This window comes from Coptis chinensis, chromosome 8, assembly GCF_015680905.1.
Source record: "Coptis chinensis isolate HL-2020 chromosome 8, ASM1568090v1, whole genome shotgun sequence".
Taxonomy (NCBI): Eukaryota; Viridiplantae; Streptophyta; class Magnoliopsida; order Ranunculales; family Ranunculaceae; genus Coptis; species Coptis chinensis.
The window spans coordinates 85,732,966-85,845,869 of record NC_141463.1 but is presented as its reverse complement, the minus strand read 5'-3'; the positions used below and the strand labels follow the sequence as shown (position 1 = coordinate 85,845,869).

Genomic DNA, 112,904 nt, shown 5'->3' with positions numbered 1-112,904 from the left:
TTTCCAAAAAATAATTGGATCGGAATTGGATGTATTTTCAAAATCCAATCCATCCGATTTAAGATTATTTTCTGAATTTTTAACATATAACAGTCTATTTAATATAATTACTAAATTAAAACTGCAGTTAGTTTACAAACCAAACAAAAACCCTAGAGAAATAGAACATTGTTTCTCTCACAATTTCAAATAATCAATATTGTCATTCTAGTACATATTTCAATTTCTCTTAGTTTTCTATTTACTGGATTAATGCATTAACATGAAGGAAAAACTTGTTGAATGAACGTGTTAAAAGATCTAATTTGTTTACTGAATTAATACATTTCAAAATGATTGCTAAATGAATGTATTAACTGGATAAAAAATAGTTATCCTAAAAGTGAATCCAATTATATAATTCAAATTTTCAATTTATTTCCGTATTTTACGGATTTTGAAATTTCCGAAATTTTTTTGATTTTCCGAATTCGGAAAAAAAATTGATGTCCCAAAAATAATTGGATCGGATTTGAAAGATATTGTCATCCGAAAGCGCTTTATCGGATCCGATCCGATCCGAAGTCACCCCTAATATAGAGAGAGCTGCTGATTGAATCGCTTACAGAAAATTGGTAGTCCGCAACTCTTTATTACATACTATGTCCGAGAGCAGCAGCAGAAGAAGAAGAATTGTGAAGCTGTTGTGTCCGTCTGTGTCGAAACAGTGTACAAGAAGTAGTGGTGTCAGAAGATGAGAAGGTGGACATGGGTTCATCTCTCGTTTCTTCGGCCTGGACCCTGCTCTACTGTCAAGCTCAACAGACACTTAATCGACAGTGTGTCGTCCTCTTCTTCTTCCCTCACTTAGAAATCCCTACTCTAGCTCCTTCGCCGCCCTCCCCAGTTTCCCCCCAGTTTCCGGAACCAAGAGTAATTACTACTTGTTAATTTGCTTCTTTTGTTCCTCCATCCTTATTGTTTACAAACATATATTTCAGCGAACGAATAGCCTGGATTTCATGCCTAGTTGCTTAATGATTTTGTATTGATAAAACTACGCCTTGAATACAAGTTTTAGTATGACCAAACAAACTTATTCCTCATTTGGGTTAACGAAGACTGAGTTTGTTCAGCCTCAAGATACATTAGCATCACTATAGTTTAGGTGAATAACGGTATGGCCTCGAGGCCATAGCATTGACACCGTTATGTCTGTATGTTATTGGGAGGTCTACTAAGGATTTGGCGAACGCTTTATTGGTTAGGCGAGTTATGGTTGTGTTCTGAGCGTAAAGAAAGGGAGTATATATATATATATATATATATATGTCTTCTTTTAAGTGTTTGGTGATTTTTGTCTGATAAATTGCTCAAGCACAATATCTTGATCACTGTCTTCCATAGAGTCGGCAGACTTGCCAAACCATGTATACCATTTTCTTTGCGGATTCTTATTTTTTGCTTTTGGTATTTTTATTTCTTTCTTATTTGCTTGCTGGTGGAATAATAGAATCAAAAAGGAAGTGAAGCGAAAACAGTTTCGCGGATCATATCATGTGCGATTTTAAGTGCGATTCACTTATCCTCGTATCATCAAGGGTGTAAACAAACTACTTTTCCTACCAAAAATAGATAAATCTTATCCATTAAAACAGAATTCTCATAGGAAACAAGACAGGAAACTTCCCCTTATTTGGTTGGGGGGGTTTGATCGAAGTTCTACGGTTTGCACAGAAATCCTTCAAGAATGGATCTTTCTGAGTTTGAGAAATCACTTGCGAGCACAGTGGTCACAGCAAGCACTGCTGCTCAACCTGCCGTTGTAAATGAGAACAAAAGGGTTGTTTCCTATGCAGAGGCGGCAAAACAAAGCGCACCTCCTCAATTTGAGTTTCAAAACCTTCCCCAACCTGAGAAGATGAGGGAGTATCCAGCATCACAATTCCTGAAGCAGCGGTTGAGCGTGGCTTAAGGTACTGCAAGTTCTGTCTGATTGGCAGGATAGATTTGGTTAAAGTACCTATTGCTAAGGTTAGGCAACTAGCCATTGAGAAATGGTCACTCACTGGAGCTGTACTTATTACACCAATAGGTAAAGGATACTTATTTATAAGATTTGATAATGTTGAAAATCTTAACAGGGTTTGGGCTATAAAGGCTCATGGGTTTTTGATGGTTGTCCTTTTAAGGCTAAACACTTGGAATCCTAATTTTAACCCAGATGCTCAAAGACAATCACACGCATTAGTATGGGTAAAATTTTCCTGGTTTGACTTTGAGCCATGAATACTGGGATCCTGAGGCACTCATGTCAATTGCTAGAGGTGTGGGTAACCCCATGCAAATTGATGAGAAGACTCTGAATAGGGAATATGGATACTTTGCAAATATGATGATCGATGTGGATCTTTCTGAGGCTATACCTAATCAAATTTATGTCAGGACCAAAACTTTCGAGTTTTGGCAAACAGTGGAGGTGAGTAAGCCACCTAAACTCTGCAATCACTGCAAGTGTGTTGGTCACCTAGTAACATAATGCAAACGTCTGAAGGGAGTGATGCAACAACATGACAAAACAAGGAGGTGGTTGTAGATACAACACCAGTCAAAAGTCCTTCTAATGGGAGACAGGAAGGAAACCTGGGTCCAGAAGACAAACCCTGCGAATCCTCCCATCTCCAATGCAAACCAGTTTAGTGCACTGGCGAAATTAAATGATGCAGAAGATGGGAACAACGAAGAGGAACAAAATGCAGTGATTGCGGCTGTAGAAGTGTAGGTTAACACAACACAAGAGGCTCAGCCAGGTCTCGAGGTGAACGGGGAAAGAAATATTGAAGCAGCTATAATTGTTGACTCTGATGATCATAGCAATAAGGACAACTCTGAAGGGCAGCAATCTGGTTCAACAGACACTGAAGAGGATTACTCTGGAAATGAACACGATAACTCTGATGCTCTTAACGTTCAGCCAAATTTGCAGATTGCAGAAAATGTGGAGATACAAGACACTAGTGATTCCCCTAGGCACAATCAGGGTACTCCACAAACACCAGCTTATTGTGCAAGTTCAGCATTAGTAGTTAGGGTTTCACCTAGTGGCCCTCAATAGTTGATTAATGAGGCAACTGAAGTCATTCAGGCTATTCACTCCTTGGATTATCATGGGTGACTTCAATGCCTATTTAAGCCCAACTGAGAAGAAAGGAGGCCTGCAAGCCACCTCTGCATCTATGGGGGACTTCAGAGAGACTGTAAATGTAAACTACCTTATAGAAACTCCTAATTCTGGCTACTTGCTCACTTGGACCAACAAGCAGAAGGGTCACATAAGAATCAGAGGCAAGATTGATAGCGTGTTTTTCAATTCTCACTGGTGCGAGAAGTACACTGGTTGGAACTACAAAGTACTCAGCAAGTTTTGCTCGGATCACTCCCCTTTGGTGGGGTGGTATGATATGATCCCAAAACCTTCAAATGCACCATTCAGATTCTTTAAAATGTGGACCTCTCATCCCACATTTTTAGAAGTGGTTAAAGATAATTGGAAGGTACCTATTGAGGGGCACTCTATCTTCATATTATCACAGAAGCTTAAAAGACTCAAACAAAAACTGAAGCACTGGAACAAATATGTCTTTGGTCATGTGGGTACAAAGATCACTGAGGCAACTCATCTGCTTGAGGAGCTTCAGCACAAGTTTGAGCAAGATGACAATGAGATGTTGGCATTGGAAATTGTTGAACAAGAACTGCAAGTTGAATCTATTCTTCAACAAGAAGCTGATTATTAGAAGCAGAGATCAAAACTCGATGGGATAAAGAGATGGACAGAAGTACCAAGTATCTTCACAGTCTGACAAACATGAGAAAATCAAAAGCACTGATAAGAGAGATACAAGATGCAGATGGAGTTACATTGAAAGAACAGGAAGATATCAACAATTTTATAGTAAGCCACTATATAGCAAAGTTTAAAGAAGATGAGCTGGCACCAGATGAGAGCTTACTGAATTTGATTCCATAGTCAATCACAGAAGAAGAGAACAAGGAGCTTTCCAATCTACCTACCTTCAGTGAGATCAAAAGAGCAGTTTTTGGTCTATGCCCAGATAGTGCACCAGGACCAGACGGGTTCAATGGCCATTTCTATCAAGTCTACTGGACCATTGTTGGTGGCGATGTGTATAGAGCAGTGAGATATTTCTTTCTTAAAAGCAGGATACCAAAGAGCTACAATGCAAACTTCATAGTGCTTATACCAAAAGAGAGAAATGTGAATCAGCTTAGTTGGTTCAGGCCTATATGTCTTTCGAATTTCACCTTAGCCACAAGACTAGCTCTAGTTGCAGCAAGAATCATTTCCAAGGCTCAGTTTGGCTTCATATCCAATCGAAACTCTCATCATGCTATTGGGCTTGCATCAGAAATGATCAACAAGCTTAAAGAGAAAAGACATGGCGGCAATGCTGCAATTAAACTTGACATTTCTCAAGTATTTGATACACTTGATTGGAGATGAGAACCCAAAATATGAGATCCTTTCTAGAAAATGTTTTGGAAAAAGTTGAAGAAGATGTCATGTTCTGCTTCTTTCCGATTAACACACCCAAAACAAAAAGGTCAAGGGACAACTACCATTGGACACTTCTGAGATTGGACTATGACACTTGGGAGTGGATTTATTTCAATGCGTTGCTGCCAGAAAAGACCTCAAAAGACAAATACAAAAAAGACGTTAAACTAATGGTTAGTGACCTTATTAAATGCACCTCTACTTGCTTCTTCTTGCTTGGTTTAACATCGTAACTAAATACATTATTATGTTTCATTGTGTTAACCTTAAAGCATTGCATTCAAAACTTATCTTCACAAAGTCCAAATAGTTTGCTTTTGGCCTCTTCTTGTGAATCATGTGACCAAGTCCTTCCCAGTAGATAGAGATTCACTTATTTGTTTCTTGTATTATTTCATCTTCTAACTAAATAATTGAATTTACAAAGAGATAAAGTGACTCAGTTGGTGAACAAACGATGCTATAGAGAAGGCAAAAAATTGGTGCCAACAGATTCCCCAATTCAAGTTATGGATTGTCCACAACAATGTTCACCGTAAGGGGATAAACTTAACAACTTTATTATTAAAATATATTTATTCTAAACTGGACTTAATATCAATTTCTTCACAGGGAAGACAGTGCAGTTTATGTATGCAATGGTCATACAAGGAAAAAAACAATTTCTTGTTCCAAGAAGGCAACTTTGAAGAAAAAATCCAAAAGACTCGTGCAAAATTTGCCTATAAGATCTTGTTTGACAAGTACAGAAGTTGGTCTTCAAAGTCAAATAAAAGCAATGAGATTTGAAAAGAAGGATGTAGCTGAATTTTTTTCTTACTATTATTTGTGTCTGGAGGAATAGGGGATTGGACAGATATATGCACCTGGAAGTTAAGTCTTAAGTTCAATATTTGCACTTGGCAGATTGATTCAAGTTCCAATGTTTTGTTGGAAATGGAGTAGTTGGTATTCTTATGATAATTGGTGTTATCCTTAATCTAGTGTTTTTTCTAGTTAATCTATAAAACAATGAAGGATAATAGACATCTAGGAAATGACTACTTTTTCTACAAACGCCGATGCTTTTTCTGAAACTCTGAACACAATGTCTTTCCTGCAACATCCTGCAGTAAACAATAACCCTGAACAATTATCCTACACCCTAAGCATTAACCCCTAAACCCTTAGAAACTCAACCCTAACCCCTAAGCCCCTAAATCAATTAGGCAATGAGAGTGTGAATAAGGGATCATGGAATAATTCTACAAAGATGTTTGGTCCAACATGCCATAGCACATCTCAAAGATTAACGATTATTTTAAATTTCAAGATAGATTGAGACTCTGTAGAATTATTAATAGAAAACTGTGTGAAATTATTTCACATTTTGTGTTCCGTTGCTTTTGTTGTTATCATGCATGACCCCATGGTAGTAGTCTCATCAAGTGCTAGCAGCGATCTTTCATGGAGTTTGTTTTCTTCTATTCATTTTCTTCCCATCTTTGAAACATGCTTAATGAAAATTCTAGCAGCATGCACAATCATGCCTCAGTACATGATGCTTTGGAGTTTGGACAAATTGGAATGAGACAAATCTTTACAAACAAGTGGTGACAAGTTTTGCTTTATTCAGCTAGTAGAACACACTTTCATGACACAGGCCCATCAAAAACATAACAAACAATGTCAAAACTGAAAGTCTAAAATATGAAAAGGAAATGGAATTTATAAATAAATAAGAATCACCGGTTCAACAACACGAATCCATACTAAAAAGAAATAGAAAAAAGAAAAAGAAAAAAACAGTAAAAGAAATGAAAAAATCAACAAACTATGGTTGTCCCGCAGTGCAAGTTGCACGATTATGGTACCCATACAAATTGCACCTACTACACTTATGCAATTTTCTCTCTCTCGCACCCATACTCTCTTTCCTTTTATTCCTCCTGCGTCGTTTAGTATCAGGTGGTAGTATAAATGACCCTTCAGGTTTCCCTTTTGGTTTCTCAATATCAAGAACATGATTAATCGACTGTGAGTAAGAATCACGAAAAGCACAAATAGCAAGATACGGGTCACAGAACTTGTGCACGTCTTCGCCAATACTGAGTATACATTGTAAAGCATGCTCACAAGGAAAAGATTCAATGGTCCACATGTTGCAACTGCAGAAGAAACGCTTTAAATCAACGCAATGGATATTGTCAGAGTCAACCTCGAACACATCATCAGCTGACTTTGTCACTTTCCAAGTCCGACCAAGTTAAATTCTCTCGATCAGCCTTTTCTCCATTTTCGGACACATCATTGATTTCCATTTGTTACATTTTTCCCAGCACCTCGTCATCATGCCCATTATCTTAACACGGATCGTATCCAACATTGATGTAATCGGCATGTATCGTTCTTTGCCTATCCAATAATTAAAGCTCTCGGCAATATTAGAACACATCTCCCCAAACCTAAGTCAAAAGAAAAGCGAAACAACTCAGTTGCTGACAAAAACAAATGAAAAAGGTCATATGTACAACTAACAAGTTTTCTCAGTAAGGATACTATGTCTAACACCATGTCTGACTTATATGTGAATAAGAACTAGTACATTACAAGCCTACACCAACGAACATTATACCACCAAATCTATATACATCTATATATATATAAAAAAAAAACATTTAGACAGGATAGAGAGTACCTATTCCCCTGAAAATATACATTTGCCCAATGCTTATAAGGCACTCTCTCCAAAAATTTATTGACTTCATCTCCACTAACAAGTCTCAGCTCACCCATAGCTTTGTCAAATTCAATGTTAGTTGCAGTGTAAGCACAATCAGAGAGCAACTTCTGAACATAAGAACGTTTGGAACTTTTACTGGACACAGCCGTCTTTATATTATTCTTTAAATGCCAAAGACAAAAGCTATGGTAGGAATCTAGAAACAAGATTGGGATATAGGTCACCAGCCTATGATGCCTATCAGTAATAAATGTAAGCCTTCTATCGGCGAAACAACTTTCTTCAAATTTTTCAGGAACCAAGCCCAATTGTCATCATCCTCAGACACAACTACAACAAAGGCCACAGGAAATAAACCTACAAATACAACAAAAGTGTCTATGAAGAATAACATTTTCATTGAAAAAAAAACATTATACTAAAGATACATCAAAATCTCTGAATACAGAATAAAATACAAATGTTATACTAAAGAATAACATTATTTGATATATCATTTTCTCTAAAAACATGAAACTTAGGTAATCGCACAAATGTACAAAAAACATACTTTGATTGGCATTTTTCGGTTGTTACAGATAACAAACACCTTTTGTATTTTGCTTTCAAAAAAGTACCATCCAAGCAAAGCATGGGTCGGCAATAATTAAACCCATCATAGCACGCCTCAAATGAAATAAAAAGCCTCTCAAACTTACGAGTCACCTTGTTCACCTCCAAGTCTGTATAAGTACCCGGATTTGTTCTCCTCAAGTTATCCTCATACCAGTTCAAAAGTGCATAAGACAAAGCACCATCACCATATATCTCCTTCATAGCAAGTTCTTTTCCGGTGTAAGCATAATAGTAACCCAAATTCAACTTATAATCATGTTTGAATTCTTTTACAATATCTATAGGTTTCAACAAAGGGTTATCCCTCACTTGGTCAATAATAACACTCTTCACAAGTTGACTTGTCATCTTGGGATTCATTGCATCCTTAAACCTAGCACCACAAGTATGGTTAGGAACCATTTTTGTAATTTCAAAAAACTGAAGCATTTTGAACCTTGCATATGATGCACTTTCCAAGGACATCCCATCTCCTTCTTCATGGTACACACAGTAGTAACTCTCATAGAATCATTCCTCTCCAGAAAATAAGAACCCTCACTTGGTCAATAATAACACTCTTCACAAGCTGACTTGTCATCTTGGGATTCATTGCATCCTTAAACCCAGCACCACAAGTATGGTTAGGAACCATTTCTGTAATTTCAAAAAACTGAAGCATTTTGAACCTCGCATATGCATGCACTTTCCGAGGACATCTCATCTCCTTCTTCATGGTACACACAACAGTAACTCTCATAGAATCATTCCTCGATCTCCAGAAAATAAGAATACCCATTTTCAAGACAGTATTTTAGTAACATAGTCTTGAATTTAACAGAACCACCACGAAACCTCTGACCAACTCCAGTTATCAATGTTGCCCATACAGAAGACTTCGAAGGATGCTGAATTGCAATAGACACATCACACATCTGTGTAACACTACTACTACCACTACCTCTAAGTGGTTGTTCAACCATGCCAACATACATCTCCACATAACCATATCCTTTAGCATAAACAAAACATGCTAGAGATTGCAGATCAGAATCAGTGTCAATTAACGTTTTTTTTTGTTCACGAAACACATATAAGTTAGATGTTGTTGGAGTAAAATCAAGCCATCTCGTACATATAATGCTTTTAACTTCACTAATCCTAGAATCTAGCCCAATTCGAACATAAAATATTTCATTCTTATACAATGTCACCGCAACCACCGCAAAATCCATTAACAAAACAACAAGAAAAAGTCTGAGGAAAAAAAGAAATTGTAAATACGAATATGGATGAAGACATATACATAAGCAAAAGTAATTGAAAATGTTAAAATCAAACAATAGTAGATTGAGTTATAACAATTTACCTCCTTTTTTACTGCAATTAGATCATATACAATATCTCAAGAAGAATTCATGTATTAGTTGAAATAAAAAAGAAACATGAAATTCTGTGAAACTCCAGTAGTATAATGGGAAAATAAACTGCCAAATTTGAAATTTTGGTTTGAATTTATTTTGGGAGGGATTAAAGAGCATTGTGGTTACAGTTAAGATTTTTTTTTTTTTTTGTTGTGCGAAAGAAATTAGCAGTTACAAGGACAAGGTAAAAAAGAGAAATAAGATTTCGTTAATATACTAAAATCTGACGTGTCACAAAAAAATGGAGCAATATCAAAAGAAAATTTTGGCATTTCTCCAAAAAAAAAAAAAAAAAGATCTGAATTTGTAACAATGTTTAAATTAGTTGGAAGATCATATATACAAAAATTAGCCAAATATAAAACTTAGAAATGTCGTAACTATCATGAGTTTGTTTACGTGTTTTTGTAATATATATCCCTAGAACCCCTCCGATAAGTTAATTATATTGTTTTTAAAATGTTAATCGAGTTAAAATGTATTTTAGTAATTCTTTAAATAAATGATTACTTTCAAACTCAGTTTAAAATACTTTAAAATTTAAGAGATTAGGAGAGAAGAAGTTGTAAATAATTAAAATAAGATATTTTTGTATTTTGTTTCCAAGAAAGAGTTAACATGTATCAAATTCTAGTTTTAGTCAAACTTGGTGTTAAAACTAAAAATATTATGCCTCGTATTTGGAGGCCAAACAATTCTTAACTGACTCTTAAACTAATTTTAGGAATCCTTAGATATATATTATAACTATACCCTATTGGCTCTATTTTTCAAGGCTTTACAGAGTCTCCAACTTTTTCTAAACTCTAATACTAATTATGGGAAAAAAAAATCCAAATCTTTAGATATATACTAGCCATTTGGCCCGGCCTATGGCCGGACTTGCTACATAGATAGCTAATGACTCAAAAACCTAAAGTCCACTTGAATAAATAATATATGTATATTGATAGCTAATGATTAATTACTTATAATATATATATATATATATTTTGTTTGATGGGTTTATGTGTGTTTTTTTTTTTTAAGTATTATTGTCCTAAAAAACAAAGTAAATCTAAAATAAAGCAATAGATAAGAAGACATATAACAGAAAGTCGAAGCTTAAAGTATATAAGTGCTAAAACGTTATAAGTTAAGTATCCATGATAACAATCTCCTGAAAAATTGTTCCAAATTTGGGTGTAATGTTACCGACGCTCTTCAGTAGGCCAATAACGTCTACAATTGTTTTCACATAAATGTCAGGAGAAACCTAATCAACAAATAGCCGAGTTAACAAAGGAAAGTGGTTATTGAAATAAAATATTACCTATGAGGTGAGTTTTGTTTTCAACTTGGCTTGAAATTTGCAATGTCAATACCTTCTCCATTCATTGGCGTGACTAATGTGCCAGTTTTGAAAAAGATCTTGTGATCATTCTCAATTAGCCTATAACTTTTCGCAAACCACACGTCGAATTTCTCTAATGTGTAGATATTGCCTTCCTTTAACACATTTCCTTAAAGTATATCTCCAAAATCCTTAAAGTTCAATAATCACGTCAAATTTCTCTAATGTGTAGATATTGCCTTCCTTTAACACATTTCCTTAAAGTATATCTCCAAAATCCTTAAAGTTCAATAATAGATGAGCATTTGTTAACCATTAATTCAATTGTTTACCATTAATTTATATAAAATGGGTATTGACCATTGATATAATTTTTTTAATTCTTGGTAATATTTGATAATAAAAGTTTATGAATTAGTATGTATCAAAAATCTTACTTCTAAAATATATTGAAACTCAGTAGCAACGCCAATAATTGATGAGGCTAAAAGGCTCTATTTTTGTATTAATGGGTATTAGAGTGTATTATTATTAAGATGTCCAATTTTTATGGGTTTCATGATAAAAGTTAAGCAATTTTTAAACACATTAGTATACTTAACACGTGGTGTCACATTCACCATTTGTATCTCTAATTTCCACACGTGTATTAAGACTCGATTTTTTTTTTAAAAGCAAATGGTTAACCTCTTTAGTCTCTTGGGTATCTATTTTCAGTTTACTTTAGCAAAAAGTAAATTCAGGCGGCTCTCAAAGGTACTTTTTCTTTTTTAAGCAAAATCTCTTGAACTTCGCTATCGTTATTTATAGTTTTGTAATTTGCTATATTCATTCTTATTGGAATTGAGTCGAGTGCTTTTGGTTCCTTCTCTTAAACGTTTAATTATCAGATTTGTTGAATTGCAACACTTTAAGAAACAATTAAAATATTTTTATAGAACCTACATTTAAATCATATCATATTATTAGTGTTTTTGATATATTGATTGTTTTTAGGTATTAGATATATCTTTACATTTGAAGAATGGTTTGTTTGATGGTCTTGCTGTCAAATTTCAATAAAAAAAATTTCGTGACTTATGAGATACATTGCCCTTAATCCATTATAAAGACCTACAAAGAAACACGATAAAACCTCACTGAAGTTGCCAAAATACACAATAGAAAGATTTAGATAAGCTGCATTATGTATCTGGCTAGAGTTTGTTAACCATGATTTGATCTTTTGTCCAAATCCTCATCAAGTCCGTGTACAAATTAAATATTAAGTTCCCCATATCCTTTGTAAGACCATTGTTGCATGTGTGATATGCCTTAGATACTTCTAACAGAAAATTTTGCTTAATATTAGTTTAAGCAAATATTAGTTTCGGGGCATATATATTTGCTTTCAAATAAGAAACACCATTGATTGAACCATTGTGTTTACCTTTCCCATTGTCCCCAATCAACACCAACCCCAAATTACAAGTTACCAAGAGTGGGTTCTTTCTTTTTATTGTAAGTGAGATTTTCACATTGCAAGAAATTTGGATGAGTGGTCAATATAATATTCATATCTCATAGTTATGCATAGCTGCTAATACTTTTATAACAAAGACCCATTAGGTATGACCAGATTCGAAGCTAGTAATGATTCAAAAGACGAACTCTTTTCGAATCATTAGTGACATGCAAAACTACAATTCTAATTCATGGACTAAATGTTTGTTTTTGCCTTCGATTGACCCGACATTAATAGGTGTTTTGGTTTAGGGGATTAAAACCCCCCCTCTTCATCACTGGTTGGACTTATTAGGCATACATGAATCAAAAGAAAGAGGTAGATATGTCCCTATGTGATAGCTTTAACACACCCTCCCATCCCTTCTTGACCAGTTTGTTTCAACACACCCTCCCATCCCTTCTTGACCCGGTTTAGGGGTTTGCGGTGGTGAAGGGACCCTTAAATACATTATTCATGGCAAAGAGGTCTTTCAGGAGGGGAAAAAAAAGAGGTATTTCATGGAAATGTCCTTTCTTTGAAACATACAGAAGAATCATTGTTGAGATTAGGGAGTCTAAAAAACATGAGTGGCAACGAAGGATAGACAAAAGAGAAAAATGAAGATAAATTTGATTATCCATAATATCCAAAAATCAATTAAGAAACCCAGTAAGTGAGAGAGTCTAACTCAACCACCTCCCCAACCCTAAGCACTTTACTCCATCCCATGTTAAAATTCCAACAGAAATTCCTTATAACGCAAGTTTCATTGGAGTCGGTTAACTTTACCCCACTACATCTCCTGCTAGTACCGAATTAGTTCCTCAATATTCTTTTCTTCAGAATTATCCAAAGTAAAGAATAAGAATAAGAAAACCTTTTCTCGATAACTAATGCAAGTAATCAACAAATGAAAACCTGGAGAACTAAAGTTTATTTTCCTAATTTACAGATAACTCCTAAGCAGTTTAGAGAACAGGGAATAAAAGCACCAACAACACACATAGTCACACACAAAATATTATCGAAAACACACACACACACACACACACAAATATTATTTAATAATATCATGTCATTTGGGGCGAAACCAAAAGGAATAAAATAAAGAAATAAGACTCAGCAGTTCACAATGGAAGTAATACCAGCCATGACATGGCCGCTTCAAAGGACCTATGGATAATTGCAATCAAACCCTGAAGTACAACCGGTAATAGATTTGGAGTTTTGAGGTATTGAAACACATGGCTGAAGGCACTTCTAGAAGCAGTCAATTCCATATCACCATTAAGGATGCCACAATTGCTGCTAAAACAAATTATCTCCAAAAGCTATCGCGAAAGAAGATAGGTTGCCTTAAACCGCAGAGACCGAACCACGGGAAGGACAGCAAACAAAATAAATATCATGTCTTTTATCTAACCAATCAAAAGTTGTTCTTGAGTTACTCCCCTAATTCATGGCAAAGAAACATGGACTTTCCCAAACTGACGATTAAAGCCTCCTATTTATTTTCTTCAACTCAATTAATTCATTTAAACACTTTAAACATCATATTTTTGGAGAAAAAAAACGTAAGGTTGACCTAATCTTTAGTCCAACAGTTAGAACCTTCACTCGTGATTTTCCATAATTTTTTGAAACGAAGTCACCAGTGAGTCTCTATATATCAGAAGTAAAGAGAAAGACATTCATTCAATTACTAACCTCGCAATTAGCTCATTGCACCCACTTCAACTTAACCTCCTAAAGTCACGCACAAAGAGCACTTCTTTGCACTAAAGCATCTTTCTCATTACCACTACCTCGATGACTGCCGTGGTTGTGAAGAGCATTGAGCTTCGACTCATCTTCAAGCCACTTCCACGAAACTAACAACCCGCGGGGACATTTCAAATTACAAACTCAGATCTGGAACCAATCGAACATGACAAACTGCAAGATCATATAAAGTGGAGGGGGAAAGGGCTAGATTCTAGAGCTAAATGATCATATAAGAAGATAAAATCTAAATTAGTTTAAGTAAAACCATAGGTTGTTTCAAGACCAACCCAAAGGTTAGTTTGATTATAAGGGAGTTTGATCACCTAAGTTTCTTTTATTAGTTTTTCTACTTCTTTGGCATGTCGTCATTCTTGGATTGTGTTACATATTTAGTTGTATGATGCATCCCCACCCTTGGTCATGAGTATGCAGACTCCAACGTGAAGCATGCAATCGTTAAATCAGCATCTTGTTCGGCAACAGCAGCGACTTCCATCAATGTCATTGCAGAATTGTATTGGACTTCATAACTACCTTTCTCGAGAAGAACAGCAAAACACAAAAGCGCCCTCGACTCCGTAATGCTTTTGCAAATTGTCGAATTCCCTTTAGCTAAATGCCATAAGGCTCTTGCTGCCATCGCCTTCATCATAGTTTTAGTTGCAGGGTCTTCGGATTCCCTCCCTTTAATACTATTCCCATACATAGAAGACATGCTTGACTGATGATTCTGGGTATGCTGGTTATTCTGCTTCACACTCCCACCATTGCTCTTCGCATTGTTCACATTATTCTGCTGCTGCTGTTGTTGTTGTTGTTGTTGTGGTGGTGGTGGCCTCGAATTGGTCTTGGGCATGTTGGTTGCCATGGTAGTGCCAAATACTCAGCTTCACAGCGGTGGAGGAATAGCATTCTGGTGTCGTTGTCGCCGTGTTACATAGTTATCTTCAGTCATTGAATTGAGTTTTATACACAGTATTTTGAATGTCTCCGGTCGCTCTTCTAAAAATCAAAAGAGCAATGTTTCCTAACCCAAGTGTTTCATCAATAACATGTAACATCAAAGAAATTCTTGGAAACTACACAAATGCTTCCTAGCTAGACTTACATGAGATGTGAAGGCCATGAAACTCTTGGATGCACCTCTTTCCATGAGGTTGAGCACCTTCAATGCTATAATAAGAACACCTTTATATACGGATCCAAAATTTCCCATACCAATCAAGTTTTGTGGAGAAAAACCATTTCCGTTAGAGACTACTTTTCCAAAAGAGTTTTAAAGAAAGATTTGCTCGACGCTTTTGCTTCAAGCAAAATGCAAGAAACAGGAATGATATACTTAACAGAGGGAGAAGAACACCAAGTATCACCTTTAAAGCAAGAGACATTTCCTTTTTCTTTGACATTTGGATAGGGCATTTCGGCAAATGAAGTTCGGTAACACCCCCGCATAAGTTACTGTTTCCACCAATTGAATATGCACTCACATTTTCAAAGATCCCTCTTATTGATGCGTCACCCTCAAAGTTATTGAATGATAGATTTAAACTTTCCAGAGCACCAATATCGATATTAAAGATGAAGAGGAGGCTAGGCGACCAAGCTCGAATTGAGAATCTCGAGGTCAACGAGGAAGCAAGTAATAACAGGGGAAGGCGGACATAGACTCTGTGCACCAACTACAATGCTAAGCACTCTTGATAATGTTAGTGTCAACATTCACACCTGATCTTAGGACAATAGGCTGCTAAAACACCAAATGTAAAAGGAATTATGTATCCTAAGATACCTATTGCTATGGCTCTCCTTCCAGATTGCAAAATAATGTTATGATCCATTTATACTCCAATAAGAAATTGGAAAATTGTGAAGCCAAACAATCCAAAAGTTTCAAGTACAACTTTTCCTGTCGTGCAGGGAATACTATTCTTGTGAACTCCTTACTCGACCGAGGAATGAAGGACCGAGCATCGGACCACCCCCGAAAACATCGGCCGAAATAATAATGTCAAGAGCTTACGCATCGTAGACTTAAGTATACTTTTCCTTTTGTTTTCATAGTGACGCAAGAGTATGTGCCCGTGTTTTACTATTTGGCCTCTATATGCCTTTTGACTCGATTGGATTTGTTTATCGTGCAAATTTTAAGCTCCTTCGGCTCCATGAGGCCTGCCAGAGATATTCGAAAGCTTGTATACAGACTCTGCAGAGATATGGGAGTGAAGGTTATTGATCTCTACACAGACCATCCGTAAAAAGATAGTTGGAAAACTTCATGTTTTATAGATGGTGTCCATTTATCTTCCGGGGTAGCAAGATAGTAGTGGATGAGATCTTGAAGGTCTTAAAGGAAGCGGAATGGGAGCCGAGCCTATATTGGAAGTCCTTGCCGCCTGAATTTCTTTGAGAATCCTCTTTACGCTCACAAAAGAGGGTGCCATAAACGTATGAATGGACCTTATACAGGGAAAACCGGCATTAAATTTATTATTCTCTTTGCTCATAATGTTCGATGAAAAAGTCTACTATGTTTGTATTGCATAATGCTTGACATCTAAAGAAATTCAAAATACGTTTAAGTTGCCAATGAAAGAATATATCACAATAAGAGGCTTCAACTATTAAATGTAATTTCGATCAAATTCCAAATGGTGCGGTTCCTTGGCTTTTGTCTCACGATCATACATGACGACCGCAAAAGACCAGCGTTCTCTACAAATTAACCAGCTACCAAGATAGAATATCGAAAAAGACGGTTGAAGGCCAAGTGCCCAACACTACCTTACATAAACATCCATTTGAGATTGTTAAAGATCTCTACCAATTTGGCTAACATTGATATTTACTATCATCCATGTTTTAGTTTCCCAAAATGATCATATATATTCTCTCCTTTTTGTAATTCAAAACTATCCTTTTAACTATTTTATCGGACCGAGGATAGAACTGCAATACTCAAATATGTTAATCAAGTCATTTTAAGGGCCTCCACATCGTATGCCTAGATTACTCTCAATTATAATATTAGCGGCTTTGATGAACCTAAGGTTAAGGTATCAAAAGAATGTGTTCCTTATCTTGCAAAACAATATGAGTCGAGCCTTCTCTATTTATAATTAACTTAAACCAACGATATACAAATAGGAATTTTGGGACACCAAGACATTCTAATTAGATTTCAACACCGTTACCTAATCAAATTTGGAAACCAATTTATCACCTTCAATCTATTTCTATTTCTATTTATTTTCTATGGACTAAATTAGAAACCACCTAAAACCTATGAGAGAGTTCTTCCCACGTGGATCTCTATTTTGTACAGAGTTCTCTCACACGTAAATCTCTATTTTGAATAGGAATTTCCCCGCCATAATTCCACAAGACACTTCAAAGAAATTTCCAAATTAAATTTCAAGATTCAAATCAAATCGTACAGATTGTATAATACACTTGTTGTCCAAACAAATCTAATCCAAGTTATGTATGCTTCCAAACAAACAAATCTAACAATACCTACATTTTCCCAGGCGTGCATGCATTCTAAAGAGATTTCTTCTACATTAATCATTACCATGTGTGGTTGCTCCCCATTTGTGGAGTCATTGAGACTTACCTTCAAAAGTGATTTCCCAACCTGGTTGTAAACTTGTAATGCAGCTCTATCCTTGCAGCTAAATCAGTGAGAAGTTAGCTTCTACATGAGTTTTCAATGGGTAATAAAACTCTTTCAGCCGGCATTCTCTTCCAACAGGGCTGAAGATCCAAAGGAATCGGACATTCCCTAAAGCAAAAGGCTGATATAGTCTGCTAGAGATCTGTAGTCTTCAAGCCAAAGATTATACCAGCCTTTCCTTATAGTACAACCCGGCCGTGCACACCTGCTCTTTGAGCTAGTGCATAGAATATACCCCCGATGAATAAGCAAAAGAACATACCCTTCTATCGTTCAACGAAGAAATGTCATATAGCGGAGGCCAATCCTCCTTCTCAACCAACAAATGAGCGAAGATCTTTAAAATGTTTCAAAGGCGTGACTCTCATCAAACATCCATGGGAATATCATCTGTAGTAGTAAACCAAGATGTCAATAAGATGAATCCAGTAAATACAGTAAACACCTAATAGTATGTCTTTGAGGCGCAGAAATTATACAAAAAGAAAATAAAAAGAGAACGGGATGCCTTTGGGTAAAACGAAAAACTACTTTTTATGTGAAGGTTATGATTTCTACCTAATAGTATGTCTAGCTGCTTCTATTAGCTCCCATGTAAAATGCATATAATAGTTTTATTAATGGAGATAATCTAATGTGACAGAGGCTCTTAAAAGTATCACCAAATGACCACATGCTTCTATTCTAAGGGAATACTCATGAGACACAGTCACCCTGGAATACTCATTATTTTCAGAGAGACAAATACTAATACGTTACACAAAAAGAATGCAAATATTAAAATTTGGAATATAATCCAATATAGCTTAGCTTGCTCTATTTGGATATACCGATATACTAAAAATCATCGTGAGGAGAAACCCGTGAGAATTCAACATGGGGAAAATGCAACTAACCAACCAAATATCTAATGCAAAACTTCAAAATTCGAAAAACAACAAAGAAACCTAAAGAAGAACTCTAGGCTCAACTACCTTGGCTACAATATTAAAGATCTCAATTCCGGGCAAGAACATACGCCGGGATGATAAGCCCAGGCTGCAATGACCTAAATCGAAGTTATTTATGCTCAATGCTATATTAATTTCAATATGCTAGCCTAGAACGGAAACAATAGGCCATATAATCTCGACAAAGCATACATTTAATAGGTTTTGTAGAATATAGAATAGGTGCCTTAAGCAAGTATTCATCGTTCTTTGCTCCACATCGCGTCTGCAGACTATGAATGTTCTTAAAGATCATAACTTAAACAGTTTAATGTGTACATAGTAATTAAAGTCAGACTCTCGTTTGAAGTTTACAAAGTCTAATGCAAATCAGCAAAGGTTTTGGGAAACAACTTGTATAGTGCAAGATAACTAACAAAGTTTAGAATTAGTGTGCTTTCACCTTCTTTTACCCTTACGTCAGCTTCCTTACGGCAAGCATCATACTTATGCACCATGTCTTGAATCCCCGCAAAGACCACACTACCAACTCTAATGTCGCCTTGTACGTGTTACAATGTTTTTGTGTTTAAGCTTTCTTCACAACATACATGAGCTAAAAATGAGAATAACCACCTAGCTAATTTAAAACGTTGTAGATGTTCAAGAATTGCAAAGATGAAAACATACCTAAGTTAGTGAGTTTCTTGGCCTGAGTTATGACTTTGTAAATCTTCGTGAACTCCGCATGAATCTGTTTTTTTACCACGGTGATGTTACCATTTTTTGTCGGTGAGAATGGAAGTTAGAGTCACCCTCCTCAATCTTCGTCTAACGAATCAACTGTATTAAAACTCGGTAAATCATATTTGTCCACCTTTAAACACCCTGATAAAGATAGAGAGAGCAAATACAACAAGATATGAGCATCGCAGAAGGTCTCCGGTTCTAAACCATGACAATGTTGCCAATTCTAAAAGGAGTCTATGCTTTGGCATGAGAATTTGGGATACATGAACTACCATAATTCACAGGTGCAAGGGCAAACTAATAGGTTTACTTCAAACTCCAGGATCAAATGAACTTCATAAAATCAAGATACAACAGGACTTGGGACAAACACTTTGTTCACCAAAAGGATTTCCTCTAGTCCATTTTCTATGATACATTATACTCATGTGCCAAATTTTCAATATTTGGATAAGTACAACATTGATCATCGTGGTTGGCAACTTGGCATTCTACATTTTAGTATCTTTGTTTACAGAAATTCATTCTTACGCACTTGATCGATTAAAAACAGCATCAAATGAAAGTAAGCTTACTTGATATCAAGGCCTTGGGTCGGGTCTTGAACAATATCCGATGACGTATAATTCCAATTACTTCCAATTCTACCCTTGATGAGGTAGGTTCATCAAGCTTGCTTGGGTCCCCATCTCTTTTTTTCTTCAATACCAACAATGGTTTTTCAAGGACATTCTTGATCCGGGCGGTTCATGGTACCCAACAAAGAAAGTATAATTCCCCGAAAAGAAAAAAATTGAATCGAGTTAATTCGACGAATCAATTTGGATCCCCATTTTCAATCAAACACCTTTACCATACCCAACCCCAATTCGGGATGGACCAGATGTTGTTAATTAATATATTGTAAAGAGATGTTTTCAAGAAAAATGAAAAATTAAGACTTTACACGAAACGAAGAGCGCGAGGCCCAATTTCGAGGTTTTGAAGACGATCTTGAAAAGAAGGTTGAACTTCAACTACGCCTTGCATTTCTACGATTGCCCATTCTGCACACAACTTCTGTAAATAAAATTTTGAAAATGAAACACAAACGCTTGGAGTTGGAGGCATTGGACTCGGAAAGGAGATCGAATACTCTATTCGTTCTCAAGGATCTGAGAATAACAATAATATTTGTAAATAAATCTTTGAAAATCAGACACACATGTTTTTGCTCTCAAGGAAAAAAATCCTATAACTAATCAATTCCAAATGCAAGATATATGCAGAATAACAAGAACTAAAAGACTTGATGCAAACAACATATAAACAAAAATAACAATACATGCAACTTTAAGTCAAGGGGAAGTGAAAGTATATTACCGCCTTCTTTCCTTGTCTGCGGGGACTTCAGCCTCAAATCGACCAATACTCTTACTTTCCAAATCCCAAATCTTAATCCCATCTTCCGTCCCAAGCACATAGCCAATACCTATTAGGACTAAAACAAAGCGCATAAATAATCCCACCAGCATTAAGCAAATACAATCTCTTCCCTTCACCAAAATCCCAAAGCAAAGTCACCCCATCCTTCCCACCGCTTGCACAAAGCGACCCATCAGTGAAACGACCACGTGATTCAAATAGCCAAGATGACCACCCAAAGTAGATTTCAACTTACAATTTGATAAATTCCAAACCTTCATCATCTGTCCCCCACGGCGCAAAAAAATCGTGGGATTCTCCACAAAAGGAGAAAACTTTACACTCATCGACCCAATTACTATGCCCATCGACTTCTTGAATTATGTACTTCCATTCACCCAACATTCCAAAGCTTAATAGTCTTTTGGAAGATTTTAGGAAGATTTAATTGAACTTTCGCCAAGAGTAGTAGAAGGAAGCTTCTTCAAAAGTGCTTCCATTTGTTGGACTTGCGGTTCCTAAAAAGCATGCTTCAAAGTCATTAAGAACACTTCGTAGGAGGATATTCTCGAGAAAAAAGGTCATCTTGAGAGAGTTTGAATTAATGATGAAGGTGGTGGAGATATCTGTTGTGTGGTTATCTTCAAATGCACTTCTTCTTCATCACTTGATCTCAGATTTGTGGTAGATTCTCGAAAGAAATTATTGTCCTGCGTTCTTGAGAGTTCAATTATTTTGGAAGAAGAATGAGAGAGAGAGAGTTTGAAAGAATAGAGATAGGTTTTTAACTATTTTGGGCTCACTGTACGAACAATTGAAATAGTCGCGTAGAATTCATTTTTTTAGATAAAATCTGATGTGTCAATATGAGAGAAAAAAAAGGGGCTGACGTGGGTCACTGGGAGCATTCTCCACTACTGAGTATTAATGGTCTTTGATTATAGTTATACCCTCACCAATCTATTTTTTGGAGCACTCTAGAGACTCCAATTTTTTCTAAACTCTATTACTAATTATAAAAAAGTATGATATAAATAAATAAACAATCTCATCTAGAGTTTCACAGAATGTCCAACTTTTTCTAAAACATATAGCTAATTACGAAAAACTAAATTGCAAAAAATAATATTTTCAACCAAAAACGATTTTCCTAAAATCCTTACACCACAAAGAATAGTTTCCACACTAATCTCAGACGAAGTTTAACATAACAAAGTTTCTTTCTAGAAAATGATAATGAAACAATGAAAGAACAAAGGAAAAAATGAATTGAGTTGCTTGAACATTTACTTTATGCATTTATTAACCACACATATAACTGAAAAAAAGGGAAAAAAAATAAACTAATCATAAAATAAGTAATAGTGTACACCAAAAACAAATAAAATTGTATTGTATGCAATATATATATGAGCATAATAAATAAAGTTGAATCAATTTGAGGTGTAAAATTTAGTCATAGTTAAGGATTTCAAAAACCACATGCCACAATAATTACGATATATTCTAATTAAATTTATGAATTTTATAATTTCCAATTTTAGCGAAATAACGAGATTCAGTTAAAACGGACGTTGGTTTAAATAAATTATATAACTATTGATTTAGTTAAAATAGACGTTGGGCTTAAATAAATTATATACCAAACCAAACCAAACCAAATTACATGTGGAAAATTAAATTATATAAAAAATAACATCACAAAATATATAATAGCAATTGAAAAAAAAAACCCAATAATAACAAATATTTTCAAATATATATAATACTGCATGAAACTAACGTCAAAGAACAATTACCGAGAAACATAAAACTATATGCAAATGCATTGAACTAACTTCAAATAATATTTAACGGGAAATCGAAAATTGGATGCACATGCAAACATTAAAATAATAAACTAATCTTAAAAATTAATTAATGGACAATCAGAATATTGATACAACTGCATTAAACTAACCTCAAAAAATAATTAACGGAAAATCAAAACTTGGATGCAAATACATCAAACTAACACCAACAAATAATTGTCGGAAAATCGGAAACTGGATGCAAATGCATTGAACTAACCCTCAAAGATTAAATTACCGGGAAATCGGAAATTGGATGCAACTATATTGAACTAACCTTAAAAAAATAACTAAATTACAAAAAGCAATATTTTCAACCAAAAACGATTTTCCTAAAACCCTTACGCCACAAAGAATAGTTTCCACACTAATCTCAGGTGAAGTTTAACATAACAAAGTTTCTTTCTAGAAAATGATAATAAAACTACGAAAGAACAAATGAAAAAAATGAATTGAGTTGCTTGAACATTTACTTTATGCATTTGTTAACCACACATGTGACTGGGAAAAAAGGAAAAAAAAAAAAGTAAACTAATCATAAAATAAGTAATAGTGTACACCAAAAACAAATAAAATTGTATTGTATGCACTATATATATGGGTCTAACAAATAAAGTTGAATCAATTTGAGGTGTAAAATTTAGTCATAGTTAAGGATTTCAAAAACCACAGGCCATAATAATTACGACATATTCTAATTAAATTTATGAATTTTATAATTTCCAATTTTAGCGGAATAACGAGATTCAGTTAAAACGGACGTTGGCTTAAATAAATTATATAACTATTGATTTAGTTAAAAGTATACGTTAGGCTTAAATAAATTATATACCAAACTAAACCAAAACAAATTACATATGGAAAATTAAATTATACAAAAAGAACATCACAAAAATATAATAATAGCAACTTGGAAAAAAAAAAAAAACCCCAATAATAACAAATATTTTCAAATATATATAATACTGCATGAAACTAACGTCAAAGAACAATTAATGAGAAACATAAAACTAGATGCAAATACATCGAACTAACCTCAAATAATATTTAACGGGAAATCGGAATTTGAATGCACATGCAAGCATTAAACTAATCTTAAAAATTAATTAATGGACAATTAGAATATTGATACAACTGCATTAAACTAACCTCAAAGAATAAATAACGGAAAATCAAAACTTGAATGCACATACATCAAACTAACACCAACAAATAATTATCGGGGAATTGGAAACTGGATGCAAATGCATTGAACTAACCCTCAAAGATTAAATTACCGGAAAATCGGAAATTGGATGCAACTGTATTGAACTAACCTAAAAAAATAACTATAAATTGGAAACAGAATGCAAATGCGTGAAACTAATATTTACAAATAATTAACGGGAAATCGGAAACTGGATGCAACTACACTAAACTAATTTTAAAAAATAAATTTGATGCAAATGCATTGAACTAACCTCAAGAAATAATTAACGAAAAATCAGGAATTGGATGCAAATTCATTGAAATAACCTCAAACAATAATTAACGGGAAATCAGAAACTAAATGCAAATACAACCTCATCGAATAATAAACGAGAAATCGGAAACTGGCCGAATGCAAATGTATTAAACTAATCTAAAAAAATGATTAACGGAAAATCAGAAACTAGATGCAAATGCATTTAACTGAGCTCGAAGAATAATTAGCAGTAAATTAGAAATTGGATGCAAATACATTAAACTACAGCAAAGAATAATTAACAATAAATCGGAAACTAGATGCAACTACATTGAATTAATCTCAAAAAATAAATAACAAAAAATCAGAAATTGGATGCAAATGCATTGAACTAACCTCAAAATATAGTTGTGTTATATGTTGTGGGAATGTCTCGATAAGTATAGTTTTGCATTTAAAACGGTGTTTATATAATCTTTTTTTGTATAATTGGGAACACCTTGCTATTCAAGTAGCTTCAATATGAACTTTATCTTATTAGACAATTTCATAAAATTTCAATCAAACTTCTATTATTAAACAACAAATGAAGTTGAAGGGTTTTATCAATGGCGAATTATTTTTTTTAATAGAGAGTGCATGGAGGTTTTTCATGTTATAAGAAATTTGGATGAGTGAGCAATATAATATCTGTATATAATAGTTATGCATATACAAATTGAATATATTTTTCAGAATAATTAATATGACAGACCCGTTAAGTAGATAATCTTTGAAGATCCCACATAGTGAGTCGTATATAATTTAAAGAATAATTAATGGAAAATCGGAAACTGGATAATGTTTGATGATCCAATATAGTAAATCAAGCATAATTTATTTTTATGTCATGTTTGCAAGGACATTACATATGGATAAGTAGAAAGTTTGTATTACACACCACATTGGATAATTAAAAGGAAATCGAAAACTGGATTCAAATACATTGAACTGAGCTCAAAGAGTAATTAACGGAAAATTAAAAACTTTATACAAATGCAATAAACTAAACTCCAAAAGTAATTAATTAGAAATCGGAAACTAGATGGAACTGTATTAAACTAACGTCAGAGAATAACTAATGGGAAATTAGAAATTGGATGCAAATACTTGAAAAATATTTAACAGTAAATCAGAAACGGTATGCAAAAATGCATCAAACAAACCTCAAATAATAATTAATGATGAATTAGAAACTAGATGCAAATGCATTGAACTAACCTCAAAATATAATTAATAGGAAATCAAAAACCAAATGCAACTGCATTGAACTAACCTCATAGAATAATTGACGGGAAATCAGAAACTACATGCAAATACATTAAAATAACCTCAAAGAATAGTTAACGGGAAATCAGAAATCGGATGAAATTGCATCGAACTAATTAAAATATCAAAGCATAAATAATCATAAATCATAAACTAGATGCAGATGTATTGAACTAACCTTAAAGAGTTATTAATGACAAATCAAAAATTGTATGCAAATATAATGAACTAATCTAAAGACTAATTAACGAATATAGAAACATAAAAAAAATTGATGCAAATGCACTGAACTAACCTCAATGAATAATTAACGGGAAATCATAAATTTGATGTAACTGCATTGAACAAACCTCAAAAAATAATTAACGGGAAATCGAAAACTTGCTGCAAATGCATTAAATTAACCTCGGAAAATAATTAATGGAAAATCAGAAATTGGATGCAACTGCATTGAACTAACCTCAAAGAATAATTAACGGAAAATAAAAAACTGGATATAACTGCATTAAACTAAAATCATATATTAACTAACAGGCCAAGAAATAATAAATTGGATGCAATATCCTTGATGAATATTTAACGGAAAATCAGAAACTAGATGCAAATGCATTAAAATAACCTTAAAGAATAGTTAACTAGAAATCGAAAACCGGATGTAACTACATCGAACTACCCTCAAAGCATAAATAACCGGAAATTGATTGGAAACTAGATGTGAACTAACTTCGAAAAGTAATTAACGGGAAATCGTAAACTGGATGCAGATGTATTAAACTAACCTCTTTTTTTTTTCGATGTAAATATTAAACTAACCTCAAAGAGTAATTAACGGAAAATTGGAACCTTAATGCAAATGCAATTAACTAATCTCAAAGAGTCATTAACGAAACATTGAAAACTAGATGGAACTGCACTGAACTAATTTTAATGAATAACTAACGGAAAATCGTAAACTTGGTGCAACTGCACTAAACTAACCTCAAATAATAATTAACGCGAAATCAAGAACTTGATACAACTACATTGAATTAACCTCAAAGAATAATTAATGGAAAATCGGAAACTAGATCCAACTACATACATTGAACTAGCCTCAAAGAATAATTAACGTAAAATTAGAAACTTGATGCAAATGCATTGAAATAACCTCGAAATATAGTTGTATTATATATAGGGAGAATATAATATCTCGACAAGTATAGTTTTGCATTTTAAATAGTGCTTATTATAATTATTTTATTATGATTGAGAATGTCTTGCTATTTAAGTAGCTTCAATATCATCTTCGCCACATTGAGCATTCTCACAAAATTTTAATCAAACTTATATTATTAAACATAACAACCAAAATAAATCGACGGGTTTTACTAAGATTTGGTGCTTTCGTTTGATAGAGAGTGGTGCAAAAAATTTAAACGAGTGATTAATATAATTTTCATATTTCATAACTATGAATAGTTGCTAATATTTTTTAGAATAATTTAATATAATGACACCCGTTTGTAGGACGGGTTCGAAAGCTAGTAATGAACTTGTACATCAACTATTCACTAACATGCACACGTGCAAAGCACGTGCATATGCATATTTGCTAGCTAGTATTAATGGCGTTGGATTGTCCGACGGTGCGTGAAGAAGCATTTCAGATCTAAGCATCTCACTTTCCCAACATCGAAATTCCGTGAAAAATGGCGCCAACCGGAATTATAACCGGAATATTGTTTCTAGCCTTGGCATTGTACTGTGGGCTGGACCCATTCCGACACAGTGCAATGTCAGACTTTCCAAATTTCGAAAGCGTATTTATAGACTTACCAGCATACTCAGAACTACCAGTGGAAAAAGACACTGAGAATTTGTTACAGAAATCTGAGATAAAGTTCTTGAATCAGATACAGGGTCCTGAAAGTTTGGTTTTTGATCCACTTGGAAAGGGTCCTTATACTGGTGTAGCTGATGGGAGGGTTTTGTTTTGGAATGGCAAGGATTGGACTGATTTTGCTGTTACTTCTTCCAATCGGTTAGTTTTTTCTTCTACTTTAATTATGGCTGTGTTTTGTTTCCGGTATTTTTAGTGTGTAAATATATCAACTTTATGATTGTTTGTTTTAAGATTGATTTATTTTATTTTTTCTATTTGTTGTTGTTGTTGTTGTTCCTGGTTTGTTGTAATGGCTTGATTTTGTATCTGTTAGCATTCTGTTTGTCTTTCTTCTAGTTATACCATATACTTGTTTATACATTCTTAGCTCTGCTACACTAGTATGGTGTTATTGGTTTAGCTTTGAATTACATTTTAAATGATCGGAACGGGGGCGCCGTGGGGATTGGGGGGCACAAGTAGTCACCTATACGGCTATACTGTACCTTAATTTATGTCAAGTAGTCATGATATGGGAAATGATCACGTCTAAGTATTCATTTTCTTTTCTTTTTATCATTTGTGCACATATTTTTGTTTAATCTACTGAAGTTGCACATCTGTGCTCCGTCTTACTCTAGTAGGTCATCTGAGTTCTTGTTTTGCGTTTTGATTCCTTCTATGACTGGATCAGTTAGAAAATATAACAAACACAAAAAAAAATGAAGAAAAGGCATATTATTGTGTCTTGTGATTGGCATTAGACATAATTTGATTTGGCACACCAAGTGACACGGAAATCAGTTCACAATCCCACATGGTACGGAGATGGCAGCTTGATGTAGGTCCAAGGACCAAGGGTTTGGCATCTACTCATACCCATGAAGGCTGTCAAACTCAGCAAAAAATATATGATGCGGTCCAGATGGACTACCTCGCCATGTGAGCATTTTGGCTTGCATTGTTGATCAGAAGTCCAAAGAGAGGCTTAGCCGCTTAGGTCACTTAGGTACATACTGCTCCTGAAGCTGAGATTTTCTTTTCTTCTTTGTCGGTTCTAACTAGTGTGTATCTTCCTGAAGCACTGTGTATTCTTTAAATGGTTGTGGTGTTGTCTCACTCACTGGCACCTTCGTGCCTAGGACATAGAATAGTCATATGCTTCGTTTTAGGACCAGTTTAACTGTAGGTAACGTGGACATTCCCGACTTTCAAAAATCTGTCGGATATGGATAGATATCTGTCTGGGATACAACACGGCCATATTGAAGGTTATATTTGTATTTCACCGTGTTGGGGAAAAAGATACATAGCCATAGCCGTCTCGATGTTACTTACGTCCAATTAGAAAAACATTGGTAAAGGATGTTATTCTCTTTATTCATAATTTTTTTTATTTATATTTATATGTATTCTTTTGTATTTTATTTATTTATTTTTTGTGTTTAAGACGACTTTAAGTCAATATAACCTAGGTTACATTGACACGGGTAGGTGTGTCTGTATCGGACACAGATACGAATTGTCGGACAAAGCAAAATATCAAAATTCGAGGTAAATTACACACAATATGTGTCCGATATGTGCCCGACACGATTTTTTTCAAAATATGGCGTGTCCATGTAACCTAGAATATAACCCAATAATTTGTTGCCATAGAATATGCTTTTGTATTTATGAGTGTAATCTTCCCAGCTCTGGTAGTTAAATCGGAACATCCTCTGAATTTTGTTTTGTTTCTTGTGTCATCATAGGTCAGAGCTATGCAGTCCGAAACCATCTCCTCTAAGTTACATGAAAAATGAGCACGTATGTGGCCGGCCATTGGGCCTCCGGTTTAACAAGAAAACTGGGGACTTATATATTGCTGATGCTTATTTTGGGTTGATGGTGGTGGGACCTGAAGGCGGACTAGCTACTCTGCTTGTGAACGAGGCTGAAGCAGTACCATTGAGGTTCACAAACGATTTAGACATCGATGAGGAAGGGAATATTTATTTCACAGATAGCAGCACTAATTATCAAAGAAGGTATTGTTTGCACTTTATCTCTTTTACCCTGTGTTGTACTTCGTGCGCTGTTTTAAATTCAGGTTTTCTCATGCAATCTCAATTGCTTGCAGTTGCATTGTGTGAACTTTTGTCATTTTATTTTATTATACTCCTTATGTTTTTATTCAATTACTTCTTACATCTGTAACTTTTCACTCTCCCTCTTGCTTTTGCTTTAGGAACTTCATGCAGCTTGTTTTCTCAGGAGACGATTCAGGGAGAGTATTGAAATACAATCCAACTACTAAAGAAACTACTGTCCTTGTCCGGAATCTTCAATTTCCTAATGGAGTGTCACTGAGCAAGGATAAATCTTTCTTTGTTTTCTGTGAAGGGTCAATTGGCAGGTTACTCATTTTCTCTTTGTTCTAAATACAATTTAGAAGTTTGATAGATCATATGCTTATATGAGTTGCGGCCTTTTTGAAGTATTTTTGAGGTTTCATAGACAGCTGATTTCACACCACCCTCATGCATAGCTGCTTATAAGCTGTAAAATTTAGTTTAGCATCCATTCTACTTATTGGTGTATTGATACAGGTTGAGGAGATATTGGTTGAAAGGTGAGAAGGCAGGTAGCTCAGAGGTATTTGCAATCTTACCTGGATTTCCAGACAATGTGAGAACCAATGAAAATGGTGAATTCTGGGTTGCGCTACACTGTCGTCGCTCTGTTGTTAGCTACATATACAGCCATTATCCTAAACTTAGGAAGTTTGTGCTCAAGCTCCCAATCAAGGCCAAGTATCAATACCTTATGCAAATTGGAGGATGGCTCCATGCAGCTGCTCTTAAGTACAGCCCGGAGGGAAAACTCATTCAGGTACTGGAGGACAGTCAAGGCAAAGTGGTAAAGGCAATCAGTGAAGTAGAAGAAAAAGATGGAAAGCTGTGGATGGGAAGTGTTTTAATGCCATTTGTTGCAGTTTATCACGTGGTCTAAGGTAGCTAGTTTTATACATATGCAGCAATAGTTGGTGAAGTGGGTTTGTACCCTACCTAGTTGGCTAGTTCTGAACTCTGTCATCACGAGCAGACACCTACCTGGTTGATGTGATTCGCAGGTCAGATGGTAAGTTTGCTGTTCTATTCCTTTTCTCTTTCAGATTAGGTTGCTTGCCAAAAATGGTGTGTTCCATATTGAAACTGATCTGGAGTGACTTGAACGAGACATGTACCAAGTTTTTATGATAATTGCAACTTCTAAGAGCGAGCAACAAATCTTTTTCGCATCAGGTAGAGTTGCTGTGTACTTGGACATCTTTCCACCTTCCTCCTTTCCTTGTACATTTAGACAGGACTTGGTTAAGTGTCTTTCCATGGGTAGAGTTGCTGTGTCTACATTCCAATTTCTCGAACATATGGATCTGTATCAAAAATACTATCTTCGGGTTCAAAACTTCTTTTGCAGGTTCATTTCACTGGAGTTCATTTTCGACTGAAACAATTTGAGAATATGCTTTTGTCAATTTAAGTTGCCCTTTGACGATTATGTATGAACTGAAGTTTAAAACAAGAATGTTTATAATGTCGAATACTCCATACCCTGAGCACGTTTTTCCACAGAAACAAAGTTTGAAGTTTGAACATCAATTCATTTGGAAGGGAAAACCAACTACAAGGCGTAAATCTGGAAGACTCTGTGTAAATAACACCCAAGTGCAACATTTTTCTGTCCCATGCATAATCCAAGTCCTGTTGACTTCTAAAACCAATTATCCTAAAGAAAAAGCCATCCTCATTTAAAGTTTGACAGTGGCCCGAAATTGTTGAAGAACTAATCTGAAAGTTCCTAGAAATTTAGTATCCTATAGCATACAAGTTCATATTTGAAGAAGATGCATCTTATTCTTGTTACCGTTACCTATTCCTTTTGACAGGCAAATAATTAGTTGAATGTGTTCACATTTTCAAGTGAAACACCCCTTAAAGAACCGTCAGAACTTTGCTAAAAAATGTTAAGATGTGAACGGCGCCGCTCCCATCAAATCCACACTGTTAATTGTCCATTAAGACGCACACACACACACGTATTTATCTCAAGGAAGCCGTATTAAAAATGTTACCCGTTTTAAAGCACAATCACCAATCTGCATTATGCATTCAGCATTCCCTCTAGGAGAAGGTAGCTGTCACCTCAATATTTTTCCTCCATGCTAGAGAAGTCTTTGTCGACCAGATCACACAATGCAAAATTGCGAATGGGCTGGGACCGTTTGTATCGGACTATCGTTAAGACGTTAACAACTTACAACTGCATTCATAAATCCATGTTGGATTTGGCACAAATAAATCGTTATTGGAGTAGCTCCAGCCTCCAGCTACCCGAATAAATGGCTCCAGCCACCCGAATAAATGATGACTATTATTGATATTATCAATACTAGTACGGGGCACGTTGGGATTACACACCCAATTGTTTGTGGGTCCTTTGAGTTAAGAAGGTCAAAAAAAAAATATATATATGTTGAGTTTGCTAATTTTTCTGGACTAGCGAAAAACAGGTAATAGGTCCATAAGGGACAAAAAAATTCAAATAAAAATATGGAGAGAAATACTCATGTAACTTATGGGAGAAGTTGCAAGTTCAAATTCCACCAAATATTAGTTGGGATTTCTTTATTATGTAATTATGTGATGGGCCTTTGGGCCAGGTGAGTTTCGGGCTAGAGACAAAGTGTTGCTACGATAGATGGACCAAAGAGCGAAAGCAAGTCTTCAAAGAAAAAGTGAAAACGGTTGGGTCTACTAAAAAATAGATCGAGAGCTTTCGGGCTAGGTTCCCTTGATGAGCCTTCGGGCAATATAAGTCTTCAGGCTAGGGTCCTTCAATGTGTTATCTTCGGGTTTTTCGGGGTTGATGAGCCTTCGGATAATGTAAGCCTTTGAACTAGAGTCTTTCAATGTAACTGGTGTAGGTCTGTCTTAACCCTCTAACTTCTTTAAAAAAAAAATGTAACTCCATAATTTAACAATTTTTACACTTACTTCAATGGTTTTTTAGAAATCTCTACACTATATGATAACTGGGTTTTGAGGAACCCCTCTCCAATATTGAGTAGGCTAATTTAGATATCCTTATTTACTTAATTTAAAAACACTTCCCTCATTAAATTTATCCTTCACTAAATTTAGAATAAGCCCCACTTTTATTAATATAATTTAAACAAAGTCCTTTTTGTATTAATAATTTAGAAATACAAACACCTATCTAATGTCACTTAAATTAAATAATTACTCTCATTTTCCACATTCAAATTAAAACAAGCCTTATTTTATTATTGATAATTTAAAAGAACTTTTTTAATATTACTTAAATAACATAATTATCTTTTATTTTGTTTTAAAAAAATAAATAGACGATATAATTACAATTATGATTTACAATTAGAATCCAAAAAAAAAAACCATGCTAATTATCGATCTAGAGTGGTAGGTGAGACTTAAGAAAACCTATGCATACTTGGTCAATATATAAATATATAATTTAGAGACAATGCTGTCACGAAAAAAGAAAACCTATGCATACTTGGTCAATATATAAATATAGAATTTAAAGACAATGCTGTCACGAAAAAAGTGACAAAAAAATTACACTTTTTTAAGTTTTTTAATATTACTAGCCATGTAGCCCGACCTGGGCCTATTATTCTTAAACCCATCATGTCTGGGCCTATATTTAAGGGAAGCACTTGGAAGTTTAAGTAATCCATATCCAATAAGTAATCCATATCCATATCTATTAACTAATACATATCCATATCTATTAACTAATACATATCAATTAACTAATCCAGAATTTGTTTTTTTTTTATCCCATGCGTACATTTGAAATAATGAAATAATCGTGAAACTTTGTTTTGTTTTAAAGATAACACATGAAAGGACAATTTTAATTTATATTAAATTAGAGAGCGGCCAAATTCGGGGTTAGTTTGGTAAGAAAAAATGAAATAATTATTTTTCAAATATGGACTATTTTAAAACTAATGCGTAGAACTTTGTTTTTGTTTTAAGATAACACATGAAAGGACAATTTTAATTTATATTAAATTAGAGGAAGAGCCAAATTCGGGGTTAGTTTGGGTAAAAAGAAATAATTATTTTTCAAATATGGACTATTTTAAAAACTTTGCTGATGTGGCTCACTATGAGCATCTTGGGAGAAACGGATATTAATATAGGTAGGATTTTACTGTTGCAGTAGCTCTGGAGGTGGGAGCAGGATTTTTAAGATAGTAAAGATACACGATAAAGTGCCACGTCTACTCTCCTTGTGGTACTTGAACAGTTGTTCGTTATCAACTGGGGTCCCCGTGCGACACTTTCGATCATCTACATAGTTCTACACTTGTATTCCTTTCCTTTGTAGTTTTCTCTAGAAAGACTTGCATAAAGCTTCATTAGATTTTCTCTAGAATTCTATCGAAACTCATCAGTCTCTGGTTTCTATCATTTACAGGTACACACATAGTTTCTCTTCCATCTTTAATTTACTTGTAAATAACTTTGCCAAATAACAGACTACAATAGCAGAGAGAACTTATCTGTAATGTGCAAAAGTATCAAGACTATTTTTAATTAAGATGTTTTGACAAATGGTAATCTCCATGTTAAGTTGTTATTGTTATATTGCTGGATATGATTTTTTTTTTCTAGCACAGGTACAATTTGATTATATACACAGTACAAGTACTTTGTTATTTACTCTGCCTCATTTAACAATTAAATGAGATACTTATGTTTTATGATTGTGATCATTTTTTTTTTTAACTACTGAAGCAACCAAATCAGTGAACATTGCCACCTGTGTTCATATTGTTCAAGCAAACGATGAGTCTGTTTTTGTGAATATTGAACCTATTAATCTGAAGATGGAAAGGAAACAAAAGATCATGGAATATCGGGGGATATTCGATAAAACTTTGGCATCTGATAATCTTGCAAATGAGGATTTTATTAGAAGGCTTGTCCAGAATCAATTGCAATCATCACCTTCTGAAGCTCAAGGTTGTTTACTCCTTAAATAATGTTTCTATTTACTTTTGTTCAATGACTTATCGATTGTTGATCAACTTGTTTTCTTGGTCTACCATAGAATATGAACTTGTAGTTAAAAGTTTATACTTGTAAACATGCATGAATACCGGTTGTCTTGTAGAAAAACGAATCAAGGAAGTGACACATCTTCTAGACTTAATGAGGAGTGCTTCTGGAAATGATTTTAAGCGATCGAAATCTTATGGAACGCAACAAGCTGCTTGGAAGGTATGTTATCAAGTCAAATGTTCTAACATATTGCTTCATATGATCAGATATACTATCTTTATCCAGTTGACAGAGATCCTTCAAAGAAGTTCCTTCAATATGCATTATCTTCGTGGTGAGACTAAATTGTCTGCTAAACAAATTTTTATTTATTTTTCTTATTCCCAGTTAAAAGAGGATAATGACGAATACCGCGTTATGTATCGTGAAGGACCACAGGGCTCCCCCTTTCACACATTACTAGCCGAAGGCTATGTCAATGCACCATTAGATTTTTGTGAGTCGAAAACACTACGAATATCTTTTGTGCTTATATACTATGTTAACTATTGAGTGCCTAATCATACAAATTCCTCAACATGATATATGTGTTGCAGGTCTATGCGCCGGATGGGAAGTAGGTCTGTACAAGAATTGGTGAGGATTGTTACTGAGATTCTCCTATATACTCTTGTCATGCCATAAGATTACCTTCAGTTCGAAGATAATAATGAGAAATAAGAAGAAATAAAGAAAAGACAAAACAAAACAAAACAAATGCATAAATGATGAGTTTATGTAATATATGAGTAAACTTCGCGACTTGGATTACAGTTCTCTTTGTTTGAGTGTGAGAGATTCAAATTCTCATCATAATATATACCAATCATTTTTAACAGGTGGCCACAAATAAAAGTTCCCCCATTCAAAGTTTTGACAGCATGTTGTTTGGAAAAAGTCAGAATTGATGAACAGTTATCTTTGCTTAGGTTTGTTGCGCAAGATGCTTTGATATGTCACTTTGTTGATTCTGTCATTATGTTCACCTTTTTATGGTATTAATTGTTTTGCTAACTATATGGAAGAAAGGATGAAGGTTCCATGGCCACTGTCAAATAGAGAGCTTGTTCTTAACTATTTTGAATTGGAATGTTTGGAAGATGGGCTAGTCATTGTGCTTCTAAACACGGTAAGCACTGGTTTCTTGTACTTAAATCGATATGATACTGAAACATTCATTTACACAACTCTTTGTCTCCACTTTCCAGATATCTGACCCAGAGAATGTTGATAAACGTTTGCTTGGATTTACCAATGATGAATTGTCCGAAGCCAAGGATAGTGTAAGCATGGATATGACAGGAGGCTTTGTTCTGAAAAGAATCACCTCAAAAGTAAGCTACTATAGGTGAGTTCTACTCTAAAAAAAATTGATTTACAGTCTCGATGGCCCCATTAGTATGGGAAGCCGGTTCAGTTTTTGCACCTTAATTACACCAAGAAATGTAATTCCGAAGTGAGTAAGTTCTGATTGTTGATTTGATATGATAAGTTTATTGTATCATTTATCTGAATATCTTAATAAAAAAATATTTTTAAGTGTGCGATCCTCCTTGTATTGGCAGCTCTGGTCATGTACTGGTATCAGTGTGTAGTTGTTGTATTTGCATCATGTTGCATAACTGGCCAATATCCAGTGTCCCAAATGGTTGATAGCTTGGGTGAATAAAACGGCTTATCGACTAGAGTTCATCAAGACACTAATTTAGGGGAGGGATCGTCATTGAGCAATCTTTGTAATTGATGTAATTATGTACCCTGCATCCTAATCTGTTTATAATTTGATATGAAATTGAAAATTGGCTTGAGTAGTGTTATATAGACAATATGTGTAGACAAGGGGACTTCATAGTATGTATGGGGTTTTACACATCCCAACTTTTCATACCATGTTAATAGCAGAAATGCATGTTCTAGAACCAATCTAATTCATCAGCTTTCTAGCAACCATATAAGGGCAGTAGAGTATTGATGTTCAGTAGCTTTGACATACGACTCGATGATTAGTTGGTACTTGGTAGAACTTTGTTGAGGCAGACTTTTATTTATGGATCCAAGATCAATTGATAAATTTATAATGTCAGAGCATTCAGCTCTCTATATGTTAGAGCATTGAGCGTGGATGTGGAGCTACCTTAATGGCATTAAGTATTTCTCACAAAGGAGCAAAATTGCTTAATTTGCGTGTTTTGTTGCTCTATGGTATATGTTTCCTTGCAGATTGTGCTCATTCTAGATATGCCATTCTGCAGGACTATGGGAATTCTTGATCTGAAACTGGAATTTGTTCCTCCATCACTTATTAATTTCATGTCAAGGCAACTATTAGGCAGCGCTTGCAAGCTTTTTCAAAAGGTTTGTGTTGGCTTCGTCGTTCTTATAGTTTTGAATATGTTTCATACATAATACATAAATTGTTCTCTTACATATATCACTCCCTTGGTATTTCAGACAGTTACCTCTATGGCCAGAGATGATGGGGACTTTGGCAAGGCATTGGAGGATCCGTTATATGTTAGGATACGTGAACATTTACATCTCAGCCATAGCCCCGAGCACATTCCAGGATAAAAAGTCCCACGGAATGAATAAGTGGAGTAATCTCTCCTAGAATTCGTAGAAGAAAAATTGGTTCTAGAGAATAAGAAAATTTTGAAAGTGTATATCTAGTCGTATGTTGGAGAAAACATCACAACATAGATCCTTGACACGGGCCATCTACAATGTGGTATAATAGTATATATATATGCGGCAACACCAATGCTTTTTAGCTATATAAAATATCAACTAAGTGAATATAGATTTGGAATTATACCGGGACCTCATGGTTTCAATTTTGCACAATCATCCATATTCCATATATTTTTTGGCAAGCCTGTGATCGGTAACTCATTGCTGATGGGCGGGGTTAATCCCCATATACCTAGTGTCATCACCCAAAGATTTTATGCAATTTGCTAGTTGGCACCTACGTGTTGCGTCTATCTAATTATTGAATTTAATACAAGTTGATTCTCATCTTTAGAGTATCTCCAATGGGGGGTGTAAACTGAATAGAGTAGAAAGTTTACATTCCAAATGTTAAAAAACTCTATTCAATGGAGGTGTTAAACTGTATGTACTAGACTATTAGTTGATAGAGAGGGTGGAAAATTCTCCATCTTGCTATCAGTTGATAAATAGCCCGGGCACACTTGAACACATGAACAAAAGAAATGTTCAGACGTCATTTGGAGTGTCGTCTCTATCTATTTCGAAATTCATAATTTGAAAATTTTAAACTCGGACAACACTTAAAGTGACGTCAAACTCGGACGTTACTTCAAGTGTCATCCAAGTTTAAAATTGAATTTTTTTACACTTTTCCATTGGGAACATTAGAGAGTGGATATTTATGGACTATCCAATAATTTGCAATTGGCGTTATAAAATCTTAATAGCACCTAGGTGGAGCCTATATAGAGGTGTAATTTTACACTCCCTATTGGATCCCTATTGGAGATGCCCTTACACAACTATCTGCGGTGAGGCTGCATCCTAGGTATTATTCCCGCAAATGTCACAATTTTTGGATCCAAGCAGACCACTCTTAAATTGTTAGGAAAAAACCATGGTTTTACAACCGGCCGATTGGAGCTCTCTGGGTCGAGTTTCTCAATACATAACCCCTTTATATAACCTACTAGAAATTAACTCGTGGCTATGCCACTCGAGTCATAACGTTATTCATTTTTTATTAATTAAATTAAAAAGCTGTAAAAGAAACACAAAAATCTAATAACTATTATTTACAAAATTAATATTGAGTGCTTATGGAGAGTGTATGCTACTTAGATTGTTTTGGATTATGATGACTTTTGTTATATAAACATATGCATCAAATTCATTCATTTATCAGAAAATTTAAGAAGTCATTATCCTATCAAATATTGTATTTTTTTTATCTAAAAATATTGTTGTCTAGAAACCAAAAAACAAATTCCTCTATCTAGCAAAATGTATGACATAACAACCAGTTAGCTGATCTAGATTCAAATCTTCACATACAATGAAGGGTTCCTTATTTCCTAACTATATGTATAAAAAGAAATTGAGAAATAAACATCAAAGCTCAAAAGTTATGAAATACAACTTCTCTCAAACTAAAGCAGGACTTCAGGATACACGATATTAGTTGTGTGGTTTGAAGAATCAGGAAGGAGGATGACACTGATTCGTTTTGAAGAAGTGCATCTTGATAACACCACATATAATTGACCATGGCTAAACACCTGGTTTCGCAAATCAATACCAACATACTTAACAGACTGGCCTTGTGATTTGTTTATCGTCATTGCAAATGACAATCGAATCGGAAACTGTCGTCTGGTCATTTGAAATGGTATTTCATTGGTCGAAGGCGTTAATGATATTCTCGATAAAGCGTGCATTCCCTGCTTTTTCTCCGGTTAAGATTAGAACTTGCACCACGCGTGGCTTTGTGCACACAATCATCGGTAGCGTCGCGGTTACAAAGTCCATCCATCTTGGTAGCTATATTTCTCAACATTCATTATCGGGCATCCCTTCTTGAGGCCAGTAAGCTTGAATGGAGGCAACTCAAAAGGATCGAGTGAGTTCAAGTACCCTGTCGGATAGCTATTTGCGTTACCACTATCAACAATAACATTGGCAGCGCCTAACTTGTCAGCACCTAAGCAAACAATTTCTTCCCCAGGAAACATATCTAGTGCCGTAGCATTTATAGTGCTAACGTCATCGTTGCGTGCTGAAAGGATTGTCCGCTCGGTCAAATAATTTGAGTCAGCTTCATACTGCTTACTTAGATCGGGATATACATTATTTAGCAAGTCATGAAGATTGCTACAATTTTGAATCTCTGGCGGCAATTGAACACTTTCTTCTGGTTTCATTCCAGCCTGAAAATTCCAAATGAGAGCATATGAGATGAGTGATTGTGTATAATTTAAAATGGTCAGCAAAAAGCATTATTTTTTTCAAGAAATTAAGTAATACCTCCATCAAGAAATTGGAGAATAACACGTTCTCTGGCAAGTCACTGTCTAATCTCATATTTTGCACCAAAGATAAAACATTAACGTGTTTCCAGAGCAAAGACCTTCTTAGTGATGCACCTACAATATCCTCACGTTCACCTTGTGGTACAACTGGCAAAATTTGTCGGAAGTCACCGCCTAGAACAACAGTGATTCCACAAAATGGTCTTTCATTGTTACAAACATCTCGGAGTGAACGGTCGACTGCTTCAATACAAAACTTATACTGTATCGAGACTTCATCCCAAATTATCAGTTTTGTTTCTTTAAATGGACACGCTTGAGCCGAATCCTTTTGAAGCCGCACATAGAGTTCTCCAACACATCAAAAGGAATAGAAAAAGTTGAAAGAGTTGTTCTACCACCATCTAATAAAAGTGACGCAATACCAGATGAGGCAACTGCAATCACAATATGTCCTAGATGACGACATTGAGCTGCAATCGTATTATATACAAATGTCTTTTCTGTACCTGCAGCTCCATTTAAGAAGAAAATTCCCCCTGCATTTTGCATGACTGAACCAACCACGGTATCAAATGCATGACGTTGCTCATTGTTAAGACAATCAATGTTACGGTTGATTTGTCCATCTTGTAAATCAAACTGGAGTTGGTGTTGCTCCCAAATTAGTCTATTTCCAATCCTTTTGTTCCATTTTTTGAGTGGTCGGGGCATCGGGGGAAAGTCTTCTAGAGTTTTGTTTTTAGATTCCATGAGGAACTGCTCTAATAGATGCAACTCGTAATCTGTCACCTTCAGGAAAATTGTGTATTAATAATATAATATAGGCTACATGAAGGAGGCATTAATACAATATCTGACACCTGCTCTTTTGATGGATTAGGAATGTTGAAGATAGTTCGTAATTTGTGCGCCAGGTCGTCGCATATACTTGTTGAGAATCTATCCCACAACAGATATGGTTGCATTGGATTGCATTCCAACAGAATAATGCCAAACAATCTCCTTAGCTGATATCCAGTATTCATTATTGCCGCTTCTTCTAAACAATGTATCCACTCTCCATCATCTTCAAGAAGTCCACGTGCAACACACGCAGCCTTTGAATGTTGGATGAGGAATACCTTCAAATTTGCGTAGATCCTCAAATGATGTTGGGCCCTTTACGATGGTCAATAGTAGACGTAAGTAAAACCTCTCTCCCTCGTTGGGCTTGGCAAAATACATCATGCCAATAGCATAACCACTACTTCTTTTAGTCCATACCTTTTCTGTTTTGTGCCAAACAAAGTGCTCAGGGAATTCTTGGTAAGTATAGGCCCGAGCATCTGGATTTGAAGCACAATGGTCAAAGAATGAAGTGAGACTCGACTTTTGTCGTTTCGCCCTCTCAAGAATATTCTCTATCGGTTCTTTAGAGTTGAACACAACATGATGCATACCTGGCAACAAATCATAACTTAACAGTATGGCATTCCAGTATAACTTAATAGTATATTGATGAATTTGTTTAATCAAGTGTTAAATACCTGGCAAGTGAAAAGATAACCTTACAACAGTTGGAAACTCTTCATGTAAGGAAAACCCAAATAGCCGCCAAGCTGCTTCTAGTGGTCCAATATATCTGGCATTAATGTACTGTTTAATCTCATTTCCGCCGTCCAACACCATTGTTGTTTAGTCATTGCCCTTGTAGATGTACTTAACACATTGCAATCCTGCACACACTTCGACATTAATGTGACAATTAAACATCCTCACCAACTGTGGATTATATGGGACAACGTTCCTATTGTCAACCTCTTTGTCTTTCACCATATAGACACGTCCCGTGTTGCGGCGCATATAAAGTGGATAACCGTCTTTTTGTATGGTTGTCACGTCTGTAAACTCACGTGGAAAATACTTTGTGCACTTGCCATTTTCCATACACGGTGAGTTCATATTTTTAACACCACACGGTCCATGGATCATACAACTCTTTATTGTATCAAAGAGCAAGGGATCCTTATCTGGGTCGGGAAATTCTGCAGATATAATTCGATCAATTTGGACTGCGGTACGAATTTTATCTTCATGTGATAAGAGCCCAAAACTGTAGTTTTAACCCTATAACAGTCATACTTTTAGACCAATTATGTGAGTAATAATTAAGAGTTAATACTTATTACGTGTTTTTTACATTTTCGGGCTTCAAAGTCAATTATAATGCGAAAATATGTCACTTTGATGAGATAAAGGAGCAATGGTTGGTTGCTAAGGAGTTCTGTGATTAAAAGCCAAGATTCAAGAAGACAAAGCCTTTCTAAAGCCCGATCAAAGCTGAAAAGTCAAAGTCAACGCGGGCAGAAACATCACTCAAAGTCAGCAGAACTTCCGAAGGCCGTATCTTTGGACTCAGACCTTGGACTTGGGCCTACCTTATGTCAAAACGACCGGCTCGGAAAGAGCTTTCCAATGGTCTAAGCCTTGACCCAATCAGAGGAGCAAAAGTGGACGAAAAGTCTATTGAAGCCAACTGCAGCTGAAGAGGCCTTTTTGGGCTGAAAGAATTGGGTTTTGGGCCTGATTCTCTGGCCCAAAACATGGCTCCAAGCCCATGCACGATTTTTGGATCTGAAAACATATAAAAACAAAAGCTTAGCTCTTTGTTAATGGTAGCTAGTTAGATCTAAAATAATAGATAATTCTAGATCTAGTTTTCATTAATTAAATTAAGTTTAGTTTAAATTCAATTCTTGTTTTAGATTAAACTCTTAAAATCATTGTTCTTAATTAGTTTGATTAATAAAATAGCTATTTGTCAATTTCGATTTTTGTCATTTCAAATTATAGATCTAGTTTTAATTCTTGTTGATTATCATTTCTGAGTTGTTAAATTAGATTGAAGTATTGTTAGTTAAATTAGTCAAGCTAGAATTTTGATAGGATGTTTAGTTATAATAATATGGGAAATGATGGTTTGATGAATCAAGGCTAAACCTCCATTAGAGGGGTTGATGAAGCCTTGATGAAAGCTTAGTTGTATAAGTGTAGAATCGTTGTAGAGTCTATTCCAATCTAGAAGGTCGTGTTTCGCCATGAGAATGGGTAAACGACCTCACATGCTAGTTATAATTGGTAGAAATGTCATGTTAATTAGGGATTAGAACGAGCAATCATTACAGTAAGAACGTAAGGATTGGATTACAACAGTCTATGCTAGGTGATTAAGTTGGATTCGAGGTGGAATCAATTCCCTCTAATTCTTTATCTAGATTCACATTCAGTATTCAGTATCATTTTGTTATTCGTAACTTGTTAATTTCATTCACCTCGTAGTATAGAATTCCCCTCGTAAAACTCTCATTAGACTTAAGACCGATTAGTTAACTATGAAATCATTCCATGCTAGAGAACTAGGAGTGGAACGAATTTGTTACTCCACTCTATTTCGATAGAATTGAGAGTAGAAAACTTGATAAATATAGACAAAAATAAGTTTTAGTTTACTTACGTTTTGAGTTTCATCGTTCATTTCGTAGGTAAACTATCATTTATCATCATGCTTGAGGAAAAAGGGTGCATGCATGTGCGGGAGGCCACGCTTCTGAAATTTAATGGTATACACATGAGCTACTTCACGGCCAAACACATTTTTCTTCTTGATAAATTTCAATAAAGCTCTTCTCTTCAGTTCGAAAACATGAGCAAGAACATCAGGTCGATCAAACGCATTTTGGTTCTCCAAAAGGGCTTCTTGCACTTCTGGCTAGTGAGGATTAAAATCAGCTGTCATCATAAGGAATATATCTGGATGCTTATTGTAACGTGTTATAGCCATCGAGTCTTGAAAGATCTCATACATGTACCTTGGACTTCCAATGAACGATGATGGCAAAATAAACCGTTGACCAACCTGATCAGGATCCGTACCCTCAGCTAAATCTGTCAAACTCATGTACACTGCAGCACGAAGATCCTTTTGGTGGGTATAATGATAGTATAGCCGATTTTGCTCAGTAGAAGCCCAAGCATCACACAAAAACTCCTGAAATAATTTTCCACCACGGAGAACACCATCTGAGTCAATCGCCTCGAATCGTCGTCATTGACATCATAAAGTTTCATTTCGGTTGACCACCCAAGCTCACCCCGAGGGAAAAACAAAGGATAATGTAGGGGTAGATAAGCGGGATTACATTCATCAATATGCTTCAGTGCATTGCCTGATATATAATGAATAATGATATCTCTTGTGCTTCTAATTTAAGTTCCATCCCCAGGTATAACAACTGCAATTTCATTTGCTGAAGGAAGATTGTATCCCCAGGTATTATAATGGAGATAAGCTGGCACGTCATTTTCCTCAGCTGTGCGAGCACTCAATATATCATATGCTTGACGAAATTTTTCAGCAAATCTATTACAATTGACGATTGTACTCAAATGACATCTAAAACATCACGCGTCTCAATTCTGGATTTGGCGATGGCGGGCAAAGGGGCCGGGGTCATAAACATAAAGCTGAGCATAAGTCGGATCTTTCTCAGGTTCTGGTAGTAACGATCCAATTTGACGGCGTAATTCACCATGAACGGTGAATGGAATAGGACCGCTACCGTTGAATATTTGGTCATCCGGTTGACAACCGAGACTGGTAAATGCATTAGCCAAGTTATACTGACGAAGATGTTGTCTAAATGACCTGGCTTTGGCGTCACTACCATCATATAGATCTTGAATCGCAGGAGGCAATGGACTAAGTAGAGGAAGACTGACTTTTCCTTGTTTGCAACACATCCCGAAAAAGGGTATTTTGACTGATGTATTTGCTAGCATTTCATCTTTCCAGTGCAGAGCTTTACAAAAAGAGCATTCCACATCCATCTTTCCCAGATAATGGCGGACATTGTTGTGCATATTAACAGGTTCTGCCATATTGACACCAGTTGTAAGAGGCTGAAAATAATCATCCACATTCATTTCGCTTTGGGTATCACTAACATGTAGGAAAAAAAATCCTAATGAGTTAGGAATGGATTTTTTTTTTACTGAAAACAATGTTATAGAAAACACAATAAAATTCAACTTACATATATGAAGACATTGATACTGGAATATTATGAAGGTCTGCTTCTAAGTTCCTTCTAGTTCGCTTGTTCATTCTACCACTTATGCGCTCTTTTTCTCTTCTATTGCATTGGGCCAACTTGCGTCGAGAAGTATGAGAAAGTGTATAAGCATTGGTCGGACTAACACTAAGATCATCCACTTCTACTATTTCGTTTTGGGTGTCACTAACATATAGAAAAAAAAATCATAATGGGCTAGGAATGGAAATATTTTTGACTGAAAACAATGCTATAGAAAACATACAAAGAAATGAAACTTACATATAGGAAGACATTGACACAGGTATATTTTGAAGGCCTACTTCTAAGTTCCTTCTTGTTCGCTTGCTGCTTCTACCACTTATGAGCTCTCTTTCTCTTCTATTGCGTTGGGCCAACTTGCGCCGAGAAGGCTGAGAGGGTGTAAAAGCATTGACCAGACTAACATTAAGAGTGGATTGTGGAGGAGTAACTACAACCTCATTTTGCACAGGAGGTGATTGAACTTGATGGCCTTTATTTCCTTGTTTTTCCAAAACCTGCATTTTATATTTGATAAAACATAACCATCAGAAGGCAGTAAACAACCACCACATATAATGAACGTATATATGTTACATACCTTAGCAAGGGTAGCAAGCACGTGGTCAATAATCCGTTGTTTATGCTCACGTACTTGATTTATATAATCCAATTCTCTTTGCTACATGATGCAAGGTACATAAAAAGCGGCTTAAAAAATTAAATGAGAGCGTTGTCAAATTTACAAAAGAGTTTTCTTTGTTACAAAATTTAAAAGTTTGAAATCATGTAAGAATCAAACATAACCAAACTATGAAAAAGGAACTTCAAATACCTTAACAGATGCAGTAAGTTCATTGGTAGATTTAGGTGGTGCGTCGACAACAGAAACATCAAATGCACTTGCAGGTGGTGCCTTATCCATGGCTGATAATCAAACATTGATAAGAAAATTGCAGCAAATAAATGAAAGTGGTATACAACTATGATCAGGAACAACTATTAAGGGAGATTCGGAGTCGTGCAAAATGCAACCATGTCACAAGTACCTCCAATTAGAGTTATCGACTTTTGTATAATTAAAATATAAATAGTTCCGATCCACTGGAACTTCTACCAAAGCTACATGCATGTACTATACTTTAGTGTGCATAGCAAAAGGATCTAAAAGCATAAAAGAGGCATAGAAAGAATGTGTAAGAATTAAATAATGACAATGTTTGTCTCGCAAAAGAAACAAAAACAACATATATAGTCTAAAAAGATTGCTTCCCTTTTGCCCAACAGCATAGTCTAAAAAGATTGCTTCTTTTCTTCGTGGGAAATCGAGTTTTCTAGCATTAGATCGGTACAATTATCTCCAACATTGGCTTTCTAATCGTGGGTCATAACTTTTTGGTTCATGCAGTTATTATTATCTTTGCCTAGTATTTGCTTTCGAATCCTAATATCCATCGATAGTGTTCCCCGGTAAGGCTAGGCGGCCTATACAAATTTATGGGGAACATAGTTGAGAATGCTGATGGCAATTCCCATCTCTTGAAATTCAACTAAGTATTATTAGTAATTAAAAAAAAATAGTTCTTTGCTACTCAAACTTCGTTCTAATATGAAACTTAAAGAGAAAAAGAAGTTACAAGAAATTCAACTGTGCTTTCTTTATTGTTAGGCTGAGATTTATAATTTTCTTTTTCTCGGATCAAGTACAACATCATGAAACTATAATTTTTGGCGGTTAGGATTCCCATCTTGTCAAGGAGCTCTAGATTCTTGAATCAAACTATGAGAAGACACTAAAGCTAACTTTAAATAATAGTGATTTAACATTTAAGTAACCGATTAATTAGGGGAATTGTTTCATTTATTCGACATCTAATTGGTAGATTAATGTTAACAATATTCTATACACTTTAGTTCTTGGGTGAAACTGATAGCGCCGTTCTATACTTACTTGAATTAATAAATCATAAAATTCAAAGATTATATATGTAACTTAAAATGATCTTCTGACAATCAATCTTCAAGACGCATCTAAATTTACACTAGATTTTTGGACCCGTTCAACGAACGGGGACCATTTTTATATGATTTTTTTTCCATTTTATTATTATGTATAAAAAATATTACTTTAAAACTATATTAAAATGTGGGTTGTATACAAATGTGTACTTAAGTCATAAGCCCATTTGGTAATCTGTAATACGAACTAAATTGATGCATACAATCCAATTTTATCGCTTAGGCCCATAGTGCACTTCTTAGGGCTATATTGCATTTTAGACATAGCCTATAATAAAGTTTGTTAACTCATTTAATTGTGGTTGAGTTTAATTTTTTTTTTTAAATGTGTCCTTGGTCTGAGTATTATTTATTAAGAACTTTTTATTGATATATAAACTTGCACTTATTGAATCGTTAAGTTGTGATGGAAGAAGAATCAAAGAATTGGAACGATAAAACTTGTATTAACCGAACTATTATTTATCTGCTACTATTTATCAACGTTTGTGGAATTTATAGTTAAAATATTACAAACATGTATGCAACTTTGCATAATGTTGTTTGAATATGCTGTAACATTGTTTGAACAAAGCGTTAGAGTGTATTTTGTATGTATGAATAGTGTATTAAGCCCAAAAAATATACGAATAACGTCAAAAGCCCAAAGTCTTCTAAATATGTATGTACTTTACGAAAGCCCAAACTTTGGCCCATGGTCCATTAATTGGTTGGAGTTTTGTGATGGTGTAGTCGTCTAAACATCGAGTTGTCCATAAAATCGTTTTGGCCTCATTGTTTATTTAAAAAAAAACCCAATGCATTTATATAAAGTTTCCGATTTTTCGTTAATTATTTTTTGAGTTAAGTTAAGTATAGTTGCATCCATTTTAATTAAGTTTTTAGGTTAGTTCAATGCATTTGATCCAGTTTCCAATTTTTTGTTACATGATATTTTTTTGGAATTTTTTTTCAACTGTTCTTTTAATGGAGTAGTGTTACACAGACTTTCCTTTTAGACATACTATTGCGACTGATTATTTGGATAATGTTGGTTTGCATTGCAATACACACGGACATGTATATCTATGTAAATCAATGATTAGGACTTTTGACACATCAATAGATTTAAATAGTAGGTCAAAATGTTAAATTAGTGGGTGGGTGTAACTTTACTGGTTTGAAAATAAGACATATTGTAAACACTTGTCTATGAGCTTTGAAATGGGCAATGTAATTTTGGTTTGGTCTCTTTATTTTCAACATTAAAGGTCCTGCTTTAGATGGTAGGCAAAATTCATTTTCACCGTATTCCATCTAACCGGATAAAAGAATGATTATCTTTGAAAGCAATGGGTGGGTATACCGCCTTTTGAGATTTGTTTCATGGAACTGCCGAGGCAATTGTCTCTTACTCTGTTTTTCCCCACGATGCCACTCTGGTATTCCATCTAACCGGATAAAGTTAGTGAATATAACTTTGGTGTTCCCCCTCTCCAGATGGTCAGTATTTATTACATGAGAAGAAAAATAAAGATTATGCTGAGCCATGGGTGGGGTATTTATTACATTAGAAGAAAAAGAAAAATTATGCTCTGAGCCATGGGTGGGTATACCATCTTTTGGGATTTGACTCTTCGTTTTTACCCCCTGGTATGCTTTGAATTTGTCTTGTTTTGTATTGTACATCTATAAAATCACCACCAAATTTAAATGAAAAGGATTTCATTATTCGTAGTTTAGTGTCCTGACAGCCTCATAATACAATTATAATATATATGTGTGCATATTAAAATTGCTATATGGCATAACATCAATTAATTAGTGGTGTGAGAGACTGAAAAGTAGCTTTCAATATATTACCAAAGTGTATTCCCTATTACCTAGCTTGACAATGTGTTAAAGAACAACTTACATGAATAGGAAGGTGGCTGATAATTTGTTTTTCTGAATGCTGATAGCTTTCAAAATCTAACTCGGCTGCTAGGTTTGAGAGTTTTAAGAAAGTTTGTTTGCTAAGTTTTGAGAAGAGTGAGTTTGATATAAGAAGTCGAGTTTTTGGTTTAGTAGGTTTTAAAAATTTTTATTTTATTAGGATTAAGTATGAATGGGTGTTTTTTTAGGAGTCTATGAGAAAGCCCGATTAAGTTAATTGGGGATATCCATGAAATTCAGTTATACAGGTGTGAGGCATTTGCAGTATACACTCAATAGAATTGTCGGGCAAAGTCTGCAAGGAGAAAATGAGAAGTTTCAAACTTACACATTGAGAGTTTAGAGTCATATAGGATTTTAGTTTGCACATTCATTGTTGCAGAAATTTAATAAATTGTTAAAGTTAAAGAAGTGTTTCAAAGGAAGTTAGAACACATGAAAAATATATGTAAAAGAATAAAAATTATTGGTTAGTCATTCATCCCTACCAAGTGCACTTGCAAACAAATGTAGTAATTTTCCACGTGGAACACTCACGGAAATAATTTTGTCGCGAGTTCTCGGTATGTTTACGACCCATGGATCCAATTCTCACCACTTCAAGGTTTAGTCAAAGTAGCTACCAAAAGTCATTGAAGATCATTGGCTTGCATTGACAAATTTTATCTATGACTTCTTACGCCTCTCATTGTCCTCAAATGTATCGCCGATTGATTATCAAGAACTACTCACAAAAATGAGGCGAATTGTTACATCAAATTAGATAGTACATACATGTAATCATACCGCTTGATTTGAGCCAAGTATTCTGGTGAATGTTTCTCTCGCTCAATCCTCGTAGCTTCGATCAAATTCTTTGTTTTAAACTCGATTAATCAAACACACACTTACTCTAATCCTAATCAAACACACACTTACACTTCTCAGTTAAGCCACAACTCTATGAAAGTGCAAGGATATTTAGGCAGAGATTTTCTAAGTCAAATCTAATATACATCAAAAAACAAAAGCATAGTTTCATGGAAAAGCTCAGCTCAAGATTTAATTTACTGCAATAACCTTAGCAGAATTGGCTCCCTAGCCTCAAAGTGAGACTTAAATTTCCTGATCTCACCGGAGTCTAGTTGAGAGTTGATACAATTAAGAAGTCAATGTCGGCATATGCTTTGAGATTTTAGGTACGATCTCGGTCGGCAAACACATAAATCAAAACAAAAGGTTATAGTTGATAATGAAGTAAGAATATTTATGTCCTGCATAGAATATTTATGTCTTCACGAATCCTCTTTAGCTGCTCCCGCCTTATATCTCTTAACTTCACATTAAGTTCATGTAGCACTGGTGGAGATTCTCCCAGAGTATTGTCACCCTAATCAATCAATGGACATTTATTGACGATTACCATCTCACCATCACTATTCATCACCACCAAATCAGAATGCATCGGCCTTATCATGATATGCAGTGTTCTTCTTGTGGTGTCTGAAAAAGGCCAAGAACACATGCTTAGATGCCAAAGGAGAATGCAACTAACCACCAGTTCTTGATGATGAAAGAAGCAACTCATTAACATGAAGTTTTAGTTTGTGCCTTGAAACTCCTAAAAAGATTCTCACTACATAGTCTACCATCATTTACATTGTAACAATGATTTTCTTATTTCAAGTATCAATTATATGGATTGCAGATATATACACAATTATTCAAAGTACCTTCAATACCACCTAAGTTGCATAACTAATGCTTGTAGTTTGTTCCAAAGCATTACCACCAATCAAAGCAAATAACCAATCACAACCTTCATGTTTGAACCACCTAAAATAGTTCAATTTCAATGTATTAGTGAGATAGACTCATATTCTACATGGCTCAATGATTGCACAAACTTTTTATACTTTCATCCATTCACTTGTCTCTTAATTAGTAAGGTAAATGTTCAATATGGAGAGCCAAAACATCATATAACCCATCAGTTAGTGCTGTAATTTCATGTACGAGTCACGGGGTACCTAGAATGTAAAATGATTTTTCCTTTCATAATTGTTCATGTACCCCGACAAACCAATTCTTTTAATTAAGTCATTGTTTTTCATAACTATGGTAGGTTAAGTACTTGTTAACCCCAAACCTAAACGAATTGAGGTTTGGTTCAGCCAGTCTATATTATTATAAGTTGCACAATAGAAATGATCGGGTTGATTTATTAGAGTGATTTATCCCTTAAGAGGCCGCGTTACCCTATCATATTACTGCCTCTATTAATGGAGTATGATCTTATATTCAAGTGATAGTTGAGTTTATTCAGATTCTATTGTTATTGTTAATATTTTTGCATTGAAGCTTGTTTGTCATATCGATCGGATGTTTAATGCCTTTGAAAGATTGTTACCCAATAGGATTAAGAAATTTTGCTAAGCAAGCGGTAAGGTTCATTTTTGCAGAGGAAGGTCAATGTAATTCTAGTGTTGGTTAATATTTTTACTTGATGTATTATTTATAAGTTTTATCAATCAAATTGATTATGTGTCTAATGTTGATCGTCGGAGGTAAACGGACAGTGGGCGAAACATGTCCTCCATATCGAGATCTATAAGGTGAATACATACTAAAGAATCAAGGTGAAACTTCAAGAAACAAAGAAACATCTTGAAAACGTGAGCGGAGGGTTAAAATAACGTTAATACCCGGTTACAAGTAGTGGCTTATTAATTCATTTATTTCTATGTAAATTATTGTAGCTTATATTGCATGACTAAAATGTATATATGATGTCATGGAGGGTTGTGCAAATGTGAAATAATCGATCTAGGATAAGGGTTCGGTTAATAGGCGCATAAAGATGTTATGGCTATTAGGTTATTTTGATTTTTAGGTTATGATAGGTTTTAGGTATATGAAATGTTGATTATACAAAGGAAATCTGCCCGGATTTTTGTAGAAAAAAAATATATGATGGTTTAATTATTGATTTTAAATTATTAATATTATATGTCAGCCTTATTAACCTGCGTAATCTTTATTTGATTTTGGGGAGTTACAATTGGGGTATGACAAAAATTTATGATAGTTATGGGGTACAAGGAGTGTTTTGTTGGGTGTCCAAGATCACCCATTTATTACTCTTCAATTTAGTTATTCATATACCTTGGTGTGCTTTTTTCTTCTTCTCTTTCTCCCTCCCTCGCTTTAGGGCGTGCGTAGGATCATCCAGATTGTCTTATTTATTTATTTTGTAAAAAGTGCAAAGGTATTCAAACTAAACCTTAATTTTAACATTTCAAATATGTTAAGATTCATATGTTTATTTGTTTTAGATCTAATTTTCGGTTTTGCGGTTGGGTTTAAAAATGGGGAATTAAATTTTGATGAGTTACGCTATCGGTGTTACTTGAACAAACGTTAAAAATACATACCACCTATTATCTAATTCCATTGTCAACAAGGTTCTAGGACATGCCTAAAAAGGTGTGGAAGTTATGCACAAGTGTGAGGATATGGTAAATAAACTTGAGTTGTTTTATGCTAATGAGACTAAAAGAAGATGTTGCTACCACTAATCTCAAGTGTATCCCGTAATCATTTATTTATTTATTTTACTTTAGTTTTGCAAGTGTGTGGTTGTTTGTTATTTTCATTTATCACGAAGAGTTAAATGAAATATTTATGCTCAAATTGTTTTTTAGGAATTATAGAGAAAATTCTAATAGTTTTTTCACCTAGCGACCGAATTAGAAAAATAATGAAGCTAAATGCTCTGCTTGGTTTATTTGGACCTGAATGCAATTTGCAAAAAAAAATGCAAATACATCTTATTGCAATGTACTTCATTTACATTTAATTTGCTTGGTTCACCCTTTGCAAATGGATGCAAAATAAGCATTTTGTGATTGGTTCACTACAATGCATATAAATCAAAGCAAAATACATATTATTAAGGATTCTATTTTTATCACTCATTCAAATTTTGTGATTGAATTGGTTCACATTTTGAGTAAACAAAATAATTCTATGCACATGAACATTGGATCACTAATTACTTAAAAAAAAAAAAATGAAATAACAACAATTTTATAACTTAATAAACAAATATTTGAAGAATGTAATTCAAAGAATCTAAGCATTGAAGGACACATTTGTTTAAAATCCTAGCTTAAGCACACAAAAAAAGGAAAAAACTACTAAACCTATCTATTTACATATCCAACAAATTTATTTCTAAACTCCCAACTAAAAATAAAAACAGGGAAATCAAATATCTCCAATTAGATCACGAAGTTCCTCTACCATTTCTGTTTGAGCTCCAAATCTCCGCCTAAGAAGATTTCTTTCTCAATGGGGTTCCTCATTAGGATTGTGTAAGCCTTCCTTAAGTATCGTTTAGTAAAACCTTCAATCTTCATAACTTGCTCACAAACATACTCCGCACGAGCTGCAGGATCAACAACTTTTTTAAGATCACCTATTGCACCTGTCATATCTTGAACAATCTCTTTCACTTCATCAACCACTCTCACTTTCTTACCATGTGGCCTTTTCTCCTCTGACGTGTTCTCTGACATGGCCGAGGCCTTTCGTTTTTCAGTACCATTTTTTGTTTCACCTTCTCCTAAACCAGCGGGATCATTTTCTTCATTTACAACATTCAAGTCAGGCACACTATCCATATGGGTTAGATCAACAGAGTCTCTGCCTCCAATTGAGTAGGATCCCGATGTGTATGTGTTACCAAAGATGATAGCCAAGTGATCAAGAGGCCACTTTGGCCCCCTATCGCAAAATCCCTTATACTTTTCAATTGATTTCTACAAAAAAAAAAAAAGACTAATAAATAAATAAATAAAATGATAAACTTACGCGTTATAGTAAAAATGTCAAGTAACTGCGAGAAGACATCATACCATTTGGACTCATTAGACTAATACTAAGGAGTTCATGCTGACCATTATAAACAGCCTAGGTGAATCTCACATGCAAAAACAGCAGGAACACAAAACTGTAGCACTCCAGATAGAAAATATATTTCTTATAACCAATTATCTCCCAAAACGTGAAAAGCTATTTAACAAGTGAATAAAACTACTGAACACAACCTCCCAAACAGATAGAATACAGTGCTCATTTTCCCATAATAAATTTCCAATAGTGCCTCCTAATTATACATATATGATAAAAAAATCCACTGAAATCCTAAAGATAAATATGCAACTTTGAAAAAAAAAAAAAATCATACAAATCCACTACACCAAAACCACATCCTATGAGCTGAAAAGACATCTTCCCCTACTCAACTTTTAACCAAAGTAAAAGCTTCGATAACTCGAGCATCTCCAAATCTGCTCTCGGTCAATATCCACTACTATGGCGCTTCAAAAGTGTTACGTTTTAAATATCATGTTCCCTTTAAGTGGGGATGCATCCGCCTACACTACATATGAAAATATGACTAAACCATCTTCATCACCTTTCATTTAATTATTAACCTTGTTTTCTTATTTTTATAGATAAAATTCACTTTACTGTTTCTTTTAGGCTATGAACCCAACTCATGGACTTCCCACGGTTGGAGACAGTCCACTACTCCACTTGCTATTAACTTGTTAAGCCAATGTCTTTCTACTTTCATCCTTTCAATCCACCAATCCATCCAACTCAACATTCTTATGTCCAGGTTCTTCACTACACTAAGTTTAACATAACATGTTTCCCAATCACCTAACATACTGCTCAACAGAGCATAAATTGCATGAATCCTATGTTACGCAACTTAATACATACATTAGTCACCTAAAAAAGTGCAAATCGCTCATAGTACAAGAAAACCATCTACGTGATAACGTAAAAGTACATAGGAGCATTAGATGCGGATGTTGTAACATTGAACTTCCATTTCTAATAAGCTTACTCGTTGGATAGCATTAGTTATCCCACATGACGATAAAACAAATAAGGTCATATTGTAATGGATATTGTGTATTAGGACCCGAGTCGAGAACAATTAATATATGAATCTGCTTTCAAATCGAGAATTTATCTGTTTTTGAAATTGCACTCTCACCCATTTCGTTGCAATATGTGAACTCCCTAATTATATCTAAAGCAAATTTTAGATAGATAAATTTCAAGAAAGCTATTATTAAAAGTTTCATATTGAGTTGAAATCTTGAACCCTCCCCCCAAGTACTAGTCGTTAACAATGATGCTAACATGAAGCACATTTCTTGAGGTCCTCAAAGCACTCCTTTACTTTGATACTTAGATAGCCTATTTTGTAAATACATGTACATGCATCAAGGATTCAGGGCTCGGGGGACTTTTAGGTGTTGCTACGCTACACATAGCCACCAAATTCAAGTGTATTCCCTCGCTTGCAATTTCCACGCTCAATATTGTATTAATCGCAGTAAGAAAATAATGTCAGTAGTTTCTACTACGCGCTTTTTGGCTATCGTGATGCAATTGAAGACCAATATAACAAATGCAACTTACCGGATCAGCTAGGAGCTCAATCCAAGTTGAAGGAGGAGCTGGATTGTTTGCTTAATTGGGTCCCAAATTAATCCACTTCTTGATGCCAAATCAAGAAAAGAGTTGTACTTTTTCCTCATTGCACACATTTTGCTTCGTGATATGAGCCTTTTCAACTTGCTCCCGAAGTTTTGACCAATCGCCAATTGATCCGATGTATACATCGCTTCATCCCAAACCCTACCATGTTTCTTGTTTTGCCCATATGCATCAAGGAAAGTTTACGTTAGTAGTGCAAAGATCCATGGAAAAAGTCCAACTTATTTGCTTATTCTCCTTTTCGAGACTTTACTTGGTACTTTGTCGGCCATATCTATAATATAAATTAAGCAACAAATTCACAACAATTGTACACACCGAGCGAGAGAGGGCAAGTGCACTTAAAGAAAATATCAATTAAAATCACACATTTAATAAAGTGAAATTACAAACAAAATAATAAGTATACATAGAAGTGTGCTACCAATCTCTTATAAAGACAAAAAAAAAACAATAAAAACTATATATACTTATGCATTTCTTCCCTCGTGATTTTTTCCGTTGTTTGTAGTTTTGATAGTCAATATACATTTTGTTAGCAGTGTTGTCCCTAAATTGTAGCCATCGAGCTTGCTCAACCCTAAATGTAGGTCGTTGGCTATTACTACTTGATGTGATCAACTTGCTCTTGGCTATTACAACTTGATGAAGAACCAACTTGTTGTCGAGATGCTAGGATTTCGTTGTCTGTTTCCTCAATAATCGGATCCTTTGGGTCAACACCCATTATGTGATTGTGGAGTATGAAGCACGCCATAGCTATCTTAAATTGTGACTTGTATGAATAATGGGAACGAGCTAATAACATGGGCCACCGCTTCTTCAATACTCCAAAAGCCCTCTCAATTGTGTTTCTAAGTTGCGAATGCCGTTTATTGTACAACTCTTTAAAGTTTCGAGGCTCACGATTAGTAATGTATTCACTGATGTGGTATCTTGTATTCCGATACGGAGTTAAGACCCCATGCTCATTACCATATCCTGCATCACCTAAGTAGACCTATAAAATAAAAAATCAAAGTTATTACATAGTTATTACATGTACTATAGGTAGTAACAATCAACCAAAAATATAATGTTATAGATATCTACCTGAAGGAATAACAAATGGATTAGGTCTAGTAATGGCTGGCGTTATCCAAAACTCTTTGGTCATGTGTTGTCCCTTCCCATCCAACTAGTACATGTGTGAACTTCAAGTCGAATGTGCAAGCTTAATGCATTTTGAGAAGAAAAGTCCTTCCTACCACTCCTAAATCTTTCTACATCCTCTTACGGAATAGTAGCTCTAATATGAGTACCATCTAGTGCTCCCAAACAATCCTTTGAAATATTGTGCATATCTAACCTCACTTACGATTACAAATGGGGTTCCTCCACCATGTATGGCTTCTCCATGGTTACCTACCAAGCATGGGTACAATTTCAAAACAGCAAACAAGTACTTCATTAAATTGTCGACAAATAGTCTCTTGTGATCGGAAAATCGACTCAACATCACACTATGCCTCACATCGCGTGCCCAAGATGCATTACAATGTTGAACTGATACATGCACACAAACAATTTGTATGGAAGCAATAACCAAGTGTATACTATCGGTCTGGGCTTGCCAATAAAAAAAAAATGTATACTATGTCCCAGAGTGACCAAATTATTTCATCACTGCTTTGTTTTAAATGTGGCTTTTGATTTTGAGCTCTCTTAGCAAGAAAATTTTGTTTGTCGTGTACTTTGTATGAAAACATACTCAAAAGCTGGTAATTTAATTGAACCATTGTTGTTTGTGTGTACATAATGATTATTCCATCTTGGCGTCATTGGTTTTGACGGTTTGAGTACCTCGTTAGCTTATCCGATTTGGTGTTAAACAACTAGATTCAACGTTTGTTCATCTGAAACTGCTTAATAAATACATGCTCAAAGCCTTAAACCTTTTAACCTCCAATTGACTCGGGCTGGCTTTGATAATGGGTAATCTTGCTTTGCTTAGGCCCTTTCAATGAGGAAAGCAGACTTGTCAGGCCCGAGTTTTTGTTGGTAGGGCTTTGTTGGAGGGGACCGTGCATTTTGCTTTGGGTTGAGAATATTAGAAACAACTGCCTGAAGGAATAACAAATGGATTAGGTCTAGTACGAGCGTTATCCAAAACTCTTTGGTCATGTGCTACCCCTTCCCATCCAACTAGTACATATGTGAACTTCAAGTTGAATGAGCAAGCTGCTAATGCATTTTGAGAAGTAAAGTCCTTCCTACCACTCCTAAATCTTTCTACATCCTCTTCTGAAATAGTAGCTCTAATATGAGTACCATTTAGTGCTCCCAAACAATCCTTGAAATATTGTGCATATCTAACATCACTTACGATTACAGATGGGGTTCCTCCACCATGTATGGCTTCTCCATGGTTAGCTACCAAGCATGGGTACAATTTCAAAACAGCAATAAGTACTTCATTAAATTGTCGACAAATAGTCTTTTGTGATCGAAAAAATCGATCGGACATCACACTATGCCTCACATCATGCCCAAGTAAATGTAGGAATCTCATTAGTATTTCCTCAAAACCTGACAATTTCGTGTGTCTTCCAAAAGACCTTTTTCCCTAACCAACAAACATAGTTGATGGAATGACTCCATTCCCATTCATAAATTTTTACGACACTTTTCATCTTATATATGATCGAGTCGATATATGTATTTCGTTCGGCAACATGACGAACATAAGGTTCTCTTGGTAAGTTAAAAGAAAAGTATGCAGTAAATATTGTTGCTACATGTGCAACGCTTGCACAAGTGACAGCAACAACCTCTCTAATTCGCTCCTCATCTTCATAATTATCCATAACTTCTATACTATTGTCTGCCATTACAAAAAATTGGTCAAGGAGCTAGCTTAAAATTCACAAACTATATCATTTGAGTTAATACTCGCAACATTTAAACACTGTAACAATGATTATAATATCAACAGTATAGTATAAGCTAGAAAAAAACAATCGAGCAACTAATCCTTTCTTATTGTATTAAATGCATTAAAATAATACATGGCTTAGACATTCAGAAATTACATACTAACAACAATGGCACTTTATGTACATTGATTGCCTACTAGCCTTGCTTTCGGAAGACATTCAAAGCAAATGACATTAAGAAGTAAAGAATGTTGACTAGTCGTGAAACTTCGACCCTCAAGAAATGGCATAAATAAAGAAATATGTACTATTTACTATACTTACATTGAAACCATCGGCAAATTACAGTAAGAAATAAAGAATACTTACTAATCTTATCCCAAGACCTTCAGTTTCTAACTAATAATATATAATCAACCCCATTTCCAAAAAGTTTTCATTAATTATAACTAGTTAAGATTATGTGATTTTCATTTTATGAGAGTAAAACAAAACCCATAGAGATCAAAGAAATTGGGGAAACAACACGCACATAAAAGCTTAGCTATTAAAACAAGTTGTTCAATCGGAGAAAAATATAGAAAGAAGAAGAAGAAGAAGAAGAAGGTGAAGGGAAAGGACTTACCTTTTCAAAGACGAAACAACAACACTAATGGAACCAAAACAATAGCTAAGAGAGAAGAAATTAATAAACTAGGAGATGGAGGTGTTTCTACGTTTTAGATAGAGTTGCCAATTAGAGAAACAGTTTTATGAGTTGGGAGAGACTGAGAGATTGTGCAAATGGATCACGATGGTTTTGGGTTGCAAATGAGTGTTGTGGGAGCTATTTATACGCGGGAAGTGGAGGAACCAATTTGTTGCAACGGGCTATATGCAATAGTGGGCCAAACACTTGGAAATTGGTAGTTACTGGGAGATGGGTGTAAATGCATCCCATTATGTTGAACCAAACAGAGCATAGAGGCTTGAATTATAGATTTATAGAACAGTTTTAACGTTACTCCAGTTTTCTATTTTGCCATTTACCGTTAGCTCACATGAAGTAATACCTAGGATTTCGGATTATTGATTTGGAGGAAGTTCAAGGACTGTGATGGTACCTGTTTCATGAAGTTTCTACTAAAAGTTGGATTTTTGGTGAGTTGAAAGAAATTTTATGTATGAGCTTTGGTGGAGCCACTTCCTATATGGAGTTGGTTCGTATTGTGTTCGCATCCACAACGTATGAAATATGGTTGGATGAGTTTAGTTTTGTAGAGTCTTCTTTAGTAGCGAAACTTCATGATTACATTGGTTCCAAATAGTTATATTCAATTATATAGCAGGTGGAATGGCTACTACAATGCCCCCCAATTTGGATTCAACTCAAACTATTGAAACTACATGTGGGTATGTCTGGGTAGAATGAAATAATAAGAACAAGAAAGTGGATGGGCAACCTTCAAAAAAGTAATTGCAAAGAGAAGGCAAAGAAAACAGTTGAATGAGTATTGTTTGTATACTGAACAATGAGAACTCTACTTTGCATAAACCAAATAATCAATTTGTTTGAAATTTCCATTAAAAATGTAGTTTGCTCTACTTAATGAGAACTCTACTTAATATATGAAAAGTGGTCTCCTCATTTTTACTTGTACTAACATCTCGATCTATTTGCTCTTTTTGGTTTTATACTAGGAAAAATAATATGATTTTGCTCTTCTTAGTTTATATAAGATAACCCCATCTTCATATTACATACTCAGAATTCAACCAGTTCCATTCCAGATATGGTTTTTCAACGAAAAGAGCATTAACATCCATAATCTCACTGATCCTGTCTGGTCGCTGGTGTAATTGATCACAAAGACTGAGAATTTTTTCCGGAACAATTGTTTGCAATTGGTAAAACATAACTAACATTTTTAGTGGTTGTATGAAGTGAATATAAACTAAAAATTAGAACATACTACATTCTGACAAAACACCGTAAAGTGAAATTACACCGCACAGTCTGCAAAATTATATTGTTGAACACTTGAATCTTGCTGACTTATTACCAACTGACAATACTCTTAGTATAAAATACATGTTCACGGCGCAGCCGTTCGCTCTTGGATAGGGATGCAATCTCGTTCAGTTCCTGTTTCTTGACGTCATATAAGTAAACCTCAGAAACACAGGTGTATTAGTTACCGCTAGTATATGGTCCATATATTGGTAAACTTGTCATCTAAAACAAATGTGTCAATACGGAAAGGATACACATTTGTCAGACACAATGAACCATTGCACTCTGACAACTGGAAGGGCAATATTCAGAGTATTTTCTAATGTACCATTGTTCGATGACATAGACCTTGTATTTTCTAATGGACACGTCGTAAACCAAAGCATATTCAGAGTATCTAGAAAACCAATATTTTCCTTTCAAATGAGGTAGAGTTTTGAACTGTCGTGTTGCAGGATTATATACTGAGAGAATTACATTGTCGCGTTTAATGTTCTTAAATAACAGTAAACCATTGCAAGAGGATTTTAAGGTTACCTCTTGAAGTTGATCTTCTAGTAAAGGCAATTGCAAAATCTCTGCTTTCTTGTTTTGCTCTTGTGTACTGATGGACAAAAAGTTTTTTGACATATTCGCGCTGTTGAAATAGGGGACGATAATCCGTGATGGAGAACAACCAAGATGCGCTTTTTAGCTTTTATGAACTTGGTACTAGATATCAAATAATTCCAAAACTTGCATACAACCTTCAATCTGATGAGATTCTTCTCTAGAACTCGTAGGAGAATACCTGAGATTATTTCTTCTGGGAAGTATACATGATACATATTGTTTTTGTAGAACAGCAGGCACACTGAATTGCGCAAACTCTAAAAGGCCAAAGTAGCTATTTGGAAAAGACAGGTCTCGTATATATAGGGATCAAGACTAATGGACCTCTCTCACCAACTAGACCATCTCACCAGGAGAACCAGTCCAATATAATGTACAGGCGATTCCTTTGATATGCTAACCTTGAATCGACAAACAGGGGAAAACTAACTAAGCAAACCACAAATTAAACAAGGATAATCATATCCTATGGTCTAGTCTTCCGGTTATTTGCCTACTATATGCAAGAAATTGACATATTATATTCTAAATGCTTCTTTTTGAGTCATAATCTCAAATTTCAGATCTCAGAAGAAACATGACATACTTTACTACTGATTTGCACAAAACTAGATGCTAATGTTTCGTATATGGGATGCAGAAATGGAAATACATATAACTTCATTGCAAAACTTCAGTAGAAGAAAAAGAATTGGTTGAATCGTGTACATTGAAGTAAAGAAAACTGACACTTGGTCAGTTTTTTCTAAAACCATTTTATCTATTTAACCTCTGACTTGCCAATGAAACTACCTCAGCGGAGGGGAGTGGAAAGTGGACTTGGCATCGGAGAAGTACGACAGACTGGGCAAGTAGGATGCTTCCTCAGCCATGGATCAACACACTTGAGATGGAAGAGGTGTCCACAATCAGGTAGCAGCCGAAGCATGTCGTTTCCTTTGTAATCAGCCAAGCAGATGGAACAACAAGATGCAGATGTATCCTTATTGCGGTGTTTAACTTGCGAGTAAAGGAGTTTGGGATAGCTTAATAAGGTGGCCTCATCAAGACCTTCCTCAATCACAATGGCATGATGACTAGGAACTTCATTGGCTATTTGTTGAGGCACGGGAGGCGACGGTTGAGTGCGTGTGCAGAAGTAGGATGCAAGGGTAATGGTTGTGATAAGGAGGAGGACGCCGATGGAGACACCGATGCCATATCCAAAACCACCAATTTTATTAGAAAGTAGTCCCTGATCTGAGGCAAAAGTGCCATTCATTTCCTTGGTGAAAGAAGGGAGACAGATAAGTTGTGACTGGCCAAAATTACCCAATACATGATTATTGTAGAGGTTGGTCAACCATGAATGAAGTGAAGATGCATTGTGGCTATTTAGGAATTCAAAAGTCCGGAATGTCAACGGTAACGTGATGGAAGAGTTGGATGATTGGTGAAGTATTAATGAAAAAGCAAGACATACATCTTGGAGTTCAATGGTATTATCTTATCCAAGGACCAGGGTTTTCAAGTCTGGTCCTTATTCAGAAACATAGCTGCCCACTGAATCCGACAACTACTGAATTGTCGCGAAAATAATCAGTAACTAATAAATAATGAGTCCGGATTCAGAGAGGGTACCCGCACAAAGGAAACTTGTGTGGACGCACCCAATCTCGTTAGATTTCATTGGGATTGTGATGTGTTAACGTGAGGATTAACACCGTCATATTTCAGTGTTACCCGAACCAGTCTGTCACTCTCTTTTATTTTGGTAACTAAATCTCAGCCATCTCCTTCCTTAACAAAGATAAAAAATAAATAGGAATAAATATAAGAAACAATGTCTTCCCCCACTTCTTTCTCCTTTACTGCTACTACCATTTCTAATGAACAATCTAATCATACATATCTCGTCTTCTTCTTCTATCACTTATCGTCTTCCGTTCGGTGATGCCGAGCAATCATTTTCTTCTATGACTTATTGTGTTAAACTGTACACATGGTTGTACTTTTTATTTACTGAAATTTTACAGTCATGAAGATATGTAATGATAAGATTGAATCCTTTACTCATTAGAACTAGGACAACTACTATCAGGTGACGATAGTTCTGTCAAAAAAAATTTGACTACAAAAATAAAAGACTTCCTAAGCATGGGTTTATGACCGGTGGACATCAATTGTACTTAGCTTGATAACATAGCAATGGAATATTAAGTGCCAGACATTAGTTGTACGTACTAGGAAGGCCTTGTGTAATACTAAGAAGATGAGGTAGTGCTACTTGTAGCTTACTAACCCGAACACGTATTCACTTAAATTATGATTTGCTATGTTGTCAAGCTTATTAGAAGATTATGAGGTACTTGTACTTGTAGATTTTCCACTCCACTTGCAGTTATAATTATTAGGGGCAGAATTATGTCTCGTTTTTATTTTTTTGTTAAGGAAGAAGATGAATAGTTCCATGTAGAATTCTATCTTTGAGATTTAGTTACCAAAATAAAAAAGGGAGACAGACTGTTTCGGTAACACTGAAATATGACGGTGTTAATCCTCACGTTAACATATCACAATCCTAATGAAATCTAACGGGATTGGGTGTGCCCACACAAGTTTCCTTGTGCGGGTACCCTCTCTGAATCCGGACTCATAAATAATTGTGATCCTTCAATCCTTTGACAAATTGGTGTAGCTACTAAAGTCTAAAACATACATGTAGGTTTTTAACACCTTTTCTTTTGAGGGCATTGAACGCAAGCCTAAGCTGCGTATGCAATGGGCCTATTACGAGTGTATATTATTGGAAGAACCAAATGAAAACAAAACTCCTTGTGTTTTATCATGACGGAGCAGAGTGAGAAATTCTGCTGGTGGCCTGGTGCCCATGTCAACTGATCTATATGTTTTCTGTTGATTCAAGGATGAAAATGATTGGATTGGCACCTAGTGGCTAGTGGTACTAGTATATATATAGGAAGGTTTCATGATGAAATATTGTATTTGTTTGTTATTTAAGTTGGTCAACAGATTTTTTTTAAGATCTATTTCATTTTGATAACGTATAGGATAACCATGCTGGCATTTTTCAAATTTCATTTTCTATAAAAACATGAGTGCACGTTCCAGCACGTATGAAATGTGGCCAGGGGCGACTCAAGGCAATCGGGGGCTAAGCAAATTTTGAATAGAGAGCTTTTTAGTATTAATATATACCAATAAAATTGTTATATTTTATGGATTTGTTATTTCATATGAATGTAAACCTCAATTTATTTAACAAAGAATTTAGGGTTAACGACATTTTCCCATATTGGGGGTAGATCCTAATTGGCTCATCTAGTGTGGAGGGGGGAGCTAACCCAAAAATTTAAAATATAACAATTATTGTAAAAATTGATCACAACTTTTTTTTTTCTTTCTTAAATAGTCATCTCATAAACTTAGAATTTCAATAGATTTATTTAACAAGTAAATGCATAAGAGAGAAGAATTCTACACCAAATAAAACAATATATATACTAGCTTTCGATCCCGACCTGCGAACGGGTGCCAATATATTAAATTATTCTGATAAATATTAACAACTATGCTATGTTGAGCTATGAGATATGAATATTATATTGATCACCTATCCAAATTTTTTACAACGTGAAAATTCCACACTCCATAAAAAGAACAACAAACCCACTTCAACTTCTTTTTGTGAATTAATGTAGAAGTTTGATAAAACTTTTGTGAGAATGCTCGATGAGGTGAGGATTATATTGAAACTACTTGAATAGCAAGGCATTGCCGATCATATGATAAACACCATTTTAACTGCAAAACAGTACTTGTCGAGACATTCCCACTCTTATAATATATAACTATGTTTTGAGGTTAGTTCAATGCATTTCCATCCACTTTCCAATTTCTTATTAATTATTATTTGAGGTTAATTCAATGCAGTTTCATTCAATTTTCGATTTCCCGTTAAATATTCTTTGAGGTTATGTCATTGCATTTGCAACCAGTTCCCTATTTTTGGTTAATTTTTCTTTGATGTTAATTCCACGCAATTGCACCCAGTTTTCGACTTCCCGTTAATTATTCTTTGAGGTTAGTTCTCGATACACTTGCATATAATTTTCGATTTTCCGTTATTTATTATTTGAGGTTAGTTCAATGCATTTGCATTCAGTTTCCGATTTCTCGTTGATTATTCTTTGAGGTTAAATCTATGCAGTTGCATCCAATTTTTAATTTCACGTTAATTATTATTTTAAGTTATTTCGATGCATTTGCATCTATTTCCAATTTTCCGTTAATTACTTTTTTAGGTTAGTTACATCCAGTTTCGGGTTTCATGTTAATTATTATTTGGGGTTAGTTCCTTGCAGTTGCATCTAATTTCTAATTTTCCGTTAATAATTCTTTGATGTTAGTTCAATGTTGTTGTATCCAGTTTCTGATTTCTCGTTAATTATATTATGATGTTAGTTCGATATGATGCAGTTGCATCCAATTATTAATTTCGCGTTAATTATTCTTTTAGGCTAGTTCCATGTATTTACATATAGTTTCTGATTTCACGTTATTTATTCTTTGAGGTACAGTAAGTTCAATAGTTTCTGAGTTATTGTTTATTCTATGAGGTAAGCTCAACACAGTTGCATCCAATTGTTTATTTTTCGTTAAATATTCTATGAGTTTAGTTCCATACATTTGCATTATGTTTTCTGATTTTCCGTTAATTATTTTTTGATGTTAGTTCGATCAATGCATTTGCGTTCAGTTTATTATTTTACTTTAATTATTCTTTGAGGCTAATTCAATGTATTTGCATCATGTTTCCGATTTCATATTAATTATTCTCTGAGGTTATTTCAATGCGATTGCATCTAATTTATGATTTTCCGTTAATTATTTTTTGAAGTTAGTTACATGTAGTTGCATCCAGTTTCCGAGTTATTTTTTTATTTTATTTTATTTTTTTAAAGTTAGTTCAATGCATTTGTATCCAATTGCCTATTTCGCGTTAATTATTCTTTAAGGCTAGTTTGTTTCGATGTATTTGCATCTAGTTTTCGATTTCTTGTTAATTATTCGTTGATGTTAGTTCAATGCACTTGCATCCAGTTTCCGATTTCTCGTTAATTATTCTTTGTGGTTTGGTAAATGCATTTGTATCCAGGCCAGTTTCTGATTGTGCGTTAATAATTGTTTGAGGTTAGTTCAACATTCGTATCAAATTTCCGATTTCCCCTTAATTATGTAAGGTTGTGTGTAATACTAACTTATATTGATTCTTATGTAGTGTCCTTGCAAACATGATATTAAAATAAAATAAAAAATAAATTAAACATGATTCGCTATATGGTATATATCATGCATCAAAGAGACAAAATTATCTATGTTACGATAAAAACATAAATCCAAATTAGAAGGTTTTCCGTTAAGTTTTTTTGTGATTTTCAATATTTAATCACATTGAAAATGGAAACATATTAGTCTTTAGGCTTTTAGAGCTATCTCAAATGCTATTTAGGCTTAGGCTTTTAGAGAGATGAGAGATCTAAAGTGCTACACCGTGGGATTTGAAAAAATATTGTGTTTCCATTAACGTGCCTTGACCATACCATGGTAGCAACATTGAACAGTTGATAAGAATTACATCTCGTGAACAGTTGGAGAATCAAGTTGTTGAGCAAATATATTTTATAGAATATGCAAGTATAATTTTATTTTCTTAATTACATTTGAGTGTTTAGAATGGAGGAAAAGAAAAAACGTGAGAAAAGGCATGTGATAGCGTTTTTCCAATATTTGTTTTGTTTTTTTTTTTTTTTTTCCGGTAATAATGTTTGGTCTTTTTTAGAACATACGTAAACTTCCAATTTTCTCACATATTTTCCCATAATTAGGCAAAGTGTCTTACAAAAAAGTTGGATCGAGTCTCTATAAAGGCTCCAAAAAAATAGAGCCAAGAGGGTATACTATAATTTTCTCCTATATATATATATATATATATATATATATATATATATATATATATATATATATATATATATATATATATCTTCTATCTAATAAAACACAATGGTGTGTGGGGCCCATGAAATTTCCATCCAGATGGTTACCATTGTCTTTTTCTAAGTTGTGACATGGCAAAAATAAGCCAATCCCAAAGAGTATGCTCCCTTATGCCCTAACACTGGGATCTATTGGATCTTATTCTTCAAACAAACTATGTATGCCCTATCCTTCCTTCCTGCCACCGTCACTCTAGAGAAAGAAATTCTGGGCAATTGCCTTGTTTCATTTCCACAACCAACACAGGTAAATGACGAAGCTTGAAGCACAGGTAAATGAGGTCTGACTTCAGTTTTCATTCTTTTAATTTATTAATCAATCTTTTGTTATTTATGTACAATGCTTTTGTTCATTCATTCTGACTTCAGTTTTCATTTGATTCATTCTTTATGTACAATGCTTTTGTTCATCTCTGGAATGATTGAAGGAGCGGTTAACAAAAGATTGATTGCCTGTATTATGACGAAGCTGAAGCACAAGTAAATGAGGTCTGACTTCAGTTTTCATTCTTTTAATTTATTAATCAATCTTTTGTTATTTATGTACAATGCTTTTGTTCATTCATTCTGACTTCAGTTTTCATTCATTTTGACTTCAGTTTTCATTTGATTCATTCTTTATGTACAATGCTTTATGTACACTAATAAAGCAAATATTATATGTACGCCTCTTTATGTACACTAATAAAATGAGGTCTGGCTATTGTTTGTTCTTTGAAGGAGCGGTTCACTTCATGTGTTCGGGCGCCTCTTGCGTAAGACCGAATGTATAATTGTTCCTCTATTATTCAAAGAAATATTATAAATGTAGATGACCGGAGCTTTGTGAACTCTACAAAGCTACCTCTCAATGGCTAAAGCAAAGAATACCTTCCAAACTTTATCAAAGTCAATGTCTACCAAATGTTTTTGGATACATCTGCTCTTATTTTGCTATTCAGGGCTAAAGCAAATGTTTTTTTTTTTTTCTTTTTTATTCTTTTATATACATGTGTCATGATCAAGAACATACCCAACAAATTCAATGTATGAGTTTACTCAATTTGTCCTGCTTTTTCTTGTTTAATCTGGGAGAGATTGGTTAGTGTTTTATGGTTAGTGTTGATGTGTTTATATACACTTTTACTTTTATATACACTTTTATATACATGGGACATGGGAGAGATTGTCGTAGGGTTTTATGGTTAGTGTTGATGTGGTTAAAAAGGGCTACTGACTTTTTCCTTCAAATGGATCGGATGGGTCTCTTTCTGTTTTTTTTTTTTTTTTTTCAATCTCCCTTTTGAAAAGGTTTCGCTAGCTTTCAATCTGAGATCTCTTGGTTCCATTTTCCCTTGATGGTTAATATTTTTTGGTGTCATTTTTCTTTTGCTCAAATTCAAAACACTTGTGTTTTTTCATTTTTTGTTTTGGTGTAAAGTTGGGGTTGGGGCGGGGAATGGGGAAGATGACCTCCACTACCCCACTATTTTTATATATGTGGCATGGACCAAAATATCACTGATATATATCGGTATTTTGGTACACCGATATCAATATTTCCAATATATATCTACCAAATATAGAACTTTTTTTTCGATATATATCGGAATTTCCGATATAAAACTTTATATCGCCGAGATAATTGATATATCCGATATTTATGATATATATCGTTTGACTTTTTGACCATTTTTTAATATAAATCCGATATTTCCAATATATTTCTGATATTTCCGATATATCCGATATTTTAAATAGTTTTGGACCAAGGACCAAAATATCGCCGATATATATCGGTGTTTTGGTACACCGATATTGATATTTCCGACATATATCCACTGAATATAGAACCCTTTTTTTCCCGATATATATCGGAATTTCCGATATAAAACTTTATATCGCCGATATAATCGATATATCCGATATTTATGATATATATCTGTTGACTTTTTGACCAATTTTTAATATAAATCCGATATTTCCAATATATTTTCGATATATTTCTGATATTTTCGATATTATATTTCTGATATTTTAAATAGTTTGGACTGGTCACCAAAAAAATGGATATATCCGATATATATTGGATTTTGGGTACACCGATATATTTATCGATATCGATATTTTGGGCCTTGGTTTGGACTGGTCACAAAAAAAATAGATATATCTGATATATCCGATATATATCGGTTTTTGGGTACACCGATATATTAACCGATATCGATATTTTGGTCCTTGATATGTGGTCCTTTTGGCTTTTAGGCTCTTCCCACTTACAATGTTGACTTGTACAAGATTCAAAAATCACCAAGATTTTTAGAGAAACTTCTGTCCTTAAAAAATGCATGAGGATATTGGATTGTCTTCCACATGCTCTTCTTTGGGGTCCACCTTCTTTTAAACTCGAACAAATGGCAGTGATTTTTTGTCTAGCTTGAAGATTGGATTGACTTTTGAGTATAGTAATCAAAGTTCTACTATGTGTATGCTGAAATGTTAAAGGCAATGTTAAATATGTATGTATCCCTTATAGAGTGGACTTCCAACTAATAATTATTCAGAAAATATTCTTTAACGTAATGTGTGATTATTTTGTTTTCCTAATTTATTTTGTTTTATCAAACCTGTTCAACCCTTTGTAGTTTGGGACTTCAGCTCATTATACTCACCGGTTCTCCAAAAAGTCTCATGGGCGCATAGGAGCTAGAGTTGGAAGGTAAGCAAGGAAACCTTTTAGAACCTTTAAACGGTCAACATTTATGTTAGTTCTCCTAAAGTTTGAAATGTATTTTTTTTGTCTTTGGTTAAAAAAAATGAAACTTTGAGTTGGAGAAAAGCAAAATAAGAGCGAGATGACACCCTCAATAGTGTCTCTCGTGTGTAGTTATATGTTTTAGTACTCAATTTAGTCGTATTTTAAATGTGTTAATTCTATTGTTTTAAAATATAGGGGTTAGATGTCACTCAATTAATCTAAGTAAAACTCTTTCTTTCTTATGGAGGGAAAATTTTCCACCGTAGTTTATGTGACATTGAAATTTAAAAGCAGGAGAGAAACAAGATAATTCTGATGGGTCGTTATGATGAAGCAAGTAACTTACATGGGATGTTGATGGACTTTTTCCTGAAAAATTTGCCTAGGCTTAAGCCCAAGTGCCAACTAGCCTACATTAATTGAGCTTACAACCGGTGGAGTCCAGGTGCGCCTGTTCTATATAAGTTAAGAAGCTTACCCTGTGGAGGAATGTGACCGTGGGTTTGGATAGGGGCCACAGTAATTCCACTCTACTCCTTGGGGGGTGTCTCATGGTGGAGACATAGGTGTTAACACTATTCGATTACAATATAAGAGATGATGGTTATGAACAAGAAAATTCTTTTCTTTTATCTATGATTGTTCCGGATAGAACATGTACTAATCAATTTACTGATTTAGTGTGTTTTTAAGTTGCCTTTAGGTTTTGATTAAGCTGATCAAGTACATAATCACTGCTGCTTTGTCTTTTTTTTAGGCACCATTTTTTGTTGCAGATTTTCCTCTCAATGGTATGTTATCCCTACCCATCCTTTTTATGTTTGTTTCTACAGATTTTATTGAGTATCTAGCTATTTCTATTTGTTTCTACAGGATCCCATAGATAAGGGTAAACGTCCAATGGACCCTTATAAGGACCCTTTTGCAAGAAAAACAATAATTATGTTCCAGTTCAAGATGGACTCTACCTTGACCACCTACTCCTCAACGACCTTTCGCCCCCCTGTATTACAATCAACAATATAATGTTATTGATAACTTCTATTAACATACTTTGAGTTACCCAAATTATATTAACACTCTTATTGGTTTCACATCATGTTTTTGAACTCTCTTTCAAATATTTATAGCTTCCTACGCAACCAATTCTTGACAAAGGAAAACACCCTATGGACTCCTTTAAGGAACCTTCAAACCAAAACAAACATGTCTTTGTTGCCCCCCAAGATAGGCTCAATCTTCAACCGCCTCTTGGCTTCCAGGTATTTCTTGCTTGCATTGTCTTATGCTAAGTTGCATTGCCTTATTTATTTTTCTACACTGTTGCTTATGTATATTGCATTGTCTTATTTCTTCTTTTGCTTTATAAATGTGCAGCGCCTATCAGATAGTGTTTCTCTATCTCATCTCCTGCCATCCGGTTCTCATGTAAGATGAGCTTTAATTAAAATGTAATGCTATAATTGCTCATGCATTGTCCAAAAGGTGTTTTTGTACACTATAATTGTAGTAAATTCACTGCAATTTAATGCCTGCTTATATGTATACTATTTACCCACTAACTGTGTTGCATGTGGTTATCCATCTATTCATTTATAATTTGCTTTTGTTTTTGGGTTTTCGATCACTTATTATCCTTGACTACTTTATTCATATATTTACATTCCACTAATACTAACTACCATATTTGCTATTCGGTTGATTATACTTATAATTAGGTGCAGATAACAAATAGAATGCTAGGACAACATGCTCGAAGGGAAAGAGAAAGGAGCACTAAACTAATTGGCAACTCAAACTTCACCATCCAAGGTGCACAAGTAGTCACACGTCATGTCATTGACCACCAACTAATGGGTTCAACATTGAATGGCTCTCCTTCACTTCCACAGACTCCACTTCAAACACTTCTCCCGCCATCCGGTTCTCATGTAAGATGAGCTTTAATTAAAATAATACTATGATTGCTCATGCATTGTCCAAAAGGTGTTTTTGTACACTATAATTGTAGTAAATTCACTACTATTTAATAACTTCCATTTAATGCCTGCTTATATGTATAATATTTACCCACCAATTGTGTTGCATGTGGTCATCCATCTATTCATTTATAATTTGCCTTTGAGTCTTCGATCACTTATTACCTTTCACTACTTTCTTCGTATCTTTACATTTCGTGTTTTCTAATTTTAATACTAATTGCCATCTTTGCTATTATCCAAGCATTCCTCTTTCTCCCAATCTATTCGGTTGATTATACTTATAATTAGGTGCAGATAACAAATAAAATACTAGGACAACGTGCTCGAAGGGAAAGAGAAAGGAGCACTAAACTAATTGGCAGCACAAACTTCACCATCCAAGGTGCACAAGGTTCAACATTGAATGGTTCTCATTCACTTCCACAAACTCCACTTCAAAGTGACAAGCATCAAACACATAATAGTCCGCTTACACCTCATGCAACACCATACCGACGCGTCTTTCTTCTTGAGAGTCTCTTCGAAATCTTTATCATTCCTTAATCCCGTAAAAGGCTATTTTTTTCCCCAAGAACGTGTCACATCAAGTACCCATCTGCTGATTCATCGGATCAAAACAACACGTGAGTACTTCACTTAGTAGTTTTCCTTAATCAAAATCTATATATAACTCACCTTGCAAGTTTCATTGTAGTACATGTATCTCTTTCTCGCTTCCTCATCCTTACCTCATGCAATTCCACATTCAACCAATGAGAACTTTGTACCAACACCGCCTCACCAAAATGCAAGGTTAGTAATGTGGTTTATTACATCTTTCTCTTGGTTCTTTGTGGTTTGGTTACCATAAGATCCTACCTAACATCACAAGTTTCTTCGCAGTACGCGTAACTGCAGGTCTTCTACCTCATCTTTTGTCCATCCAATATCACATTCGACAAATGCAGCTTCTGCATCATCATCAACTAACCGAAATTCGCGGTATACTTCTTCACACTTATTGAAATTGGAATACCAAAAAAATGGCACCTTTGTCTAAATATATACAATTATTTCTCTTGTAGACAACAACCATTTGGGGATCCTGCACAATATTGTGAGGAGGTTCACAATAATGGTTTTGACCGTCCAATTTCTGCTAATAATGCTGACATAAGTGATGATGAAGACGAAGTTGACAATATTGTTTCTAACCATCTCATTGAACAAGGAAGACACTCCTTGGGAGAATGGATGTTCAGTGTCCATTTTGTAGTGCACTCCATTGGATGGATGAACGACTAAAAGATTCATCATTATCACGCCCTCGATTAGGGACTTGTTGTTTGCAAAGGGAAAGTCAAATTGCCTCCACTACGCCATTACCTCTAGCCCTTAAAGCTTTATATGATGGAAATGATCGCAACTCAAAGTCATTTCGGAAGTACATGAGACAATACAACCAAGCTTTCGCATTTACAAGCCTTGGAGGAAATGAGCGTGTCTTTACTGGACGAGGTCCAAGGCCTTTTACTATACATGGTCAGTTGCGTCATAGAACTGGATCTCTAATTCCTGACACTGGGCGGCAGCCAACTTACTCTCAACTTTACATATATGATCCCAGTCTTTGCATTGATATACCCAACTTCGTAATCCCCATTTGAACACAGATGTTCTGAAGATAATTCATGCAACTATGCTCCAGTATAATTGTTTCTCTGCTACTTTTCGCCATGCATACGATGTTCTTAGATCTGCCTCTCTTCAACATGGTGAGAACTTCAATGTACCTGCTTATTTGCATTACAGTGCTACTAGAGACAGACGTCGTTACAACTTGCCAACCGCAGATGAGATTGCTGTCATTTTACCTGGGGATGGCAGCTAGCGTAATAATATGAGGGATATTGTGATATATCTTAAAGGAGGGCAAGAATTCATGCAGATAAGTGAATGTCATCCAGCTTACTTGCCTTTGCATTATGTGCTAATGTTTCCTTACGGAGAGCTTGGGTGGTCACTGATATGAGGCGCTCAAATACTAATGACCGATTGACACGGATGGATTTCTACTCTTATTAGATATTTGAACGCATCGGAGAATATTCTGCAATCTTACGCGGGCACAAACCGTTTCAAGAGTTTTGGTGGATGGATGGGCGGATCGAACGTAACAAAATGAGATATTATAGGTTACTGACAAAGACAAGCTTCGGCTGAACTTTATCAAGGTATCATCGATGTTGCGGTGAAGCTTTCGACCCAAAACCAAATTGGAAGACGAGTGGTCTTACCAAAGATCTTGTGTCGGCAGCCTAGGCACATGTTCGAAATTTTTCGATTCAATGGCCATCACACGCTTACAATAAGCATCCCGATATATTTCTCACAATGACTGCAAATCCGACCGGGACGGTTGTTGAGGCATTGTTCCGAGCACCAAATCGCAACTCATCGACCAGAGGTCGTGGCCCGCGGTCTTTGAACTAAAGCGAAGGGGCCTTGATGAAGGAAATTAAAAAGAAAGGTGTGCTTGGTAATCGCCGTTGCACATGTCTACACCATTGAGTTCCGTAAACGCTGGTTGCCCCATATGCATGCACTTATATATCTTCGACATTCGACAAGATCCGTGATACCGCTCAAGTTGATCGCGATTGTATGTGCGAGTTTCCTGATCCAGAAACCGAACCTGAGTTATTTCAGACCGTCCTCACATGTATGGTTCATGGTCCATGTGGACTAAATAATCCTAACTCTCCGTGCATGGTAAATGGTAGATGCAAGCATCACTATCCCCGGACTTTTGCAGATGCTACCACCATGGATAAAGATGGATATCCTATCTACCGTCGTCGTGACAACGGTAGATCATATATTGTGAGGGGGCATACAGTTGATAACAGGGATGTTGTTCCTTATAATCCTTATCTTTCTAAGATGTTCAACTGCCATATTAATGTCGGTTTGTCTTTGGGATCCGTTGTGTTAAATACATTCACAAGTATATATTTAAAGGGCATGACATGACAACAATAGTGTTGAATGAGTTGGATGAGATCCAACAATACTTGGATGCGAGATACATTGGCCCACCGGAAGCAGTTTGGAGATTATTAAGTTTCCATCTACATGAGGAGATTCCCACAGTTATTAAACTTGGCGCCATCTCCACTGGAATGCACCAATGTAGTTTATAAAGTCGATGAACTAATACATGATATACTATCAAGGCGCATGAGCACCAAAAGTCAACTTTGACTGCCTTCTTTGATTGTTGTGCATCGATTTAAGAGCAAGAAGCCTCACTTATCAAGAGTTCCCGAATACTATGTCTGGAACAAACAATCTCAGACTTGGACAAGAAGGATACGAGAGGGAAAATTTGCTATTGGTAGAATGTATTTCGCCAGTCCTAATTCGGTGAAGTGATTTTACCTATGCTTACTTCTAACCGTTGTAAAAGGACCTCAATCATTTGATGATCTGAAAAGGATTGGTAATGGTCCTCCCCTTCCAACTTTTAAAGATGCATGTGTTGCACGTGGACTTCTGGAAGATGATAGCGAATGGGTGCAATGTCTACAGGAAGCTTCACTCATGCAAACGAGATATCATTTTCGCCGACTATTTTGTGTTATTCTCAGAAGTGCAATCCTTTGCAACCCCAAACATTGTGGAATGATTTTTGGGAAAATATATGTGATGACCTTCCACATAAGCTTCGCCTGACAATGTTCAACATTCGAGAACCTACCCTCACAAAGTGCAAGATTATGGTTTATTTCTCTTAAATGAGATTTTGATAGAGTCGGGTAAATCAATCGGCTAATTTCCTCTAATGCCGCCTCCTGCTCGTAACTACAAAGATGGAACTTATGTCACACCCCCAATTTCGTCGAATTCGAAAAAAAACATTATTTGTCCCGACTCCTCGATCTCCGAGGTGTGACGACTCTCCACTCCCAATAACCCATAAACAGTTTTAAAATATCGCGGATAATTAAAACCAATAAAAATTTTAACTTAAACAAAGTCCTCTTCATTATAAAACAATTTACAAATGAAAATACAAATAATATTATCTCAACTGAAAATCTATATCACTTAAAGGAAAAACAAAACACAACCTCGAAATGCAATGCTAACGCAAACCACAAGCGACACCGATCTTCTTCAACACTAAACTCGGCAAGACTTATCAACTATGTTCATTTAAACACACCCCGATAAGCAAACATGCAAATCGGTCAACATAAACAATGCCGGTGTGAGTAGCCCTAAAACAACATATAATAAACAATATATAATAATAGTACGCCCTAAAAACAACATATATATAATCTCAAACAAATAAGTTAGTTCCTCCACCGAGGCGCCTTAACTTCCAACAACTAATACAACATCCTTAAGCACAATAATCTAGGCAGGTAGTTCCTCCACTGAGGCGCCTTAACTTCCCACTAACCACACAACAAACTATATGCATCATAAATAAGGCATTTAGTTCCTCCACGAGGCGCCTTAGGTTATAACTAAACTACTAACCAGCCAAACATATACAATCATCTATCTAGAGATATATTATTTACCAACATATTTTCATAATTATATTAGTTTAGACTTTCTTTGTGTGTCCCTAAAATCACGTCGTATCTATGTCTTACCTAGTTTCCCTGGCTACCACAATCGCAAACCCAACGCCGAACATGTACATCCACATGCCTCCCTTACATAATGAGCCACTCCGTGCGTAACCACCTGAAATGGATGCCGCGACACCGTAAATCCTCACACGGAAGCCAAATCTATGTAAGACCGCCACTATTCGGCATAAAATATTATGCATCATCGCTCTATTTTGCGAACGGAATAATCAAGCCACTATTCGCTACGCGATTGCCCAACACATGGGTCAATCACATCTTATATATACACCCAACACATGGGTCAATCATATCACATAAAACCACACAAGGCAAATCTCATGAGTTGTGGTAGTAGTGGTTCTAGGATTTTCGTTATGTAATTTATTCAGTGTCATAATGCTTAATGACTCATAAACATTCCACTATACCACGTGCGGTCAATTACCTTATTGCACTAAGCCATAATATTTAGAAACATCTCAATTATATCTCATAACCGCTTTATTCTTTCATAAATATATTTATAATATATTTCAAACATCTCAATTATTCTTTCCACAATCCCCGGTGGGCAAATATTCACCAATACTATATTAGCATCTCACATATAAAATAATGGAGTGTATATACATTTCTCCAAGATATTGCATTAATATAACTATCCCAGCATATTATATCATGTCACAATGCTTCAACGTATCGCATACATCTTTATTATAACGTCTTAGGAATATAATGTCTCCTAACATCTCAATATCGTCACGTGTCAAAATACACAACATCAATGTCAAATCTTTCTTAGATAATGACAACCAAAGGTATACAAGCTTCTACAGCATTTTATTACTATATGTGTCCATATAATATACACATAAAACGTATCACAAATAAACAGTCCACAATCCACAGTCAAAGCCCAATATGTATATGCTTTACACACTACCCACGTCAAATCTAAATTAGATAATGACCAACCAAGTTATACAATCTCTGACAATATTTTATTACTATATTAGTCCATATAAACAAAAGTGTGAAAAACTGGAAAAGTCAACGGTCAAAGTCAACGGTCAACGGTCAACACCTCATGGTCAAGGTCAAACTCAACATGTCATAGTCAAAGTCAAACTGTCATCGTCAAAGTCAAAGATGAAAGTCAACCGTCCATGGTCAAAGGTCAAAGTCAACCATCAAAGTCAACGGTCGATGGTCAAAGGTGCATGGCTCATGAGCTCATGACCAAGGTCATGGTTCGGACCCAACTGGCCAAGCCCAAACCTTATTTTGAATTGGTCCACAAATTAATATGGAACTGGTCCGAAACAACGGATTAATCCGGCCCAATAACTAACTAGTGTTTAGGCCCATAAACTTATACTGAACTGGCCCAAAACATAATTGGATTCGGCCTGAAAATCTTTAAATTAAACTGGTCCAAGAAAACTAGTTAGATTTTGGCCCAACCACTTAATCTAAACCGAGCCCAACAACTTAAAATAGAATCCGGGCCCAAACAAAACAAGCTAGGGCCCAAGAACTTAAAACAGTTCGGCCCAAATGAACTAATTAGCTTTTGGCCCAAAGATCACTTCGCCCAAGCCCAAGTTCGGTCATCTTCTCCAACAATGACCACCAACCACCCAAAAATCCGCCACCACCAAACACTAATCGACCACCCCTTTTATCAGTGGTTTTAATCCCCATAACAAACCCAACAACATTAATGAAAGCCAAAACCCCAAATTGTTAAATCCAAACCTTACCCAACTAGATCTAGAAATTCGACCCCATTAATGGGGCTTCAAGCTCCCCACCAACGCTCCCAAAGACTCCACTCATCCCCCCCATTACAACCAAACGTGAATCCAACCACAATCCAACCAAAACAATCAACAAAACAATCAAAACATTAAAAATCGATTCTTGGAGATCGCCCAAGGCGGCGCCATTAATGGCTTCCACCACCATTCAACAGCCCCCACGCAAACACTCTTAGTTAGTCTAGGCAAAAGCCCAACACTCCAATCATACTCAAAAAATGTACAGCCCCCCCCCGACGCCATTAACGCCTCCAAGCTTCCACCACTCCCGACCCAATCGACCATGCTAAACCCGACATTCACCATATATCAACAACCAATTAATATTTAACATCACAAGATATAAAAATTTTAATCGAATCCATCGACGATTTGGATTTGTCCGACGCCATTAAGCGCTCTGTCGAAGCTTCGGCGGTTTAAGGCACGCCAGTTCAACAAGATGATTACGAAAAACGAAATTTAACAAAGTTGACTAATACAAAGACACCGAACTCCAACACAACAAGATAACGAATAAAGATTAATAGGTGAAACCTTAGTCGGTATATCCGACGATACAGAAAACCATAAATCCGGTGAAATAGCAAAATAGCTACTCACACTGAATGAACAAATTCGACGAATCCTCCTAGCCCGATTAAATTGCTCCACCCTCCGACAAACCCGAACTTCTCTCTCGCCTCCATTTTTTTATTTAAATTATTTCTCTCGAACCCTATTTTCTAGAAAAATGTGTTTATATACTTGGGTCCGAAACCCAAGCCCAACACAGACTCGGGCCCAAAACCAGGCCCACGTATCCCGAGTCCAAACCGACGAATTTTGAAAATAAATAATTTAATTAATAAATAAATAGAAAAATACGTATTTGAAAATACGGACGTTACAGCTTAGTTGTTGCAAACCGACTCATATGGGACCAGCGACAATTTCAGTTTGATCCTCAAAATGCAAAAGCACATGGCAACAGGGTTCTCCTAAATGCAGAGCAACGCTTTTCATATCAAACAGTGATAGATTCTGTTTCCCAAAATCTTAGGAAACTCTTCTTTTTGAATGGAGCAGTAGGAACAGGCAAAACTTTTGTTTACAACACAATCGCTGCTATGTGTCGTGCTGAGGGGCATATTGTTATTATGGTTATTGGTTGGCGGTCGTATTGCTCACTCGACCTTTCGCATCCCACTAGATATTCTTGATACCTCTGTTTGTGGGTTTAGTAAGAATTCAATGCATGCCGAATTATTCAGGGAAGCTAAACTTATTATTTGGGATGAAGTCCCAATGCAAAATAAGTTTTGTGTGGAGGCGATTGATCGCACACCGGGATACTCGCGACAATAATAAACCTTTTGGTGGATTAACAGTTGTACTTGGTGGTGACTTAGTCAATGCCTTCCGTTATACCCAAAGGGTTCGAGAAACAGATTGTGCGTGCTTCCTTACGGTCTTCCTTCCTCCTCGAGTCACATTCATGTTCTAACTCTTGCCCAAAACATGCGATTGGAAAATGGAAACTCTGCAAATATTATGTTAAGCAAATTTCTTAATGGAGGTACCAAACCGTGTTTTTTCTTTGTACTATTTTGCTTAATATTGATATTCATTTACATCATTCTTTGTACTATTTTTATTCGTACTAATATTCATTATTATTTTCTTGTTAATTAGATAGGAAGTGACCTGCCGAGACAGGTTGAACTACCATCAACAATTCATCGATGTGCAAATCTTCGTGGGATCTCATTTCTACTACATATCCTCAGCTAAATCAACCTACCACAGTTACACCGGAATATTTAACTGAGCGCACAATTCTATCTGCACGCAATGATGATGTCAATGATATTAATGCAGCAGCTTTAAATATGTTCCCAGGGGAAAGTACTCTCTTTCTAGCTGCAGACAAGCTGGCAGACGAGGATGCAACGAATCCAGCCAATATTAATCAATACCCAAATGAGTACCTAAACTCACTTGATCCAGCTGGTCTACCACCGTTTCGTCTCAACCTAAAAGTTGGTTGTCCTATAATGTTGTTGCGAAATATTGCTCCCAAAGATGGATTATGCAATGGAACCCGATTGATGGTGGTCCACTGTCGACCTCACGTTCTTTTCGCAAGAATTTTGACTGGTGAAAAAGCGGGCAATCATGCATTTATTCCAAGAATATCTTTGTCACCGTCGTCTTCTGATTTTCCTTTTCATATGACAAGAAGACAGTTTCCTGTGCGTGTTGCTTATGCAATGACTATAAATAAGTCACAAGGACAATCGGTGAAGTATGTGGGGATTGACCTTCGCACTGAAGTTTTCAGCCACGGTCAATTATATGTCGCCACTATCAAGGTGCACTTCTTCGACATTTAATCAGTATTCTCCTCCCTCCAAATTCGGAAAGTCACACCCCAAACTTTGTTTACCCAGAAGTCTTACTATAATCCGTAAGTTCTTTTCATTTATAGTCACGTGTTGAGTAGTTACTCATTGAATTTATAGTCATCAAATTGATACATTTGTATTTGCTCTTACTTGGTTAATTTGCTTCGTTCAAATTATGTAGGTTTTGTGAATTGGTGTGTAATTACATTTTGTCAGTATTGCGTTGAAGAACTTTTTGCGAACCTTGGTTAGTTTTTTTCCCCCTAATTTCTTCTTTTTGATCTTACAACACCTGAATATATAGTTCTATACAAATCTATTTCAATTCCTACTAAATGGTGACGTCTATTTATATGGTATTTAGCTGAACGAGGAAATTTCAATTCTTATATCTTCAAACTTAGTGATCTCTGCTGATTCTCAGGTATTTTCCTTTTCATTTTTTCATTTTTCCTTCCCTGGTCTTTCTCTACTTATTGTGTTGTTTAATTTTTTCATCCGTGAACGTGGTGATGGGACCTTGGCCAATCACTATAACTTAGTGATCTCTGCTGATTCTCAAGTCAAGTGAAACAGGTAACATCTCTTCTCTTATAACTCAATCTCTTTGATTTTCCATGTAAAGATTCATTCGTTTTAAAAATCGCGTTTAGCCGAGATGAATTATTTGTTTTCTTCTATGTAAAGGTTTAGTCTGAGCTTCTTCTGGTGATGTTGTTACAGGTATTTATTTGCTTATTTATTAAGGGTTCTATTTTTTGGTTTTGGGTTTGTCGAAAAGTATTAGTTTTGATTGATTTGAGCTTTGATTTGGTTCTGCTGTTTTTATAGGTATTTTAGTGCAGGTAGCATTTCGTGGCTATTGTTTGTTCTTTGATTTATTAGTGTTGTTACTGAAAAGTCGCGTTTATGGAACTACCCCAATGGAAACTTTAGGAAATATGGTATATGTATACATTGTAAATATCATTTGTTAAGGGTGTGTAGACCTTTTGATAGTTATGGGACTCAAATGTATGTATTTTACTTGTGTTTTTCGGTAATGACTTTGTAATGAGGTGCTTTGATGATCCGGCATTAGTCGGGACATTCAAATACTTTGGCGCTAAGTCATAATGTTGAAGTGCTCTCATTTTTGTAAGCCAATTATTTGATCGCTCATCATCCGTCGAGACAGTTAAGTAACTGGATTAACCAATGAGAAATATATGATTGTGATTTTCAGGTTATGACAGGTTTATATTTATGAAATGTCAAAAATACAGAGGAGATGCTGCCAAAATTTTACTATAAAAACCACGTGTCATAGGTTTGTAATTGTTTGAGTTTTGGGGCGTTACATGTTTGCTTGTTCCAAAACTTAAAAAGAGTCTATAGGTGAATACAATCGTTCATTGTTTCACTTCTAAATTGTCAATTTCTTCTTCCCTTCATTATATATAGTATTTCCTACTCACTCTATTTAACGAATTTAAAATAGATAATTACATACTTCTTCGATGAAGTTTCCTTAAGGCTTGGGATTTATGAAAATGACCTTGACATTGGCGAATGAGGATGGAGTTTCTGGAAGAGTTATGATTGTCAACAATGTTATCCTCAGACTTTCGCTATTTTTTTTTGTACTTGGCGTACTTTTGTGGGTGCTCTTTTTGGTACTGTTTTGATGTCCTCATTCAAACCACTTGTGGGAGTCTGATTATTTATATGTTTCTCATATTGTTCTTATTTCATTTGGTTTAATTGGTGTTCTTCTATGTTTAAGTCCATTTAGATGAATGAGTCTAGAACATCTGTGCAAATCACTACCGGATTTATTGAATGAGAATTGTCTTTGCAGCCTTTTAACATGATCTAAAACATTGGAAAGTCATAAAATAATGGGGAGGTTCTATCCAAATTACCCCTTAGGTGGTTCAAGTTAGTGTGATGTCGAGTTTCTCAACCTAATAATCATTCTTGACCATAAATGGAACAATAGCCAGTATAATAGAATCAAAATGGGGGAGGGGGGTGTGTTCAAGTTTAGGCTACTTCTTCAAAGTTAGCGTCGCAGGCGACTCTATCAGTGCCGTACGGCACGGGCATACCCTAGTCTATATCTAATATAACAAGGGAGGGAAGTTTTATGACCTACGGCTGGGATTCAATATGAGCGGGTATAAATCGAGGGTCACCGTTCAGCCACGTGTTGGAGTTTGATGGTAATTAAGACTTCCCATTAATTTACCAAATCAAATAATAGTAATTAAGACTTCTATTTATTAAATCAATAAATAATGATAGTTAAAATTTGTTATTAATTAAGCAAATCAATAAATAATGGTTTAATTGGTAATTAAAACTTTTCATTAATTTATTAAATCAATAAATAATGATAGTTAAAATTTTTTTTATTAATTTTGCAAATCAATAAATAATGGTTTAATTAGGTAATTAAAAAATAATTTTCCAATAATATCAAATTAATTAATGCTTTTAGCAATATTTCAAAAATTAAAATAAAAAAATCAGTTCAATCAAAATTTTCAATTTTTTTTTTTATTATCAAAGTTGATATTTAAGGAATCAAAAATCCTACACATCGATTGTTCCCACATAGTCACCACAGTGTGAGGTTTTTTGACACCGACAACAAGTTTTCAGGAGGCCACCCATCCTATGACTACTCCTACATGAGCAAACTTCACTACATAGTTTCCATGAATCCATAAATCCGGAAAAAAAAATCTCTATGTTGGGATTTGGCAGATGAATTATTTATGTCTCAGATCTCAAACAACTTCATAGATGCTAGAATTCATACATGTGGCGACCCTTGCCCCACGGGCTAGGCACCTTTCCAAGTACCTGTTTCAACCTCGCTTCACGGGCTAGGCGATGCAATATATTCCCACACGGGCCGGGGTATTACACTATATGCCAAAGATTTAGACTATCTAAAATAAAATTAGCAAATTATTTAAGGTTTCTACCATTTTTCCAAAAGCAATTTATTAAAAGACAAGTCTAAGAAAAAATCAAAAAAAAAAATAACAAGTTTATTGAGAAGTTCTTATAGAGATGATCAACAGTTCAATGAGGCTTTTTCATGGGTATTTTAATTTCTTAATTGATAGCTTACAAGAATTTAAAAACGGATTGGAAAGTTATGACAAGTATGAATTGGATATTACTACAGAGTTAACTGGTTAAAATATAAGATGAGACATACTCTAAAATAGTTGGATTTCAATCTGAGTCAATAACATGCGAGACGTTAAAATATGAGGATGACAAAACCATTATGCAACACTTTAAAATGGATAGTTGGTTTACATCGTCTCGATGAACAGTTGGAATTATAGAAAAACTATGAGTTAACGAAAATGAAATAAACAAAAAACAATTCAAAACCATAAAATGAAATCAAATTATGAAATTTAGGAAAAGTACGTACCTCCAGTGCATGTAGTCACCGTTTATATATATATATATATATATATATATATATATATATATATATATATATATATATATATATATATCTGAATTAAGTTTCTTTTGAACTACAAAATTTCATGCTCAGTCCGTTGAAGTATGTTCAAAATAATTTTTGTAGAGTGAATTTGACACAAATCTTTTTCTATTTTTTATTTCATGTCTTATACTTTACCGGTTACGTTGAAGTAAGAGATGAGTCAAGTGTGCCGTCATGAGTCGAACAAGAACAAATTAACATTTGTTGATATTCCTTACAATGTGCAAAGGATTGCTCAAAGTGTAGTTAACTGTTGCAGTGAATATTCTCAATTGTATAGTATGGTTCAATTACCTGCCCAGTAACTTTGGTATATTTGCAATTTGCATAGGTTTTTTGTTTACATTTTCAATGTCAACAGTGGTTTTTGTTGCTTGAATATCCCAAAGTAACAAACACAAAGAAGGTTTTGTCAAAAAAATTTGCGACATGGTGTTCATAGACATGTAGAGATAGCACCAAAGATAAAAGACGAGAACATAATTTGTGCCTTCATGGCTAGCTGGAGCGTATATCATATTCATATTTTGTATATATATATATATATATATTTATATTTTTTTTTTTTTTTTTTTTGTAGTTTATTTATTTTTTTTATAATATCGGAAACTAAATCATTAGGAGGGTGTATATACATGCTAGGGATACATATTGCCAAAACATGTGTGATGTATAAAGTTTGTGGACAAGCACGTTTAATGTATCATATTAGTCAAAATTGTTTCGGTTGGATGAATTTTTCACAAGTACTTTTTGTTTTTGTTTTATTTCTTGAAATTGTGAAAAATACATAAATTAAAATATATATGTTCAAGACAAAAAACTGTACCAAAATCATAAAATAATGAATCAATAATTATTATTTAAATAAGAGACGAACATAGAAATGATGTTTGTTAAAATTGTGGCTAGGAGAAAATATTAGTGAATCTAAACAAGAAAAAATAATAATAAATAAATAAATAATATTAAAAAAATCAATGCAAATCAAGAAATTCAAAAACAATCCGTGCCAAAGGCACGGGCATTACCTATCTAATATAACAAGGGAGGGAAGTTTTATGACCTACGGCTGGGATTCAATATGAGCGGGTATAAATCGAGGGCCACCGTTCCGCCACGTGTTAGAGTTTGATGGCAATTAAGACTTCCCATTAATTACCAAATCAAATAATAGTAATTAAGACTTCTATTTATTAAATCAATAAATAATGATAGTTAAAATTTGTTATTAATTAAGCAAATCAATAAATAATGGTTTAATTGGTAATTAAAACTTTTCATTAATTTATTAAATCAATAAATAATGATAGTTAAATTTTTTTTTTATTAATTTTGCAAATCAATAAATAATGGTTTAATTAGGTAATTAAAAAATAATTTTCCAATAATATCAAATTAATTAATGCTTTTGCAATATTTCAAAAATTAAAATAAAGAACTCAGTTCAATCAAAATTTTCAAATTTTTTTTTTTTAATTATCAAAGTTGATATTTAAGGAATCAAAAATCCTACACATCGATTGTTCCCACACAGTCACCACAGTGTAAGGTTTTTTGACACCGACAACAAGTTTTCAGGAGGCCACCCATCCTATGACTACTCCTACATGAGCAAACTTCACTACATAGTTTCCATGAATCCATAAATCCGAAAAAAAATCTCTATGTTGGGATTTGGCTTAATGAATTACTTATGTCTCATATCTCAAACAACTTCATAGATGCTAGAATTCATACATGAGGCTTACCCTTTGCCCCCACGGGCTAGGCACCTTTCCAAGTACTGTTTCAACCTCGCTTCATGGGCTAGGCGATGCAAGATATTCCCACACGCGGGCGAGGGTATTACACTATATGCCAAAGATTTAGACTATCTAAAATACTAAAATAAAATTAGCAAATTATTTAAGGTTTCTACCATTTTTCCAAAAGCAATTTATTAAAAGACAAGTCTACGAAAAAATCAAAATAAAAAATAACAAGTTTATTGAGAAGTTCTTATAGAGATGATCAACAGTTCAATGAGGTTTTTTCATGGGTATTTTAATTTCTTAATTGATAGCTTACAAGAATTTAAAAACGGATCGGAAAGTTATGACAAGTATGAATTGGATATTACTACAGAGTTAATTGGTTAAAATATAGGATGAGACATACTCTAAAATAGTTGGACTTCAATCTGAGTCAATAACATGCGAGACGTTAAATATGAGGACGACAAAACCATTATGCAACACTTTAAAATGGATAGTTGGTTTACATCGTCTCGATGAACAGTTGGAATTATAGAAAAACTATGAGTTAACGAAAATGAAATAAACAAAAAACAATTCAAAACCATAAAATGAAATCAAATTATGAAATTTAGGAAAAGTACGTACCTCCAGTGCATGTAGTCACCGTTTATATATATATATATACATATATATGAATTAAGTTTCTTTTGAACTACAAAATTTCATGTTCAGTCCGTTGAAGTATGTTCAAAATAATTTTTGTAGAGTGAATTTGACACAAATCTTTTTCTATTTTTTATTTCATGTCTTATACTTTACCGGTTACGCTGAAGTAAGAGATGAGTCAGGTGTGCCGTCATGAGTCGAACAAGAGCAAATTAACATTTGTTGATATACCTTACAATGTGCAAAGGATTGCTCAAAGTGTAGTTAACTGTTGCAGTGAATATTCTCAATTGTATAGTATGGTTCAATTACCTGCCCAATAACTTTGGTATATTTGCAATTTGCATAGGTTTTCTGTTTACATTTTCAATGTCAACAGTGGTTGTATTGCTTCAATATCCCAAAATAACAAACACAAAGAAGGTTTTGCCAAAATTATTTTACATGGTGTTAATAGACGTGTAGAGATAGCACCAAAGATAAAAAAGACGACAACATAATATGTGCCTTCATGGCTAGCTTTTGCGATTATATCATATTCATATTTTGTATATATATATATATATATATATATATATATATATATATATATATATATATATATATATATATATATATATATATATATATATATATATATTTTTTATATTATTATTATTTATTATTATTATTATTTTTTGTAGTTTATTTTATTTTTTAATATCGAAACTAAATCATTAGGAGGGTGTATATACATGCTAGGGATACATATTGCCAAAACATGTGTGATGTATAAAGTTTGTGGACAAGCACATTTAATGTATCATATTAGTCAAAATTGTTTCGTTGGATAAATTTTTCACAAGTACTTTTTGTTTTGTTTTATTTCTTGAAATTGTGAAAAATACATGAATTAAAATATATATGTTCAAGACAAAAAACTGTACCAAAATCATAAAATAATGAATCAATAATTATTATTTAAATAAGAGACGAACATAGAGATGATGTTTGTTAAAACGTGGCTAGGAGAAATATTAGTGAATCTAAACAAGAAAAATAATAATAAATAAATAAATAATATTAAAAAAAAAAAACTCAATGCAAATCAAGAAATTCAAAAACAATCCGTGCCAAAGGCACGGGCATTACCTAGTATATATATATAGGGAGGGATAGATGCACATTCATTATGCGCACATTATAGCCACATTTTCGACATACAAATGAATTAAGGCCTAGTTTTTTGTCGAAATAATCTAATTGATCTCCCCACCATGAAGATCATTCTCACAAAAAATCATAATATTTGGATATGTCTAACCATGTAAAAAATTAGTGTTCATTTGTGTTCATTTTTAAACTTTTAATCTAACGGTCTAAAAGTTTTGTAAGCATGTTCTAATGTTAGACTACTTTGAATGAGCTGAATTTTTGTGAGTATGTTCTCCATTGTGGGGAGATCATATATACAAAAAATCAGCCTTTAATTCAACTTTTAAGCCTATGCTTTTGCTTGGATTAATTTACAATGTGGCTATAATATGCGCATAAGAATGTGCCTCTATCCCTCCTCTATATATATATATATATATATAATGAGGGATTATAAGAAAAAACCAAAAAAAAAAAAAAAGAATGATAGAGGTAAAATTGGAGTGTTGGCTTCAATGCATTATATTTGATTATTTGTTGTAGAGTGATGAAAAACTTTAATAAATTATAGAGGAGTATGTTTTTTTGTTGGAGAAGGCAAAACCACGAGAAAAACAAAAATGTTTAACATGATTTTCTAGTTTCCAATATTCTAATATAAAAATGTTTATCTAACGAATGAAAATAAATGAAAAACAATAATAGATTTTTTTTTTTTTTGCTAATAAAATAATAGTAAGCTGTGGGCTAAAATATATTGGGGGGCCCTTGGCTGCGGGGCTCTAAGCGGACTGCTTATTATGCTATGGGTAGAGCCGCCCTGAATGTGGCTGGGTAGGCTCTGTTTGGTTCAACAAATACAGCGTTTACGTAGTTTTGTCCCTCTAGTCTAGTGTTCTTGCGACATAAACGGAGCAAAGGAACTGACTTGTCGATATAAACACCAGGGCACGCCTTCATCAACTCACATCTAAATAGGTTGCAAGAAATTTTCAAAAACAGCGCCAATGTACTATAGAAGTGAGCCATCCAGGATTCAGTACTCTTCCAGGAACAGAAGAGTGAACTTAGACTTCCTCCAATATAATAGTGAATGCCTGCAGAATAAGATTTTTTTTTCCCCTTAAAACACCCTCAAAGTAGAGATTTGACTAAGCAATCAAACAAAGGTAAGATTTACTTAACGAGACAGACGCCATATTTCGGGCATCTAATGTAGGAGTCCCTCGTGACCTCGTGTCACTCTCAAAAACATTACACCATACACTGATACACTAGAGTAAGAAAAGGTGGGTTATGTAGATAACCAATCACATCTGTTTTTCGATCAATGCATACTATAACTTCGATTGGTTCACTGTCCATTGGTGAGAATACCATGTGTAAATCATCTCATTAAAAAGGCAATGATATATGGAGGTAAATTCCGTCAAAATAATGGAGCAACCCGCTCACTACATTGCATTACCACTATAGAAAATGCATTTATTTTCGTTTTCAAGAGACAATTTACTCTCATTCACTGTTTAGATTCATCTTATTACATTTTGTCTGGGGATAGATGATAAATTAGTGAAATTTTCAATTTATGTTTCTTGCTATTTATGGATCGCTATTGGTAAAGTAGTAAGTGTCTAACAATCACAATCAGTCGCGTAACTGATTTCTTATTTCTTCATGAGAAGTGGTTGTCTAAACATATTCAGAACACACACACACTACAAAAGGAGAAGAATCTTTCGAACTAATAATCATACTGGTGTAATTGCCAATAATTGAATCGGCTTTACAGTAACGCCTTAAAAGGCTCACAGTATGCACTGGTGATACCACACCATTGGCGGTAACTGCACCACCTGATAATCAAGGCAAAAGTTCCTTCAAAGTTTGTTCAGAAAATTTGTGCAGCAATCTGTACAAAAAGTTCCACCTACACAACCTGGTATTTTCCCCAGCAGACTTGAACTCTCGGCTTCATCTTCAACTTGAAAATTACTAAAAAATGAGCAGAAGAGAACATCCTGCAATTTCCCAACTCACATGTGTTAATGATTGATTATAACAATACGAATAGACCTAAGTATATCTAACCACAAATAAAAGGTTCTCAAGCATCCATTCACCTGCAACAAATTTTCTGATCTTTTGACACTGATTCTTCTTCGTTTAGATACAAATTTTTTGCTATTTTAAGTTTCTACTGTTGAAGTGAGAAACCAGGAACAAATGTATAGTATAACCAAATGAGCTTGAAAGTGCAACATGATGTATCAGCACTTGCATTAGGTACAATTTATCCGTTATTTTTTGACACTGTAGCTACCCATTTATATATCGCTACAGACATTCATTTGAAACAAAAAAAAAACGGAAGTTTTAACCATCAGAAAAGGCCAACACAATTGGTCATTTTTCCAAATGCAATTTACAGAGTGGAGGGTCCTATATATCCTTTCTCATGGGTGGTTGGGCGTTAAGAAATTAATTCCACACCATGGTCATTAAAACATTACAAACTTCAAATCTGGGGCATTAAATCTTAGAGACCATTTTAACCAATTTTCTATAATCATCAGGCTTGAAGACAGACAGAAATCAATAAGAACACCATAACTGAAAACATGAGATGGTCTCTCCAGGCTATAAAATGGAGAGGGTGGCAACACTATCTCATGTCAGAGATAGAGCGAACGGGAAAGAAAATTTACGATGGAGAATAATTTTAAGGTGTTATTAATCCTTACTTTACTTGTTTCTGCTCTCATGACAGGTTCTGAATGTGGAAGACATGTGCCAGATAGGGAGAATGCTGCTTATTACCAGCCTCAGACCGACTTGGGAAAGTTTCCCTTCTTCAAGCCTAGGTTCCCTTTCTGGCCACTCAAGGGTGCAAAGAAGCCTGGAGGTGGACATCCCTGATGAAATGCTGGTTGTTGGTTTGGTGTTTAATGTTTCCTTAATAATTATAATCATGGATGAGGTTTTCAGCAAGCCCATGTTGTTAGTGATTGTGGTCGAAGTAATATGTGTATATTAATATGGGTCCTGGTAGTGTCTCTGGAACCTTACATTAGTCCTTGATGTGTACTGGCTACTTCTAAATAATATTGGTGATGTTATGTTATTAAATATTGTTGCCTCACTCCTTTCCTTTCCCCTCTCCTGTTACCATTGTACGGTTCTCGGAACACAAATTTATCTGTTTAGCCAGGAAATTTAATGGTGATCTAGGCATATATCTGAGAAAATACCAATGGAACCTACAAACATCTCTGATTTCTAAATAAATGTCATATGGATATCATAATTCACATTTCAGAATGTTCTAACCCCAGGCATTAGCCCTCAAATGAATAAGTCAGTAAAGTATCTACAGAATATGACGATTCAAAAATTAAAGTAATTAGCAATTGCATATCTTAAGTTGTTTAGAGACTTGAAACTTGAAAGGCGTATAGTCAAATGGATTTTTTTTCAATAAGTTTTCATTTTAAAGTTACTTCTCTCGTTCACACTATAATGAAATACAAACACAATACTGTAACAGATTGAACAACTAAAGAACTCACATTTACGACTCTAGCAAATATTCCTTCAGAGCATCAGATTTCTACAATGTCAAACTATTTATCCTTCTCATCTACAAAAGTACAAGACAAGTATCAGTGAACACGCTGTTCCAGATAACCTTAATGCAAATAAAGATCAAACGAATTGGACCATACCTGATCAGTAACTCGTGACCGGCAATTCTCAATCTGCTCTAGTTGTGTTTCATAAAATGATTTTCTCCTAAGACATTCCATTGCAGCTACAAAGAACACCCTCAAATCAATAAAGACGTCTCTCCGACATTATTCAGAATAAAATCAGCAATGTGCCATGGCATGCATGTGTGAGATGCAAAATTAGGTACCTTTCTTATTTTTAAACTTGGTGAAACCTTTGTACCTATCATTCTCAATTGCAACCTTTTCCTGAAGTGCAACCTTTCTTCTCTCCAACATCTCTATTGTCTGGGGAATATATCAAAATTAGAAAAAGGCATTAAAACTGCAAAATGCATGGTACAGTTACTGCCTTTGTATAACAAAATACAATTTTAATGTTCAGTCAATGTCTCAAATAATAATTACATTTCCACAATTGAAAATAAAAATCTTACCCATTAATTATTACGTCTGTAAAAATAAAAAAGCATTTACATGAAATGAGTATAATACCTCATTTAGCTTGTCATGAGTAGAGTGAGATAAAGCCAATTTTTCTCCTTTGCAACCTGTTCCAAACCAGTTCTTCCACTTCACCATCTCTCTCTCTCTCTCTCGATTTTAGGAGAAAATTTTGATTTGTTTGAAAATGGAAAGTGAGAGAGAGTGGGAAAGTAGTGTTTTCTTTCTTTCTTTTTGCCCGGACTGAAAATTGCAATTTTCCTTTTTGCCTTTTTGGCGGTTTTGATTTTAATATATATCCAGTTAGTCAAGTCAAAGTCACTTGGATCGCATGATTTTGACTTTAATGAGAGTAAATGTGTAAGGCTCCTGAACATATGTTATTATGTCTCCTTTGGGAAATAGGCCGAGCTTGAATTGCTGAAGGTTGACTAACTAATTGCATATTTCCACTGTTGGATGGTTAAGACGATGTGGCATGTGATTATGGAAGTATGGAACCAACATTATTTGCAACACCACGTTGCCTCGTCAGTGGATAAAAATGAAATTGTTTCCTAGTCAAGCACTAAATCAAGGAATTTAGGTTCCTATATCAGCAGATGCTAAATATGGTATATTTCAAATCTTAACAATCAACATTATCGGTCATACGAATTCCTTATTTACCCGAAACCAAGAAGTTTTTCTTTGAATCTTCTTTGACTGCGCAGGGATGGAGGACCTTTAGCAACAGTATGTGATAGATTAAAGTGAAACAGCCTTTGACTCACTGAGGATTGGTATCTGGGTTCAGTGAAAAAAATGATATGAGAAGAAATTTTCGTATTAAGGGTATATCAAATTATCAATTAGGCTGCCACCGATTTGTCATTAATCATGTGCACAACTGCACAATAAACAGAAACACTTGGCTAATTTGACATTAAAACTTCCATCAAAGCTCACTTCACGTTCAAAAAGCTAACAGCAGGCAGTTTGACCATTTTATAGGCCATGATACAAAGCAGTTCTGAATCAAACAAGAAAAGCTACCCAATCATAATTTACAACATTCATGGCGCAAACACAGGCCAAGAATAATGATACATGTTTAACAAGCATATCAACGTACAAAAGCCACAATGTCTTGTCATCCTGAACATAAGAAGCACACTTAGCTCGCAAACAAACACAATGATCATAAAGGTGAAAGGTCTACTCATCTCACCCTACAAGCTGCTGGGCCAGGAGAGCAATTGGGGTTGGGAGAACGACAACCAGCAACATTTCCTGCATAGCGGCGTGGAATTCGTTGCTCAGGGAGCCCAAAGCTGGTACGAAGATTGGTCAGGACTTCACCTGGACCATTGGTCTGCAAAGGCTCAAGCGTCTCAACCACATCATTAGAGGCCTTGCTTTAGGGTTATTGCTGAGGCAATAGTACGCCAAGCTGCACGCTTTCTGCGCAGCCTTCACAGGGTACTGATCCTCCAGTTTTGGATCAATAATCTGCAGCAATTTTCTCTTGTCATTAAGCTTGGGCCGAGCCCAGTCAACCAAGCATTGCTCCTTGCTGGGTCGTGACTTGTCCACTGATTTCCTCCCAGTCAGCAACTCAAGAAGGACAACACCAAAACTGTAGACATCACTCCTTGCAGTCAGGTGACCTGGACAGTTAGATAGGAAATATTAGCCAAGAGAGTATGGATCTGGACACAAACTTATATGTCTCGCCTAGTTACAAGATGCCACACAATCTCCCCAAAGGAAGCACCGTGTGTTTTGCAAGTCCCTTGGTTCCAGGCAACAGAAACTCAAGAAAATCTTAGATGCACCTATAAATAAAATTATATTCCATTTCAATACATATTATTTAACAATTTCAGGCCACCGCAAAGTAGCAAATTGTTGATCGAATCTTGATTGATGTTGAAAGGTTTGGGGTTGGGGTGTTGAAGCGTGAGTCGTTGCCTGGTAGAAATTTCACTCAAAAGTCGTTGGCATGAATGTCTAATCGACTAAAACTTTTGCAGTCACGAAGTGGCAGCTGGTTGTACCTAGCTTTCACTAGCAGGATTCAGCTTTCTTAAGATTAATGTAAGCTAAAATTTCAATTTCTATGACTACCTGCTTCAGCAGTAAGAGTACATGCTAAGAGTGAGGAGAAAATACCGGTCATTACATATTCAGGTGCAGCATAACCATAAGTACCCATCACACGAGTTGATACATGAGTCTCATCACCTTGTGGTCCAGCTTTTGCAAGCCCAAAATCAGAAAGCTTGGCTGCATAATCCTGCAAATGTATAAGACAAGAATGAAACCAAAAAAATGTAACTAACGTGAGGATAAAATGCAGCCCCAAACTTTGATTAGTTCATAAAACTAACACTTACAGAATCCAGTAATATATTTGAGGTCTTGAAGTCCCGGTAAATAACAGGCCTTTCCGCATTGTGTAGGAAAGCAAGCCCTTTAGCAGCTCCAAGGGCAATCATCATTCTTGTTGCCCAAGGCAATGAAATAGCCACCTCTGAATGCCTCAAGAAATGGAGTCCATGTCATTTGGCGTACAGAAAATTGAAAACCAAATGACTGACGAACAAAATAAGACTTAATGGAGACATACTGACATACATATGCAAATTATTCATCCACTTCAACATATACACAATACCAGAGTTTAATGCAACATGATTTAAGTTGACCATGTAATCAAACTTACAATTCAAACTGATTACAGTAGTCACCACTATAATACAAGGCAATACTACAGAGACGTGTGCTCCACATGGGAACCTAGGTTGTTTTACCAATTTTTAAATTGGTGATTGTAAAATCATGCAATAGTGTTCACCTAGTAGTACAACAGATAAAACTTAATTCGCAATCCGGTAAGGAAAGTACCGTTTCTATAAAAATAAAAAAAAGGTAAAGTTGTATTGCGCTATGCCCTATCCACTAGTTAAAAGGTAGTAATATTTGAGGCCAGGAGAGCATCAGACAAAAGAAGCAAGAAAATAAATCAATAAGTAGGCTAATAAAAAAGTGGCATGAAGTAATAAGATTTACTAGATTAAAAAAAAAAAATTACTGATCCAAATTAACAACGATTAGAAAGAGAAACAAACTAGAAAGTTATATATGGTACAAAGTTCACACATATAATGGCATTTTGTTTTAACTCATATCTTTGAAGGCATCTGATATGCTTTCTTATTGATAAAGCTTACGTTGAGTTTTTCCATTATGTGTAACCTAATTATAACTGAATAAACAACAAACAAACAGAATAAATGCCTGTCCTCAGCCTTTTACCTTCTTCACTGTGGGTTATGGAATTCAGAATAGTTTAAAAAGTGTTCCCAAACATTTTGTGGTATTCCAAACCTGCACATGTGTATGATTATCCCAAGCTCAACACTTCCCTTGTTTTCACATCTATAAGACACGTTATAACTTCTTACAATTAGAATCCGTAATATCTTTAAAGACCCAGTTTGGCATTAACATTAGCAACCTTTTTATAAGGGTGGTCGCTGACTGAGAACAAGTACCAGTGGAAAAGCCATTATAGTCAAGTATGTTGGCAGTGGCAAGTGAGGTACAGTTCATTCCTCCAAGGATCTTCGGGTGTTGACTTGGTAAGGATCAAGCGCTTGGCCATGTAAATCATCTTAGAAATAAGTAATTTATAGTCTTACGTTCAGAACTTTTTCAGATCAAGGAAGAGATAACTAACACTTATTAGAACAGATTACATGTATCAATGCATAATGCACCGCAAATAGGTAATATGGAATAAATGTATCATGCAAAGATATGAACAACTTATATGTTTCTTACAATCAAAATCACCGTAGCAAATTATCCACATAGTAACAAAACCTTTTTATTCTCAATAATAACTATTGTTAAGATCTCAATCACATAATTAAAACAACAAACTGTAAATCCAAAAACCGAAAAGAGAAGAGAACTCATACTTCTGAACAAGTGGTTCTCAAGGCTTCCACGAACATAAACTTCGTGAACAAGTAACCTATGATCATCTTCACAGCAATATCCAATCAGCTTAACCAAATTTGGATGTGTAAGCTGCCCTAGAAAATTAACCTCTGTCTATAATCATCAAACAAACAAAATAACAAAGTCAATACAAACATAAACACCGACGTTCCAAAAAGAAAGAAAAAAAAATCCCACTAAACTCACAAGCCATTCTCTATGCCCCTGAAGTCCTTGCTTGTTCAATACCTTAACAGCAACAGGAAGCGACTTCAAACCAACCCGGACATTTTCATCAATGTAACCTTTATAAACAGTACCAAACCCACCCTCACCAAGAATATAATCATTTCTAAAACTCTTAGTAATCGTCTCTAATTCAAACAACGTAAACGCAATAACAGTATCAAACATAGCATTTTTCCGCGTATCGTCAATATGATTCGGTGTGGATGGATCACTTAAATCTGAAAATGAACGATTATACCTCTTTTCTGAACCAACATTCTTAATGGGCAATTGTTGAACTGCATAATATCAAACAAATAACAAAACCCCTAATTATTAAACCTCAAAAATAAAAAATTAATAATAAAACAAACCCTAATTGAGATAAAGTTTATACCTTGAGCATTTGCAACTACAGCTGATTCTTCCCTGGTTCCACAATTTCCCATTTTGTTGTTTTACACTAATTATACAACGTTTCATTCTTTGATTTCTTCAATTTTAAAAAAATTAGGGTTTTGTGGTGTGTGGATTGAAAAACCCTAATTTAGTTTTTTTTTTTTTTTTTTTTTTTTTTTTAGGAAAAAAGTAGGCAAGCACTCTTTTTCTTTCTTTCTATTTTAGTGGACTCAAGTGTTTCTAACGACTTAACTGAACTGTTGTGTACTTAAAGCAATAACAACTGTTAACTAACTAAGTCGGGTTAGAAATGGAAATTTGACTGGGTACACACTTATCTATGTTTTTGTTTTAGTGGAAATACACTGACTTGCACGTGTTATCAACTCATAGTTGCTGCTCATTTTGCTTTTTTAGATTCTCTTGGAACCGTACAAACTGCCACGAAATATTGCGATGTCTGCTGAAATACCATACTGATAGTTTGGTATGTTTTTCAGAAATTAGATATTTGCATGATGACTAAACGGCAGTATGAAATTATGAATCATCAGGGTGGTAATGGTTATGGGACATAGAACAAAAGGCGCACTAATCCGATGGCGTGTGTCTCGATACAAATCAACTACTAGCATGTGCTACACACGTTTTAGCAATATGACATGTAGTTAGAAGTTGGAGGAGATAAGTTTTGTACCTGTCGTAGGTATAATATTAGGAAGAAGACAATGAGTATTGTAAGAACAATTGTTAAGGCACTAAATACCAACACACGTACTAAATAACGGATTTAGTCTTTATTCTCATTCCAAATGAACTGAACAAGAAAAATAACAGAAAATTGACGCGGCTAAGAGCCCAAGATGATTTGCTTCAAAATATTTTTCAAATGACATTGCATTATGAAAACCAGGCCAGCCTTTGTTAAACTCAACCAAAGCAATTCCAAAATAACCCCTGTAATTCCATAAAGGATGGACTCTGACAGTGTTAAACCCACGCTTTGTTTGCCAGTAAGTCTCTTAGCTTGGATCCACCACTTTCTTTCACGTATCTTCCAGCCTTTACTTCAGTAGGAAGGTTAAAGACAACTCCGGCCTGCTTTAAGGATAAACAAATTTTGGGCTAAACTTGGGGCTTGTTAAAAACACCTTTACAAAATTTGCACCATTTTTTGTGCCCAAAATGGATAACGGCTTCCACTAATTAGGTGCGGGTATGTCATGTTTGTTGGGATGTTGCAGGAGAGCTATATTTGCAACAGCTGGTGCAAACCTTCTTTGTCGATCATGGACGTAGAGTACTGTCATGAGCCAAACACACAATGCGAGTATCGTTACATTGCCTTCATCCAGGACTACATTCCCAATCCATGCTTCTACTTTTGGACAAATTTTAGGTAGTGAATCAATTATATCAACCTGGAACAACACCACATATCATTTTCTAAACAAAACATACAACAAAGACACACAATTGCATTATGAAATGTACTTTTAGGAGGATTCTAGCTTCTACCTTGTGTAACATCTAAGTAAGGTTTCACTAAAAAGTGATCGCGTCAGAGTTTAATTAAATAAGTATATCAATCTCATTGATTGATAAGATTTGCTTAGGTAGTGAAAGGTGTTTTGGTTTTTGTTTGATGCTCCTAGTTCCCGCACCTTTATTACGCATACCATAAGCATCTTCAAGAAGTTTTAGTTCTTTATAGGTTTTCCCTCATCTTTGTCTTACGAAATGTGATCCATCAACTTAAAATAGGGGGTATGTGCACTGAATGCAGCTCATACCTTCCACCATTTACAACCCATTTTTGCAACTTGTTCAAGAAAAGATTGAAGTCTTTGGCTTCCTTTAGAACAAGACCAAAGAAATTCCAATGCTTTGATCTAGAAAGCAAGATAGATCATAGTCAGATAGAAAACTTGCTATTAAACCACTTTCTCTCTTGCAACACTACCAATTACAAACTCGAATCCTCTGTTTAGAAAAAAAAAAAAAAATAAAAAAAGAAACCCATGAGTACAGAGTCCAAGGAAATATCACCATGTTCCTAGTAAAAAAACGTCTGATAGATGTCAAGCGGAAGCCAGTGAGTGAGAATTAACTTTTGTCTAAAGGTCAATAGCAGGGGACAAGGGAACCCTCAGCAAGGTTCTTCTTTCATATGACCTTTTCAAGAAATGGATTTTTTTTTATCATGCATGTGTAGTTTAAAATCTTAGCTTATTATAATCCAAAGAATTCTTATGTCAAACCTTGCAAGCTTAAGAGCTTTAAGGCATTGTCTTGTTAACCTGATGCCAGGAAGGCCATAACCAAGCTCAATTTATGCTTGTGCTCACAAAGTAGGTTGCTTAGACTAAATGCTTGATGAAACGTGAAAAAACTTTGAGGAGAGCCAAAACTGCTACAGCTCGATGTGTATATCAATCTAAATGTGGTATATAAGAGCTATGAACATATGTATTTTTTAAAAAGTACAGAGAAGCTTCGAAGCTACTTACATCATAAAGAAGACAGTAACCTATGAGAGACATCATTGTGCGTGATTTGGAGTTAATTGAGAACATGTCAGTGTAGACCACATTTCTCGTGAAAGTTCCAAAGCAACCTAGTTGGTTGCCCTTTTTGACTAATACCTTGGTCGTGTGTCTTGATACGACTCTATATGTGAAAAGTTGTTCTTTAGTCATATTTTGGCGTCGATTTCTCTGTATTTGTCGCTGCCACTCTCCACAATCATGAATTGCATTGTCATTAAGTACCAACAATGAGTTCTCATGGGCAGAGTTATCCATTTATAGTACAATTGAATTAAATGGTGGCTAAAAGAACACATACAAATTGATCATTAAATACATAAATATAAACACAACTAGCTAAAATCGCAAATATGAATGTAGAGTCACGTGTCACTACAAATCTAATAGGAAAATATTAGCACCAATCACCAGTGTGTTACTAAAAAAGTGATACACAAAACTTTTTTTCCACATAAACCTATTCCAGTAAGAAAGATGTTTAACTTTACAAGTATGTTTATGGACTTATGCTGGTTCTTAGTGAACTACATACGACTAAACCATAAATGGCTTCTCACTCTACCACATTAGAATAACTATAAAAAAAATGTAAACATTTTATATTAAGTAGAACTCTACAATAACATATGCAAATAGTACAAAACAAATAAAAAGGCGTCTCTTCATATGAAAATAAATACCAACATTTATATATAAGATAAAAATAACAAAATAACAAAAGACTAATATGGACTGAGCATGTGAAAGGTTAAATAAATTAGCCACCTGCATCCTCAAAAAAATAATAATGAGGCAAATGTATTATCACTTTGACATTTGGTGCCAAGGAAATAGAGCAAATAAGTGACATATAAACTTATTCTATTCTATTTGAGCATGTCATATTGGCATGAATACTTTAGTTGCAATGACACTGGGATGCTTAAAGTACTTAATCGAACGCAAGTCGGAGTTCCCGAGTTTTCTATTCACACCATATGTTTCTTATGAGAGTAATCCATTTGATCAATTTACTAAAAGTTGCAGACCAAAGCTAATTTAACTGCGTAGCATGTTGATTTGGTATCGATTTTAGCTCAAAGCCTGAAAAAAAGTACTTCATATGAAGTACTTTAATGTAGATTGTCTATGTGCAAAGTAATGTGCTTACTATTGATCACTAATATAAAGAAAGTGGTGAGAATTGATCAAAGACCGTAATATCTAGGGGTGGGCAATGTAAAGTCCGGCCTTCAAATATTAGGGCCGGGTCGGCCCGGCCCTAAAGTCAGCATAGGGTCGGGTCGGGCCGGGTCATAAGTCTAAACCTCAAGCCCCTACCCTACCCTAAGCCCTCTTTAAAGGCTTTGGCGGGCTTTATATATATATATATATATATATATATATATATATATATATATATATATATATATATATATATATATTTTTTTACTACATCAGTTTTAAAACTCATTTATATTACAAAAATGTACAATAATCTACAAACTCAAAGTCCAACTAATCTAGTAATAATCCTCAGTATAAGTCCAAAATTTAAAATGCACATCCACAATCTAATGAACTGAAGTACATCGAGAGTTCGGAATTTGTTCTTCCTTGTACTCAAACCTCACTAAAATTACATTTTAAATTGAAATACATAGACAAATAATTATATTATCATTTTAAAGGAAGAAGTAATAGATATAAAGAAGAAACATAATAGTTTTGGTTAAGGGTCATGGAAGTTGTTAAACTATTTGTAATATCATAAATTATTTTTATAATAGATTCAAACAAATATAATATTACATTTCTTCTAATTTAAAAGTGATTCAAGCTTTGTATATGGAAATGAAAATATTGGCTTTGAACAAGTGATGGAGAAAGGTTTGAGATTACAAATGTCATTTTTCCAAAAGGTTGTTTTTTTGGTTTCTATGTTACAAATGTCCGCTCAGTATTTTGCTTTAATGGTGTGGAAGGAAATCTTTAGTTTTAGACTTGGCTTGGATGTGAATAAAAATATAATTTATAAGAAATAAGTGAGAAAAAAGAAATTGAGAATAATAAGTTATGGACTTTGACTTGATGATCAAAGGAATAAAGTCTTATTTTTTATTAGGCTAGTGCTCATTGTTCTTCATGGTTTTTTAAGTTAACAAGTTTTTGTTATATAAGACAAGTTATTGGAAGTACCCTTGGGTGTAAGTGATAAATTACAAAGGACAATGTTATTTTAATTGAAAATATTTAACAAAGAGTTGGACAATTATGGTATGTGTATTTATAGTGAAAGTGTGAAACATGGCGGTTAGGGCTTGGTTAGGGTCTCGACTAATGAGGGTTGAATTAGGGTTCAGGCCTATGTTTTATAATCTTAACCCTAGCTCACCTAGAAGGCATTAGGGCGGGCGGGCCGACCAAAAACTGAGGGCTTTAGTTGTGAGGAGGGCTTTATAGGGCTTAGGGTGGGTCGGTCGGGGGTCAGTTAGGGCCAAATAGGGCCAAATTCCCACCCCTAGTACTATCTAAGCACAAAGAATTACAAAATGAGACATGCATTTTGCTATTACAATAGCATTCGGTATTAATTTAGATAATGAAATTATCTTACAAGAGATAATTAGTATTCAAAAAATATAAAACTTGGTCTTCTCTAAATTAAATCAACATATGGGTGTTCTAAAAATTGTACAAACAATCAAACATTTTAGAAATCAATTAAAGTGCACAAAGCAAATAACATTAAGTAACGAGAGAGAGAGAGAGAGAGAGAGAGAGAGAGAGAGAGAGAGAGAGAGAGAGATTATATTAGAGAGAGAGAGATGAGAGTTGAGAGGAAAGAGAGATAGAATGTGATAATCCATTATATGTGGAAATTATCCATATCATTAAAGCCTAGGAAACACAGGGTTGTGTTCTTCTCCTCATTTTCTCCCTAATTTCATTTAATTACTACATAGTCCTTCAAGGTTTTCAGCAATAACCAACTCCCACATAACTAGCTCCTTCTTATCTCATTCTCCAACCCTTCTACAACAAAACTCATATCAATAACTCCACATTTTCTTCAAACTCAGTTCTTACAACAATACAACTAACAATAATTCAAAAAGAACCCATCACTGGAACGAAAAAAAAAAAATCAGATTTACACCAATATTAATTTGCGAGATCGAGACTTTCGTCAAAATGCAATAATTCAAGGACCTAACATCAAAATATAACAATACAGCTTAAATTTCACTATAATGCGATAAAACAAACTGAAAATCTGAACGCATATTCAAATTTAAGCTTACTGCAGCATTGCCCAAATTGTAAAACCCAAACTCACCTTAGAAAACAATAATTCCATCAGCACTCAACACTAATATGATGCAAATAAATCAATCTTTCAATTGGAACCCTTGAAAACCTTGCTGAGAAGACAAAACAACGTCTTAGCACGCATGATAGCAGCAACAACACAAATATGAGAATGGCTGACCCGAAGAGAGAGTGAGAGGGGTATGGATTAATGGACTATATATGAGAGAATCCGAACTTTCCTCAACTGAAAAATAAAAAATAAAAATAAGGCGTGAAAACTATAAAATCTTCAATTTCAATTAATTTATTTGATGGGTCGAAGGACGCAACCCTCACTGCAATTTGGTTCTAACTTGATGGGTGTTTAGAGAGATGGAGAGAAACCCTCGTTGAACAAAGCGAAAAAAAAAATGGTGAGTGTAGAATAGACTATAGAGAGTAAAAGCGGGAGATGAAGAAGGAGACCAGTGCAGATCGAGAGAGAGAATAATTGAGAAACGTAGAGAAAGTCTAATTTTCGATGGTGAAAAGACCAAAATGGCACCCAAATAGAGAGAGAAAAGACAATTTTGCCCCTGTGACGTACGTGAAAATTATTGTTCATCGACCCCCAAATTTTTCTAATACTAGCATGATGCATGTGCTCCGCACATGATGTTTAGTAGTTGTTATGTGGTGTGGAAAAAGTGTGTTGGATCTAAATGACATAATTGTCTTTATTATTATTACAAATTTACTTTAATATTTTGATTGGGTGTTTTGTAATTTAATCAAATGGGTATGGGCAATTCCGTCCAAATAAAATGGTTGAAGAGACCATGAGTTATATAAAAAAATATTAAAGTACTATTGCACGACTGTAGATAACAGCCGCGTTCTTTAAAGTATTTTAGATAGGAAGATATATACATGTAGGGATGTCCATTCTGCCCGAAATCCGAAACCCGCCCAAAACCCGAAAAAAAAACCGGCACCGAACCCTGTCCGAGCCCGACAAAACCCGAACCTGAACCCAGACCGAAATACATAGGGTCGGGTTTGGTCACACTATCTAAACCCGACCGACCGAACCCGACCCGAGATAATTTGGCCCTAAACCCGTTAAAAGGGTTAAAAGCCGAAACCATATCCGGACCGAACCCAAACCCAAAACCCGGTTATATAGGGTAAAATGCCCGACCAAAACCGAACCCGAACCCGGACCATAATTCCCAACAACTATATTTTCATTTATTATCTATTTATCTTCAACAAACTTTTAGTCTTTTGCTCATTACTATTTACTTTTTGGTCTTCAAGACAAATTACCTTTGACCGCACCCTTACTACTCTTCTCTCTCCCTCCAACAACTCCCCCCAAGAACAAGACAACCCAATCACACGTTCATGATGAAGAGATTGGTGGGTTTGATGGTCTTTTCTAAGTTTGCATTCACTCGAAAAATTTGCGGCACCTCCTCAAATATCTCTTTCTAAATGTGGTCACCAAGGCTGAGCAAATCAACAGGTCGGATTCACACCACCACAAGAAATTGAAACTCCCAAAAAGCCATCAATCTTATTGTCAAATCAACAGGTCAGATTCACACCACCACAAGAAGTCGAAACTCACAAAAAAACCATCAATCTTATTGAGTTATTGTCTTGGAATTGCTTGCTTTGCTTGGTCTACTTTTCTTTTCTTTTGCTTTTCAAAAAATGCAATCCTATGTGTTTTGAATCTTTGATGACTGTTGGGTGGCTTTACGATGTTAAAGTTAAACAGATCAAATCCAATAAAAGAAGATGGCTTTTGATTAATTAGATGAAAAAGAGGTTTTTTCTTGAGATCTTGAGATCTAATAACTGAAAATGACGTTCCTGATGAAGAGATTTAATATTCTTTTATTTCATATATTTTCGGGTTTTACCATACCAAACCCGAACCGAACTTCGGCGTTGCGAAATATAGGGTTAGGGTAGGATTTGGTCACATGTATCCAACAAATACCCGAACCCGAACCCGACCCGCAAAGAATAGGGACGGGCCCGGGTAACCCGATACCCTTTCAAAACCCAAAAAATCGGGTTCGGGCCGGGTCGGGTACCCGTTTGGACATCCCTATATACATGGTTAGTTAGTAAGTTGGTTTAGTAGGTTTCTTTAGTTAGTCCGCCTAGACCTAATTGCTCCAAATAACGGCCAAACGAACAAATCACATTTGCCATGCTGATAAGAGCATTCTAATGCAAGTCACTATGCGGGGAAATAGGGACTTGTCACTCTTATGGAGCCAAAAACTCTTGCCCAATGCTGCAAGGGTGACAAATCCGGTAGTTTTTAACTTAGTGACAATGAGGATAACACTTGCTATGGAGATAGCTGCTGAGTTATGAACTTCGGACAGGACTTTTAATTTCGTCTCGTGTCCATTTTTTATTTTTTTCGTTTTTTTTTCCGGACGTGATGTTTCATTCCGTCCTGCGAGTTTTTTTCAACTTTTTTCGTTTTTTTCTTCTTTCGGATGGGATGTTTCATTTCTGTCTGACGTTTTTTTTCGATATTTTTTCATTTTTTACATTCAGATGGTATAAAACATTCCGTTCGAAGTTTTAAAGTCACCTCTGCATTGGGCAACCTTTCGTAGCTTTTCACCAAAAAGATAGCAAAGAGGACAAATAGTCCTACGTTGAGGTGAAAACTTGCTGCTTGCATTGGGAATGCTCTAACAACGAACTTTATATTTGGAAAGCAGTGTAACTATTGCTTGTCATTTTGAAAACCGCATCAGAAGACAATATACCATGTATTGCCGATACAACTTGATGTATATGTGTATTTTCTGTGTTATTCTTGTCCTGCTGTGCTAATTTAGATGATTTGGCTTCTATGGTAATTGGTTCTTGCATCTGCACATAAATTTGAAGATGTTGCAAATTTATTTGTTAGCTCTATATTGAATTGGTTCCACGGGTGAGCATTGATATGGTTGATGATTATTGTATAAGTGTATTGCTCATTTGCTCTGCATATTGAAACATATCTTCCGATGATGGCCGGGATACTCGATTAGTTTAGATCTAAAACCAACACATTTTCGATCAGTTCTAAGTGTTGATCTAGTCTACATCATGATATCCATCCACAACAATTCTTGCTCCCCTAAGTTCTCATTGTACGTACGTTGTTCGACCTGGATCTTAATTAATTGACAAGAAAATTAAGTTCCATTAATGTGTTTTATTTATCACCTCCCAAAGTTATTTACAGTAAACGTATAGTAGTTCTTGTGAATTAGCCAATTCAAACTTTAACCACACAGTGAAGGATGGCAAAATACATAATCACAAAGTATTTATGTCAGTCATGGCAAATATTTAGAGCATCAGAAGCACGAATGACTAGCGCTTAATATCTTGGACTAGCGCGGAGCAATGTAGTCATTTATTATCGAAGAAAAACAAATTAAAGCAAAAATAGCTATGTAGTCAAAGGCTCGATCAGCTCGCCTTGGCCCTGTGCCGAGGTTCTCCCGGCCCCTTTCGCCTCACACCTAAGGCTTCCTTGGTGTCGCTTAGCTTAGGCCTGCAAACGCAACACTCATCGCCTAGCCCTTAAAATAGCTCATGTCGAGCACCTTGTTAGCACCTGCGCCATTAGCTGCACATGCTCTAGAGAATATATATGCAACTGCTTTTGGAAGTTGCTTTTACTGTTTTACATATAAATAACTTAGCTGCTCCAAAGTGCGACGGCGGACACTCTCCTAATGATCGACTGATACTACATGATAAGTGGCATCAATGCGCAATACTCCACTTTAAACACACAATTTGTGTCACGTACATTCGTTTCATTCAGGTGCCATGCTCATTGTCCTTAATCACTAAAATTTCATGCACAAGAAGAAAGTAGCAACAATGTTCAACCTACCTCATAACTTCAAACCAACAATTTGAGGATGATCACAGTATCACACAACTTTTTTTTTTCGATAAAAGATTATCACACAACTAAGAGTTGCACAACTAATGACAATTGGACAGGCAACAATATTTGGATTTGATTTTTTTTTTAAGAAATACCGTAAAAGGCATAAACAGGCCCATGAAGGGACTGCTCATTAGGAGCCGGAGGCCCAGGCACCAAAGCATACAGTAGTTTTGGCCCACAATGTTATTGAGAATTTGAGACGTTTAGCAAAGGAATATTGCCAATTTGCCATTCCTCCTGTTGCTCGTGCTTAGTAATTCCATAATCCAATACTTGAATTATAAAGGTGAGATAAAATTGGTCAACTGGCAGCCAATTTATTTTAAGCATAGAATGGTGGTCCATAAGCCGATCGTAGAACTTATTGCCTTATTGGCTGTTAGCTTATTTCCCCACGCCTAACTGTGAGGAATTATGATTGTCCGGCAATGCAAAATCCACTGGCAGGCAGTTCTTCGATGCTAATCTTTGTTAGACACTGGACAATACTACTCGATCTCCATCAACATCACAGGACCAGATACGTTCAATTTGGTCACTTCTAACCATTTGTTTTAAATTTAGCAAAAGTAATTTTGAGGATTTTAGTTAGGAGTTGGGATAAGTTCGTTGTAGAGGAGAAATAATAGGGAAATGTATGTAAACAGAGCCAATTATAATTAGAATAATCACGTGAGAAAAATAGAAATATTCTAAGAATGAAATGAAACCTCAACTTCTCATGCCATAAACATTCCTCCAATGCATAGTTATAAAAACCCTATCACAAGCATATAGTTATACTGTGTACAACGTATGTAACAATCTTTCAGAAAGGGAAAGATGAAGAATTTTGTCAAGATTCTTCATCTTTCTTCTTTTCTTGTTTTTCTCCCTCTTTTAGTTTCATGTGATGAAGTACGGGAATTGTATATAGTGTACCTTGGAGACCATGATGGGTCAAAAACTCACCAAGAGATTGAAGACACTCACCACAGGCATCTCCTTTCAGTTAAGAAAAATGAACAAGAAGGTGGATCTCATATTCTATACAGTTATAAGAATAGTGTCAATGGTTTTGCTGCCGTGCTTACAGCAGGAGAAGCCAAACTCTTATCAGGTATTTAAATATCTAATACATTTTACAATACAAATGGGATTTATTTGCTTCGAACTAACTTTTGATGTTTCTCCGTACGCTTTTCTTTTTTTGATTTGTGACGCCTTTATTTATATTTTAAAGCAGACAAAAAAATGAAAACGCATAGAATTGTATAAATGTAGGGGGACCCTAAATGTAGAGAACATGCAAAAGCACAACTTATTGCGTTGTGTAAGAGACATCCCACCAGTCACGTGATGTGCACGAGACTCACATCCAATGCAATGACTCCCCCAAAATAATGCGACCCCTAGACATATGAACACCCATCACACTCACAAGCAGCTCTAAGCATTCGCTGTATCAGAACACTCACACATTTAGCAACCTAGTGACTCGTCACTCGACCTTATCTCGTAACATCATCACCTGCTACTGTCATCATTACCAATTTTATCCTTAAGCCCCTTTCCCACCGAAATACATGCACTATTATAACCATCCACCATCGTTATGGAAAATACCATTATTACACCCTATGCCAACTCAGATAGACCTAAACACCTACAACTGCTATCCGCGTGCCTCTCACGAACACATGTCATTTATCACGATCGCACAGTACTCATCAGTATATATGCCGCACCTGATGCCCACTCCTAATAACTATAAAAGCCACCCTCTATATCAACGTGTGGCTTGATTCCAGTCTCACTCATACAGTGTCGGATTCGTAGACATCTTCTTACTCGCAAAAAACGACCATTAACACCAAACAAAACCATCCTCTCTTCATTATTCTAATTTAAGAGCTAAGAGCTAAGTCTTAATCTTTGGTGTAAATTTAGATATTTATACATTGTGAGTCCTTTATGAATGGCATCTTACAAAAATTCATTTTTAATATTATTGTAGAATATTATATATGTCCATATAACATATTTGCATTGTTTTGTACGTATATATTGGTATACAGATAAGGATGAAGTGGTTTTAGTAGCTCAAGACAGACCAAATATATGGTCTCTTAAGACTACCAGGTCATGGGAGTTTATGGGTCTCGAAGGGGGGAGGGAGTTTGGAGGAAGTACTGCTAGTGACATGAGAGGAAATCTCCGGCAAAAAGCCAACTATGGGAAGGATATCGTTATTGGTTTACTAGACACTGGTAAGTGGTAATAATATAACTTCTTGTCTTTGGTTGTTTGTTTCAATTCTGTTCCCTTTGCTTCCTAAAAAGATTCTACTACTTGTTAAGTTCCCTTAATCCCTTACACCCCACTAATATAATGCTAAATATTAGAAAATCTTGATAAAATTGTCATTTTGTACCATAAATTTTCACATTTTTATCATTTTAGGCAAAAATTTTTTGTTTTCAAATGATTTATGCCATGAACTTTATTAAACATTTTACTTTGGGTCACCAGTGTAATTCCGTTACAAAATATGCCTATGTATACAAACCGATGCATGCCTATGTGCACTAACGTAAAATGACATGGTGCAGATATGGCACCTATCGAATTAGCCACATTCTTTAAGATAATGGTAACAATGGCCAAATCATTCAAACAAAAAGTTCATTGGGCATGCCCTAAACTTATAAAAACGTGGAAGTTCATGTACGACAATTTTATTGAAAATCTTTATGTTATGACCTCGGGCAATGATTTTGTGATTGGTGAGCTATATATGAAATGAGAAATCTCTCCAATTTAACAGACAGGGTCTTTATACTACTTTTTTCTTTTATACAATTATTTTAATTTGGAATCAAGTTCAGACCTGCGTCCTTAAGATATAGGATTACCTACCGTGCTGAGGATTTGATCGATCTCTAGTCTCACACTCTTATGTAAAATTCGAATAATGACAAATGTGACGTATGTCTTTCTGCCTATATATTAGGTATATGGCCGGAGTCAAGGAGCTTCAACGATGAAGGATTAGGGCCTGTGCCAAAGTCGTGGAAAGGAATTTGTCAAGCTGGAGATTCTTTCAACTCCTCACATTGTAATAGGTAATTTCTTTTTCGCCAAAGAAACCTTAAGTACTCATTGCAATGAAAAGTAAGATGTTTATTTTACAAATTGCTATTAGAAAGCAAAATTTGGTTATCAAGTGTTCAAGTAATATATATCTCTTGATCTCAAAATAATTACTCTTAAATAAATTATATATTGAGGATAAACCCCAGTTGATTTATATTATAAGTACAATGTACATAATTAAGTTTACAGTTTTTTAAACTTAATTACATCCCTAGTAAGTTTGCTAATTAGATTTCCGTTCCCAGTTATTCTATTATTAGATTTCTGTCTCCAATTTCGCAGCATGACTAAGTCAGTCCTCTTTGATTCGATTCCGTCTGTTTGGAACATGTACAATGTCAAATCTACCCTTCCCTCTTTTTGGTCATTTTACATCTTGAGAGGTAAAAATGTATTTACACATGCACCAAACGGACATAATCGAGTGGATGAGTTGGTCGCTGTGAAATTAGGGACGGAAGTCTAATAATAGAAGAACTGGGGACGGAAATATAATTAGCAAACTTGTTGGGGAGGGAAGTTTAAAAGGCTGTTAAGTTTATTATCAAGTCACCGTGACTTTAATACAGGAAACTTATTGGAGCTCGATACTATCTCAAAGCTCACGAATTCTTCCACGGGCAACTGAATAAAAGTTTCGACTACCGATCACCTCGTGACTTCAATGGCCATGGAACCCACACCTCATCCACTGCTGGAGGCCGAAAGGTTGAAAATGTATCAGCCTTAGGTGGATTTGCAAGTGGCACGGCATCCGGTGGAGCTCCACTTGCTCGTCTTGCCATGTACAAAGTATGTTGGCCAATAATAGATCATATTAATAAGAACGTAGTAACTGGTAACGATTGTGTCCAAGCCGACATGCTTGCAGCAATGGATGATGCTATCGGTGATGGGGTTGACGTTATAAGTATATCAATTGGAGCAAATGCGCCAAGTAATCACACAAGCGATGCAATTGCAATTGGGTCACTACACGCAATCAAAAAAAATATTGTAGTTTCATGTTCTGCAGGAAATAGTGGGCCTGCTGCTGGTACTGTAGAAAATGTTGCTCCATGGGTCATCAGTGTTGGTGCTAGTACGATTGACAGAACCATCAGTTCACCTCTTGTGTTGGGGAACGGCGTCAAGATCGAGGTGGAGTTACTATCTTTGATCATATTTATATCGCTCATAATTATCAAACATCGAATAGCTATACTTTTGGTTCATTTTATACTTGTTTTGTCTGGGTTAACTTGTGCTCGGACCAAGGCTACTTTCAGCAAATAAGATGACTTGGACTTTCATTTGAAGCCAGTTCAAATTCAAACTATAAGATGCCAATATAATCTGGACTTTGGTCTTCTGAATGGAGATTATAATACAATGTAATCTGTGACAATGAATTGACAATCGTTGTCTGGATCAATTTTAAGGGTCATTCTGCAACTCCATACAAGCTGAAGAAGAAAATGTACCCTCTAGTTTATGCTGGTGATGTAGTTGAACCCCATGTACCCAAAAATTCTAGTGCCGGGTAATGATTCCTCTTGCTTGATTACAATGTGGCATTTTAACTCGTAAGTAGATCGTGTTGTTTAAATTGTCAATGAAACTGACCACAATTTTCTTTTACTATTACAGGCAATGCCTTCCAGGTTCCTTATCACCGAAGAAGACGAAAAGCAAGATTGTATTGTGCATAAGAGGGGAAGGGGCTAAGCTTAAGAAGTCAGAGGAGGTGAAAAGAGCTGGCGGTGTCGGTATGATATTAGGGAACAATGCAGAGTTTGGAGAGGAAATAAATCTTGATGCCCATTTCCTTCCAGCAACAGAAGTTGGGGCAAAAGATGCAACCACAATTTTCAATTACATTAAATCATCCAACAACTCAATCGCCCAATTTGATCCATCCGTCACAGTCTTGGGTATTAAACCAGCACCTTCTATGGCAGTCTTTTCCTCAACTGGTCCAAATTCCCTCGTAGAAGATATTCTCAAGGTTAGTTGGCTAGTTTCGTCATAACGGTACCAGTATCAAAACATTAGTTTGTTGTTCTATAAAATTATGGCCATCTCTAATACTGGAGCATGGTATGCTTCAGTTGCGAATATTGACATGAGGTACTGATGTTCAGACATGATAATTACTTACGTGCAGCCGGATATAACAGCACCTGGACAGGACATATTAGCAGCATGGAATGAGAAAACATCTCCTACAGGTTTGCCATACGATCATCGATATGTGAAATATATTATGATTTCTGGGACTTCAATGGCATGCCCCCATGTAGCTGGTCTCGCCGCGCTTGTCAAAGCTGTTCATCCCACATGGAGTAGTGCTGCCATAAGATCTGCTCTCATGACTACAGGTAACCAAAATATTCAGAGCCATACACCGGGTCACCGGGAGGATCTATGAGTTTGCTTCCCCCCCCCCCCCACCCCCGTTAACTATAACTTTGCCCAAGCCTCACAAAAAGTCAAAAGCCAAATAGTAGTGGCAATTAAGACTAGCCTCCCCCCCCCCCCCTCTGTGGAGAATCCTGCACCGCCCTGCATATACAGAAAAAGTTTATTGAGTAATTCTTATATTTTTCATGTTTTATGGCAGCAACATTGACAAACAATCTTGGTAAACCCATAATTACTGCCTCTAGAGAGGTTGCAAACCCATTCAACTTCGGATCGGGCCATGTTCGACCAACAAAAACCGCGGACCCTGGCCTTGTATATGATGCTACTTTCACAGACTACATTCTCTACTTGTGTAGTATTGGAGACCAGAAAGCTGTTCCCTCATTCCACTGTCCAAAGGTGCCACCCTCAGTTCACGATCTCAACCATCCATCTCTGGCAATTTCCCATCTCAATGGTACCATGATAGTGAAGAGGACTGTTACTAATGTTGGTGGCAGAAAGAGTGTGTATAGAGCGAGTGTTACAGCGCCACGTGGAATTTCAGTCAAATTAAGCCCAAACATACTATATTTCAACCGTGTGGGCGAGAAACAAAGCTTCACAATAACTATCAAAGCAAAGAGAAGTCTCAGAGCAAGAAATAGCACTACAGGAGGGTATTCATTTGGGTCATACACATGGAAAGATGGGATCCATGTTGTAAGAAGCCCCATAGCGGTATCTCAGTCGGGTTATAAACGCGAAAAGTTGGGAAATACAACTGTGAAAAATGTAGGCTGGTAGAGATTTGGAATATGGACATGTAAGGATTTGGAGATAAAGAAGTGCAGAGGGGATGCAGCTAAATGCTTAAACCAGTTAATGGAGGGAACACACTTTTTCACGTTTTTACGACTTGCATGGATTTTTAGTGCAGTGGACAAAACTACCCTCAATTTAAAGAGTGGATGTTAGGGGTATTTATGTACAATATACTGAAAATCCGTAAAAGCGGTAAAAACGTCGGTGGAAAATTCAGTTCCTGAACACTTGAACCTACCACTATTTTTGTTAATGCCCCTTCCAGTAAAATTTGTGTAAGTGAGTAACTATCAGGGGTGCTCCTCTCTTTAGATGATCATCCGATCCACTCTAACATCATGCAGTTCAATTTTTCAAAATGTAATTCACTAACTAATGAGTGTTTCACTGACATCGATTGCAATTGTTTAAGGCTCTCAATTTCTAGCATAAGAAGACTAGCAACGGGTGCTTAGCACCGGCTTGAATAGTAAGTGTAATACATGAAGGGAACTGAATTTTCCAAGGATGTTTTTACGACTTCCACATATTTTTAGTATATTAAACATAAATACCCCTAATATCCACTCTTTAAATTGAGGGTAGTTTTGTCCCATGCATTGAAAATCTCTAGAAGTGGTAAAAATGTCCGTGGAAAATTGTGTTCCCTATAGTATTATATGAACATGACAACAAACATATAGAATTATATAATGTTGCTGGAAGCTACATAAAACTAGAGAGGATAAACAAAATTTTAAAACTATGATTGATCATGATGAACACAGGCTTATTTGGTGAGACTAACATGAAAATTAGCATCAATAATGTGCACAACTCCACTTTAAACACATTGTGATCAAGTGAGCACGTTTATTGTGCCGCATTCATTTCATTAAGAAGAATTGTGTA

The 112,904-nt window shown here is 35.2% G+C and overlaps 9 protein-coding genes and 5 long non-coding RNA genes across 15 annotated transcripts; 8 read left to right on the top strand and 6 right to left on the bottom strand.

Annotated features, from left to right (window-relative positions):
• The first annotated feature begins 4,311 nt into the window (after positions 1-4,311).
• On the top strand, positions 4,312-5,537 carry LOC147483816 (uncharacterized). The gene is made up of 3 exons (XR_015206591.1): positions 4,312-4,731; positions 4,986-5,093; positions 5,171-5,537. It is a non-coding gene; the product is annotated as an uncharacterized LOC147483816 (long non-coding RNA).
• Positions 5,538-5,607: 70 nt separating this feature from the next.
• On the bottom strand, positions 5,608-8,297 carry LOC147483815 (uncharacterized). The gene is made up of 6 exons (XM_086579652.1): positions 7,898-8,297; positions 7,558-7,637; positions 7,256-7,441; positions 6,467-6,572; positions 6,287-6,309; positions 5,608-5,664 (listed from the first exon to the last, which is right to left on the bottom strand). Exons 1-6 carry the CDS (start codon positions 8,295-8,297, stop codon positions 5,608-5,610), a joined length of 852 nt encoding a protein of 283 aa, XP_086435778.1.
• An 18,499-nt stretch (positions 8,298-26,796) lies between these two features.
• On the top strand, positions 26,797-30,372 carry LOC147483814 (protein STRICTOSIDINE SYNTHASE-LIKE 3-like). The gene is made up of 4 exons (XM_086577954.1): positions 26,797-27,259; positions 28,855-29,130; positions 29,331-29,498; positions 29,692-30,372. Exons 1-4 carry the CDS (start codon positions 26,928-26,930, stop codon positions 30,092-30,094), a joined length of 1,179 nt encoding a protein of 392 aa, XP_086434080.1. The 5' UTR covers positions 26,797-26,927; the 3' UTR covers positions 30,095-30,372.
• A 3,100-nt stretch (positions 30,373-33,472) lies between these two features.
• LOC147483813 (uncharacterized) lies at positions 33,473-37,020 on the top strand. 2 transcript variants are annotated; one of them, XM_086580927.1, is made up of 10 exons: positions 33,473-33,613; positions 33,934-34,161; positions 34,313-34,419; positions 34,588-34,696; positions 34,797-34,836; positions 35,079-35,168; positions 35,269-35,368; positions 35,448-35,587; positions 36,492-36,594; positions 36,691-37,020. In XM_086580927.1, the coding sequence occupies exons 2-10, from the start codon at positions 34,026-34,028 to the stop codon at positions 36,808-36,810; spliced, it is 945 nt and encodes a 314-aa protein (XP_086437053.1). In that variant the 5' UTR covers positions 33,473-33,613; positions 33,934-34,025; the 3' UTR covers positions 36,811-37,020. The 2 variants fall into 2 exon arrangements, with proteins under 2 accessions (XP_086437053.1, XP_086437054.1); XM_086580928.1 differs by lacking the exon at positions 33,473-33,613 and adding an exon at positions 33,639-33,752.
• A 1,727-nt stretch (positions 37,021-38,747) lies between these two features.
• On the bottom strand, positions 38,748-40,931 carry LOC147483812 (uncharacterized). Its single transcript, XM_086579651.1, has 5 exons — positions 40,790-40,931; positions 40,527-40,702; positions 39,686-40,052; positions 39,256-39,500; positions 38,748-39,158 (listed from the first exon to the last, which is right to left on the bottom strand). Exons 1-5 carry the CDS (start codon positions 40,929-40,931, stop codon positions 38,748-38,750), a joined length of 1,341 nt encoding a protein of 446 aa, XP_086435777.1.
• A 2,781-nt stretch (positions 40,932-43,712) lies between these two features.
• Positions 43,713-45,304, bottom strand: LOC147483811 (uncharacterized). Its single transcript, XM_086579650.1, has 5 exons — positions 45,210-45,304; positions 44,976-45,056; positions 44,636-44,892; positions 44,336-44,539; positions 43,713-44,241 (listed from the first exon to the last, which is right to left on the bottom strand). The coding sequence occupies exons 1-5, from the start codon at positions 45,297-45,299 to the stop codon at positions 43,713-43,715; spliced, it is 1,161 nt and encodes a 386-aa protein (XP_086435776.1). The 5' UTR covers positions 45,300-45,304.
• A 15,728-nt stretch (positions 45,305-61,032) lies between these two features.
• Positions 61,033-61,913, bottom strand: LOC147483810 (RING-H2 finger protein ATL70-like). The gene is given in 2 exon segments (XM_086577736.1): positions 61,033-61,189; positions 61,191-61,913. Coding segments are annotated over 2 exon segments (504 nt in total). The 5' UTR covers positions 61,653-61,913; the 3' UTR covers positions 61,033-61,147.
• Positions 61,914-68,703: 6,790 nt separating this feature from the next.
• LOC147483809 (uncharacterized) lies at positions 68,704-70,146 on the top strand. Its single transcript, XR_015203916.1, has 3 exons — positions 68,704-69,145; positions 69,942-69,975; positions 70,058-70,146. It is a non-coding gene; the product is annotated as an uncharacterized LOC147483809 (long non-coding RNA).
• Positions 70,147-70,312: 166 nt separating this feature from the next.
• LOC147483806 (uncharacterized) lies at positions 70,313-81,554 on the top strand. The gene is made up of 3 exons (XR_015204287.1): positions 70,313-70,446; positions 81,230-81,313; positions 81,485-81,554. It is a non-coding gene; the product is annotated as an uncharacterized LOC147483806 (long non-coding RNA).
• LOC147483808 (uncharacterized) lies at positions 71,882-72,381 on the top strand. The gene is made up of 3 exons (XR_015207040.1): positions 71,882-71,958; positions 72,049-72,147; positions 72,231-72,381. It is a non-coding gene; the product is annotated as an uncharacterized LOC147483808 (long non-coding RNA).
• Positions 79,991-80,403, top strand: LOC147483807 (uncharacterized). The gene is made up of 3 exons (XR_015206746.1): positions 79,991-80,066; positions 80,186-80,251; positions 80,369-80,403. It is a non-coding gene; the product is annotated as an uncharacterized LOC147483807 (long non-coding RNA).
• Positions 81,555-88,712: 7,158 nt separating the features above from the next.
• LOC147483805 (vacuolar protein sorting-associated protein 32 homolog 2-like) lies at positions 88,713-91,507 on the bottom strand. The gene is made up of 5 exons (XM_086575481.1): positions 91,287-91,507; positions 90,980-91,079; positions 90,789-90,874; positions 90,633-90,703; positions 88,713-89,084 (listed from the first exon to the last, which is right to left on the bottom strand). The coding sequence occupies exons 1-4, from the start codon at positions 91,371-91,373 to the stop codon at positions 90,674-90,676; spliced, it is 303 nt and encodes a 100-aa protein (XP_086431607.1). The 5' UTR covers positions 91,374-91,507; the 3' UTR covers positions 88,713-89,084; positions 90,633-90,673.
• A 627-nt stretch (positions 91,508-92,134) lies between these two features.
• LOC147483804 (putative serine/threonine-protein kinase PBL8) lies at positions 92,135-96,049 on the bottom strand. Its single transcript, XM_086575480.1, is given in 7 exon segments — positions 92,135-92,621; positions 92,624-92,884; positions 93,390-93,513; positions 93,614-93,750; positions 95,204-95,339; positions 95,433-95,752; positions 95,851-96,049. Coding segments are annotated over 7 exon segments (1,215 nt in total). The 5' UTR covers positions 95,903-96,049; the 3' UTR covers positions 92,135-92,436.
• Positions 96,050-106,357: 10,308 nt separating this feature from the next.
• Positions 106,358-112,248, top strand: LOC147483803 (subtilisin-like protease SBT5.6). The gene is made up of 8 exons (XM_086581120.1): positions 106,358-106,767; positions 107,726-107,917; positions 108,661-108,772; positions 109,373-109,943; positions 110,225-110,325; positions 110,433-110,790; positions 110,950-111,163; positions 111,406-112,248. The coding sequence occupies exons 1-8, from the start codon at positions 106,491-106,493 to the stop codon at positions 111,993-111,995; spliced, it is 2,415 nt and encodes an 804-aa protein (XP_086437246.1). The 5' UTR covers positions 106,358-106,490; the 3' UTR covers positions 111,996-112,248.
• Positions 112,249-112,904: the final 656 nt, after the last annotated feature.

What these genes read in the sequence shown, in the direction of transcription:
- LOC147483812 (XM_086579651.1), bottom strand. Translation starts at nt 40,931, where the DNA reads ATGGTGTTGGACGGCGGAAATGAGATTAAACAGTACATTAATGCCAGA. An exon ending in TTTGGCACAAAACAGAAAAG is followed by an intron (nt 40,053 to 40,526) that starts GTATGGACTAAA and finishes ATTTTCCTGAAG; the next exon opens with GTGACAGATTACGAGTTGCA. An exon ending in GATTGCAGTTGCCTCATCTG is followed by an intron (nt 39,501 to 39,685) that starts GTATTGCGTCAC and finishes GTATTGAAGCAG; the next exon opens with TCGACCGTTCACTCCGAGAT.
- LOC147483805 (XM_086575481.1), bottom strand. Translation starts at nt 91,373, where the DNA reads ATGGTGAAGTGGAAGAACTGGTTTGGAACAGGTTGCAAAGGAGAAAAA. An exon ending in CTCATGACAAGCTAAATGAG is followed by an intron (nt 91,080 to 91,286) that starts GTATTATACTCA and finishes TATATTCCCCAG; the next exon opens with ACAATAGAGATGTTGGAGAG. An exon ending in CAAGTTTAAAAATAAGAAAG is followed by an intron (nt 90,875 to 90,979) that starts GTACCTAATTTT and finishes TGTTCTTTGTAG; the next exon opens with CTGCAATGGAATGTCTTAGG.
- LOC147483803 (XM_086581120.1), top strand. Translation starts at nt 106,491, where the DNA reads ATGAAGAATTTTGTCAAGATTCTTCATCTTTCTTCTTTTCTTGTTTTT. An exon ending in TCGTAGAAGATATTCTCAAG is followed by an intron (nt 110,791 to 110,949) that starts GTTAGTTGGCTA and finishes ACTTACGTGCAG; the next exon opens with CCGGATATAACAGCACCTGG. An exon ending in ATCTGCTCTCATGACTACAG is followed by an intron (nt 111,164 to 111,405) that starts GTAACCAAAATA and finishes GTTTTATGGCAG; the next exon opens with CAACATTGACAAACAATCTT.
- LOC147483814 (XM_086577954.1), top strand. Translation starts at nt 26,928, where the DNA reads ATGGCGCCAACCGGAATTATAACCGGAATATTGTTTCTAGCCTTGGCA. An exon ending in GCTGTTACTTCTTCCAATCG is followed by an intron (nt 27,260 to 28,854) that starts GTTAGTTTTTTC and finishes GTGTCATCATAG; the next exon opens with GTCAGAGCTATGCAGTCCGA. An exon ending in TGTGAAGGGTCAATTGGCAG is followed by an intron (nt 29,499 to 29,691) that starts GTTACTCATTTT and finishes GTATTGATACAG; the next exon opens with GTTGAGGAGATATTGGTTGA.
- LOC147483811 (XM_086579650.1), bottom strand. Translation starts at nt 45,299, where the DNA reads ATGGATAAGGCACCACCTGCAAGTGCATTTGATGTTTCTGTTGTCGAC. An exon ending in AACTTACTGCATCTGTTAAG is followed by an intron (nt 45,057 to 45,209) that starts GTATTTGAAGTT and finishes TGCATCATGTAG; the next exon opens with CAAAGAGAATTGGATTATAT. An exon ending in TGCTTGCTACCCTTGCTAAG is followed by an intron (nt 44,893 to 44,975) that starts GTATGTAACATA and finishes TATAAAATGCAG; the next exon opens with GTTTTGGAAAAACAAGGAAA.
- LOC147483815 (XM_086579652.1), bottom strand. Translation starts at nt 8,297, where the DNA reads ATGGTTCCTAACCATACTTGTGGTGCTAGGTTTAAGGATGCAATGAAT. An exon ending in CTTATAAGCATTGGGCAAAT is followed by an intron (nt 6,573 to 7,255) that starts GTATATTTTCAG and finishes TCTTACTCACAG; the next exon opens with TCGATTAATCATGTTCTTGA. An exon ending in GAGGAATAAAAGGAAAGAGA is followed by an intron (nt 6,310 to 6,466) that starts GTATGGGTGCGA and finishes ATTTCTTTTTAG; the next exon opens with TATGGATTCGTGTTGTTGAA.
- LOC147483813 (XM_086580927.1), top strand. Translation starts at nt 34,026, where the DNA reads ATGGAAAGGAAACAAAAGATCATGGAATATCGGGGGATATTCGATAAA. An exon ending in GTAGGTCTGTACAAGAATTG is followed by an intron (nt 34,837 to 35,078) that starts GTGAGGATTGTT and finishes CATTTTTAACAG; the next exon opens with GTGGCCACAAATAAAAGTTC. An exon ending in TCATTGTGCTTCTAAACACG is followed by an intron (nt 35,369 to 35,447) that starts GTAAGCACTGGT and finishes TCCACTTTCCAG; the next exon opens with ATATCTGACCCAGAGAATGT.